Source organism: Arvicanthis niloticus, chromosome 22 (assembly GCF_011762505.2).
Source record: "Arvicanthis niloticus isolate mArvNil1 chromosome 22, mArvNil1.pat.X, whole genome shotgun sequence".
NCBI classification, from domain to species: Eukaryota; Metazoa; Chordata; class Mammalia; order Rodentia; family Muridae; genus Arvicanthis; species Arvicanthis niloticus.
The window spans coordinates 9,948,528-10,076,806 of NC_133429.1; the positions used below are offsets into that span (position 1 = coordinate 9,948,528).

The 128,279-nt window shown below is 44.4% G+C and overlaps 1 protein-coding gene and 1 long non-coding RNA gene across 5 annotated transcripts; one reads left to right on the forward strand and one right to left on the reverse strand.

Moving 5' to 3' along the window:
* The first annotated feature begins 25,099 nt into the window (after positions 1-25,099).
* Positions 25,100-120,984, forward strand: Slc41a2 (solute carrier family 41 member 2). 4 transcript variants are annotated; one of them, XM_076919839.1, is made up of 12 exons: positions 25,449-25,731; positions 32,758-32,858; positions 45,692-46,403; positions 47,465-47,572; positions 54,597-54,668; positions 57,463-57,607; positions 61,372-61,518; positions 69,044-69,191; positions 71,221-71,300; positions 94,513-94,644; positions 95,813-95,961; positions 118,032-120,984. In XM_076919839.1, exons 3-12 carry the CDS (start codon positions 45,852-45,854, stop codon positions 118,215-118,217), a joined length of 1,719 nt encoding a protein of 572 aa, XP_076775954.1. In that variant the 5' UTR covers positions 25,449-25,731; positions 32,758-32,858; positions 45,692-45,851; the 3' UTR covers positions 118,218-120,984. The 4 variants fall into 4 exon arrangements, with proteins under 4 accessions (XP_076775953.1, XP_076775954.1, XP_076775952.1 ...); XM_076919838.1 differs by lacking the exons at positions 25,449-25,731; positions 32,758-32,858 and adding an exon at positions 25,100-25,212; XM_076919837.1 differs by lacking the exon at positions 32,758-32,858.
* Positions 36,101-81,580, reverse strand: LOC143436023 (uncharacterized). Its single transcript, XR_013106278.1, has 3 exons — positions 81,514-81,580; positions 71,882-72,005; positions 36,101-36,314 (listed from the first exon to the last, which is right to left on the reverse strand). It is a non-coding gene; the product is annotated as an uncharacterized LOC143436023 (long non-coding RNA).
* Positions 120,985-128,279: the final 7,295 nt, after the last annotated feature.

Here is a 128,279-nt window from a genome sequence, read left to right on the forward strand (position 1 = left end):
GTGACTAGGTTCAGATCCCATACTGGCTGCCTCCCTGGGCGCTCAGAAAATAAAGCTTTTGTTTTTAAAGCTTCCATCTCTGAAGTGAGTTTTCAGAGCTCCCACCTCAAACCTAACAATTTCTCTCTCCATATAACTAGAATCATAAAGTGCTTATTTTTGTAACTAGCTTATTTCATGGAAAAAAATGCCTTTAAGGTTTACTGGAAAGATTATCTTTTGATTTTAATGTTGAAGGACATGCTCTTGAACTGTGTGCCACACTTTTTTGGGGGGGCCGAGGAGGGATTTGCTCTGGGGGGACAGGGTTTCACTATATAACCTAGGCTACATAGTTCAACTCCATGCTATCCTCAAACTCTTTTTTTGTTGTTTGGGGTTTTTTGTTGTTGTTGTTGTTGTTTTGGTTTGGGTTTTTTTTGTTGTTGTTGTTTTTGTTTTTTTGAGACAGGGTTTCTCTGTGTAGATCCTGGCTGTCCTGGAACTCTCTCTGTAGACCAGGCTGGCCTCAAACTCAGAAATCTGCCTGCCTCTGCCTCCCAAGTGCTGGGATTAAAGGCGTGCGCCACCACCGCCCAGCTATCCTCAAACTCTTAATCCCAAATGCTGAGGTTACAGACAGGCTTTGGCTACCAGGGCTTGTTAACAGTCTGTTTTCTCTGATGGTGAATATTTGAGTTCCTTCCACCTCATGACTGCTGTGAACAGGAACAGCAGCAAATATGCAGTTGTTTCTTCAAGCAGTGCCTTTAATCCTAGCATTCAGAAGGCAGGGAGGCTGGTGGATCTCTGTGAGGGTAAGGCCAGCTTGAACTACATAGCAAGATCTAAGCCAGCCAGAGCTGCATAGAAAAATCTGTGTCTCAAGAAACCCTGTTGTGTGTGTGTGTGTGTGTGTGTGTGTGTGTGTGTGTGTGGTGGGGCACATGCCCTGGCACAGGGCACATGACAGGAAATCGGGACAACTTGAGGGAGTCAGTTCTCCCACTTCATTGGCCCTATGGATCAAAAAAAATTATAGCAGCAGACACCTTTACCTGCTAATCTATTGGCCAGCCCGAATAACCCAATTAAAATACAGTCAAAGGGCTGGGATATATATTTGTTCTTTCTTTTTGAAAGTGGACAAATTGTTGTTGTTCATTTCTTGTATTGGAAGTACTCTTCAGTATCATCTTTAGCCAGAGATTACTTGCCATAGTTCTTCGTCAATACACAAAGGTAACCAATCGCATGGAAATCTTAGACATCCGCATCTGAGCTCATACTCGCCATATACAGACATACACAAGTACAGGGATGTCCCCCAAAATGGCTGGGAGAATGTGTTGCAATCCCTGAAAGCAGTACACGTAGGATAGGCCGCTAAGTGGGCTATGATGGCAGATGCCTGGCTATGCTGCAGGTAGAGAGGCATGGAAATGAGGCTGAGCTGTCTGCGGAGAGCTACCAGGAAAAACACGAGAACTCTCCTCTTTACACTAACCTCTGATCCCGCTGGGAAAGTGGGAAGGGGGAAATGGAAACTTCTAGTACCTTTGGAAAGTCAGTTACGTCACAGGATGTCTTGCTAAAGCAAACACGTGAAAGACTGTTTTCCTGAAGCAGACACAGGTGAAAGGATGTTTTGCTGGAGCAAACACATGAAAGGCCTCCTTATGAAGGAGTGTAAATATGACCCACAGACAGTGAGAGAAGCTTCGGTTTGATTTGCTCTGCCTCAATCCTCTTCACTAACACACACAATTACTGGTTCACCTTACATAGCGTTGTTGAGTTTAGCTTGTGGTAACATCAACATTGAGAGAAACTTAGGCAAGAACTACTCAAGAGATATCTGAAGCTTCTTGCCTCACCTCAAGCTGGCTGGCAAGTCATGCAGTCTCTTCAGGATTGAACTACAGCTGCCAGGTGTCTGCCTGCAGAGAGGACTGGACGGAAGCTACTGACAAAGATCGAGCTCGCCCCCACAGAACTATTGCTAAACAGGTCCACTTCCCCCATATCCTAATAACTCTTCTCTTCCACTGCCTCTGGTGGGTGGTAGACTAAAGGAAAGGTTGAATGATTACTAAACTAGGCTGCAAAAAATTTATGCCTACAGAGGGGGGAGGGGCAGATGACGCCACAGCTTGCAATTTCTGCTAGAGTGTAAGGGATAGAGAACACAAGCAGAGTTTGTGCTGGGATCTCAAACCTCAGTATCCATAGGAAGACATCAAGTAGGATGGCAGAGAACAAGATGGAAGTTGTAAGGCTCTGGCAGGCCTGAGCATGGCAGACATGGCTCTGGCAGGCCTTGCCCTTCTCCTGCTCCCTCTCCTGCCTTACTTTCAAACTGCTAGCCACCAAGCTCTATTCCCTTATTTGGCCACTCCCTCCTGCTGAGGCTGATTACCAAGGTCCAGCTATCAAAGTATCAAAGTATCAAAGTCCAGCAATCAAAAGGCCCTTTTGTTTCACCTAATTAACATGCCCAATCAAAATAATCCCACTGCATCCTAGCCCATCCTACACAGACTTCCCCCCCGCCCTTCTCTTAAGAATTATACCTTCAAGGGTATAATTTTCCCTCTTCCCAGGATGCTGTTTGTCTGCCTGAGTCAGAAAGCAACCACTTCTAACCTGGCTCAGTTTAATGAAAGATCTCTCTGTGAAAACAGGTGTTTGGGTGTGGTTTGTGCCTAATCCAGGGTCAGGGAGGGAACCCCTGCCATGGGGGGGTGATTCCTTCAGAAGTACAGAAGATGTCCTTCAAGTCTAACCTTTGAAAAAAAGAGGGAAATCGTCCTGACTCAGTTGCAGATGCAGCCCTTAATAATCTTAATGATGGGAGGGGTCAGGATGGATCAATCACAATTGTTAATACTGTCACCACCTTAGGCATTAGGTTCCAGCATGCAAATTGGGGGATACAAGCATTCAGACTGTATACATCTGTGGCAAAAACAATTTCCTGCTGCTGTCCAGTTTGTGAGCTTTGACGATGCAGCCTTGGCTGCCCTGGAGCTCACTCATGTTCTCTGTTGCTGTTAATAAAAACCACGAATGAGCAAAAGCAGCCTGTGGAAACACCCTTCTAGCCTGTGGTCACCTGCTCACCTGGACATGATGGCTAGTGTTACGTTGATGTCCAACTCTGTTTAAAATCTCTGTGCTTAGAGCTATAAAAGAAGTTGGACTTCCAAATGTTAAGGGGCGGCTAAGGGTTAGTTTTTTGCAATCAGCCTGGACTTGCACAACTTTAACAAACCTCCCTGTGTGGGCTTCTATAAACAAAAATTTGTTTTGCTCAGATGCACTTCTGCTTGAGCATAAACAAAATGTAACTTAGTGTCTTTTGCCTTGAGAAGCCTCTGACTAAGCAGGCTGGGCAGTGTCTTCAGGAATCCACAAGTCTTGGGGGGAGACCTGACACCAGTATAGGAATAAAATCCTCTTCTTTGTTAAAATTTAACACACACACAAATGTTTTCAAAAGGAACCTGAGAAAGGAGGATTTATTTCCACCAACACTTTACAGTGAATCATGGAGGAAAACCAAGGCAGAAAGTCAAGGCAGGGGCTTGGAGCAGGTGCCGAAGCCATGGAGGAAGGATGCCTTTTTGCCTCGCTCAGCTACTTTCTTCATTAGCCCAAATCCACTTGTCTAAGGATGGCACCGCCTACATTGGGCAAACAATCCCCTACATCAACTAGCAATTAAGAAAGATTACCTCACAGATCCATCCATAATGGTGCAATTCTGTTGCAGTTCCCTCTTCCCAGGTGACTCTAGGTTGGTGTCACTTGACTGCTAAGGACAGCTATGACTTGACACGAAGTTGGCCTCAAACTTGAGTCAGTCCCTTTGTTTCTGGGCTTACAGAAATTGACCTGACACTCCTGTTTCTGTTTACATAGTGCTGGGCATCAAACCCAGGACCACGTGGGTGCTAGACCTACATCCTCCACCACTGATTAAAGTCAAAACAATTTTGGTTAGTTCCATACCTTGATTTTTTTTTTCTCCTCAGTTAAATTTCTAGGCTCTTGTCCTAAAGCACCAGCATATCCAATGCTGAGCTGGCTTTTCAGCCTCTCCTTGGAAGTATTTAGAAAACACATTCCAAATTCAGACACTGTCCCTACATTCTGGTAGAAATGCCTGTGACAGTGCAGACATACTATAAAGAATGAAACATACCTCTAGGTGAAGACAAGTTCTTGTCCCCTTAAAGGGTTAATCCAATGGGGCAGGTAATGGGCTTGGCTAGGGGACCATCCCCAGGAAGGTTGGTTCATCTTAAGATAACTTGCTTTTCCTTCCCAGATTTCCCACCCCCTAACGTTGTCCTCAATAGCTGGGCTGCCTAGGGGTGCAGCTAAGTCAGCCTGCCTTTCTAAGACCTGATTATTTCTTCTTTTCTTCTCCTTTCAAATGCTGACCAGAGCCTAAGGATATTTTTAGACTACATAACTGATACTTTGGGCTCCTTATTCCTTCTCTAAAGCTCCCCTCCCGGGCAAATGGCTGCCTGCCACTGTTTAACTGGCCTCGGTTCAGCCTTATCTCAGCCCGCACGGGGTTTCTTCCTCCTCTGTTCTTCTCCTCCCTTCCAGGCTTGGAAATTTGCCTGGAGTTTTCCTTTCTAGATGAGAATACATTGTCCCCAAGCTTCTGTTTATGTCTATTCTTAACTTATTGTGCTAACAAAGCTAAGAACCCCAAGAAAGGTCCCTGGATCCTGGGTACTCTATAACAGCTCTGCTGGGGTCCTCGGGATTTCCAATAACATTCCTCTCCTTTAATCCTTCCATTGTCAGACAGAACAAACCTGGTCCTGTGACTCCAGACTGCACCAAAGAAATACAAGAGAAATGAGCTTAACTGGGAATACATGCAAGAGTCAAACTCCAGGAGAGGACAGGACAAACACTTGTTGTGCCGTGTTAGCAGACTGAGTACAGCCTGTACTGTTCCCCTTCCTCATCCTACACGTGCAATCTGCTTTCATCTATTTCCCGCTAAGAATGTTGTGCAAGTTTGCACATTCTGACTTCAGATAGTTACAGGCCTTTCCAGTTACAGGCCCTATCCTAAAAACATGTTCCCATGGTCATAATATCTGCTGTTCCCTTTGAAACAGCCCAAACAGAACACTACAAAGTGGGTATGGACTTCAGATTTAGTTAGCCAAAATTATGGAAGGGATGAGGCCAGAGACAGCTGCAGAGACCGATGTAGACACAGTGTTTCTTGTGTACCTCTTTCCTTTCAGGGACACTGCAGATTGCAGAGCAACAGGCTAAGTCCTTCCCAGTCTTCTGTTCTTCTTTTTGTTGTTGTTTTGCTATAATGTCTTATTTATAGATAATTGTAAAAGTAATGTTTGTATACCTATTATGTTGATTCCAAAAATAAGTATATTTTGACTCTCTTTTCTTCTTTTTCTCCTTCTCCTCCTCTTCTTTTCCTTCCTTCTTTCTTTCTTTCTTTCTTTTTTTTTTTTTTTTTTTTTTTTTTTTTTTTTTTTTTTTTTTTTTTTTTTTGCTTGTTTTTTTGTTTTTGAGACAGAGTTTCTCACAATACGGTATTGCCCTGGTCAGCCTTGAACTATGTAGACCAGGCTTGCCTTGAACTCACAGAGATATACTTGCCTCTCTCTCCTAAGTATTGGGTTAAAAGGCCAATTCACTCCATTTGGCTCGTCTTAAGATTTTTTTTTTAATGTATGAATGTTTTGTCTGTCTGTATTTAAGTCCATTCCATGTGTGCCTGATCCCCTTTGGGACCAAAAGAAGGTGCTCTATCTCCTGCAACTGGAGTTTACCTATGTTTATAAGCTACCATGTGAGAGCTGGGTACTAAACCTGGGTCCTCTGCAAGAGCAGTTAGTGCTCTTACCCAGTGAGCCATCTTTCCAGCCCCATCATTTATTGGCTTTTTAAAATAAAACTTTTAATGTAAAGATAGAGGCCAGGCTGGCCTTGAATTCACTCTCTAGCCTAGGCAAGCCTTGAAATTCCAATCCTTCTGCATCAACCTCCTGAGTAGCTAGGATCATGGGCCTGTGTCACCAGGTCTGGCTTCTTTATTAGATTATGTGTAAGATTTTATTTTTCATTACATGTATATGTGGATGTACTCTGTGGATGTATACACTTGCATATAGTATCCTCAGAGGCTAGAAGAGGGTGTTGGACCCCCTAGTGGTGGAGTGCTAGGAAATGAACTCAGGTCCTCCGGAGAAACAGTATGTCTTGTGTCCTTAACCCCTGAGCCATCTCTCTAGCCCCCAGAGTTTGGAAGATGTACCAGAGAAGCTAGGCCTGGTGGTACAGGTTTGTAATGCCAGCCACTGAGAAGTAAGATGATTATAGAAAATTTGTGCCCTAGCAAAAACTCAACCAAGTCAATTAAAGAATGTATTATGCACTTAAATTCATTAAAAGAAAAACAATTTTTTTTTTTTTTATTTTTTTGAGACAGGGTTTCTCTGTGTATCCCTGGCTGTCCTGGAATTCATTCTGTAGACCAGGCTGGCCTTTAACTCACAGAAGCTGGATTAAAGGCATGCATCCAGCTTAAAATTTATTTTTTTAATATCTTTATTTTTATTTCATGAATCTTTTAGCTGCAAGTATGTCTGCTTGCCAAGAGTGTGCCTGGTCCCTCAGAACTGAACATCAGATCTCCTGGAACTGGAGTTACAGATAGCTATGAGCTAGGGGGTGGGTGCTAGGGATTGAACCAGCAAGAGCATCCAGTGTGCTTAAGCACCGAGCCATCTTCTAGATGCCTATGGTCAAATTCTAAATTAAATAAATAGCAGCAGGCATGGTAGCATAAGCCTGTAATCCAAAGCATTTGAGAGGCTGAGCAGAAGAATATCAAGTTTGAGGCCAGTTGGTGCTACATAATGACACTTTTTTTTTTTTTTTTTTTTTTTTTTTTGAGAAAGGGCTTCTCTATGTAGCCCTAGCTGTCCTGGAACTCACTCTGTAGACCAGGCTGTCCTTGAACTCAGAGATCCACTTGCCTCTGCTTCTGGGGTACTGGGATTAAAGACATGTGCCACCACCATCTGCATCTGGCTTTCTCTTCTTTTCTTTCATTCATTCTTTTCTCTCCCTTTCTTTCTTTCTTTCTTTCTTTCTCTCCCTCTCTCTCTCTCTCTCTCTCTCTCTCTCTCTCTCTCTCTCTCTCTCTCTTTCTCTCTCTTTTAATTAGTAAACTATTCTGCTAGGAGTGAAACCAGAATAGAAACCCAAAATGCAAATAAAGACAACATTAACAGAAGAACCTTCAGATGTGTTCATTCATCCATTTCAAGTGGATAATGACTGAGTATTCACTTAGGGTTGACAACACCAAGCCAGTATGAAATAATATAGTTGACAAACATCAAGAGGTGGGCAGGTGGGTAAAGCGTCATGGTTTGGTGGTTTGGGTGATGAGTAGTATTCAATGGTGAAAGACTTGTGATGCTCTGATGGATATAGGTCGGGGGGGGGTCTTTGGAAGAACAGAGTCTTCCTAGTTAAAAAAGAACAAGAAGTTTAAAGCCTGGAGGTGGGAACTCAGCAGCCAAGGTTAATAGAAACCTAAAGCAGTGTGCAGAAGGCAAAGTACCTTCAGAAGACACTGGGGGCAGGGAGTGAACAGAGCATGACCTGGGTGCTCACCGGAGAAAAGCTCAGTCATGGGTCAATCACCAAGAGACTCTGCTGTCAAACAGTAATGCCTCCAGTCCTGCCAAATGCCCCATTCCTTCTGAAGTAGGTTTCTTTTGTTTGCTTGTTTCTCCCTTAGCGTGTGTGCATGCATTTGTGTTGCAGCCCGTACTGCCCGTTCCGGTCCGAGGGTCAGGGTCTAGCAAGAGAGAGAGTGGGGATAAAGGGGAAGAGACGCGAAGAATGGAGACAAGACAGAGATTCTGATCAAGTCTCGTTTATTGAAGGGAATTCTGAGCTATTTATAGGCTTTTGCCACGTGCCTTGCAGGTGTTGATATGATGTAAGCCTTACAGGCGTCTATAGCGTGGACAGCACGTGCACCGCAATGCCTTGCAGGCTTGGATAGCACGTGCGCCTTATAAGCATGTATGGCGTAGATAGCACGTGGACAGCACGTGAACTGCAATGCCTTGCAGGCGTGACTACCACGTGCTCCTTGCAGCTGGGGGCAGTAAACAGCAAAACAAGCTATGTGGGATAAACAATATATTTATCAGAGTGTGCTTCAGCTGTTATAGGCTTTTGACAACCAAGTCTTTCATCAGGGTATATGGTTCCAGATGACTACAAAGTTTATCTAGCCGCTTTCTACTAAAGTCGGCTCCCAACAGGTTCCCCTTTTTAAATTTTTTTCAAAAGGGAAGGCTGGAAAAACTTACGGAAACCGTGCCTGTCCTAGGTTGGAACAAAGGATCCCAGCCTCACTTAAGATGTTGAGGCCTCCCTTATTTTAGGGGCAAGGGTCTCCGATATGCTCTTAACCCGTCATTGGCTATCCGGCTTAACACGTAAGTTAGGGGTTAATCCTCGTCAGTCTTGATGACAGAGTTTTCAGAGTCCCCTACTTCTAGCCTGTAATAGCGGACCTGTATGGGTTTCATTTGTTATCTGTTGCCGTACCAAAGCCATCAGTTTGTTGAACAGCATGAACCCGAGAGACAAAAGACTTAATATCTAAACTGTTGATATAAAAGCAACACTCTTTAAGGCAACACACAACTTCCCCTGTTGGAGAAGTGAAAGGTCTAAGCCTTGTACCCACAAATTTATACCAATGAAATCCTTGAATTTTGCATCAGCTTAGTAACAATTATACAGATTAAGACAGCCTAATATTAACCACCTCAGTCCCCAAGTCCAGGGAATTGGGGCGCCGACTCTTCATTAACTTCTTCAAGCTGAACATGGGCGTTGACTTTTAGAAGAGGAATGAGGGGAAGGGTAAATTGATAAGCATCTGAAGTCTGTCTTAACTGCATCCAGCTGGAAGTCCAGGGCATCAGTGAGCATGCAGGTGATAAGATTCATTCTCCAAAGCTGTGTATTCTGCAATATACAAATCTCAAAACAAGGTTTAGTATCAAGATAATTATTTTGATTCTCTGAAATCTAGTGTTCTGGAGGCCTACCTCTGTCATGTCTGATCCATATAATTCTGGAAGACATAACTACTACCTTAATGATCTCATCAGAAAACTCATAGAAAAACTTTTTCCAAATTAGCCTTTCCTTAAGCCAGTAACCAGAAAAACCTTTACATTGAGTTTTTATCCAGAAAAATATAACTATATAACTCAGAATCACACCCATTTTGAAAGTTAAATCAATTAACATTATCATTCTGCTTAGCTCTCTGTCTAGAGCAGCCTTCTATTTATTCCTCGCGTCTTTAAAGCCTTTTTCATCTGTTTTTACTCACTTATTTCTTGCCCCATTTTCGTTACTATAACCTTTATTTATCTGTTTGGCTCTCTTGACTCAGAGCAGCCTGCAATTTACTCCTTGCATCTTTAAAACTTTTTTCATCTGTTTCTGCTTATTTTTTTTCTTGCCCAGTTTTTGTTACTATAACCTTTATCTATCTGTTTGGCTCTCTTGACTCAGAGCAGCCTGCGATTTACTCCTTGCATCTTTAAATCCTTTTTCATCTGTTTCTATTTACTTATTTCTTGCCCCGTTTTTGTTACTATGCAGTCACCTTTGTTTCACTTCCGAATTCAGCCAGCTCCATCAGTCGACTGGTTCTCCAGCGCAGGCTGTCTTCCACTGTATCCCGCTTACTGGAGTCCCTGTTCGGGCACCACTAATGTTGAGGCCCACATTCTGCCTCAACACTTTTGGGGCTAAGTGCTCTGGTCAAGAGAGAGAGTGGGGCTCTTAGGGCAAGAGACGCGAAGAATGGAGACAAGACAGGGTGTGATTCAGTCTCTTCTATTTTCTCATGTCTCCCTCATTGAAGGGAATTCTGAGGTATTTATATACACAAGTAGGAGAATACAGGTGAAAACACTTTACCACGTGCACCATACAGCTGAGGTCACTAAACAGCAAAACAAGCTATGTGGGATAAACAATATATTTATCAGAGTGTGCTTCAGCTGTTACAGGCTTTTGACAACCAAGTCTTTCATCAGGGTATATGGTTCCATATGGCTGCAAAGTTGATCTAGCCGCTTTCTACTAAAGTCGGCTCCCAACACATTTGTATCTGTGTGTGAAAGCAAGCATGGCTGTGTCATAACACAGGGTAGAGGTCAAAAGAAAACCTTGGGTCTCACCTTCTTATTTCACTTTATTTGAGACAAGGTCTCTTGGTCACCACTTGTGGACGCAGGACCAGCTGGGCTGCCAGCTTATGGGAGTTTTTTTTTTTTTTTTTTTTTTTTTTCATCTCCCTTCTTGAAGGGGGAGTGTTGGAATTACAAACATATGGTACCACACCCAGCTTTGTGTAGGTTCTAGGTGATTTGAACTCAGGCCAACAAGTGGGCATAGCAAGTATGTTTGCCCCCCGGAACATCTCTCTAGCCCCTTTCCTTCCTTCTCTCTATTCCTAAAAAGTATCTTTCTCTGACTATTGATCTTCCTCATTTCAATCTAATATTATATCCTCTTTATTGATTCTCCTCACCTTCAAACTTCAGGAAATGCTTCTGTTCTATAAACCTCGGCCCCTCAAGTTTCCCCGGCCTCATAGCGGCAGGTGTTGTATTGTGTGTTAAGTTGTCCTCTCTGAGTCAAGGCAGTAGTAAACTCCAGAGTGTTCTTTTTTTTTTTTTTTTTTTTTGGTTTTTCGAGACAGGGTTTCTCTGTATAGCCCTGGCTGTCCTGGAACTCACTCTGTAGACCAGGCTGGCCTCGAACTCAGAAATCTGCCTGCCTCTGCCTCCCAAGTGCTGGGCTTAAAGGCGTGCGCCACCACCGCCCGCAGAGTGTTCTTAATTGTGATTCTTTGGGTGCTGGGGAAGAAGCCCAGAACCTCATGCACACTGAGCAAGTGTCTGTTGGTGCTGTACATGCCAGTTCTAAGCAATGCTTCACAGATGTGGAGCCTGAGGGTAAAGCCTCAACTTGTCATTCACAGAGAATGGCTAAAAACAGCACCTCTACTGTAACAGTGCTGCATCGCTGTGCTGCTGTAACACTGCTGCACTGCTGCGCTGCTGTAACACTGCTGCACCGCTGCGCTGCTGTAACACTGCTGCACCGCGGCGCTGCTGTAACACTGCTGCACCGCGGCGCTGCTGTAACACTGCTGCATCGCTGCGCTGCTGTAACACTGCTGCAACACTGCTGCATCGCTGCGCTGCTGTAACACTGCTGCATCGCTGCGCTGCTGTAACACTGCTGCACCGCTGCGCTGCTGTAACACTGCTGCACCGCTGCGCTGCTGTAACACTGCTGCACAGCTGCGCTGCTGTAACACTGCTGCACCGCTGCGCTGCTGTAACACTGCTGCACCGCTGCGCTGCTGTAACAGTGCTGCATCGCTGCGCTGCTGTAACACTGCTGCACCGCTGCGCTGCTGTAACACTGCTGCACCGCGGCGCTGCTGTAACAGTGCTGCACCGCGGCGCTGCTGTAACACTGCTGCACCGCGGCGCTGCTGTAACACTGCTGCACCGCGGCGCTGCTGTAACACTGCTGCACCGCGGCGCTGCTGTAACACTGCTGCACCGCGGCGCTGCTGTAACACTGCTGCACCGCGGCGCTGCTGTAACACTGCTGCACCGCGGCGCTGCTGTAACACTGCTGCACCGCGGCGCTGCTGTAACACTGCTGCACCGCGGCGCTGCTGTAACACTGCTGCACCGCGGCGCTGCTGTAACACTGCTGCACCGCGGCGCTGCTGTAACACTGCTGCACCGCGGCGCTGCTGTAACACTGCTGCACCGCGGCGCTGCTGTAACACTGCTGCACCGCGGCGCTGCTGTAACACTGCTGCACCGCGGCGCTGCTGTAACACTGCTGCACCGCGGCGCTGCTGTAACACTGCTGCACCGCGGCGCTGCTGTAATACTATCGCTACTGGACATGGGGTGTCTCCTCAGCTCTCCTGAATTCCCATATCTATCTCCACTGTATCAATAGGAATTCCATCCTTCCAGCTGCTGAGCCTCAAAGGCACACCTCAAGGCTCCTTCTGTCTCCTTTCCCACTTCTCCATGAGCAAATCCTGCCATCTGTCCTCACTTCCAAACAGACTTGTCCACAGCCTCAGCACCTCTTACCATTTCACGTTCGACTGCCCAGGGCTGGGCCACCATTCCTCTTACCCAGATTTATAAGGAACTGTCTTATGGGTTGTCTGCCTTGGCCACAACAACCCCACCGAAATTAAAATCACAGCAGGCAGCCACTTCTTAGATCCTTCAGGTGGCTCTTTCTCAGGCCAAGTCAATGCCCAAGTTCTTACAACACCCTGTGAATCTCATGTCCCGACACCCACTCTCTGCCATTCCAGACACAAGACCCCGCCCCCAACACCAGGCTGTCTGCATGCTGGCACTCATCCTACCCTCCCAGTTGCTCTCCCGAGCCTATGGATGTCTCCTGAATACAACAGATGCATTTCTGTCTCAAGACATCTGTGTCTGTATTTTCCTCACGTCTCGTAACTGCCTTCCCATTTCTTTCTGCTCAAGCTATGAAATTCTCTCTGATTAAATTACAACTTAGGAGGATGTTCACTCCAAATGAGACAAAGCCCTCCTCCTACAGCCTCCCCATCCTCTCTCCAGAACTCTTCTTCTTTGGGGGTGGATTGAGACCAAGTCTTACTGTGTAGTCCTGGAACTTGAACTCACAGAGATCTACTTGCCACTACCTCCTGAGGGCTGGAATTAAAGATGTTCACCACCACACCTGGCCCAACACTTTGAACTCTGCTTTCTTAGTAATTATCAATATACAGCTAGATATATTTATTTTTATTACATATAGTGTGTGTGGACCTGCCATAGTACATAGTACATGTGTGAAGGTCAGAGGACAACTTGCAGGAACTGGTTCTCTTTACGGAGTGTCTCCTGAGGACTGAACTCAGGTTGTCAGGCTTGGTGACATTCCACATATAAATATTTTTTGTTTGTCTTTTTTCAGTTGAGCAGGAACCCTGTGAGACAGTCACTCATCTGTCCCAGATGGGAGCTGTAGTCCCAGAGCAGAGGATGGAAAATCACATTTGATTAAGTACTCAATAAGTATTTGTAGATGGATGAATGATGACATGTGTTTGGCACACAGGGCATCTTGTAATAGCTACTTGCTCTGTGGATACTGTTAGGTCTCAAAACAAACAAATGGTTTACAGGTGGCCATTAACATATCAAAGTTGATGCTGGCCACCAGGTCCTCCCAGGATCCCTCAGACCCTACCTGTTACAGGGTATGGCAGGCATACCCTGTTCCCTACCCTGAACCTCTCTAGCTCCAGGGCTGGGCTGCCCTTACCCCAGCTGTCTTTCCCTATATAATCCAGACATTTTGGTTACCTGGCCCTATTGGTCTACCCTTTACCCTCCTGGCCAGTCTCTTGGTCCAGGCCACCTCCCTTTGATCATCAGCATGTCTCTAGTCTCCTCACATGGCCCGGCTCAGTCTGGCCATGTTTACTCTCTGGCCATGTTTACTCTCTCCGAGCCCCTGCCTCTCATTATGCTCTCCCTTTTATCTATAATAAACTTCCTTCCCCACAATACTTAGGAGCAGTCATGTCCTTTCCTTTTTTTCTTTCTTTCTTTTCTTCATTCATCTGGTGTTGCAACCTGGGGGCGTGGCATAATGAGTCTTTACCCACCCCACCCGGATCCCCTCCACCCATCAAGGGTTCATCGGACCCAGGCTGCTGATCTGACTCGCCTCAGGTATGCATGGATCATTTGTTTCTGCTGGCTTCTGCCGCCCACACTTGATTCCAAATTCTAGAGTCCATTCTTCAGTTGCTACTTTCTAACCATCGGTCTCTCAGCTTTCTGGGATCTGGCCCCGCTACGCCCTTTATGTGGACACCTCTACACGCTCTGCATGTTTCTCTCACTCCTGCAGCCTGCTGCACCTATGCCGATATCTCCTTTTTTTTTCCTGCTCGCTCCCCTTTCCTTTTATCCCCGATAAATGTCACCCTGAACTGCCCGGTTTGTTTACTGTCACTACAAAAGCCAAGCAATGTGCCCGGAAGCTCCTTTTACCCTCCGTGGGCTGCAATCACAAGGATAAGGGACCTTTTCCTCCGTGATTTGGAACAGTTTTCTGACAAGTTTCCCATTCTGCATGGGGACGACCCAGATGGAAACTCTTATCTCAAGGATACTTTGTCTCCTTTTAGATGAAGGAAACAACAACAGATCTCTAAAATATTTTGGATTGGTATGGGTTTTTGTATAATGACAAGACTGTAAGGCTATAAACGTCTATTCAGATTAACAAAAGCTGATTTGGAGATTTTCACCTCATTACTTATGTCTTTGCTAACTGTTCAGCACCAGGCTTCTAAAAGATTTAGATAAGTAACAAGATAGGTTTGATAAATAGATCTGCTCAATAAATAAGAGTTATAAATCCCTAAGGTCTAACTCGGGGTCCTAGTAAGACTTATCTAAATAACCTTTGTCTAGCTCCTTTGTTTTTGCTCAGTCTGTAAAGCATTAGCTATCTGGATAAACTAAGTCATACAAAACATTGTGCTATTCTATAATGGTACAGTATGAGAAGATCAGGAGTGTTCCCAATCTCTATAAACCGCAATGGCTTAAATCTTCAACTCAATGATTTAAGGCTCAAACTTAACAGGGCTAAATCTATAAATTCCTGATCTTATCAAAGCAGCTGACTTATAAGCTGTTCTGTATTTAGTGACAAGCTTTACTTCTCTTCCTGTGTGTGTGTTCAAACTCAGGGATACTTAATAGATAGGTGGTCTTCAGACTCTCCAGAGATCTGCTGAATACGGCATTAAAAATGTTCAATAAGAAGCTTCCTATTATAGAGACGTGCCTCTTCCTAGTGGAACCCTATGGTAACACTAACCATTGGGCTGAGGTCTGATAGCAGAAGGCCGCTGCGTTGTTGTGTGGCAGCTGAAAATTACATGCTGTGCATCAGCTGGAAATCGACTGTCACCACTGCCCCCAACAAAGCCATTGAGACCACATGAGGCTAAGACAGCTGTCTAGGTACAGGGGAAGACTCTGTCACTTTAATTGATGCCTAAACCATCGGGATTATACCTCCTGCTGTAATTTATCCTTCTCAGATCTCTGATGATGTTGGCTGACTAACTGTAGCTCTGTCAGTTTCACAAGCCTGCAAGCACCCAGCTACAGCTGCCTTCTCTTCATCTGTAAAAGATCAGGCCTCAGGCCTCCCCTTCCTAGGGCTACTATTTGGTCTTGAGCTGAGAAAGACAGTTTACCTTGCTACCTGACTCTGACAAGAAGTAAACTCACAGAGCAGATTGCAAAGTAAGTCCTTACTATTCTTTTATTTAAAGAAACTTTCTTTCCAACGACTGCTCTCAGTAAACAAACCCCTGTGTCTCACGTGAATGGTTGGATTGGGGTGGGGAGAGCTTAAAGTTTATATAAGTTATAAAGGTATAGAAAAGTGATTTAAGAAACATAAAAAAAATAAAATGTCTCAGATTTCTTTCCCTCTGTGCTATTGTTATATTAAGACTTCAAAAATTCAGAGTTTTGCCATTAACCAATGGAGTTCTGATAAGCTATTAATCTAGGTCTGGTGAAGACTGCTATTAACATAGTCACAAGCTCAAGATTTAAATTTTCCTTGGTTGTTTTCTAAGTATAGACTGAAATTGCTTCTCATTGTGAAAAAAAAAAAAAATCTGTAAACCAGGCTTCTGTAAAGACTTAATGCTTTTAACTCAAAATCATTTTTGGGTCCCCAAACTTTTACTATGACTCAAAGGCGTGAGTCTACTGCCTTTTCTACAGTGTGGATCTTGGCACAGATTACAAACAGTGGTAATGCGACCATATCTGAAAGCTTTATCTCTTTTTGAAAAAGTAAAGAAACTTCTTTTAAGCTTCAAAGAATCAACTTGAATCCACCTCTCACAGGTCAAACGGACTCCAGACAAGAAGTACTCCTGTCAGCCCAGCCTGTTTCCCCACCTACTGCCTATTCCTGAGGATGGGATCTCTCCCCCTTTCTCTGGCCCTTGGAACTCATCTCCCTCAGCTACCAGGATCATAGGCCTAAAATTTCAAATGTACACCCAAGATAACAAGTTTCCCCTAACTCCTTAACTTTACCTTCTGACCCCAGCCTACCATGACCCAGGAGATTTCAAATCAACTGCAGATTTCTCCAGCACCACCCCAGCTTCTGGTGTTCCTTTGGGATCTACAGCACAGCTCCAAAGTGGCTAGCCTGGGGTGGGTGGTCCAGCATCACAGACTGCCACAAAGAGGCCTGCACTTCCCTATCCCTAGCCCCAGATGGTCCTGAGAGTCTGGACAGAAAGCACAGCAGACTTCACTCCTCTCTCTCCCCGGCCAACATTCCAGCTTTCTTCTATCCTTACCAACGATTCCCCAGTGTCAGCAGGAAATGAGTCATAGAAAAGATTGCGTCTCCTCTTAACATTTACTATTAATAAGAAAGGCTGGGACTTTAGGTCTCAAACCCTGGACAATCTGCTGACAGGTGTCCATTAACGTATCAAAGCGGACACTGGCCATCAGGTTCTCCCAGCATCCCTCAGTCCCTACCTGTTACAGAGGATGGCTGGCAAACCCTGCCTCCTACCCTAAACATCTCCATCCCAGGGGCTAGGTTACTTTTCCCCCAGCTACCCTTCCCCATATAATCCAGCCATTTTTGTTACCTGGTCCTTCTGGTCTACCCTTTACTCTCTTAGCCAGTCTCTTGGCCCAGGCCTCCCATCTTGGTCAGTGGCTCCTCCCCACTCCTCTCTCTTCTCCCCTCCCTCCTCTCCCCTTTCTCCTCCTCTCCTCTCCTCACATGGCTTGGCTCCATCTGGCCATGTTCACTTGGAACCCTCCCAGATGTCCCTGCCTCTGACTATGCTCTCCCCTTTATCTGCAATAAACCTTCTCCTCCATCTTGTCTAGGAAGTCATCCTTCCCTTTTTCTTTTTTTTTTTTTTTCCATTTAAATACCCAAGAAAATTTTCTCAAGTCCCAGGATGAGTCATTACTATAATGGGGCAGGAAGTAGTGTGTCTGGTCATTTGCTGCATGGGCTGTGTGACATTTGAATGACAGTGTTTCCTAGGCTTTAGCTTTGTGGGATCACTCTCAAATAGTCCACACAGGTTCTTCGTGTGTCTGCACGGCTGTGGACAGGGAGGTCAGAGTATGGCCTTGTCTTAGTTAGGGTTTTACTGCTGTGAACAGACACCTTGACCAAGGCAACTCTTATAAAAAAAATAAAAATAAAAAAAAAACATTTAATTGAGGCTGGCTTACAGGTTCAGAGGTTCTGTACAGTGAAAAATTATAAAGGCCATTTTATGAAATATGTGTAGATTTTTCGCCTTACAGAACACGGAACTGAAAATAAGATTTCAGGCCTACACATTCCAGGTGAAGGACACTTGCTGGATTACATTCCTCAAGCCTCTTCCACCTATGGGTGGGAGAGGCCCAAGGCAGGAAGGCATTCCTGACTACAGATAAAGATGCTGCCACCTAGGTGGGGCTATAGCCGGAAGATAGTTAATCTGAAATAGTTGGTAAATGGCAGGATAGGACTCAATAACATGGAAAAAAACACATTTTTGAGAAGAATGAGTGTGCAGAGTGATTTCACATGACTCCAGATCATTTGGGCTAGATTCTCTGAAATGGTCCACTGTTCTTGGTTACCCCTCCCTTGGTCTTCCCAGTGCTATGTTTAAAATTTGTAAAACAACCAATCATGTGTAAGCACGCGAAAATGCCTCCCTCCCCCCACCCCATGCTATAAAAGACCCTTTAACCCACCACTCACCAAAACCCTGCTCTTGGAGCTAAGGAGCTTGTCATTTTGACCGCCGGCTTACTTCCCTAATAAAGCCTCTGCTGATTGCATCCAGGTATGGTTTCTTGTGATCTTTGGGTGGTCGCGATTTCCGGAGGCTTGAGGAAGGGTCTCCCGAGTATGGGGGTCTTCAGTTCAGTCCATTATCATCAAGGTGGGAAGCATGGCAGCATCCAGGCAGACATGGTGAAGGAGGAGCTGAGAGTTCTACATCTTCACTTGAAGGCTTATAGCAGAATACTGACTTCTAGGCAGCTAGGACTAGGGTATTAAAGCCCACACTCACAGTGACACACCTACTGCAATAAGGCCACACCTCCTAAAAGTGTCACTCCCTGGGCTAAGCATCTACAAACCATTGAAAGACCTCCGTGGAGGAGAGAGCCTCACTCAAGTCTTGGGATATCACGGCCACCCAATAACTCACAAGGCACAGAACTCTTGCAAGCACAAGAGGTTTATTTTGGGATCAGAATCAGCATGCTGAGGCCGAGACTCCAAGGAGTGTTGACCCCGAGGCATGGGAGTACAGGGTATTTAAAGGAAAAACACCACAAACCAGGGGGGGGGGTTGAGGGGGGAACCAAGGAAGAATATCATAAAAAGTCCCAGCCCATACCATAAAAATGGTGGAAAGTCCCAACCCATTATCCAGTGCGGGGGGGGGGGTGGGGGGGTGGTGGTGGTGTGTGTATGTGGGAAACATCCTTTACATATTTTTTCAAGATTTTAACCTTGTTCAACTACATATTTTGTGGTCAGCCAGTTCCTGGAACAACCCAGCTGACCTGTATTCTTGGTTCTGCCACTTTGTGGTCAGCTAGGTTCCTGTAACATAGCTGGCCTGGCTTCATTCTGTCTGCTAGGGGTCTCAAAAAGTTTCCATTCTTTTCATTCCCTACCTCCTCCATCCTGGAATGTGTCTCCCTGCTTTGGGCCTTCCCCACCTGCAGGTGGGTTCTCTTCCTTGAGGTCTGAGGAATGTTAATCAGCCTCTCCCTTCCTCTCCTGAATGTTAATCCAGCAAGTGTCCTCTGACTCAGGAATAATGTACTCCTCCTGGAATACAGAATGTATCCTGGGACAGTGATTTTTTTTTTTTTTTTTTTTTGAGACAGGGTTTCTCTGTGTAGCCCTGGGTGTCCTGGAACTCACTCTGTAGACCAGGCTGGCCTCGAACTCAGAAATCTGCCTGCCTCTGCCTCTCAAGTACTGGGATTAAAGGTGTGCGCCACCACTGCCCGGCCAGTTTCTAAGTAACTCAAATTTGCACCTTATCATTTTACAACAAAGAAGGTCAGCTTAAGTGGCTTCTGTTTATCCAGGTTTTACTGTGTTAAGGGCTCATAAACTCCTATCTTGGGTCTTTCTTCCTGGAATGTTTGTTTGAGTCTTTGAAATGTGCTTCTCCCAGGATGTGTCCCTGGGGGAAGTTAATATTTGACTCAAATTTAAGGATCTTTTTAATTTTAAGTTCAAGCTGAGATCTGAAATTACATTCTTACAACCCAAGTAGCTAAACCCATTGAGCCTCCATTGACACATCTATCTCTGTCATCTATCTCATCATCTTTGGGATTAGAAGTGCATGCTACAGGCATCCAGCTTTCTTTTAAAAATACTTAATTTGATTATATGTGTCTGAATGTTTTGCCCGCACATATGTATATGTACCGTGTATGTGTGCACAGTGCCTAAGGAGGCTGGAACAGGGCATTGGATCCCCTGGGACTGAAGTTACAGACAGTTGTGAGCTGCATGTGGATGCTGAGAATCAAGCCAGGATCTTTGCAAGAGGACCAAGTGTTCTTAAGCACTGAGCCATCTCTCCAGCTCAATGCCAGCATTTTACTTGGATTCTGGGTATCAGAAGCCCTAACTCCTATAGGTGAATCACCTGACCAATTAAGCCATTTCCCCAGCTGCACATTGTAGTTCTTATCCACAGACCTCTAAGGGGGAAGCTTAGGGATGTATCTTGGATCAAGGTTTAATGTAAATTAATTATTATTTTTATCCCTGTCTAGTTTCCAAACGAATGAGACTCAAACTGTGATTTATGTATCAGGCTCTGCACAATTACTGGGGGATTGCCCACCATCTAATTCTCTAACACTAAATGGGCTACTTTTCCAATTGTGCTCCCCGAATACTTGCTGTTTGAATCTTCCTGGGTTATTTCTGCTCCAGCAGTCTGGTGTCCTGGGGAGGCAGTTCACTCCAGCATGTGCTGCTGGAGTCCATCATGACTAATGGAGACCTCCTGTTCTCTCTCTTCTCTTTCCTTCTCCTCTCTCCCCTACCTAAGACCCCCCACGTGCGCGCACACACACCCCAGCCAGGTAACTGAAAACCCGCCTACCTCTATTCCTTCCAGGAATTGGCTGTAGCCAGTTCTATTAACCAATAGCTTTACATTGAGGAGCAAGGTTTGCACAACGAAGGCCGGTGTAGAGAGAATTCGCTCATCTTGGGGCAACCAGGTCTTGAGGCACAGAATTTAGCATTTGAATGCATAGCAGCACCAGGCCAACCCCAGCAGTTCAATCATCAGCTACTCCTTAGTTATAATGCCATCCTCATAGGGTGAACATTGTGATTTCCTCCAAGTATCTGATACATGGAGGCTCCCTTGCTTCCCCTCAGGCCTTCTCTAAAGTTTAAAAGTAATACTACATCACAAGCAAGTCTCATTACCTGCCCTCTTAAAGTTTGCTTTTGACTCCATCTTAGTCTGCATCTCTACTCTGGGAGTTGGACTCAGCATATTACTTGCCTGGGTCATGGAGGCTTTCAGTCCTCATTCTCCAAATGCATAGCCAACACTTTGACTTTAGTGACATTAACTACTCGGCATATCCAAAGCAGCTCAAATTGCCCCCCCTTTTGACGTCCTAGTGAACAAAAGCTATCTGAAGAAGCTATTCCGGAGAGGGCTTGGCCTTGGCTGCCTGTAACCTTGTGATTCTGAAGAGAAGCAACATTGTAAGTCAAAAGTCACACTTACCTTGAGACTCCTTAGTCCTTCCAATAGCTGACATCTTCCTCTTTCTTTCACCCAATACTCTCCTGACTACTAAACTCTTCAGAAGCCAGAGACGGTGGTTACTCATCTGTGATCCTAGTATTTGGGAGGTTGAGGCAGGAGAATTGCCACAAGTTCAAGGCCAGTCTACTATATTGTTACGTATAGAGACCCTATCTCAAAAAGACAAAACAAGGGGCTTAGGCGATGGCTCAGTAGGTGAGCGTGTTGCTGTCAGTCAGACATACCTGCATGGCTAACCCTTGGATAGCAGAGAGGGCAGACATATCTCTAGGCCGTCCTGATTAGCTAGGCATACTAGTTTACTTTTTATTGCTGTGGAAACAAACGGACGAAAGCAGCTTGGGGGTCGGGGAGAGGTTTGTTAGGGTTTATATATCCTAGGTCATTCAAGCAGGGCTGGGACCTAGAGGCTGGAACTAAAGCAGAGGCCATGGAAGAAGTGTGCTTACTCACTTCCTCCCCTGGCTTGCTCAGCCTGCTTTCTTATACAACCCAGGACCACCTGCTTAGGGGAGGCCCTGCCCACAGTGGGCAGAGCCATCTAATATCATTGATCAATCAAGAGAATGCTCCACAGATTTGCCTAGAGATAAATCTGATGGAGAAACCTACTCAGTTGAGGTTCCCTCTTCTCAGATGACTCTAGCTTATGTTAGGCTGGCAAAGGCAAAGCAAAAAAAAGCATGCCAGAGTAGCCGAGACAGCCAGCTTCAGGCTTAAACAGAGACTCTGCCTCAGACATGTGACATACATGTGTGACATACATACATGCACACACACACACACACACACAGTACCTAACTATAAAGACATAAATCATGACATTTGCAGGAAGATAAATGTAACTGGAAATCATGATGTTAACAATAAAACACAATAGGGTAAGCACTGCATGCTTTATCTCAAATGAGATATCTATATGTCACTGTGTACGTGTACATAGGTGTGACTGTGTGTGCATACACATTTCTCAGAATCTCAGACCCCTGGACAGCACTATAGCTGAGCATGCTGTGAGGTAAATCTGAGAGATTTGCCTGCTGTGCTGTGCTGGAGCCCCTCTCCCTGATGCTCCCCATTCACTGGTAAACGTATTGCTTTGTGAATTTCTGTTCCTCGGTAACTACAGAAATTTATGTAATCTCTTTCAGGCTGGAGCGTGTCATTTAAGGTAATGGATCTCAATCCCTACGCCACAGTAACTCATACTCGCCTCTTTGTTGTCCATCCAACTTTTCATTCATCAGGCTCAGATCAAATGTCATTTCCTCAAGGAGAGCTCTTTTACCCCAGGGAAGACAGGCCCTTTTGTCTGTCGTCTGTCACCTCCAGCCATCGTTCCCAGCAATGCTCACTGCCTGCCTCGTTCCAGCTCTAAGCCACTGGCTTCACATTCGAAGCTGCTAGCACTTAAGCCAGAGATGAAGTGGGACTGTGATTCTGGCTGCCTGTGTGGCCCAGGACCTGTTCAGAAGGGGCTGCCTCTACACCCGAACTCAGTGAGTTATTTTCGGGGTGAAAACTTGATTTCCACTTGAGTTCCTAGTTGAAGCTCAACACATTTTAAAAATCCACATCAAACTGTGGCATACAGAATGAAGAATATATATATATATATATATATATATATATATATATATATATGCAGAAAGCTGCTTTCCTCAGTCAACTGTCTGAGATGGAGGGTACTTGAAACCTCCTGCTTTCTCAGGAAAAAAAAAAAAAAACACGGCAGAGGTTGGCTTCTGATGGGTGGTTTGTTGTTGTTGTTTGAAACAGGGTTTCTGTCTTGGAACTTATTCAGTAAACCAGGCTAGCCTCAACCTTAAAGATCTACTGCCTCTGCTCCCGAGAGCTGGGATTAAAGGTGTGCCCCAATTACACCCAGCCCTGGATGGGTGGTTTTGAGTGGGAATTGTTTGTTTGTTTGGAGACAGGGTTTCTCTGTGTAGCCCTGGCTGTCCTGGAACTCACTCTATAGACCAGGTGGCCTGGAATTGAGAAATCCACCTGCCTCTGCCTCCCAAGTGCTGGGATTAAAGGTGTCTGCCCGGCTTTGAGTGGGAATTTTAAGAAACTCCCTGAACCAGGGAGCCAGGGAGATAAACTTATCTGTTAAACTTTCTGACACATTTTGGAATAGCTAATTACCTTCTATTAAGATGTAGTTGTGGTATGAATAAATTAGTCCCATAGGTACATAGGGAGTGGCACTATTAGGAAGTGTGGCCTTGTTGGAGGAGGTGTGTTACTGGGGTGGGCTTTGAGGTCTCAGATGTTCAAATCACACCAGTGCCATCTGGATGTAGAACTCTCTGGTCCTACACCAGAGAGTCTACCCGCATGCCACCATGGTTTCCACCATGGAGATAATGGACTGAACCTCTGAAATAGCCCCAGTTAGATGTTTTCCTTTATAAGAGTTGCTGTGGTCATGGTGTCTCTTCACAGCAATAAAACTCTAACTAAGGCAGTAGTTAAATCAAACGAAGATATCTGGAAATGAATGTAAACAAGGTTCTCCCTTGTCAAAGGACAAAATTACGACCATTTAGTTTAAGGGTTTTAATTGGCTTTATGTTCCGATTGTAAAACTGGGCCATAGCTCAAGTCACAAAATAGAGTGAGCATTGCAAAGAGGTAGGTAGAGGTTTCTTTCACAGACACAAAGGGGCCAAAGAAAGTGGAAACAAAAAACCCAGGCACAGACTGGGCGGTTGAAAGTTCTTTCCCTTGTAAGATAGAGACAGGGGAATCACAGAAGACTCAGCTTCAGGTTGCCTGATTAAGATTAAGGCAGAGGCTGCATGCAATTCAGACAGGTTTCTGTGAGGTGGAGCAGTTGGTTAGTGGCAAGTGACTCCATTTGGGGGGTTTTAGCACAGGACCCTAAACAAAAATAATGACTCCCTGTAATTTTTATTCAGCACCCATGTTCTTCATAGGAATGCTTTCATTCCTAAAGGTATTTTAAAATCCTTTTAAGATTTTAAATTACCGTATATATGTGTGTAGGGATTGGGCATGCACTCATGAATGGTAATTAATGTCTGTGGAAGCTAGAAGAGGGCATGGGGTCCAGCTAAGCTGGTGTTTCCAGGTGCATGTGTACGTGCGTGAGTGCGTGCACGGGTGCTGGGACCTAATTTGTGTCCTGTGCAAGAGCAGTACCTGTTTTTAACTCTCCAGTCTTTAAAATCGCCCTCCTCTGTCCCCCACCCCCACCCCTCATAATGTGTTCTAGGGGTGGGTACAACAGTACATACCTGTAATTCCAGAACAGGAGGGGTAAGAGTTTGAGGGCAGATTGGAAAATGATGGCGCACGCCTTCGATCCCAGCCTTGAGAGGCTGAGGCAGGCAGATCTCTGTGAATTCAAGGGCAGCTTGCTGTACATATCAAGTTCCAGGCCAGGCAGAGCTGCACAGTGAGACTGTCTCAATAAACAAAACAGAGTTCAAGGCCAGCCTGGTTTGCACAGAGAGACTTTGTCTTCTAGGCTTTAAGAAAACCCCACAAGAGAATGAGGGATTTTTGTTGTTTTGAGATGAGATCTCACTATGTAACCCTGGCTTTCCTGGAACTTGCTAAGTAGAGGAGGCTGGTTTTGAACTCACCGAGAACCACCAAGCTCTGGGATTAAAGACAGGTGTCACCATGCCCAGCCAGATGGAAGTGTGTGTGTCCCGTCCCCACCCGAAAAGGTGCTAATTCACTGTTGTCTCAATATGGTGAAAACTTTGGTTTAAGGAAATAAAATAGCCTCAGGATCAAAATGAGCAGTTTCTCCCCAGGAGTCAGTGCCGTGGCGCTCATTTACGTTTGTGGGATGGTGAAGTCCCACTAGCTGAACCACACTTAATAGGTGCTTAACAGTCGTTGAAGCAGCCCCCGGTTTTCCTAGGCAAATTCTGGCTCAAGTCTACCTTGGCTCCCAAACTCGAGCGTGGGCAAACTGCAAAGCTCGGCTGGGCAGCACTGTGCACTTGGCTCTGACCCTGCCAGGCGCTCGGAGGGCGTGACGCGCTGCCCGCACGTCTCCTCCCCGTCCTTTGGCCTCCCAGAAGCGCGCAAGCAACGACTCCCACGTCCTCGGTTTCATTCCGGTCCGCAAGGAACGCGAGCTGGACCCCCGCCGAGGCTCGGGGCTGACAGCGGTGAGAGGAGGATGCGCGGACAGGGATGCGGCTGGGAGGATGCGCGGGGCAGCCTGAGCTAACCAGCCAGCGGGAGTCGGAGCTGGCAGGCGGACGAACCGGCAAGCGGGCGGGCTGGCGGGCGGCTGCCGGGGCGCGGCCGCGGATCCGGGTAGCCTCCGGGCGGCCACATCAGCGGCGCTCGGCGGGCCCGGCCGGCTGCGCGCGTGCGCGGGGCGGGGCGGGGCGCGCGAGTGGCCGCGGGCGTCGGGCGACAGTCAGCGGCGAAGAGGAGGCGCGGCGGGCCCGCGGGGCTGGGCCGGGCTCACGGACTCCGGGGGCGTCGCCGCGCTCGGGCTTGGCGCAGGCGGCCGCGGAGGGAGCCGGGTCTGAAGCGCGGCTGGGTGTGGGAGGGCGGCGGTGCGGCCGGATCCGGGACCCGAGGCCGGAGGGACCCCAGGCCGCCCGACTCTGCCCAGCTCTGCTCGCCTCTGGCTCCGGCGGCGGTGACTGGGGGCGCGCGCCGTGGGAAGGAGGAAGGTGAGCTCCGATGCAGATGTTGCGAGGCAGGTTGCGCTCACCCCTGGAGCCTGCTTCGGGGCTCAGCAGCGTCGCCACCCAGTTCCTAGCTTTATGGATGCACAGTACGCCTCAATTTTAAGAAGCCTCCGTGTCCATTTATGGCGAGAGCTGGCATGTTTGTGTGTTACTTATATATTACGTTCTTAGGTATAGTGCCCCGATGTCATCTTTTTGTAAATGTTCATTCTATTGACCGATGCGTCATGTACCATACGTGCTACCTATCCCTCCAGAAGGTGGCTTTTCGTGCATTCATCTAGTTTTGTAACTGTCACCACTATCCAGATTTTTTTTTTTTTTTTTGTAATCTCCAAACGAAACCTTTTAGTTCCCCGACTGCCACAACCCACTGGAAACCACTAATTTTTCTGTTTCTATGCATTTGCTCTTTGGAGACACTAATGAAATCACACAGTATTTGTGGTTCCCCACCTCCTCCGTTTAAAGGCAAGATTTTGGCTCTTTCCCTAGGGGAGCAGTCTTGCTGTGTAGTTTAGGCTAATCTGAATTCGGTGTCCTCTTGCTTCAACTTCCCAAGTGGTGATCTCACACACCCTTGTGCCACTCCCAACCAATGTATGTGTCTGTGGCTTTTTGTCCGGCTTCCTTCATGTAGCCTAATGTTTTCAAAGTTCATTCATGTTGTAATTAGTATGCGTGGGTTCTGTACTTTCTTAGAGCTGAATGACTGATAGTGTGGTGTGTCACTACCACGCCTGTTCACCAGTTAAAGAAATCGCATTGGATTTCACTTTTTAGCCATCGCATCTGATGCTGCTAGAACATCTGTGGATGTGTGTTTTAAATGCTCTGAACCCTTAGGTGTGGAATTGCTTGGTACTTAACATTTTTGAGAAACTTTCAGACTTTAATCAAAGTTGTTGCTACACTTTGTACTCCACCGAACAGTTTATGTGGGCTGCATTTTTCTTAAACTGCCAACCGCCCACACTTGTCATTTTTTACTGTTTTTAAGCTATTCTAGTGTGTGTCTTTTCCTGTTTTTAATTTGCATCTCAGACTAGAGATTAAAAAGCCTTTTGTATGCTTATTGGCTATGTGTGTATCTGTTTTGAAAAAAATCTGTTTAGACCCTCTGCCTCTATTTTTACTGTTTTATTGGATTTTTTGTTATTGTTGTTGAGCTGTCTTATTCATTACAGGAAAATTCTAGATTTTTGACTGGTACTGGAACACTTGCATAAAAATATGATTAAGTGGCATTTGAATCTTTCAGAATGCTTTACCTTTAACCTGGTCATTCTTGGGCATTTTATTGTAAATTTATTTATTTATTTATTTATTTACTTACTTTCTTTCTTGACTTTCTTGAGAAAAACCATAGGAGTTATGATCTTGGGGGTCCTGCTGGGACTTTAGTTGCTGTTTATTGTATATTTTATGTTTGGAAAGTTTGACTTATCATTAGCTACAAGAAATTTATATTGGATGTTAAACAAATCACTCAAACAAAATCTCATGTGCTTCCCAGTAAAGTAAAAAGGTCTTTTTTCCTTTCAGTCTGTTTAGTTTCTGTTACAGTCATGATATATATGGGTACTAGATTATATGTTTGCTTTTTGAGGTGGAGTTTCTCTCTCTCTCTCTCTCTCTCTCTCTCTCTCTCTCTCTCTCTCTCTCTGGTGTGTGTGTGTGTGTGTGTGTGTGTGTGTGTGTTTGTGTGTGTAGCCTTGGCTGGCCAAAAGCCCATATGTAGATCAAGCTGACCTTGAGCTTGTAGCAATCCTCCTGCCTCTGCTTCCCAAGTACTGGGATTGTGGGCATGCACTGGCACCCCAAGTGAAAAACATTTTGCTGGAGCTGGGATTAAAGAGTCACCTGGAACTGAATGAATGTCACAGGGCTTTCTGTATGTGTGTGCAAATCCAGACTAAGGTCTTTCTTTCCAAAGTTACTAGAAGGGATGACATCTCTCTGAACCTTTTTCCATGAGTCTAGTTGCTACTAAAGAAAAAAAATATTTAATGGATGTTGTATGGTGAAGAACTTGATTTAAGGCCACTGTAGCAGTATATGGGCCATGACAATGGGTTTGGGACTGGGGGAGGCGATGGGACTTAACCCTGACTATGGTGTGGGCGAGCAGGATGAGCAGGTATGCATAGGTGAAGAGAGAAGGGGTGGGGGCAGTGGGTAGAAAAGTGTTAAAGGGAGACATCTCTAGAGAGGGGCATCCTGGGAAAATCATCTTAAAATGATTCCTGCTGAAGACAGGACTGGCCGTGGGACACTGAGATGAAGAATACCGGCCCACTTCATCTCATTCCTGGGAGAGGGTTCTAACCTAACCGGTTTGGCAGGGTTCTTTGCTAAAGATGCAATTTGTAACAGCTGTGGGTCGTCCTAAGCAAAGGCTCAGGAGACTGAATGGTTTGGTCAGGCAAGGAAATCTGTTACTGTTTAAACATAGGCCATCAAACTTCAGGAACTTTATAGAAAAGAAAAAGGTTAAAGATTTCCAAGGAGAAATTATGGAGAGCAACTGATGGAAAGTATGTGATGGACAGCCCGGTCCTGCCCTCCAACCCGTGAACTGGAACGCACATGATCTAACTGTTCTTGTGCCTCACCGTGGCCTCTCAGAAATCATCTGACAACGTCAGTATGGATCCTCAGTGTGCTCTTGCTGATTTACCTAGGGGGCGTGTCCAACGGTGACGGTATAAACCTCGATCTGATATAGCTGCTCCATGTACCTTTCTGCTCCCTGCAGCTTTGGCACCACTCATTGAGAAAGGTTGCCTGTAAACTGGGCATGGTGGTGCATGCCTGTAATTCCAGCACTGGATCTCTGTGGGTTTAAGGCCAGCCAGGGCTACCTAGTGAAACTGTTAGTGAAATAAAGAAAATCACCCCAAACCCCAAATTTTCTGCAAGTAGGTGGCAATCTGACAGGTTTGGGGGAATTGGTTTCTGGTTGGGTTTTTTTGTTTGTTTGGTTGGTTGGTTTGGTTTTTTTGTTTTGTTTTGTTTTCTGAGATAGTATCTTTCTTATGTAGCCCTGGCTGTCCTGGGACTCACTATGTAGATGAGACCGGCCTTGAACTCCCAGAGATTCACCTGCTTTTGCCTCCCTAGTGCTGGGATTGAAGGCATGCACCACTGTTTACACTTCAATTCCTGGAAAATTATGGTCTGAGTGGACTTGCCTGAGTTATGCAGTGGATTTTTCTAGGGACCCCTTATCTTTGTGAAATTACTGCAGTTAAGTTTGTTTAGCTTTAAAATACATAGAAATGAACATAGATAGTTATGTGAGCTGCCATGTGGGTTCTCCGGAAGAGCAGTTAACCTCTGAGCTGTCTCTCCAGCCCCATCTACTTTAACTTTTATTTTGGTGGATTTAGTAATTTTCTTTTTTTTTCCTGATCAGCTACTAAGCAAATAGGAATTTTGAGTCAAGAAAGTACAGGACAGGTAAAACATTGAAGAATGTTTTAGCCAGGCTTGGTGGAAACAGAGGCATAATAATCTCTCTGAATTTTAGATCAGTCTGGTCTACAGCCAGGGCTATGTAGAGAGACTCTGTCTCAAAAAAATAAAACAAAAAAAAAATTAAAATTAAAAAAAGGAATGTTCTAGAGATTTGAGCAAAACTTGCTATATTTAAGAAAATGTGGGTCAGAAGCTGGAGAGAAAGAGCAAGAATAAGAAATTATTAGAAGGTAATATTGTAGTTAAGTCCAGAGATTTTTTTTCCAGAGAAAACGGAGCATGTACCAGGCCCTTGGTTTGACACCAGGTCTTCAGCAGCTGCAACAGTTGAGATCAAGCAGGGTGTGTGGTGGGATGCTTGTAGCTCCAGTTGCTCTGGATGGAGGCTGAGGCCTAAGGGTCCTGAGTTCAACATCACATCAAGAGAAAAAAACTGAGGTCAGACTCAAGAAGTCAGGTGAGACTTAAAATACTGATAAAATACTCCAGAATTCATTTCTGGTAGAAGCTAGCTGGAGAACTAAGATTAAATCCACATTTTGTTTCTTCTTCCCTTTTTTGTTTTATTTTTGGTGTCTATGTGCATGTGGTCTGAGCAGATGCCTGGGTGGTTACACACAGGTGTCTCTCGGTGTCACCCTTTGCCATATATCCCCTCGAGAGAGGGTCTCTCGTTGAATGTGGGTATCTGCTGAAAGGTAGCAAGGTCTAGTGGTTATTCTGTCTCCGTCCTCCACAGTGTTGGGGTTATGCATACAGGTGTGGCCACATTGACTTTTTGATGCAGGTCTGGGATTCAAACTCAGGTCCTCACGCTTATACAAGAAATGAGTCCTTTTACTCAGCTGATTCCTTGACTAAGGAGTGTGGGAAAGCCTGGGCTACATGAGACCCATTCTCAAAGAAATACAACAAAACAACAAAAGCAACCCCCAGGCTAAGGTACACTGGGTCAACTTTCCAACCGTAAGCACCTAATAGGTTGCCAAACAGTGTAGAGTTGTGTGACCTATATACTTACTCACATGAAATTGTAAAACCTGAAAAAACTCCAGGAAGGAAAGCCAGGGCTTTCCTGAGCTTAATGATGGGACTTGGATGACAAAAAAGACAAAAAAAAAAAAAAAAAAAAAACAAAAAACAAAAACAAAAAAAAAACCCCCAAAAAAAAAAAAAAAAAAAAAAAAAAAACAAAAAAAGAAAAAAAAACCAACCAAACCAAACCACTCTCCTTCCAGGAATGCAAGCAATGAAGAGACTCAGTGTGAGCCAGGAGAGCCTGTGGTAGAGCCCTCTTCAACTCTGACCTTTCTCCCTACCTCAGCCTTAGATCCGGTTGGAGGGACCACTGATCACTGATACAGCCAGAGAAGCGTTCTCTTAGTTTTCTCTCTCTCCTGCTTACTGGTGGTCACCAAGGAAGGGAAATAAACAGCCATCCTTTCTTTTGCAGAGTTGTGGGTTGTGGGGTCTTTAGGCTAGCCCAGGAACTTAGTCAACATTTAAAAGAGGAACCAACGATGTATATTCCTTGAAAATAACTAAACTGCCTTAAAAAGTTATTTGAGGTGCATTTCATTATGTGGCAAAGCATTAGGTCATCAAGTCCACTTTCTTACTAGCTGTCATCTTTATTTATTGAGTGATAGGTAGCAGGCGTTGGGCAGCCCTTGGGTCCATGGAGTTTGTAACCTAGGGAGATAACTGCTGAAGTGTATAGTCCTCTGGGCTGTGGAGAAGGAAATGATGTTGGAAGGCTGAGGAACTCACATTCAAGAGCAGAGATCTTAAGTGGAGTAGTAGGTAGCCAGGTAAAAGGAGAGACTGGAACTGAGCAGACATGTTTTAGTCCAAACCAAACAAAACCACCATGCAACATCTACATGAGGGAAGAAACTCCTGTAAGAAAACTAAGAAGAGGGGTTCAGGCATAGCTCAGTTTGCAGAGTGCCTGCCTAGTGTTTGAGAAGTCCTGGATTCCACCCCTAGCACTCTGCAGTCCCAGGACTCAGGAGGGTGACAGCAAGAGGACCAACAGTGAACCACCCTACATGGCTATAGTGTGGGAAAGCCTGAGCTACATGAAACCCCTTCTCAATAAAACACAGCAAAACAACAAAAATAACCCCCACGCTAAGGAGAACGCAGTTCATTAGGTCATCTTTCCAACTCTAAGCACCTACTAATAGGTTATGAAACAACTTAGAGATTTGTGTGACCAACCCATCTTGAAATTTAAAGTAGGTCAGGCATGGTGACACATGCTTTTAGACCTTGGTAGATAGAGGCAGGCAGATCTCTGTGAGTTTGAGGCCATTTCTCTACAGCAAGTTCCAGGACAGCCAGGGCTACATTGGTAAATAAAGTAGAAAACAAGAATGTATTGAGCATAGATATTGCTGGACCACAGGGTTACGGGCTTGTTGTTAAGATTCAGTTAGCCTTCTTAAGGAAGCTGGGTTTATCGTAGAGGAAGTAAGAGGCTGTTGATCTAGTCAGGACCTGAGTGGTGAGATTGCTATCTCCTGAAGATCTCTTTAGGTCCTTTGTCTTTCTTAACTCAGTCAGAAACTTTAGATTTCTTGGCCTAGTGATACAGGCATTCCAAAATCTGCTTCCAATCTGATCTGAAGAATCTTCCCTTTGTTTTTGTCCCACTTCATAAAGGTTCCCTGTCTGTCTTCCCTCTTTTGCTCCGAGATAGAAAGGTCTAAGACCTTGCTTCTGCCTGTTTACATTGCACCTGGTAACTGGTACAATACTTGGTGCAGAGTAGGGACTAAACATATTTGTAATGGTGCCTGGCACAGAGTAGGGACTAAGCATATGTTTGTTGAGTCTCATGACGTATGACACAGTGAGCCTCCTGTGGTGGCTTATTTCTGTATTTCCAGCACTTGGAGAGATTGAGTCAGGAAGACAGTCATGAGTTTGAGGACAGCCTGGGTTAAGGAGAGAGACCCCATCTCAAAAGAATAAAACAGAAGCAAAACAGGGCAGGAGGTGGCTCAGCAGGTGAAGGCTCTGGTCACCAAGACTGACAAGCTGAGTTTGATCCCCAGAACCCCTGTAGTGGACAGAGAGAACCAACCCCTTGAAAGTAGTTCCCTGACTCCACACATATCCAGCCTCCGTGTTCATGACATGATACACACACACACACACACACACACACACACACACACACACACACACACTCACACGCAGGCATGCACTCGAGAACACACCCACAAATAAATGTGGAACAAAACACAGTGTGACAGAAACGTTGTGCCCCATAGTTGTAATCTGCCACACAAGGCAGAGGGAGAAGAGTTGCTCCAAGCTTGAGGCCAGCCTTGTCTTCACAGGAAGTGCCAGGACAGCCAGAACTACATACTGAACCCCTGTCTCAGACAAACAAACAAACATATGTAAAACAGCAACAACAAAAGATAAAACGGAATATTTCCCAATAGCAGGACTATTTTGTTTTTAGTTAGACTTTCTTGGACAAAAAGGTCTTACTAGAATTTTTTTCCGCACTAGGGTTACAACTACATTCGCTTATTTCAAAGGTGTGCAACCCAACGTGCTCAAGATCTTACAGTCAGTCACACAGTGGTGGAGATGTTGGAGGAAGGTCCTGGGTAAGCTGAGCTCTCCTGCAGTCCCAGCTTCTGGAAGATCAGGAGTTCAAGATCATGTCAGCTCCCTAGCAAGTTCCAGGCCAGCCTGGTATACCCAAAACCCTGTCTGAAAACAACAGCAGTGACAACAAACAGTAATAAAAGCTATAGGTCTTGATTTTTACTTAGAAGTATTGCAGAATGGGACAGGTGGCCCACAGGCACAGAAATCTAGCACATATGTGTATTTGAGCATGCAGGCGTCCTGAGCTTTTGACAAAGGCAGCTTTTACAAATGCTGGGGGCAAAGCAAGTGAGATTAAAGCCCCCAGAGCCAACAGGAGAGAGAGGTTTTGCTCTTTGAAGCGGTAAAATTAGAGCACCAATATACTCCAGAGAACTTATGGAGACGAATTTAATGATGTTAGTTTGTTTCCAGAGAATGTCTCTTTTGTCACAATACTGTGATGTCACAAAACTAAATCGAGAAACAAAGGAAGAATTCTGTTGGCATATGGTTCTGATAACCGGAAAGCAGCTTTGAAAATTTCGTGAGAAGTAGAGAGATTTCAGTTCAAACTTGCCTATCTGTAGATTTTTGAGGTGTTGAAACTTGGCTAGTTTTGTAAGTAAGCTTATGGAGATATATTTTAGACTAGATTCTCAGAATCAAACTTTGTTGATAAAGAAATGGCTTTAAAATAGTCACTGAACTAAATTGAAACTGTTACCATGTATAGATCTTTAAAATGTACTTCCATGTGCGTGCATGTGTGTGTGTCTGTGTATGTCTGTTGTATGTGCACAGGCCATGCACTTGTGCTATGGGCACAAGGAAAACTTGCAGGAGTCAGTTTTCACCTTAACACCATCTAGGTCCTGGCAATCAAACTCAGTTCTTTAGGCCTGGTGGCAAACACCTTTATCCGCTGAGCCATCTCACTGGCCCTCTGTAATTATCCTAAAATAATTGCAGACGTTGGAAAGTATTATGCACAAACTTGCTCATTTTCATTGCAGTGTAATTTAGTCAAGAGAGTAGACTCTAGGGAAATGATTCATTAAGATGCATCAGCCCTTTGAAGAAATCCAACCTGCTCCCTTACTCTTTCCCCACGGGTAAATGCTTTGAGCACTTAGGTGTCTTCTCTGTACTTTCCTCCTGGCTAGGAATTCTGGAGCTTCTCTTGACGGCCACTTTGGTCATGTGAACTGTGACTTAGACCTCTCCATTCCCTCTGTGTGGTTTTCTGTCTGTCTGCCATTTACTTCATTGTATTGCCCCGCCCCCAACCCCGTCTCCCGTGTGCCCTCTCCCCACACCCCAATTTCTTTGGATCTTATCCTTTAAAGCTCACTATTTTAGTCTTTCTCATGGGCACATTTTGTCAAGTCCTGGGGAATACATGGACTTTTGTATCAAACTCTCAGAGACTGGTAAAGAGCTTTGTGTAAATGAGTGGAGGGAGCCAGTGCTTTGGTCTGCATGGCTCCACATGACACATACAAACAAGCCAGCTATGGCCTGCATATCTGGGTTGTCAGAAGGTATTTGTCCACTTACTACTTAATAGAAGATAATGCAAAGTGAGTTCACCTGTGAATCAGCACAGCCTCTTTGCATCCTTAGCACACATGCACACACATGCTGGCTGTGGGATAACCTGGAACACCCGCAGTGGCTTCTGTGTCGCCAGCTGGCCACCCAGAAAGCCCTGAGTTCAAGTCCATTATCATACTAACTTTACAAATATGGGAACATAACTCCATCCCCATAACACAGTTTCCCAAGTGTGAATTATGATTTTATAGCCAGAGGGTTTTGAGGTGGGCCTGGGCAAGTTCCAGGATAACCTGAGCTACATAGCAGGACCTTGAAAACATAGTAATTTAAAAAAAAAAAACTTTTTTCAGAAAATCTGTTTTTTTAATTAATTATTTTTTAATTGTTTACTTATTTATGTATGAGTACATTGTAGCTGTCACAGACACACCAGGAGAGGGCATCAGATCCCACTATAGATGGTTGTGAGCCACCATGTGGTTGCTGGGAATTGTACTCACGACCTCCGGAAGAGCAGTGCTCTTAACTGCTGAACCGTCTCTCCTGCCTCCTCCTCCTCCTCCTTCTTTTGAGACAGAATTTGAACCCAGGACATGCTAGGCAAGTACTGCACCCCCATATTTTTTGAAACACTTTTAATCACATATCACAAAGTGACCAGAACTCCTACAAAGCCTGCCCTGCCCTCAAATTCATGATCCTCCTGGCTCAAGCCTCTGAGTGCTGGGAGTCCAGGCTCAGAACCTTGCTTGCTCAGCTCAGCTGGACTGGCTTCCAGTCAGAGCTGTAACTCCTGTGTAGCTCACGAAGATGTTCTGATAAAGCCTGGCCTATTTTCCCTAGTTTCCGGATTCATTTCTGCCATGGACCCAAGAACAGACTGTCTCTGGAGCATTCACTCCCACAATAAATAATTTTTTTTCCTGTAAATCTTTGTTTATATTGCAGATAAGCTGTGTAACAAGAAAAATGAAGACTACTGAGCTGTAGACGTAGGAGTGGGCTTTAAAATGTGTTCTTTGACAGGGTCATACATGTTTGTAACACATGGTGATAGCTCTCAGCCTCTCTCTCGTCCCTTCTGTGCACCAGGCCTTTTTCAGGAGCACAGGATTTGACTAGGTACCGTGTGGTGGTGGGATTGGAAATAGCCTTTGAAGCCTGGGGACGGGTTTTCCACTGTGGATACATAACTGGAGACAGTGGCTCCTCCTCCCATAGTCTGTCAGTCAGCAATAGTTCACCAGTAAGGGGTAGGATCCACAAGCCCCGCCCCCCCCTTGATTGACTGTTGAGCGCCTGTGCGGTGCAGGCCCAGTGGTAGGGAATAGTTTTACCTTCAACTTTAAGTTGCGCTGGCCACCTGATCATCCAGGGTGCCTGCCTTATTTTTGTTTGGTTTGGTTTGGTTTGGTTTCAACTGATAGCCAACTAAGAAATACCCAGCCTTGACCAAAGGTAGAGGAGGAATTTGATTGCCAGAGTAAAGATAGGAAAAGCCAGGTCATTATTTCAACTTGGTGCCAACGTAATTGAGAAACCTGATGCCAGGTCCCTGCAGTTGGCAGACTTTTCTAGTGAGTTCGAGTACCAGAGCTGACTGAAGGAAAGCAGAGTTGCTCCGGGTGAGATCTGGCTTCCTTCATCTCCCCGGAAGGAACTCGCCGCTGTGAAGGTGGCCCAGCTTGGGAAGGTGAGGTTGGTAGGCAGTTGTCTGAGTTAGACCTGCCTCCATGTGGGAGCAGGCCACCTCTCTCATTTCACCACCCAAGGATGTGAGGTACTGAGGCGCGGTGGGCGTGGTCAGATGCGAGCGCTGCTAGTTCAGGACAGAAATGAGACCTGGCTCCCTCGCTCTCTCTCGCGCTCTCTCTCTCTCTCAGCTGGCTGGAAGTGCTGAGTAGACATTTGACCTGTGAAAGTGAGCAGGCCTTATTGTATTTATTGTTTATTAGCAAGCTTACAGAATAATGGAATTCGTGATACTTTCATACATATAAATGCATATGACTTTCTATGGGGCATCTTTGAACTTAAACTGGAGAATAAAAACGAAAGCTTTACACAGAGCAAAGAATTCTTCTTGCAAAGGGACAGCTTTGTTTCTCTTTTAAACTTTGTCGTTTTGGCTTTGTCCTTTCTCAGTTTCTTTCTCTTTTTCTCTATTTTGAACGTTGACCTGTTGGCATCTTCTCTGTACCTGGCCATTCCAGAAGCTTTTTCATTACTTCTCATTTTAATTATACAGTGAGTCAAGTACAGGTTTTAAGGTGGTTTTAGAAGTGGGTTTGCTTTGAAAAAAATTGAACTCTAAGACGTGGGGGGGGGGGATATGTGAAAATGGAAAAATAGAAAAGCACACGCTGATATGGTTTCTGAGTGACAGAGGGTTCTTACTGGAACCCTGGTGAATGAATGGCTGTCTTAGTTTCTACATGTGGCTGTCCAGGACTCTGAGTGCTGGAGAAACAATGAAGAGATATGATTCATGTTAATTTTACTATGGCATCTTGTGGGCTTACAGAAGGACCTTAGAAGAACAATTGATTTTTTTTTTTTTTTTTTTTTTTTTTTTTGGTTTTTTGAGACAGGGTTTCTCTGTGTAGCCCTGGCTGTCCTGGAACTCACTCTGTAGACCAGGCTGGCCTCGAACTCAGAAATCTGCCTGCCTCTGCCTCCCAAGTGCTAGGATTAAAGGCGTGCGCCACCACCGCCTGGCCAGAACAATTGCTTTTACTTTACATTTCTTTTTGGGCAGTTTCACTTATGTATATAATACAGATAATTCTTATTTATTTATTTATTTATTTTATTTATGGCATTATCTGAACTGTAGCCCAGGTTGGCCTCAAATTTACAGTAGTCCCACTTGAGTGCTGGGATTCTGGGTGTGAGCCACCATACCTGGCTATGTGTTAGTTTAAAGAAGTATAGGTGGCTATGGGAGGCAGAGGCAGGCAGGTGGATCTCTTGTCGAGTTCCAGGACAGTGGCATCGCACACCCGAAACAGGCACTTACACGGAAAGAAACACATACACATTTAAAAAAAGAAAGAATGAAACCTTAAAAACAAAACAAAATACAAACCAGCATGTGCCCACTCCAAGTCTTCAGTAGCAATACCTTGTGTACAGTTTCTAAATAAAGTTTTCTGTGCCTTTGTATCAGGTGCTAAATGGTATAATAGTCTCTGAAAGTGCAAGAAATTAATGAACTTGACATTTTAATTGTAAGAGAGGGGGTTTTTGGCAGTTTTACAGAATATATGTATGAAATATCTAAGGTAGCTTAACAGAAGTATGTCCTTTGGTTGCTTAAAAGCAGTTTTCCTTTTTTTTTTTTAAAGATATATTTATTTATTTATTTTATGTATATGAATACAGTGTAGCTGTCTTCAGACAGAACAGAAGAGGGCATCAGATCCCATTACAGATGTGCTGGGATTAAAGGCATGCGGTTTGTTGTTGTTGTTTTACCCTACAGCAATGTGCACACCTTACCCTATAGCAGTGCACACACCTTACCCTATAGCAGTGCACACACCTTACCCTACAGCAATGTACACACCTTACCCTACAGTATTTTAGCCAGCTGATTTAAAGGCACTTGGCAATGCCAGAGTTACTATTCCCCCAAATCCTCTTCCTGCCTGATTATAAGGTTACCTCTAAAGTGCAATAAAGACATGTTCCACAGAGCACCTGAGTAGGGTTCTCAACACCACACTATGCGGCTCACACTGCCTGTAATACCAGTTCCAGGGGAGTCCAACGCCTCTAGCTTCCAGCCCCAGTGGGCAGTTACACTCACATGCACACATACAGCATCCCCAAAAGGGCTGCTCGCGCACACTTAGAAAGAACAATAAAACAAATCTTTTTCTTTTTTAATAAAAGAACAGTGTATCCTTTGGATATGGACCCTAAAATATACAGAGTCGGCATCTAAGAAAAATGTTGATGTTGTTAGCTTCGGCTGCAAACCTACCTAAACTGATTCACGAACTCACAAGGCTGACTTAGGTAACTGGGAGTGACGTCAGCTTTCTTGACAACTTGGGGGAAGATTCAAGAAGAGGAAAAGGACAGCCAGCCACCTTACACCACTCTGGCTCTGGCCACTGCACAGACTTGACAAGTTCTCACCACAAGCCACTCAACAGCCAGCCGGTGCCGTCAGACAACATCATAAGGCTGCTATGTCATAAAACAGCATCAAATTCAGCAGCCTTAAAACTCTGCACAGCTGGAAGGAAGGCTAAACATCTGTAAAACTGTGTTGGAGTCCCCCCCCCCCCCAAATTGAGGACAACAAGTCCTTCCTGTGCTAAATCCTTACTACAGAGTCTTCGAGCGACAGGAGACTCAGAGAAGCTGACTATACTCTCAGGACTATAATCTCCAGTATTCTCACAAAAAGAGTGAGAAGGGAGAGATTTTTTTTAAAGAAATATATTTGGGCAAGGCAGTGGTGATGCACACCTTTAATCCCAGCAATTGGGAGGCAGAGGCAGGTGGATTTCTGAGTTCAAGGCCAGCCTGGTCTACAGAGTGAGTTCCAGGACAGCCAGGGCTACACAGAGAAACCCAGTTTCAAAAAACAAACAAACAAACAAACAAAAACAAGGGAGGTTACTGCAATGTTTTTATGCATAGCCCCAGGGCAGTTCCTCTCTCTGCTCCTCATTCTTACACATTTTCCTGGGAATAGATTTTTTTCTCCTGACATGTAACTGCAAAAGAAAGCCATATATTCACCCCTAACTTTTGCCCATTTCCCACTGGGTGCCATGGCATGCCTGAGCCAACAGAGAGAGCACACTGGGAATGGAGAAAGCTCCTCCACATGGCCACGTCCAAAGACCCAGGACATCATAGACAAGCACTCCAACATTGAGCTATACACCAGCCCATGTCTTTAGAGGTCTTGCTAAGTAGTGCAGCCTATCCTTGAACCAGGCTCTAGTCTCACCCTTCTAGTGCCTCAGATGACAGGTGTGTGTGACCATCCCCAGCACCAATATTGGGAGCCAGGAACTACTTACATAGCACAGGAGGTGCAAGGTGCCTTCCTCACAGAGGAATTGGTGGTGGAGGACTAAGTGGATACTTTTAGCTCTGACAAATTGTTTAAAACATTCTAAGTGTGAACTGTATGTGGAGGTGTGCACGTGTAATCCCAGCACTTCTGAGACAGGCAGGAAGACTGCTGTAAGTTTGAGGCCAGCCTGGTCTACGTGAAGAGTTCTAGGTCTGCATAATGAGATACTGTCTGAAAGAAAACTGAAATAAAAATGTTAAACAGTAAATGTAATATAGTTTTTCACTGTCAGCTTGGTTGGATTTATAATCGCCATGGAAACACATCTCTGGGTGTGCCAGATATTTCCAGAAATGTTTAACTGAAGAGGGAAGATACATCCAACCTATGAGGGCAAAGTTTCATGGATCAGGTCAAATTGATTACAAAGGAAATCAGGTTGAGTGCCAACGCTGCTCTCTGTCTGCTTCCTGACTGTGGGTCCAGCATGACCTAATGCTCCTGGGGTGTCTTCTCCACTGTGAGCCAGATAAGCCCTTTTCCCTGTCACAGCATTGCGAAAGGCTGGTCCTGAGGGGGTGCCAACTGATTTGGTCATTTTGATGCCTGCTGTTCTCCCCTCTCTGCGTCGTTGATTCTGTATTAATCTGGGAGGGTTTCTTCACATGGTATACTTTGTGTCAGGTCTTTTGAAAGAGGCAAAAGTTAATCCCAGCACTTGGGAGGCAGAGGCAGGTGGATTTCTGAGTTCGAGGCCAGCCTGGTCTACAGAGTGAGTTCCAGGACAGCCAGGGCTACACAGAGAAACCCTGTCTCGAAAAACCAAAAAAAAAAAAAAAAAGGCAAAAGTTCTGGGTGTTATGGACAGTATAATAGAAAGCATAGAAGGGGGAGATTTTAAAGGAGATTGGATTCGGTTGCAGGAGACTGGGAATACAGCTTAGCCAATAGATTGCTCACCTAGCGTGGACAAGGACATGTGTTCAATTCAGGAGAACACACACACACCACACACACACACACACACACACACACACACACACACACACACACCAGATTACAGTTCCTTTAGGTAATCTAGAAAAGCACTGTAGGGAGTCCAGTGGATGAGAATGATGAAGTCAAAGGGTTAAAAACAAGAAATGGGCTGGGCCTGGTGGTGTATAGCTTTAATCCCAACATGAATTCCAGGCATCTGTATTAGGATAGCCTGGTCTATGTAGTTTCTGGCCAGCCTGGGCTATACAGTGAGACTTTGTCTTGGGGAGAGGGGAGAGGAAGAAAGAGGGAGGTACAGAGAGAAGTAGAGATGGATGGCTGGAGGAAGAGAGGAAGAGAAAGAGGGAGGTGGGGGAGGACTTATATTTAATTTAATTTGGGTCGTTAATGGAGAACTGGGCAGCCATGGCATCATCTGCTGTTTGGTCGCTACATAAAGCAAATTAAATAGAGCCAATCCTTGTCATCAGAACCTACTACACAATGGAGCACTTAGTGGGTATTATTAAAGGAGTTAAGATCTTTTAAATAGACCGAGGAGGTCATTTGTGTGTGATCAGGCGGGTTTAGATTGGCACGCCTCTTCTGAATGCTGACTTGGAAGGAGCAGAGCGCAGGCCTGGAGAGCGGCAGAGTTCAGAGTGCAGGACCCCAGGCCCCACACACTTCTACTGTTACAGAGACTCAATTTTAGCATCGATGCTCTAAATTCTCTTGATTCGAATTGCTTTCATTACAGAGTTCTCAGTATTAATTTATTTCTGTTAAGACTGTTACCCTGACACATTTCTTTCAGTGTAAGCTGTAGTGAGCCTTCCGGGGAACATAGAATAAATTTTTCCATAAACCTAAATGTGTAGCTTTTTAACTTTTAAAAACTTTTATTAATTCTTCTTCTTCCCCTTCTTCCTCCTACTCTTCCTCATCTTCTTCATCCTCCTCTTCTTCTTCCCCTTCCTTTTCCTCTTCTTCATCTTCCTCCTCTTCCTCCTCCTCCTCCTCATCATGTGTGTGAAGGTCAGAGCTCAGTTTCATGGAGTTGATTCTCTCTTTTAACATTTCCATGGGTTCCAAGGATTGAACTCAGAGTCCTCAGGGCTCCCTTGCCCAGGCTACAAATCACCTTTATCTGTTGAGTCATCTAACTGGCCCCAGGAAGTGCTTTCAACTTGGTAAAATTTCAGAAGAAACTGTTCTGGTTTTGAGATTCAGGTCTTTGGAAACTGTTTTTAAAGCTCTTGACCATGGATTGTAACCTGCAGCTGCTCAGTATGTGGGAGACACTGCCCTGGAGGAAAGACAGTGCACATGTGGGGTGGGTCAGCTGCCTTACTACTCCTGGTATGTGTGGTGGCTGCCTTTCTAGCAGCCAAAATGAATCATATGGCTAGACCGGATGCCAGTGGAGATGAAGATGTGTCATCCTCCTCAGTGTCCAGGAAACCATGGCAACAGGTAGAGATCATCCTCCTCTCATAGGAAGGGAGACTAATGATAAGATCTACCACAGCACCACTCAGACTGGAACAACTTACAGTTGTAAGTGTTTTATCTACATGTATATACATACATGTGCACGGTGTGTGGGTCTTGTGTTCCAGGATCAGAAGAGGGTGTTGGATCCCCCTGGATCTGGAGTTACAGGTGGTTGTGAGCAGCCATGTTGGAACTTGGTTCTTTGCAGGAGCAACAAGTTCTGTTAACTAATGGGCTTTTTAAAGATGTTTGCACAATTCAAAGAACATGAAGATTAAGAAACAAACAGTACCCTTGAAGGACCCCTTCACTTGACCCTACCCTTCACCCCTACCCTTGAAGGACCCCACACTTTTATACCATTGCTCAAACAAAACCACTATCATGCAACTTGTATTGAATCTTCTTATCGAGCCATCCCAATGTGTTCCTGTCTCTGTGTCTCTGTCTGTCTCTTGTGTAAAGCACAGGGTATGTACTTATGGTGCAGTTCTTAGCTTGTAGAGAGTGTGCTGCTTCTTTTTAGTAGATTGTTCCAAGTTGTCCCTCACTGTTCCTATTTGACTAGGAGGAGTGTGTGTATTCACACTGTTTATGTACAAATTCATATTCACATTTGGTCTTATGAGGACAGACCAGATTATCAAATGTATTAGAAAGTGCTTCTCACACTTGATGGTGTAAGCAAATCACCAGGGATGTTAGGGAAAGTGCAGCTTCTGATTTATATTCTCTTCCCCACTCCTCTCTTTTATTGAGACAGGGCTTCACTATGTAACTCTGGCTGTCCTGGAACTTACTATGTAGACCAGGCTGGCTTTGAAGTCAAGGAGATCTGATGGTCTCTGCCCCAAGAGGCCTGGGGTTAAAGGTATACACCACCACAACCCAGCTTCTCTCTCTAATTTAGATCTGTGTCTGTGTCTGGTTGCACAGGCCTATGATCCCAACTACTCTAGACAGTGAGGCAGGAGGATTACAAATTTGAGATCTGTCTTTGGCACCTTAGTGAGACTCTGTCTCAAAATAAAAAAGTAAAAACAGTTGGGGTGATGTCTCAGTGGTGGACCACTTATTACAGCAAACATGAAACACTTTGTTCAGTCCTCAGTGCTCTCAAACTGCTTAGAATACTTGAAATAATAGGAATGGCACATCTTTAATGACCATTCTATTGCTGCAGACAGACATCATGACCACAGCAGCTCTTACAGAAGAAGCATTTAGTGGTGGGCTTGCTTACAGTGTCAGAGGGCAAGTCCCTTATCAGAGAAGGGAGTGTGGAAGCACACAGGCAGGCATGGTATTGGAGACGTAGCTGATCAGCAAGCAAGCACAGGGAGAGAGACACACTGGCCCTGATGGGGACTTTGGAAACCTCAAAGCCTATCTTCAGTGACACACCTCCTCCAATAAGGCCAGTCCTAGTCCTTCCCTGACAGCTCATCAACTGGGGACTAAACATCCGCAGATTGGGGATTCAGGCCCCTAGAGCTTATAAATTGTATATCTACTGCATTGGTCCGTGACCGAGGGCAAGATCAACCAGTAGTACAGATACTTGTTTTTCCACCATTGTGATGGGATCTCATGTAACCCAGGCTGGCCTCAAACTCAGTACATCTGAGGATGAGTCTGAACTTTTGATTCTCCTGCCTGTACCTCCTTAGTGCTGGGATTGCATCATGTACCATCATGTCCAGTTTCTGTGGTGTTGGGCTTCACACCTAGGCCATAGTGCATATTTAGGCAAGAACCATTCTGGAAGTTGAGCTATATCACCAGCCCTTGTAACATTCTACCCTCAGTGTTTTCCATCTGTGAGTGGCTGAATTTGCAAGTGCGTAACAACCCTGGAACATGGAGGTCCAACTGTGGTACCTAATCTAGTCACTGGATTCCTGGGGCAACTCCATAGGAAGTCGGTACCATAATCCAGTGGTGAAGGACAAAGCATATAAAACGGATAAAGGACCCATGCGCTCATCATGTTCTGAATCAGGAGACCTGAGGTCTTGAGCCAATGCCGAAAGAGTGTTCTGTCTCAGGAGTTACCAGGTTTCTCCCATAAGTAAAGAAGAGGGAATAGTGAGATGCAGCCTTTGTACCTGCTTGTCTTACTGACCGACCCTCATCACTTTCTCCTCTGGTCATTTCTTGTGGTCAGTCTTCCTGTCCCAGGGTTGAAGACTCAGTGTCTTCATTAAAGTCACCAGTATGGTGGGGAGTGGGGCCATGTGTCCTCTATCAATACAGTGCTGCCTTGATTCTCGAGGAAGTGTAAGACAGGCTTAGATGTTCCTGAGAAGCATCTGAGGCTTCTAGCCCCGTTGTGATAGGTGTGGCCATGAAGTCACTGTGCAATTGGGTGCTGCCTGCCCAGGTGTCTGTGGCCTTGCAGCTCAGTGCCAGTTGGTGACTAGCTCCAGTATCTATCTGTGTCTGTCTTTTCTGGCCTTTGAGACTCCAGTCACTAGCCAGCCAGCTAGTCAGAGACCTTCTTGAAGGCTGTAGACCACAGCAGACTTGAGGACCGTGCAAGGGCATTCCAAACTTTGTTCTGGTTGTCTTACAAAATGGAGGCCTGAGTATTTGTAATCATTCTTTTGAGTTATTTCTTAAATAATCAAAGGGATATATTTTTAAGTTAATTTAATGATATTTTTATGTATGTGAGGATGTTAGATGATGACAACCTAAATTTATCTGTAGAATAAATGTCTTATACTGTATTCAGGATACCAGTGAAATGTTTTTTATGATCAATGTCATCTTTGTCTCCTTGTATTCTGATGAAATTAATATGCAGTAACTTATAAATAAAGGAATATAGCTTATTATTTAATATTTACAGAGTATAATGTTATATCGTGTCTTTTATATTGACAATTTAAATTGATTGGTGCCAAAACTCTGAAACAAGCACAATGTTAAGTTTCAGTCCTCTGTAGTGGCAGGTGCCATGGCATCTCTTCCACCTCCTTCTCTTCTTCCTCTTCTTCCTCTTCCTTCTCCTCCTCCTCTTTGTGGTTTTGTTCGAAAGAAGGTCTCACTATGTAGCCCAGGCTGGCCTCTATCTTTGGGCAATCCACTTACCTCAGCATCCTTAGAGCTGATATCACAGAAGGGTACTGCCGTGTCCAGCAAATGCTGTTACTTTATTTCATCACTGTATCTTCCAAGGCAGTCAAAGACCTCATATGGGTGGGCTTCAGTTACAGGAATTATATAAAAATAAAAGCACTCTTTTTTTTTTTCTTTTGTTTTTTTTTTCAAGACAGGGTTTCTCTTTGTAGCCCTGGCTGTCCTGGAACTCACTCTGTAGACCAGGCTGGCCTCGAACACAGAAATCCGCCTGCCTCTGCCTCCCAAGTGCTGGGATTAAAGGAGTGTGCCATCACTGCCCAGCAAGTAAAAGCATTCTTATTCAAGGTAGATTATAAAACATATTTAATTTTTTGTTTGTTTTGTTTTTGATGCAGGATCTGTGTATTCCTAGCTGGCTTGGAACTCACTACATAGACCAGGCTGGCTTCAGACTCACAGTGATCTGCCTGCCACTGCCTCCCAAGTACTGAGAGTAAAGGCGTGCACCTCCACAACTGGCTTCTGCACTGTATTTTATAAAACAAAACAATACAAAAACCCCTCACTTTTATGTCACAGAACAGATCTGCATCCAACTCATAGAATAGAGTATTACTCCTGCATTTGTATGAAAATCAGTCTAAGTGTGATTTATCTAAGTTTTACATTTTATCTTTTTCTTGGCAGATTGAATTCCTCTCTTAAACTTCTGAATTTTTTTACTGGTGGAAACATTTTCTACAGAGCAGTCAATGGCTTAATTTGAGCAGGTGTTGCTGTGGCATTGGTTCTGCTGTGCTTCAGGAAGCTCGAGTCTGAAGGATACAGGGCTGTTTGTGATGACAGTATGACCCACAGTAAAGGAAGACCTGTCACTTGCAAGACAAGTGCCAGTCGGGAGAGTGGAGGAGGTTTTGTAGATTGGACTTTAAATTTAAATACAATTCAATCCGACAAGTTTTTAAACTTACTTTTAAGCATGGTGCCAGTCATTTACCAGAAAAATCAGGAAGACAGGCATAAAAAAGTGAATGGCATTTGGCAGGACGGGCTGTCGGGTGCAGCACAGACCTTCAGCAAACGATCAGAGCCACATCTGGACTACCACGAGTTCTCAGAGCAGGCCTTCCACAGCAGCGGTGGGCATGCTCCAGCCAGCTGCAGCCCCAAGTATGACGACTATGCTGGCTATAACTACTGTGATGGAAGAGAGGCTTCGGAAACCACTGCCATGTTACAGGACGAAGATCTGTCCAGTGATGGCGATGATGTTATTGTGGAAACAAGCCAGAGGCTCCCAAAGGAGTCCAGTGGGGTCATGGCTTTACAGATACTGGTGCCATTCTTGCTGGCTGGGTTTGGAACAGTTTCTGCTGGCATGGTTTTGGACATAGTGCAGGTGAGATTTTATCTTTAGTTTCACTGTATGTGCAAGCGTGTGTGTGTGTGTGTGTGTGTGTGTGTGTGTGTGTGTGTATTTATGTCTGCTCATTTGCATGACAGCCTTGGGTATCTCCATTGTTTGCTTTCATTGTGATTATGAGGCAGGGTCTCTCTTCCACCTGAAACTCACCAACTTGGCTGGCAACTATTGAAGCTCTAGGGGCCTGGACCGCCTCTGCTTGGCCTTCCATTCTTTATTAATTAATTAGGAGACTGTTGTAACTAGTTCTGGAACCCAGATTCCAGTCCAGATGGTGAAGTCCCACAGCTGGGTTTTTAACTGTTAGCGACATGGACTCTGCCACCATGAAATGGTAAAGTAACAGGGCATTGTGCTGCACGCCTGACATCCTGCATTTGGGATGCAGAGGCAGGAGGCTCACAAGTTTAAGGCTGCCCTAGGCTACCGTGGTGAGTTAATAGCCAGCCCAAGCTGTCTTAAAAAGTCAAAGGCTGGTATACAGCTCAGTGGTAGAGTGTTTGCCCCACATGTGACAGGCTGTGGACTTCATCTTGAGGACTGCCAAACAAACAAACCAACAAACAAATCACAACAACAACAACAAAAACAGATGTGAGAGAGTGAGACCCAGGTGCTTCAGGATGTCAGGCTTAATTGTAGCTATTGGTGTTAGCTGTAGAGTGGAGCGTAGTGATGTCAGATGTTGAACCAATGCCACTGGAATTGTCTAAAGTCCTCGGATCCTGATTACAGGAGGGCGTGGTGATCCCTGAACATGTTCAATGATGAGATAACCTGTGCTGTCCTTTAAAACCATGAAGCAGCCAGGGTGCTGTCCCAAGCCTTTAATCCTAGGCACCCAGGAAACCAAAGCAGGCAGGTCTCTCTGTGTTTGAGACTAGCCTGGTCTACACAGTGACTTTCAGGTCACCCAGGGCCACATGGTGTGACACTATCTCCATAGCAGTGACAACAACAAGAGAAGCGAGGTTGGGATGAGTCCCCGGGCTTTAGAAATGTCCTGTGCTAAGGGAAGACGTTGCTCTGTTTTACAGCACTGGGAGGTGTTCAAAAATGTGACAGAAGTCTTCATTTTGGTCCCTGCGCTTCTTGGTCTTAAAGGGAACTTGGAAATGACATTGGCTTCTCGATTATCCACTGCCGTAAGTTTTTTCCCTATTTCCTATTATGTGTGTTACTTATTTCTCTCTTCTTAGAAGAGTCTGTGTGACAAGGAGGTTGGTTTCCTGTCTGGTAAGTTTCCTGGTCACACAGTTACACTAAATAATTGTGACTGACACAGTGCCCTGAAAGTTCTCGGAGTTCTCTCCCCTGAGGATGTGGACCTGCTCTCCCTCATCACCAGACGCCTCGGTGTGTTTGCCTCCTTGGATGCCAGCCCAAGCTAGCAGGTGTGATTAGTGTGCAGTGCATGGGTGGGCAGATGCTGAGAGTGTGTAAGGGTCTGAGGTCGGCTGAGCTGAAAGTAGAGCGAGTATCCTTTGTATTCTCTTTTATAATCTGACTATCACATAGTGCTCATCTGTTCATATCAGAGGATCCATGTTTATGCTGTATTACCTACTGCTGTTTTTTCAGACAGTGTTTCAGATTTGCTATATAGACAAGACTGGCCCTGAACTCAGATCTTCCTGCCTCTGATTCTGTGTGCTTGGATTAAAGGTGTGCACTGCCCTGCACATGGCTATCTCCTTTTATATTATAGAGTCCCATAGTTTGATTTATGACCCATTATTTGATGTTTAACCACGCTCAAATGGTCTATCATTATAGGGAATGTTGTGTCAGGAGCTGAGAGAGGCAGCTCAGAGGTTAAGAGCACTTCCTTGCATTCAATCCCACTGCATGGCAGTTCACAACAGTCCATAACTTCAGTTCCAGGAAATCAGATATCCTCTCCTGGTCTCCAGGCACCAAGCTTATGGTATGCATGCATACAGGCAAACACTTATAAATAAATAAATAATACTGAATCTATATCTACATATATAAACATATTATATATGTATTATTATACTTAATATAATACAAGATATTATAATATATAATATTAAACATAATATAGGTAATGTATATAATATGCATAATATATAAATTATAAATATGAATATGTACTATTATATACATATAAAATACATAATATAGATTATTAATACCAATATTTATATATACTATATAATGCATAATACACAATACAAAATATATAAGTACACATATTTATATAATATATAATATAATAAATAATACACAATATATAATTATACTATAAATATATACATGTATATAATATATCATATATATACATATATATGATATATATATCATAGCCCATGTTATTATATTATGTATCATATACATATGATATATATAATTGAGATAAGGTGTCATGCTGTATCCTCGGCTGGCCTGGAACTCATTGTGTAGTGAGAACTGGTCTCAAGCTCACAGAGATGCCCTGTCTGTGCCTCCCATGTGCTGGGATTGAAGGTATGCAGTACCATGACTGACTTGACAATTAGTATAAGTGAATGACAGTAGAGGCATAAAATGGACACAACTAAAAATGAGGCAGAAGACCAACCATTAGACAATTACTGACTTACTTGCTTGTCTAGTGATTTACTTAAAGCGATCCGTGTACTGCCTGTGTGCCAAGCATGGTTTCACCTGATACCTGGAACAGAATGGCCTGGAGAAACACCTGCACTGGGTCATTGCCAGTAACAGCCTGCTGATTGCCGTGTCTGCTTCTGTAAATCCTGGCTATGTGCCACCATGCTTAGATAGGTTTTCTTTAACAGTTGTGCTAGGGGCAAGAATACAGTAGAGACTCATGACATATATTTACATAGTCTAAGATTATCTAGATTTAAAAACTTTAAAAATTATCTTTAGCTCTGAAAGCCCACGTAGGGAGTGGTGGTGGATGTGTTTAATCCCAGCACTCGGGAGGCAGAGGCAGGTGGATCTCTGAGAGTTCAAGGCCAGCTTGGTCTACAGGACAAGCCTTGTTCCAGGACAGCCAGGGCCATTACACAGAGAAACTCTGTCTTGGAGAACCACCCCCCACCCCAAAAGCAGCTTCCTGTATTATATATTTCAACCCAAAGTTTAAGGATGTCTTTTTCTCAAGTGATAATGTGGTACGATAAATACATTTAAAACTCTTAGAAAAGTAAGTGATGGGGGCTGGGAAGATAGCTCAGTGTGCAGAATGCCTGCTGTGCAAGTGTGAGGACCACTGTGCGATCTGAGTGTGCGATCTGAGGTAGTGTATGCCTGTTATCCCAGTCCTGCAGAGGCAGAGGCAGGAGAACCCCTGAGTCTCACTGGCCAGCCAGTCTAGCCTACTTGGTCAGTTGCAGACCAAGGAGACACCTTGTCTAAAAGACAGAGTGGATGACACCCAGGGAATGACATCCTAAGTTGTGCCCTGGCCTCTAATGCATGTACATACAATGTGCGTGTGCCCCTTCAAACACACAAACACATAAAAAATTTCTTAAAAAAAATCTAATAGTGAAATCTTGATAAATGTTTAAAATTAAAAATATATGCTTATTCCTTATTCCAGTGCTTAATTGAATGGCGACATCTACTGATATGCTGAATTTGGATTTTAATGCTTGATCATTTGGCATCCAGATGGAATGTGTTGGGTATAGCCTCAGCCTTTAAGAAGGAAAAACAAAAGCATGTGGGGCTTTCCTGTGGTTTTGAGAAGTAGTGGACGGACATGGGTATCACCCACACCTGAGTCCAGGAGAAACTGAGGCAGTGGTCTTAAAAAACCAAATGGAAGCGTTTGAGGAGGAGAACACTACTGGGCGGGAATTAAAAGGTGGCTTCTTGCGTCACTTGTTGCAAAGTGGACTTTGTTCTGATAAATACAGCTAAGCATACAAACGTTTAAGCAGCATGACAACTTTGCCAGGAATAGTGAAGTTTTGGTTCAATTGCCTCAAAGAACATTGTTCTAAATGCATCTGTCATTCTTGAGCCTTGTCCAGTGTTTGTTTAGACTTGTAATAGATTATGTCATTCTCTTTTGAAATAGATCATGCTGTAGGAAATCCAGTTAAAAAAGAATATATTTTAAGTAAGACTTCTCATCTTTAATCCACTGTTGACATTAAGTCTCATAAAGCTGAATCTAATCTTTTGGAGGAAAACTATATAGACCGCGTCCTGGCCAGTTTTATGTTAACTCAATACAACCTAGAATTAGCTGAGAGGAGTTATCGACTGAGAAAATGCCTCCATAAGATCCAGCTGTAGGGCATTTATTTTTCTTAATTGTGGATTGTGTTATTCCTGGGCTGGTGGCCTTGGGTTTTATAAGAAAGCAAGCTAGGCAAGCCATGGGGAACAAGCCAACAGGCAGCACCCCTCCATGGCCTGGACATCAGCAGGCCTTCAAGTTCTTGCCCTGTTTGAGTTTCTGTCCTGACTTTCTTCAATGATGAACAATGATATAGAAGTGTAAGCCAAATAAGCCCTTTCTTCTCCAAGTTGCTTTGGTCATGGTGTGTCATCATAGCAATAGAAGCTCTAAGTCAGGCAGGGTCTCCATGTATAGCCATGACTAACTTGGAACTCACTCTGTAGACCAGGCTGGCCTGGCACTTGTTACTGTCTTCTGCCTTGGCCTCGTGTATGCAGGAATTGCAGGTGTGAGAAATCACACCCAACTTGGCCTTAATATTTTTTTACTCTGCTCTAGTATCTGTTTTATGTTAAGTATTTTCCTCATGGGTCTGTATATATCATGTTTTCTGATAATATTTTAGAGAGGAGAGTTTCAAAATGGTGTAGAAGCACAGCACTAGGAGGAAACCTGTCACTGGGGTCACTGGTTCAGGGATCAACCAGAGCATCTCTGTGGGAGGTAGGGCTGGAGTTTCTCTCCTCTGTGGACTGAGAATTGTGCAAAGAGGTGGGGCTTCTTGGAGTCAGGGGTGAGGGAGGGGCAGGGATGGGGGCGGAAGTGGGGACAGGAGCAGGTAATTCCCAGTGAATTCAAGGCCATCCTGAGCTGCCATGCGTGGTCATTACCCAGAGGGCCAGATCTCCAGTGTGTGTGACTGAGCGTGTGCATTTTTAGGTCACTGGCAGTAATGCAGCTCCAAGTCGGTGGCTTCTTAGGAGCACCGCAAGCCTCACCTTTTCTCGGTACCCTACCACACTCTCCACTCCACCTACTCGCTCACAGACATTGTTGCTCTGCCTCCTTTCTTCTGATTTGCTCTTTTTCATAATTAGAGGGTTTAAAATATATAATCAATATATAATTACATATTTCCCCCTTTCTTTTTCTTCCTTCTACCCTCCCACATCTGCCCCATTCCTGCCTTCTCCCAGATTCATGGCCTCCTCTTCTCTAACCCTGGCCATTACATATACTTATAAACAGATGCAGAAACACAACTCCCTGAAGGCCTTCGGTGCCGCCTGGATGTGCATGCTTCCAGGGCTGACCACTTGGTACTACAGGAGTGCTCAAGAGGCTCATCCCTGGGAAAGACTCGCTCTCCTCCCTCAGCAGTTACCTGCCTGTATCTCTTCATCTAGGAGGGCAGCCCCATGAGGCCGCCCCGTCTACACTGGGATGGCAGCTGGGATTAGAATTGTTCTGCTCTTGTTTAGGCAGCCAGGTTGTTGAGATCTCAGGGGTGTAGCTTCCCTGTCGTGACTAGAAGACACGGTCTCACAGCAGACACTGTGGTCCCTTGGTTCCTGTAACCTTTTCACCCGCTCTTTTTTGACGATCCCTGAGCCCTTAGTGAAGGAGTATCAACCGGGGCTGGGTTTCTGTGGTCAGCTGCTCTCTGCATTTTGAACAGTGGTAGTTTTGTACAATGGTCTCTGCTGCTAAATCATCTTTTTATTTATTTGCATGTATATCTGTGCACCATGAGTGTGCCTGGTAAGGCAGAGACCAGAGCAGGGCATTGAGTTACCTGGAACTGCAAGTACAGACAGTTGTGAGCTGCGGCGTAGGTGCTGGGAACTGAACCCTTGTCCCCAGGAAGAGCAACAGTGCTCTTAGCGGTTGAGCCATCTCTCCATCGCAGGATAAAACAATCTTCTTTGATGAGGGCTGAGGTCTACCTACACGTACCCGTGGCTAGAAGGATACCATTTAGAGTGCAGTTAGGAATTATACTGGCTTAGGAGAGTGCCAGCCTTAGGTTCTTCTCTAAGATCTATGACCTCATCAGCTGCGTGTTGTTCTGTGGGCTTGTGGTAATGTGAGGGTAGAAAAGTGAAGGGGGTGGTGGGATGGTTGGAGAAACAGTGTAGGTACTGGGACAGGGAAGACAGCCGTGTGTCCTTGGCAAGAAATGTCTCCATGCCCACCGTTTCTGTCTGTCTTCCAGAAATCATGCCCCCCCCCATTCACTAGTGCCTTCCCAGTGTTGAGTAATTCCCGTCCCACAGTAACCTGCATGTTTGTCTGGACAGGAGTTGTGGAATGTAGCTCCCTGCCTGGGAAGAGGTCTGCAGTGATGGTACCAAGTGAACCTGGCCCAGATCCTTGAGTCAGTACTCTCTGCACTCTGCTGGCCTTGGTCTCTGTGGACCCTGGAGCGTGTGAGCCTCTGTGGCTTATTAACAGCCGTGGAGGCTTTGTGTGTAAGGCTTCCTTTGGAGTCATTGAAGATTGTTAACTATAACTATTGACATCTAATCGTTACTGAAGTTGCAACACTAATCTTTGCCTGCCTCTGGAGCTCTAACTCTGAGGGAGATTCACTCTTTAATTATTGCTCTCTCAAGAGGAGCTCAGGTTTAGTAAATACGAGTATAAAGACAGCAGGAATAATTGTTCTAAAGCACCGAGAAACCTCAGTGTTTGCATTAGCGGGATACTTTGACCTAAAGTCCAGAGGGAGACTGCAGAGTAGAATATGTTTTCTAAATCGAATACATGGCATCTTGATGTGACACTTGACCAGCTGCTCTGCTGCTACTGAGACAGCTCCAGTTCATCCACAGTTAAATCTATCTGTAAACAACAACTTCACATCATGTGTTTCTGTGGAGCTGGATATTGAGCTAGGGCCTGGCGTGTGCTGTAAACCCTTTACTTGCCCTTGTGAAAAAAAAATTAAAAGCTTTAAATTATTTATTTAGTCTTTGTGTATGTGCAAGCACACACCTACCAGGTATGTGTATGTGTGAGCACAGACATACCATGTGGGTGTGAGGTCAGGACAGCTTGCTGGAGTTGTTCCCTTCTCCACTGTGTGACTTCCAGGAATCAAACTCATGTTGCCTTCACCACTGAGCCATATTGCAGGCTGCAGATGTTTTTATAACATTTGAAAATCTCCCATGAGTAGATGAAGAATAATTAAAGTCTAACTCAATGTGATATATTTATAAATTTTGTGCGTGCTTGTGTGTGTATTGCTAATGATTGTCCATTGCTTTCCAAATTATGACATTAGAAAAACTTGGCACATTTGCATGATTGTTTTTTAATCCTGAGTAGTTGAGAAAGAAAGTTTTTTAATCCTGAGTAGTTGAGAAAGAAAGTTATCTGGCTTGCAGAGCAGAAGACTATGTGAATTCTAATCTTGTTTTGGAAAGTGTCCCTCCATTTACCAGAAAGCTGTATATACGTTTTGATAGTCGGAGGTACACAGTGAAATCTGTGAACCTACTGAACTCTGCTAGGAATTGCAGTCATGACTCAAACGTGAGTGATTTGTTTATATACACTCTTTGGCAGTAACTCTTGAATTAAATTACTTTTATGCCATGGAATTATGTGCCAACAGCTCAGAATTATACCACTGTTTCTATTGGGCCTCAGTATACCAAGTGTGGCATGAGGATGACAGTTGGTAATGTGGTTACAGCTGTCTTCCAGCAGATGCATGACTGTAACTTGTCACCTAAGAGCCGATTGTCTCATCTTGACCAGGCAGGGTGTCACGTAGCAGGCCGGTGCTGAGTTGGGGATTGTTCTGAGCACAGCCTGCACATAGCAGATTTATTAATAAAGGTGTGTTGGCCAGTGCTGAGTTGGGGATTGTTCTGAGCACAGCCTGCACATAGCAGATTTATTGCTAAAGGTGTGTTTTGTACTGTAAGACCTTGTGTTCTGTTTAAATAAAACAGACAACTGAATGGAACATAAAAGTATCCTCTTCACAGGTAAATGTCGGAAAGATGGACTCCCCCATTGAGAAGTGGAATCTCATCATTGGCAACTTGGCTTTAAAGCAGGTAAGTGGTGTGAGCTTATTTACAGAACTGGGATGCGAAGTTTACCATCAAAGAATCCAAATAACAACTTAGTACCCCCAAAAGTTAATGGAATCAACTGATACCCATGGCCTTTGAAAGTTACTTTATTTCTAGAAACTGATTAACTTTTTCCAAATGTAAAAAAAGAACACAAATACTGAAAGACATAAAAAAAAAAAACATTATAACTGTAATAGAGCTAGCCTTTGTAGTGATATTTATATAAATATTTAAGACTGTCTTAATTACTGACTGTTCTGTTGCTATGAAGAAACACATGACAAACTCTTATAAAACAAAGTGTTTAATTGGGGGCTTTGCTTACAGTTTAGAGTCTGATTATTACAGCTGGAAGCAAACAGGCATGGCACTTGAGCAGTAGCTGAGAGCTTTACATCCTGATCAGCAGCAGGCAGTGAGATACACACACACACACACACACACACACACACACACACACACACAGAGAGAGAGAGAGAGAGAGAGAGAGAGAGAGAGAGAGAGAGAGAGAGAGAGAGAAACACAGAGACTCAGAGAGAGCCTGGGCTTGAGTAAAGGCTTTTGAAACTTCACAGTCCTCTCACAGTGACACCTCTTCTAACAAGGCCCCTCCTCTTCCTAATTTTTCCCAAACAGTTCCATTGACAGGTGACTAAGCATGAAATACATGAGCCTGTGGGGTCAGGGGGCAGTCCCACCTAAGCCATCACACATGCTATTTCTCTGCTTTCATTTATGACTCTACTTTTCTATTATGACTATAATGGTGTAGACAGGATCTCATGTATCCCAGGCTGGCCTTAAACACTTTATATAGGTGAGGGTGACCTTGAACTTCTGGTCCCCCCACTGCCTCAGCAGTGTGAGAACTACAGATGTGCACCAGCAGTCCTGGTTTATGTGGTGACTGGGATTAAACCCGTTTTGTGTGTGTGTGTGTGTGTGTGCATGTAAGTGAATGTAAGCCGAGCACTCTTCCAGCTGACCCCCGTCTTTCTCCCCCTCTTTATGAGTTTTGAGGCAGCCTTCCAGTGTTGCTCAGGATGGCCTTACACTCAGACAGAATCCCCCTGCCTCAACCTTTCAGGCACAATCATCAGGCCCTGCTTTTTGTGTTTTGTTTCTTGGTCTGATCTCAAATTCCTATGTTCAGATGGATCTTCCTGGGTCTACAGGAACCAATACAAAGACTGCCTACTTTAATGTTTCTAAATCAGTATTAAAAATAAGAAACTAGCATTAATTTCTCTGGGAAATTAAATTAGAAATTTCAAGTAAGTATTAGTTGTGTAATTAAACTGAGCTCTTTTCTGGTAATGTGCTCATCTGTTTATGCTGATTTCTCTTTCTTACTGTTATCATTAATATTAATAAATCCACTCAGATACCAATAACATGTCTACTGGGCCAGGAATTATATATCATCTATGGCTCTTTCTAGTCTGAGGTGTCTCTTCTGCCTCTTATCTACTTTTCCCCAACTCTTAAGTCAGAGATTTCACCTGTTATGAGTAACTCTAGCTAGTATGAGCACCAGGAATATACACTAATTTTAATGTTATCTCAGCGAGGCCATAAGGTTGAGAACATGGTTGTGGGAATATAATTTTGTGCATTGCATCTCAGGGACAAAAGGGTTCCTGGAAATAAAAGCCCAGCTATAAGCTCAGCTCTAATGTCACCCAGCTTTGGAGCCTCTGTCAGTTCATATAACCTTCCTGGGCTTCATTTTGTCTTTTCAGTCATAGTATTTTCTTTGAACACTCTTAAGAACCTTTCATCTTGACCTTGTAGAAATCTAAGCAGAAGTGGTGAAACATTTACAAACAGGGATGTACATCAGTGGGAAAGTACTTGCCAAACATACAAAATGTTCCCTGTAACAACAGCAAAACAAAACCAAGAGCTTCCAAATGTTTGTAGATAAATAGAGCACTGTAACAAATTTAAAAATTGAGAATATATGGCTTTCAGCACTGAACATTCATAAGCTGTGAGCATGAACCTGTCCTGGGTGACCCACACAGGTCATTGCGACAGTCCCCACACCAGCCTCCAGCAGTCACTCCCTTGCCCTCCTCGTTCCTGTAACGTGCTTAGGATGGTTGCCAGAGATGGCTAGGAAATTGCTGACACTAGTTGCCAGCATGTTTGGCTTATTCTCCTAAGGACTCGTGATGAACAGGGAACGTGGGCAGACCTGTCAGGGCACAGCAGATGCCCTTGAGCAAGGCTGTGGCTGGAGAAAAGGAAGAAGAGAAGCTGGGGACTGAGGGCTGAGCTAGGGAAGTTATCTTCTCCCTGAAGCTCACCAGTAACACTTGTGAGGAGAAGATGAGTGTAGAGTACTGAAGGGCAGGCATGGAGGGATGGAGAGATGGCTCAGCAGTTAAGAGCACTCGCTGCTCCCCCAGAGTAATAGAGCTTGGTTCTCATTCATCATCCACATCAAAAGGTAGACCTATGAGAGTTTGAGTTCAGCTCTGTCTACATGATGAGTCCCAGACCATCCAGGACCACTCAATGAGACTGTCTCGACAACAAAACAAAAAAGATGTGACCCCTCACTCCATGCCTGTTGACATGGCTGGATCAGAGCAGTTGGAGAGCCCACTGTCTTAAGTGATAATAAAACTAAAATCTAGGACCTTGTCAAAAGGAAAGTAGTTCAGTTCATACACAGCACCACCGATGATCTTGTGTGTAATGATTAACTAATGATAGTTTAAAGTCTTAAGAATTACTAATCTGGAGTTTACAAAAATGTTTTTAGGTTCAGGCTACAGTGGTCGGCTTTTTAGCAGCTGTGGCAGCCATCATACTGGGCTGGATCCCAGAAGGGAAGTATTACCTCAGCCACTCCATGCTTCTGTGCTCCAGCAGTGTGGCAACCGCCTTCATCGCATCGCTACTGCAGGGTAAGTGGAGCTGTGAAGGTCGGCTTGGCACTTCTGGACAGTTCAATGAAAGGATTGATTTCCCAGGATGGCAGCTTTTAAAATATTTGTTCTCGATGAAAATGGTAGAAAATTTCCACATAAACTTTAAAGAGCCTTAGTTCAGATCTATTTCCATCTGTCTGTCTTCTATCTATCTATCTATCTATCTATCTATCTATCTATCTATCGTTTTTTGAGACCCAGGGTTTCTTTGTATATAACCCTGGCTGCCCTGGAACTAGCCCTGTAGACCAGGCTGGCCTCAAACTCATAGAGGTCTACCAACCTCTGCCTCCTGAGTGCTGGGATTAAAGGCATGCACCACCACCTGGTTAATTTTGGTTTTTAATATTTTATAAACACAGAGTAAACACAGTGGAGAACAGGCTTTATGAGGTTGTCCCCTTTGCCATAGGTAGATGTTACTGCTCAGTTTTCAGTAAGAATACTACAATGGTCAAAACACTCACTGTTTTACCTAATTTAAAAGTTAAGAAAAATGCTTTCCTGGAAATTGCACAGGGGACTTTCAGGCCTATCACAAGCATTCCAGGAATTGTTAGTTTCAAAAACAATCCCTCATTTAAATTTTGGTTGAAGGTACTTCCTGTACTGCTACAGGACTGGAATTCAGTTCCCAGAACCTACATGAGGCAGCTCACAATTGCCTGTGATTGCAGCCCAGGGTAAAGGATGAATCCAACACCGAGAACTTCTGAGAACATCTGCAGTCACTCAGATACACAAGTATACACAGAAAAAAACCAAACAAACTAAAAAACTCCAAACTTTACATTTCTATGACAATACAAATATAACCTTGTGCTTATGCTTAGCATATTTTTGGCTCTATGTTTTTTAAAAACAAAAGCAAAAAAAAAAAAACTTTTAAATTAACTGAGCTGGGCGGTGGTGGCACATGCCTTTGACCCTGGCACTTGGCAGTCAGAGAGAGGTGGATCTCTGAGTTCGAGGCCAGCCTGATTTACAAACAAATTGAGTTCTATGACAGCCAGGCTTACACAGAGAAACCCTGTCTCAAACACCACATCCCCAAATAAACATTAACTGCGTTAGAATTTACAGGATTATCTTCTGTGTATTTATCGACATGAGCACATACATGTGACATGTATGTCACAGAATATAATCATTGAAGTTAGTCTTTACTACATTTTTTAAGGTAGTTTTGTTTTTTGTTCTGTTTTGTTTTTGAGACAGGATCTCTCTATGTAGCCCTGGTTGTCCTGGTACTCTCTATGTAGACGAGGATGGCCTCAAACTCACAAAGATGCCCCCTACCTCTGCCTGCCAGTTGTTTGTGATCAAAGGTATGACCCATCATGCCTGGATAAATCTTGCTGCATTAAAAAATAATTATAATAAAACCCTCTTTCTAACTTTGTTTCATTTAGAAAGTGCTACTTAAAAAATTTCAATACATCAAGAGTGAAATGTCTACAATTTGCAAAACTCAAACTTTAAGTGGGTTTTTATAATCCTTGCTCTATCTGGCTTTACTCATTTTATATGGTCACTAGACGTTTTAACTGTTTTAATATGTATAAAGCAGGTCCTGTAAACTACACTTCTTAGGTGAGGAAACTTCACCTCCTGGTCAGTCAGATTACAGCTCTGGTTTCCGATGCCCAGCTATCCCATGGGCAGTTGCCAGGATGGTGTGGCCTGAGAGGAGTCTCCATGTAGGGCTGGCTCTAAAGGTGCTGATCTGGGGAAGGTTTCTGTAGAACCCCATCTTGGATGGCTATATAAACATTTTCTTTCCCTTTTCAAATGCCCTATGACAAGAGTAGCTCTGATGATGACAGCCTCCTGGTGTATAAGATATGAGCATCGCTTGGTGCAAGACACAAATTCTGCTGCTTGCAGGTTTGGCTTTATGAGCTACAGTCTTGTGTACTAGCCTAGAATCATAAATTCTGTGGCCTTCGGCAAGAATTTAAGCCCTATTCCCTAGAACCTGGGCTAATTACCCGTAAAGCTGGCATGGCAGAACAAAACATTTGCTGCCACAGGTACTCTGAAGGTGTGGTGAGATGCTGTTTATTACTTCCCATAACTGCTATGTTTCAGAATGATGGACGGGTCCTGTGTGAGCTACACACGTTCCATTTCTTTGTATGATGTTATTTCCTTGTCTTCTTTTCTTATACTCTTGGTTATGGACATAAATGTTACCTTTTTTTTTTTCACTTGTATGATTCAAGAAAATAAAGATCTGGCAGTGTAAGCACTCAGTCATTTTGTCTGCCACTGGCTCAGAGACAGGAACTTGAGCCAGAGAGTATCTTGTAAGCTGGATATGGTACTTGCTGCCTTCAATCCCAGCACCAAGGGGCAGGCAGAGGCATGCAGTTCTTTGTGAGTTCAAGGCCAGCCTGGTGGACATAGCAAGTCCCAGGACATGCAGAAGCTGCATGGTGAGATCCTGCCTCAAAGAGAAGAAAAGAATCTTTTAAACTCTTTATTTGTTTGTTTTTGTTATAGGGTCTTGTCAAATGTCCTCAGCTAGCCAGAACTTACTATGTAGACCAGGCTGGCCTTGAACTCATAGATAATCACTGGCTTCTTCCTTTCCCTCCAAAATTCTTGGCTTAAAGACATATACCAGCACACCCTTCTTCTTTATTTTTTTAAAAAGATTTAGTTATTTTTATTTTATGTGTATGAATGTTTTGCCTACATGTATGTATGTACAATGTGCCCATGCCTGGTGCCCTTGGAGACCAAAAGAAGGTGTATACCCCGAAACTTGAGTTATATATGGTTGTAAGTCACCACATGGGTGCTGGAAACCAAACTCAAGTCTTCTGCCAGACCAGCCAGTGTATTTAATGACTGAACCATCTCCCCAGCCCCAAAGATTATTATTTTTTCAAAAAACCATATTCTTGTTATTTTTTTTAAGTTTTTTATATGTTGCTGTCTTCAGATACACCAGAAGAGGGCACCAGATCCTATTACAGATGGTTGTGAGCCACCATGTGTTTGCTGGGAATTGAACTCAGGACCTCTGGAAGAAGTCAGTGCTCTTAACCGCTGAGCCATCTCTCTAGCCCCCTCCACTTCCCCTTCTTTTCTTTTTCTTTTTTGCTTTTTATTTTATTTATTGTATATGAGCACATACTTTGCTTGTCCATATGTCTGTGTGCCAGAGTGTCAAGTGGGTACAGAGAACTGAACCCAGGTCCCCTGTAAGAACAAGTGCTCTTACCCACTGAACAAATGATCTCCCAGGAGTATCTTGTATCCTCTGTTCTGAACCCTAGAGTTCACATTGTGATCATGTCCCGCTTCCTGCTTTCTTATACTTTGTTTTGGACAATAAGAAGAAGCATTTTTAGTTACCATATATGGCATATTTTTTTAGTATGCACATAAATAGGACTCCCCTATTCTTAACATTTTCACACTTGAAGGGTTAAAATTAAAATCTTTGATCTATATGTTTATAGTACATTTAAAGTATATACGTCCTTAAGTTAGAAATTTTAATTTAATTTTACAGTCAATGCAACTCTGAACCAGTACGTTCTGTGATCTTTAAGAGTTTTAGGGGATTTTGCCAAAGTGTTTACAGTAAAATGTTTTGTTTGCTCAATCAGTTTACTTGAGCATTCTAACTGAAACCAGTGTGCTATTTATCTATGCTGTATGTTTCAGTATTTGGGGAATGGATTTTCCAAGTCTGCATCAAAAATAACTAGAGTTCTTTCTCCTAGGAATAATAATGGTTGGAGTTATCGTTGGCTCCAAGAAGACAGGCATAAACCCTGACAATGTGGCCACACCCATTGCTGCTAGTTTTGGTGATCTGATAACTCTCGCCATATTAGCTTGGATAAGTCAGGGTTTGTACTCTTGTCTTGGTAAGTTAACTTGGAACTAAACATGGCATTATTCAGAGCCTTTAAGAGAAATGTAAAATGTCACAAATCCAATGGTGACTTTCATCTGTTAGAACTAGGGGTAAAATTGATTAGAACACTGTAGCTTGTGTGTTTAATCCATGTTGTGGTCCTCAGACATTGACTGGAACGCTGTAGATTGTATGTTTATTCCATGCTGTGGTTCTCATACACTGACTGGAACACTGGACCTATATGTTTTTTATGTGCTGTGTTTCTCATGTACATTTTTTTCCTCACTAAGTTCAGAACTCTGAGGTGATGTTTATCTTCTTTAATTTCTTTCCTTTCTGCCCCATTGCCTGCTTTTCTTTCTTGAGGCAGCCTCTTCATGTAACCTCAGGTTATCCTCAAACTTGCCTTCACATTCTACCTCCCAGGTATTTGGTTACAACACCTAGGTATCCTTTGTAGCTTCAGCTGAGAAAACAGAGGATCATAGGAGTTATATATGATACCCAGCTTTATTCATTTCTGGTCTTGTAGTTGAACACAAGCCTGTCATACTCCATAATTTCTGTACTTTCTTCTAGTAGGATAGCCAGTTAGAAGTTACCTTCTACTGTTTTGTTACATGTTTTGAACATGAGAATACAGTTATTAAGAGGGGTGTGAGTGTGTGTGTTATTATTTATGCTGGAGAAGACAGCTTGTCAGGTCAGGCATGGTGGCACACACGGTAATCCTAGCACTTGGGTCACTGAGGCAGGAGGATTGTGAGTTTGGGACTCTGTCATCAAGAGGAAGCTGTAGGAGTCCAAACAGGATGCTCAGTGCCCTTTGACTCACTTTAAAGTAGAGAAGTTTCTCCTAGTTTCTCCTGCTGTGAGGGGGGCCTAAGAGAAAAGGCATACACAAGGGGATGAAGGGTTTCTTCCAGCACCATTGAGGATATACTGGCCTGCCACAGATTAACTGGGCATGATACTACAAGCCTGTAATCCTAGCACCCACATGGCAGCTCACAAACAATTGTAATTCCAGTCATAAATGATCTGGTGGCCTCTTCTGGCCTCCTTGTGTATGCACATGGTATACAGACATCCTTGCAGTTAAAACACCCATACAGGTTAAATAAATGAATGACATCATAATTGATAGGTTATTTCTCTGCTGGTGAAAAGAGCCAGTTCAAGCCAGATTAGATTATATTAAATGCAGATTTATTGGGAAGCTGTTCTTGGTGAATTTACTGGCCCCGAGGACCACGTCACTATGGAGCGGGGTCTGAGAGAAAGGGCACCATGCAGAGAGGAGGAGGAGGAGGAAGAAACGAAGGAGGGGGAAGAAAGGAGGAGGAGGGGAGGGGAGAGCCCAAAATGTCTGGATTTTATCTGGAAGAGCCTCTGAGGGGAACGGGCAGCCTAGCCCCTGGGCTAGAAAGTTCAGGGTTGGGGACAGGTACCACAGGTAGGAATGAGGGATGCTGGGAAAATCTGGAGGCCAGATCTGCTTTAATATGTACAATACAGACCTCAGTCCCTTGTACTGGAGTCCCAAACTTAACAATAATGTGTTGTTGAAAGCTTTCAACATTTTGAGTGTTATGTGGTGCCACATTAATTAAGGTCAGGTCTTGGTAGGGTCTCACTATGTATCTGAGGCTGCCTCTCAATCTCATCCTTCATCAGCTTTCTGAGTATTGTGATCATGGGTGTGAACCCTTAAATCAGACATCACTTTGTTTGTTTGTTCTGCGGAGTTGAGGCTTGAACCCAAAACCTTGCATGGTGATGCAGTGATCTTAACATGAGTGAGGAGTAAAAGCAAGTGCAGTGTTCCATAATCTTAGACGACAACATTATTAAATGTTGTTTAGGATATTCCAAGCCTTTACTTGCCTTCTGAAAGTTGGCTTAACGCTATTCAATTTGCAGTGTTATGGATCCTGTCCATTTCATCTGTGTAATTGATGCCCCCAAGGGATTTCCTTTTTAAATGGGCTACCAGTTAATTCCACAATTAATTTAACAGTTTACAGGTGTTTTGAACCTTCATTTGTGTTTGGGTTGCTAAAGCAGCAGCAGCAGCCTGAGCACTAGGGGGCCTCAGAAGCTCAGTGTTTTCATTCTGAACACAAAGATTAGAAGGAGGCACATTTAACTTTTAAGATCCGGTTCATCTCGCTGAGAAGCCTGGCCCTTGGAAGCAGAGTTTAATTTCTGAACTACTCTGGAAACACTGAGCAGTGTTTAGAGAGGAAAGGAGGCTCCTTTTGGAAGTGGTAAGTTTTGGCTATAGAGACTCCATCCTACGTGGCTCAGAGGCTACCAACCAAACTGCTCAATGAACTGGACACAGGAAAAATTCCACAGGATCAATTCACAAAGAAGATACAGCAGTTGTAAATCTATATGTTCCCAATGTCAGTGCTTTGAAATATGTAAAAGTTAATAATGGGTTGGAAGGGAAGAGGAGGAACAACACAAGAACAGTGGGGACTCCAGCACCCTTCTTTCCACAATGGGTAGGTAGGTCATCCGGATGGAAGCCCAGTGAAGAAATGTTGGTTCACAGGAGCCCGACAGTCTACAAAGTGTTCCAGTCAACAGCCGGACGATGTGTTTTCTTCTTGTGTGCGTGGAGACTTTCTAGAATAGACCTCACAACAAGCCACGAGACAAATGCTAATACATTTAGGAAGCAGACATGGTGTCCTGCCTTGTGTCACTGTGATGGTGTGAGACTGGAAAGTCGACAGTAAATAAGTATATGCAAATTCAACAGTAAGCCTCCCACAAGTGGCCAGTGGGAGATCTCAAAGCGGAAACTAAACATCTTAAGCCAGATGAGCCTGGAGACAGGCTCCATAACCCACTGGATGGAGCACAGGCAGCTCTAGGGAGGAGGACACTCATAGCTATAAACCCTACATTCCAGAAGATGGCAGGCAGCTGAGTACCACACAGCAGGGAACTGACAAAGAGCAAACTGAGCCCAGGGTTAAGAGAAGGAGCGAAGTACAGGTAAACCAAGTAGGAAAGCTGCAGAACAAATGAAGAAAATGATGGCAAGGTTTTTCTTGAAGGAAATTGACAAAATCGTAGCTAGACTAAGAAGAGAAAAGACTCAGAGTAGGGCCAGAAAAGAAAGCACAGGATTGTGATGAGTGCCGCAGAATGGAGAGGACCACAGGGTGTCATGAAGGATTACATGCCAGAAACTCAGCCTCTGGCAGTGGGTACATCTCTGTAAACATGGACCCACTGAGACCTGACTAGACACACAGCAAGTACACTGGAGTAGTGATTAAAGAGAAAAAAAGAGGGTTACCATGAGTGTGGAGCCAGCCTGGGCTCCAGAGTGAGACCCTGTCTCAACAACTCAGGTACCTAAGTACACACACAAATACACCTTAAACAGTTAATACTCCAGACAACAAAAGCTTCCACGAAATATTCGGAGATAATGACCCCAGGCATGTTTTATGATGTCAGTCTCTCAGCCTGATATCAAAGCCAGAGACTTCAAGGAAGCCATTGGCCAGTAGCACTGATGGTCAGAGCTGATGTACTCTCAGTAAAATAAGAGCAAGCAGAGTTAAAATTACATCAGCTGTAGCTGTCGCCTGTGTGATGGTTCCAGGGAAGAGCGCCCACTCCTTCCACATCTGCTCAGCGTCACACTGGGAGTACAAACACGTAGACAGGAAAAAGGGGAAGAAAGGCATCAACACTGAGGAGCAAGAGTTAGCCACCATTATCTATAGGTGATGTGGTCCTATGTCTCTTAAAAAAAGAAAAAACAAAAACCTTGAAGATTTCACCAGTTAGGTTTAGAACTAATAAATGGGTAAAGGTTTCAGAATATGAATCAGAGCCCAAACTGTTTCATTTCTTTATGCCAATAAAGACTGACCTGAGCTAGAGATGGCATTGTGCGCCTTTAGTCCTAACTTTGAGAAAGCCGAGGCAACAGGATCTTGAGTTCAAATCCAGCCTGGGGTACATGGCAAGCTGTAGACTAACCTTGCTTCATAATGAGAGTCTGTCAATAAAACCACCCACCCACCATTTAGATGTCCATCCGAGCCCCCAGCGTTGTTATGTCGCTTTATTGAGGCTCATTCATGACTTTCTGTGTGTTTGGTCAGTGATTATAGTGATTATTTTGACTAAATACAGTGCTCCCTTTTCTCCCCCCCCCCACCCTTTTATTAAAACTGACTTACTTCACTGCAGGAAGTCAGTGGGCTGGGCAGTAAGTAGGGGACTGCCTATGACTGTATCTTTGTGTTTGAAAACACAAATTTCTTGACAATATTGTGGGCTTTTAAATTTTTTTATTTTAATTTCTTTGTAGTCTCTTTGGTGCCATATACATATTAGATATTGAATAAATACTGTTTTACAAAGTACATTATTCGTTTTGAAAATGATTTAGTTCATACAATTAGAGTTTATTCCAGTGCCCTCTAAGGATTTTGTCATAGTGGCTGTCCAGTGATATGATTGGCTGTAGCAAAGCACCCTTCTCAGGAGGATTGGGGATTAGAGGAACTGTGTCAGGCATCTTGCCTCAGTAAATAGCTCTGGAGAGTAGCATCACTTCAGAAAAGTAGAAATGGCAGGAACCAGATTCTAGGTCTAGTTCAGGTGGAGAGAGGAGAGGAGCTGTCGTAGTGTGAGCTCTGGTCCATAGGACTAAGGTGTGGTTTGCTGGGGAAGTGCAAAGGCTTGTATCCATTCATAGGGCACTCAGTACCCATACAGTAATCTCGGAAGCTATCAGAATCCAGAAAGTTACTTGATGATTGATACCTGTGCACTTTCAGAAGAGCTGCACACATAAAAAGAGAAAAAATGCCCACATACGCACCCTCAGCCCCACCCAGCATTGGCACTGCATCCTGTATTTCTCCTTTTCTGCTTGCCTTCCTTTACAATTAAAGTCCTTAAAAACCAGATAGCACCCACCATGCAGCTCTCCCTCCTGTGTGAACAGCTCAGTAGAGGTTTCATGAGATCAGTCTTCACCATGTTCCCCTCACCACCTCCAGAGAAGCCTGGTGTACGTGAGCATGGTCCACAGGCTGTTCTCCCCTGGCTCCTGGCAACAGCTAATCTCCCCTGGATGGCTGAATTTGCTTCTTTTGGAGGTTTCATGCAAACAGGATCATAATATGCAACATTTGATGTCTGGCTTCTTTCTCTTAGCATGGTGTCTTCAGGGTTTGCCTATATTTTTAGAGGAGCCAGGGTCAAATCTTCATTGCTGAAGCACATCCCAGGATAGAATGATAACATGTTGGAGTAGCCGGCTATTGGATGGATATGCTGTACTTTCTTCACTAACCACTGTAAATGCCTAGGTCATTTCCACTTTTGACTTCTGCTGATAATGCTGAGGTGAGCATTCACGAGCTTTTATGTGAAAATGCCTGGTTTCAGCTCTCTTGGGAAATATGTAGATACAGCGTTTGGGTTACCTGGTAACTTGGTTTAATGATTTGTGGATCCACATGGATACTCATTAATTTTAATTTTTTTCCTCCTCTTTGAGAACAGGGCAGCAGTGAGTGGTGGGGGCGGGAGTGCCTTTCTCAACTTCTTTATCTCTCCTGACAGTTAGGTTGAGGATACAGTGGGTAAGGCCTGCAGTGGACCTGACCATGCTGAGGTGCGCTACCCTGGCAGGAGAGTTCCTTTCTTTTGTGCTTAGTGCTTTGGAGCCTTTCAGCTTGTCCTTGGTGCTGTGGATATTGTTGGCAGCTCTAGGTGTTTTGTAAGTTAGGAATGTTTCCAATTGGATTACAATAAATTTATATTTTTTCATCTTTAAGAAAACAGTAGAGAGGACCAGTGAGATGACTCAGCAGGTACGGCCCTGCTGCCAAGCCTGTGAGATGGCTCAGTAGGTAAGGCCCTGCTGCCAAGCCTGATGACCTGGTTTTGATCCTAGGGTGGAAGGAGAGAACTCCAGAGGCTCTTCCAGAGGTCTTTCCAGGGTTCAATTCCCAGCAACCACATGGTGGCTCACAACCATCTAAAAAAACAAAAAACCCAAGAAATAATGGAGTAACAACTAAAGTTGTATATATTAAATGTTTATTCTAAAAATTTTCATCTTTTATATTTTAAGAAATTTTACTATAGTATGCATTCTTCCTGCACGTATGTCGGGGAACCACATGTATGAAATGTCTGTGGAGGTCAGAAGATGGAACCAGTTCCTGAGAACTGGAGTTTCAGATGGTTGTGAACTGTTGTGCAGCTGCTGGGACTCAAACCCGGGTCCTCTGGAAGAGCGGCCAGTGCTCTAACCACTGGGCAATCTCTCCAGCCCTTTTTCTTTCCTTTATGAAAAATTTACATGTGTGTGTGTGTCTGTATCTGTGTATCTGTGGGCAGGAGTGTGTGTGTGTGTGTGTGTGTGTGTGTGTGTATGTATGTGTATGTGTGCGCACACATGCTCTCACTGTTCTAAGGGGCCTCTTCTCTGCATGCTCAGTTTTTCAGTGATCCTAGTGTCTGCAGGCTCTGGAGGGTTGGGCTTTATCTCTTTTTCTGTCTGTGTGATGTTCACCCTGGGCATATCGCTTCCCATGCTCCTCTGCTAGTTTTCTCTCCTGCTTTGTTTGTGAATTTGTGTTACCCCAGCTTCACTCTTTGAGACTTTAGGAAGAAGCAGGGGTAACTTGAGGGTTCATTTCTCACCTTGTCTCTGATCTTGCAGTGTCTTTTGTCTTGTATTAGAAGATAATTTACACACCACACACACACACACACACACACACATACACACACACATACACACAGAATTTCTGAGAGCTCATGTGAAAGTTTGTTTAAAAATGGCATGGGTATACCTGGGCAGTGGTGGCAAGTCTTAATCCCAGCACTTGGGAGGCAAAGGCAGGCGGATCTCTCTGATTTCCAGGACAGCCACGGCTACACAGAGAAACCCTGTTTCAAAAGGAAACAATCAAAGAAAAGAAAAAAGAGAAGAAAAGAAAAGTTATCAGGAATCTTTTCTGTGAAGTGTTGTGCAGCCAGGCCTGCTGTTAGAACGTGGAAACAGAGTCTGGATGAATGACCCAGACATGTGCACAGAGAAGTGCAATAAGGTCTCGGCCACTGTCCTGCTGGCTGCTCTCCTGCTGCTTGTCATTCGTTCTGATGGCCTTTGTTTACTCTTGCACAACATGTATTGTTATCCCATATTTGTAGAATTAGTGTGGTTTTCTTTCAGTTATATTATTGATATTTTAAAAGAACACCCTACTGTGTAGTACAGGCTGGCCTGGAGTATGCTGTAGCTGGCCTTACACGTGTGGTTCCCCAGCTCCAGCTCCTGAGTGCTGGGTTAGGGGAGTGGGTCACTGTACCCTGCATTGAGTTTTATTTATAGATCTAAATGTTAAGTATGTAGAAAATGTAAGACACTTGCTGTGTTTGATAATACATCTGGTAAAGTATTTCTTTTGATCGTTTAGATTTGCTATTGGAAAGAAGAGGGGCTAAATGTTTCTCTTTCTTTCTTCTAGAGACATATTATTACATTTCCCCATTAGTGTGTGCCTTTTTCTTGGCTCTGACTCCTATCTGGATTATAATAGCTGCCAAGCACCCAGCTACCAGGACCGTGCTTCACTCAGGCTGGGAGCCTGTCATAACAGCCATGGTTATAAGCAGGTGAGTGTTGGGGTGGGAGAAGGAGAGAGGGAGGGAGGGGAGAACGATCATGTTCTGTGTAGGTATGTACATACTAAACAAGTTTTCTTGGACTGAAAATGAGGCATCAGTTAGATGAAGCCTAATACAGTTGCAATTAGCCTCCCAGAATGACAGTTACATTTCTGTTTCTATGGAAACATGTTCAGTCCACAGTTGATGAAAACAGTAGTCTGGGAAAGAGAAGAGTGTCAGGTTAAGTGTGATCAGCTAAGAGTCTTAGGCAGGATTTGGATTTGAGTAATACAAAGGTCAGAATCCTGCATGGAAGAGGAGATCGAGGATGACAGCTGTACCTGTGCTCTCAAGACCAGCCGCGCAGAGTGTAGGGACAGAGAGCAGAAGGAAAAGCATCTCTAAGAATTAAAAAACAACAGCAACTGTATGGAATTGATTCCTTAATGGGTTTGGTGTATCAAGAAGGGCTCACCATGATTGACAGGATACAGAGAGGAGGGGCTTGTGGAAGCTGTGAGGAGCATTTCCATCTGCCATGGTTGGAAGTCACTAAGTACGGGTCTAAAAGTAGCATTAAGAAACAGCATTTAGGCATGCTACTTAGAAACATGGACACTACAGTGGAAACAAATTCCTAGTGCACAGAGGGTCTGGGAATGGGGCTTGGACTGCTGACTGATGACGACAGAGCTTTTGCTCTGCTCTTTTGACTGTCAAGGCCATCCTGTGACAGCCTCTGGCTCATTTTGCTTACAAGTAGATGGTATTTCTTGGGACATTTAGGCAACAGGTTCCTGTGGCACCACTGCCTTATAGTGAGTGCCACGGACTGAATCTTAACGAAGCCTCCACATTCCACTGACATATCGAACGTGAATGGCTTGCCACTGTGTTATAGTAAAACAATGGCCTTGTTTGCCAGACTTCGTAAGCTCAGCTCTCTGTGGTAATAAGGTTGGTTATAATCTGTCTAGTTTTAGCATAATAGAAACTGCCCTTTAATGCCTAGTTAGTTCAAAAATGAAAATGCAGATAGTTTCTGAGTTGAACAGTAATAAATGACAGTATGATCTGACCACTTCTAAGGCTGAGACAGTGGATCTCTAGGAGATTGAGGCTAGCCTGGCCTACCAGCAAGCTCCAGGCCACCCAAAGCTATATAGTGAGACCCTGTCTCAAACAATACAAAACAAAAAGCACTGTGCAGAAGGCTATGAGGAACATTAGTCTCGTTGTTTTAAGCCTCTGAAATAGTTAAGGATGCCTTGTAGGTCCTTCTAGATAGTTTAGTGTTGTTAACATATGTATAATCTGAGAACTGTGACACATACCTATAATCCCAGCTCTTGGGAGGCTGAGGCAGGAGGATTGCTACACGTCCAGGGCCATATTAGGCTATATAACAAGATCCTGTTCCCCAAAGATAGAAAAGAGATAAACAAACCCATACACTAGACAAAACACACACACACACACACACACAAATACCCACACACATATCCGATGGTTACAGCATTTCTCATCTATTTTGTATTACCCATGCGTATGCTCCTGTGTGCCCAGGAATACACCTGCAGAGGTCAGAGGTCAACACCAGGCACCTGAATCTCTCCTGTTGTACTTTATCTTTTTGTCTTCTATCCTAGTTTTTTGAGTTGGGCTCTCCCTGAACCTGGAGATCACTGATTGGCTAGGGAGCCCCTGAAATCCTTCTGTGTCCACCTCCTATTGTAGACATTGCAGGTCCCCCTTCCCACACCTGGATTTTATGTGGGCGCTGGGCTCAGAACTCAAGGCTTTGTGTCACATAGCCAGTTCCTCACCACTGAACACCTCTCCTGCCCCAATGCCATGCTTGATTCCCAGCTTTTTACTGCTAACATTGCTTTCTACTTTGAATATTCTATTTTTTGTCTGATTTTTTTTCATTGCACAAACATTGTACCCTATGAGGTAGAGGTGTCTGAATGTCAGAACAAGTTGAGATCATTTTTCGTTTCTCTTCCCTAATGTGTGGTTCTCTTCCTTTCAGCATCGGGGGCCTTATTCTGGACACAACTGTATCTGACCCAAACTTGGTTGGGATTGTCGTTTACACGCCGGTTATCAATGGTAAGAGTTGAAGGTCCTGTCCTTTGATGACATCACTCTTAGAGACCCACAGGCACAGCTTCCTATGCCTTCCATGTCTTTCTTCAAACTCAAGGTGTAACTCAGAGTGGAAGTCATCTTCCCTGGTCTCACTGCAGAGAATACTTTGGGAAAGAGCTGTTTCTCAGTTTTTGTTACATGTTGGTTTGACAGGTACACCTGACCTTTAAGGCTAACGCAACAAAATACAGTATTTGGGCTTACCTGGTGGGTTTTTTTTCTTCCCCTGAATGTCCTGTAGACCAGGCTGGCCTCAAACTCAGAGATCCAGCCTTTGTCTCCTAAGTGCTGGGATTAAAGGTGTGTGCTACTAAGCCTAGCATATTTCTAAAAATAATTTTAATTATGAGTATGTATGTGCGGCATGTGCATGTGAGTGCAGGTGCCAGCAGAGGCCATAGGCATGGGACTTCCCTGGAGTTGGAGTTACATAAGTGTCAGTTACCTGCCTGACATGGGCAATGGGGACCAAACTCAGGTCCTCTGCTGGAGCGCTGCATGCTCTTAACCACTGGGCCACCGCTCCAGCTCCCTCATCTTACCTGCTGTTCTTGTATTTCTTCGTGGAAGAAGCAGAGTTAGCCAGATTTGATCATTGCCCGAAGTCATTCCATTCACTAAAATCTTCTACTGTGTTGGCACCTGTGAACTATGCCTCATACTTTCCTGTAAAATAGAAATGATAGTCTTTATATTAAATACTTATGTACATTAAAGAATCATGTAAAATAGTCTTAGGGGTTTTCCATGAGTTATGCTGAACAAGACAATTCAATCCATCTCTACTGTTTTTGGAAATGTGGTTATTAAGATGGACTTTAGTGTAGCCTAGGTTGACATGATTTTAAAAAGTAATTCTACATTGGCATACCATATATTTACCATATATATATTTTTTAAAGATTTCACTTTCTATATTCACAGAAAAAGTTATACAATGACATTTTCTGCAGAAATCTAATTTTTGATCTAAAATTTCCACTGAATGTTGTAATTTTTGTCTACCTTTGGAATGTCAAGAGCAGGTTCTTCAGGAATCTCCTTCCCAGCTGTCTGATGTCTTCCCTGCTTAAAGCCATGGAACCGTCTGGTTCTACCTGCTCTGACTTGAACATTGCCAACCCTTGCCGTTGCCCCTCATAAGGCTTGCTTCTTCAATTCTGTATACAGTGGTGTCTCTCTCCACTGCACTGGGGCCATCCTTTCGAGTGATGAAGTAACCTTCCTGAGTTATTGCCTGCTTGGTGCACATTGTTGCTAAGATGCCAGTCTTAGATAAACAGTCTTTGTATCCTGTCTGTCAGAAGATGAATTTCTCAGTGGGTTTCCCCTGTGTGCCACATCAAATCTGAACTCCACCGTCTTTCACCGTTGGAATCAGTGATCCCATAAGATGCACCAGACTACTCCCATACTTACTAGTAAGAGGCACCAAACTACCCCAATGGTTACTCGTAAGATGCACTAAATGAACTAGATCTTGTGACGTCCTTATGATCATCCTCATTTTCACTAGCAGAACAGGCATGCCTTTCCTTCCACCTGTTCCTCCTCGCTTCAATGAATGTTAACCAACAAACCCATTATCTTAAGTGTTATTTTATTGTGCTATATTGAATAACATTAGCAGTAAATTAAATGGAAATGATCCTTTATTCATTAGACTCTTATGACTCTTTCAGTTGCTTCACCTTTTATAAGAAACCATGTTAGACATCATGACAGACACCCTTGGAAGTCTGTGCTTCTCATCACATAACTAAGTCCTTCTTGTTATGTCAACTGGTAAACCTCTTAGCTTGATTCCATTAAATTCTGCTCTTAGAAGCAGTGGTAGAGAAGATAGCATACTCTCAGATAGGTACAGCTTTTAGAACTGAATTGCATTTAAAACAACTTCATTAGATTTATTCATCTTATATTTGTGAGTGTTTTGCCTGCGTGTATGTCTGTGCACTGTGTGCATGCTTGGTGCCCGCAGAGGTCAGACGAGGCCACCGAATCTCCTGGAACTGGAGTTACAGATGGTTGCAAACCTCCATGTGAGTTCTGAGTCACCATGTGGTTGCTGGGAATTGAACTCAGGACCTCTTGAAGAGCAATCAGTGGTTTTACCCACTGAGCCATCTCTTCAGCCCTTCCATGTGGGTTCTGGAAGTGAAACCTGGGTCCTCGGCAATAAGTGCTCTTAACCAGAGTAATTTCTAAATATATAAGGGTTGTGCTGTTTCTCTTTCCCCCTTCTCATAATCTAATATTTATTATGTATCTACATAAGTACCAAGTGACTACAAGTCTTTTAAGCGTATTATATATAATTTAATATTCATTTAAGTAATTAGTCTAAGATTAAATATCTAGTGAATGATGGTAAGTCACACTTTAAAGGCAGATCTGTTTAATTCCCAAACCCATAGGTTTTTTCTCTCAAAGTATATAACTACTAATTTATCTAATTTATTTCATCCACAAATGCATGTGTTTCAAGTAAAATTTATCTGTGCCGATCTGATTAAATTTTCATTAAATGTTTACATGCCTCAGAACTAATAGCATTTTCTACAATGCTTTGCTCACTCTCGCTCTGCAAGATATTAGTGAGTACGATTTGAGAAGTGAGTTCTGTGATCAGTTAAACTTGGTAAACCGTACGTTTACAGAGTTCTTGACTACAGGATATCGTAAGCCATTCTGTGGGTCTCTCTCTTGGTACGTCTGCTAGGTGTGTTGATGAACCCACTGAATTTGGGCTTAGATATTTATTTGCTAATTAGTGGAACTTAGGGATGAACTGACAGCCTCTCACGTGCTATAGGAAGTCATTCTGTCACTGAGATTTAGCCTCGACCCGTTCTCTTTTCTTTTTAAATCTTGTATTAATTCTTTGAGAGTGCCGCACAGCTTTGATCATCTCCCACCCTACTCCTCCCTTGACTATTCCCAGGTCCCCCACTCCTACCCTCCAAACTTCATGTCCTCTTCCTTTCTTATTAAAATATCCTATCACCTCTAATTTGCGTTAGGGTCTGGGGCAGCCACTGGAATGTAGTTTACTAGAAACAGCGCCCTTAACAAAAACTGACTTTCCTTCCTCCAGAGCTCATCACTGTTACTTATTGTCTGTAACTCACCAGTTACAACCAGTTAGGGTTAGAGGCTCATGACCCCCGACCCCTACTCCAGGCACGAATGTTGCCTGGGTTGGGTAGATTTTATGCAGGCAACCACGGCTACTGTGGGTTCACGAGTGCAGCAGTCTGTCATGTCCAGAAGACATCGTTTTGGTCTTGCCGTCTTCCTGCCTACTCTTCCAAAGTGGTTCCTAAGCTTTGGGGAAGGGTGTGATGTGGACCGCCCTTTCGTGGCTGAGAATTCTACTGACATCTTTTCTCTGCACTCTTTGGGAGTTTCTGCATTAACAACAATCTGTGTCTGGAGGCCCCACTCACCTATGAACAGAGACATAAACAGTAGAGAGAGGGCAGTTCTGTACCAGGTCCGTTTAGCAGAATAAAGTAGTGGTTCACTCCCAGGGCCTGTAGACTCCCCAGGCATGGATTCATGTGTTTGTGGAATGGCCTTAAATCCAAGCAGAAAGCGGTTTCTACCCACACACCACCGGCACCACCGTTGCCTCTGTAGGCTATCATGCTTATGCTAGTTTTTATTGCAGTTCACAAAGTTCACAGCTTGGGAGATAGTTGATGACTCCCCACAGGTAAGCAGCCCACATGGCATCATTTCTCCACGTTCTGTAATCAGCACGTATGGTGTCTTCATCAAGGCAGTCTTAACATGGAGTTGTCGTAGGCTAGCAATAGCCTGTATTGTTTTGGGGGCATTCCACAATCTATTCTCAAATGATAATATTTCACTTTGTATGTAGGATCAGAGACGAGATTCACTATACCCTTTTGTCTTCTCTTATATTTTTGTTTTAAACTCTATAGTATACAATATTATTTGTGCTTTAGTATTTTTAAAAATATTAAGCATAATAAAAATGGTATTTTCTGTTATCTTACACAGACTGACATTTCCAGCTCTTTCTTTTATACACATACACTTCCATCTGAATGCTGTGCTTTCTCCATCTGCCTGAAGAAGTTCCTCTCAGTGTTTCTGATAGGGCAAGCCTGCAGAAAAAAAACACAGGCTTCTCTCTCCTGATTTCATCTTTAACAGTGCCTGTCTGAGCTTCTTGCATCTGAGCAGCGTCTGGCTCGTGTGATGGGCTTGCAGCCTGGGCACCGTTGCATCTTACTCCACCTCCGTCTGTCACTACACTGTCTCCTCTGTGCCTTCCTCTCTCCTGGTCCTCAGCATGTGCTGAGTCTTTGGTACTAATCACCTTTCCCCATCCTTCCTCAATTCACTGCCACCATTTGGCCCTCTCACTTGATGCCACTGCTTTTACTAGGCTGCCCAGTGACCTGATCTCTTTGTCCATTGCTTGTGTTCAGTCTCTATCCCACTCAGCTATGGGAAAGTAACTTTTCACTTGATGTGATTGTCATCTGTAATTGTCATCCCGGAGGCTTACTGCTGAACAAGCTCACCCTTTCTAGTTCTTTCCTGTGCTGTTGTCCTGAGAGTTGGGCATATCCTGTCTCTGACTCCTTCCGCCAAATCTTTCTCTGATTTGTCACTTTGTCTGCCTCTCAATTAGATGTTGCTTTCAAACATGGCTGCTTCCTTCTACAAACTAACTTTACCTTAAAGGTGTGTATTAAGGGCATGTCTATTCCAGCCAGAGGGATTCAAGCTGTGTGGCGAGTCTACCTTCCAGCCAGATCAACACAGACCTAGAAAGCCTTTGGATGTGATCCCTTGCCAGAGCAGCCATGTTGCTGGATTAAAGTTCCTCTGTCAGCTGTTTGATGTGCTCTTTCCCACTCTCCCAGTTCTCATCTCATTCTCTGAAGATTCTTTCCTGTGCCTTCTGCTTTCTCAGCTGGCCAAGCGTTTGTGTTCCTCAGGCCTGTGTTCCTGATCATCATCAACTCTGTCTTCACTGTTTTTATTAATGATACTGTCTAGTTCAGAGACTTTTCGAAATATGGTTTCCAGGCTGCCAGTACTGCCAGGGACTGTCACAAACACGGATTCTCAAGGTTGACTGGGAACTCTGGGATGGAGCCTGTCCAGGGACTCTGAGAACATATGTCTGAGGGACCCTTCTCTTGCCACATGGTTTTATATGGCTTCAATTGTGACTTTTATGTTCATTTTCAGATCCGTATTTTCTTTATCAGACAGTCTTAATTTGTAGCTCAAGCTGGCTCTAAACTTGCCGTTCTTCTATCTCAGCCTTCCAAGAGCTGAAATTACATAATCAAGCTACCATGCCTGGCTCAGATCCATACTGTAAGTTGGCATTTTCACATAAAAGGCCCCAAATTCCTAATGAACTCAAAGTCTTCCCCCTGAGCCCCCCTTCTCCTTCCCACATTTGTTAAACGGTGTGACTATCCACCAGTACTCCAGTGAGGGCAGCCTAAAGTCATCTGCTTGCTCTCCTTTATACTCAAGGTTCCTGCTCTTGAAATAACTTCTAAATTAGCTTTGTCACTTTGCCTTTAAAAAAAAAACATTGAAAGTAGTTTTTGTTTAATACAACATATTCTGATCATTGTTTCCCCTCCCCCCAATTCTTCCAGATTCTTCCAACTTTGCCACTCACCCAAATTACACACTTTCTCTCTCTCATTAAGATACAAACCGGCATCTTAAAAAAAAAAAAAAAAAAAGATAAAATTAGGTTAAAAACACAGAAACCAGAATAGGACAAAGCAAGAAGAAGAAAAGGGACAGAAAAAGCTCAAGAAACACATTGACTCAGAGACACACCTATCACAAACAAAAATCCCATAAAAACACAAAACCAGAAGCCACAGTGGGTACACAACAGACTATAAGGTTACAAAACAGACAGGCAGAACATTATGAGACAAAGAACTTCCCCAAATGCCACTGAGTTTGTGTTAAGTTGGCCATCTACTGCTGGGCGTGACATCTGGCTTTAAGACTGGTTTATATACCCAGTGAGTCTCTGTTGGCAGAAACTAATTTTAGAAAAATTAACTCAATCGGAGGTAGCTTCTGGGTTAGGGGTGTGGGCTTGTGTCCCCCCATCTCCGCTCTGGTGCACCCCATCAGGCCCAGATCCATGCAGGCTCTGTCCATTTTGCCACAGACTCTGTGATCTCATTTGTACATCAGTCGTACTGTGTGTAGAAGGCCTTGTTTCCTTCATCCCTTCTGGCTCTTACACTTTTCTGCTTCCTTTTCCGCCGAGTTCCCTGAACCCTGAGGGAGGGATTGGAGCAGACATCCACTTAGACTGGGTGTTCTGAGGTCTCTCACTCTGCACAGTGTCTAGTTGTGGGTCTCTGTTTATTCTCATTTATCGTGGTAGGAAACTTCTCTGATGATGGCTGAGCAAGACAGTGACCTATGAGCACAGCAGAATGCCATTAGAAGTCACTTTGATTGCTATGTCCCTTTAGTATTTGGTCTTCCCCTTGGTCCCCGGCCTAACTAGCCTCAGGTTCTTGGCCACCTGAGCAGTGTCAGGTATGGGTTCCATCTCATGGACTGGGCCTTACATCCATCAGACATTGTGGTTGCTCCCACAATGCTTTGTGCTACTGTTGCACGGCACGTCTTACAGGCAGATCACCATTGTGGATTGAGGTGACTGTAGCTGGGGTTGCTGTTCACCTTTCTCTTCTCATGTGCACAGTATCTTCTAGAACCGTGGACACTGGTTACTTAGGTGCAAAGACTCTAGGAAGGCACCGGCATTGACTTTTTTCACTGAGTTGTATGTGGGTAATCTTCAGCAATGGGACCGGACCATCAGTTTATGGAGAGCACCCAATAGCCTGGGTTGTTTGGGGGTTTCCATGGGGCCCCTTTGATCAACAGCTCAATTAGGTGAAGCCCATTCCCTGAACTGGAGACTTGATTTGGTGACGAGGTGTTCAGTTGGGGCTCCAGCTCACCTGTTACTTGACAATTCTGTTTAGATCATCTTCACATATATGGAGGCTCGTACTGTACTAGGGTTCCATATGACCCCTCAAATGGCCTTTAGTTTTAGCTTCCCCTCTCTGCTTCCCCATCTCCATCTGCCTTCCCGTTTATCCTCCCATTTCAGTCTCCTCCTCCATAATTATATATTCTATGGCCCCTTTATAGGGTATTACAGCCCTTCCTACTAGTATCTTACTGTATATCTAGCCTCTGTGGCTATATGGATGGTAGCCTGCTTTTTGAAGACTTAACAGCTAACACCACACACAAGTGAATACACACCGTTTGTCTTTTGGGCTGGGTTACCTCACTCAAGATGATTTTTTTGCTAGCTCCAACCATTTATTTGCTAATTTCTTGACTTCAGTGATTTAAAAAGCTGAGTAATCTTTCATTGTGTAAAGTGTACTGCATTTTGTTATCTGTTCGTCCATTGACAGGAGTCTAGTCTGTTTCCAGTTTCTGGGTATTAGGAATGGAGCAGCAATGAACACGGTTGAGAAAGTGTCTCTGAAGGCGATGTAGAGTCCACCATGTATCACCGAGTGATATAGCACTAATAGATCCGTTCCCCACTTCCTGAGGAACCAGCAGACTGACTTCCACGGTGGCTCTGTACGTTTGCAGTCCCACCAGCAGTGCACGAGTGTTCCCCTTACTCCACATACCCACTAGAGAGAGCTGTCACTCGTTTTATTGATCTTAATCATTGTGACAGGTATAAAAGGAAATCTCAAAGTAACTTTTATTTACATTCCTCTGATGACTAAGAATGCTGAACATTTTTAAGTGCTTCTCAGCCATTTGAGAAAACTGTTCATATATATATGTGTGTGTGTGTGTGTGTGTGTGTGTGTGTGTGTGTGTGTGTGTATGTATGTATATATATTGTATATCTCAGAATATCTCTGCCCCGTTTTACATGTGCTGTTTCTTGATGTCTGTCTTTTTTTTTTTTTGGCTTTTTGAGACAGGGTTTCTCTGTGTGTAGCCCTGGCTGTCCTGGAACTCACTCTGTAGACCAGGCTGGCCTCGAACTCAGAAATGCGCCTGCCTCTGCCTCCCAAGTGCTGGAATTATAGGCAAGCACCACCACTGCCCAGCTGATGTCTGTCTTTTTTTCTTTTGAGTTCTTTATATATTTTAGATATTTGTCCTCTACTGAATGTATAGTTGGTAAAAAATCTTTTTTCCCATTCTGTAACCTTGTCCTGATGATGGTGACTTTGTCCTGATGATGGTGACTTTCCCATACAGAAGCTTTTCAGTTTCATGAGGTCCCATTTTTAAGTTGTTGGCGTGAGGTCCCATTTTTAAGTTGTTGGTCTTAGTGCCTGTGCTACCAGTGTCCTGCTCAGAAAGTCTCTCCATGTGCCAATGTGTTCAACGCAAATCCCCACGTGCTCTTCGATCATATTCAGTATGTTTGTCCTTACTTTGAGGTTTGGTCCATCTGGAGTTGAGTTTTTTTGCAGGGCAATAAATATGGATTCTTTGTGTTCTTCCACACAATCCAGATCGACCGGTGCCACTTGTTGAAGATGCTATCTTTTTTTCTAGTGTGTATTTCTGGCTTCTTTATAAAAAACGGGATATCCATGGACATGGAAATTTATGTCTGGATCTTCAGTTTGGTTCCGTTAGTCAACGTATCTGTATTTACACCAGTGCTATGCTTTCCTTACAGCTAGAGCTCTGTAGAGGAACTCAGGTTGTGCTGAGGAGACTTTATTGTCTAGTCTATCTTGGTGTTCTGTATGCTTCTTGTACCTTGATAGAAACCTTACTTATGTTAGAGAAATTTTCTTCTATGATTTTGTTGCATGTATTTTCTGGGCCTCTGTTCCTTCCTATTATTCTTAAATCTGGTCTTTTCATAGTATCCCAGATTTCCTGGATCTTTTATGCCTGTTTTTTTTTTTTTTAATATATTTAACATTTCCTTCACTGAGGTCTTCGTTTCTTCTATCTTGTCTTTAATGCCTGAGATGTTCTCTCTTCTATTCTGTTGGTGAGGTTTGCCTTTGAGGTTCCACCTTGACTGTTACATTCTTCAATTCCAGTTTCACCTCAGTTTCAGCCTTCCTTAGAGCATCTGTTTGTCCTTCCATGTCTTGAACTTTTTTCATCTCACTGTTTGTATTTTTACAGACTTCATTAATGAATTTATTCATATCCTCTTTAAGGTCCTTGAACATATTCATGGTAGCTATTTTGAAGTCTTTGTCTTGTGCTTCAGCTGTATGATTGTAATTCTTGGTGTTGATATCTTCTCTTTTTGGGGTGGGTTTTCTGTTCATTGATTCCTGTTGCCCTTTTTGGATCTTAGGACCCTGTGGTGGCTGCGGATTGCCTGGCAGGGGTGCTCCTGAGGACCCTGGTAGAATTTGTTTCTAGGTTTTGAGGAGCTGACAGGGAGGTATCGCAATGAGCTAGAAGGGCACAGGACTGAGCGTCCACAGGAGGGAAGAGCCAGCTCTGCCATAAGGACCTGTGGAGTCCACAGGAGACAGGATGAGTGGGAAGACAGGCCCTTGCAGGACGTCTGCTGCAGGGCTGAGGATGAGACTGAGGCGTTGGAATTGGAGGACAGGGAGGAGAGTGAGGATCACCCACCTACTTTCCTGGCTAGCATGGCCAGTGGGTTTTTAGGGAGAAATTGCCTCATGTCTTAGCAGGTGAGACAGAGGGACAGGGTAATGAGAAGCATACTTGACTTTTTATTCATACATTGATCATTATTTTCCCAGAGTAGATCCCACTCATTACCTCGCTGACCCCTTTCCCATTCAGTTTACCCTGCCATTCATTTGCTGTAAAGATGATCTTCAGGGCTGTTGATCTGGCTCAGTGTGGTGAAAGCACTTGCCACCAAGACTGAGCTGCATCCCCCAGGATCCATATGGTGGAAGGAGACAACTGACTCCTGCAGGTTGTCCTCTGACTTCAGTGGGCACCTGATACACGCAATGCATAATGATGATATAACAACTATAATAAAAATAACGTATATTTCTAACAAACCAGATTGTGCCCTTGCTTTCTCTTCCTGTTAACTGGAGCAAAGCATCAGTTATTTAGCCCAACTCTGGGCCCAGTCTCACTGCCCACCCCCCCCCACACACACACACATTACCGTCTTCCCTGTTGAGTGGCTGACTCCTGCTTTCCTGGTCAGGAGCATCCCTGCCTGACACCACACTGCTGTCCCTGCCTGACGTCACCCTGCTGTCCCTGCCTGACATCACACTGCTGTCCCTGCCTGACATCACACTGCTGTCCCTGCCTGACGTCATGCTGCTGTCCCTGCCTGACATCATGCTGCTGTCCCTGCCTGATACCACACTGCTGTCCCTGCCTGATATCACACTGCCATCCCTGCCTGACGTCACGCTGCTGTCCCTACCTGACGTCACGCTGCCGTCCCTACCTGACATCACACTGCTGTCCCTGCCTGATGTCATGCTGCTGTACCTTCTCTCACTCCTTTGCATGCCCAGGCTGCAGTCGCAGTGAACACCCCCCTCCCCCATCCACCGCTAGGCATATGTATACAGAGCTGTTTGCTCCCTTCTCTGGGCTTCCCTGATACGCTTTTAGCCAATTGTACTGCAGCGTGTGTTTATTTTGAGTGATAACTTCTGTTTTCTATGACTGAGTAATGCCCACAGTGTTAAGGTTTGGCAATTGCTTGAATAAATGTATGTGTTAAGGAGTAAATTTCATTTTGCTGCAAACTACATGTCACGGAATCAGAGGAAATTATCATGGTAAACAACACAACTTAGAACGTAAAACAACTACACAGACTTTAGCGGGAACTGTTAAGGTACATTTAAGGAGTCAAAAATAGAAAAAAAAATGGCTCTGCTTATATAAAACTTTTAACAATGTTGGCAACATTAATTCTTCCCTTAATAATTTCTCCTGGCTCTAACTAGAGAAACTGACTTAATACTGATCTCTCATCTCTTCTGTGTGCTCTGCTTCCCACACTCTTTGGATAGGAGTATGTAGGCAAGGCATCTTCACATATTAAGTGAGAGTTAAAGATCAGAAGGGAATTCTTTCCAGGAAGAAGAAAGCTGAGGCCTGTGACCTGGGCTCAGGGGAGTAAGGAGTTTGTCACCGAGGTGGACAAGCTGAGGTCAGTGCCTAGAACCCACATAGTGGACAGAGAACAGACTCCTGTGAGCTGTCCCCTGACCTCTGCCCCCCAAAAGTAAACAGAAATATTAAGAAGGAAGGAAGAGTTGACCTGGGCATCCATCCTTAGAAGAAAGAGAGCACTGTTTATTTGTGGGTGCAGGAGTAAAGCTTGGTTAGTAGCGGGCTAAGTACGTGGAGGTGTTGACTCTTAGTGGAGTATTACTCATAGTGAAAGGAAATGAGAGCGTGGTGAATCCTGGGGTTGCGGTGTACAGTTGATGTCCTTTACATAAGTCCTACAAGGGTGAAAACCAAGCACTGTGTTGTTGAGGAATACACAATTTGAGAGAAACACAGAAATGCAGAAGCATGGAAGACTCTAAGGCAGCTGTGGTAGGGGAGGAGGGAGGAGTGGGAGGGAGGACTGCCTGTGATGGGGAGGAGGAAGGAGTGGGAGGGAGGACTGCCTGTGATAGGGGAGGAAGGAGTGGGAGGGAGGACTGCCTGTGATAGGGGAGGAAGGAGTGGGAGGGAGGACTGCCTGTGATAGGGGAGGAAGGAGTGGGAGGGAGGACTGCCTGTGATAGGGGAGGAAGGAGTGGGAGGGAGGACTGCCTGTGATAGGGGAGGAAGGAGTGGGAGGGAGGACTGCCTGTGGTAGGGGAGGAGGAGTTTGGGGGAGGAATACAGGGAGGACCACAGGGCAATGCAGGGGAGAGGGGGCATTCATTGTGAACACAGCAGGGTCCAGGTGTTGATGCTTTACAGTCTACATTTGCTTATACATGGGTTTTTGTTTTTTTTTTTTTTTTAAGATCTTCCCTGTTTTTATTCTTCATGTACAAAGACGGCATGATGAGTTTCACGGGGTAGACACTATTGAATAACCCACTCAAAGTCTCTTAGTCCGACTTAATGAAGCCTTTGATGGCATTTGTTCAGCCCATATTTCCACATCTGACTGTATCTTCGCATCAGTCTGTGGTGGTTAGAGCAGGCACGGCAAGAGCGAGAACCCTGGCCAGACTTCTGTGGTTGATTCCAGTAGAGCTGCTGGTGACCCATCTTGTCTTCAGATAGCCATGAGGGGAAAGGCTTTTTTATAGATTTGGGGCAGGACACAGGGTTTCTCTGTGTAGCCATGACTGTCCTGGAACTCTGAAGACCAGTCTGGCCTCAAATTCATAAAGAGTTACCTGCCTCTGCCTCTCAAGTGCTGGGATTAACCACCACCACCCTTTTTATTTGTTTGTTTCGTGACAGCTTTTATCTTTGTAACAGTCCTGGCTTTCCTGGAACTTGCTTTGTAGATCAGGCTGCCCTCAAACTCAAACAACGTACCTGCCTCTGCCTTCCTAAGAGTGTGTCTGTCATATTTATTGAACGTTAGAGTGCTGAAGGCCTTGAAAAGACAGGCCACATCTTCTCTTCAGCATGAGAGAAGGAATCACTGAGGAGTGGTGGAAACAGGGAGGACGGATGGGATGAGGGATTAGGATGGAGGGACTTAGGGCTGAAGCCTCACTTGCCCCAAGTCAAGTAGACAGATTTAGTTCTCCAGCACAGTGCCTCTCAACTGCTATCCTTGTGACAGTGCATGAAGAGGGAAGCCATGATGTTTGGATGAAGGAAGCACTGTGGCCATTCTAAGAATTTAGAGGGTTGTCTTGACATGCCTGAAACTCATTTCCACATACCAGTTGCTTTTAAGGTGTCTTTTTTTTCACTACCACTTTCTAAAGGAGCCATTTAAAATAATTTCCCCCTAAAATGGCTACATAAATATTAACATTACGGATTCCCTGTGTATCTGTTTATATCCATTATATAATACTGCTTAGTATAAAGTTACACATATACATATTTATCACATGGTTATATTATACATGTGTATACAGAGTATATAGTCTTTATACATTAAATAATGTATGCAGTATATATACTTTATACATGAAAGGAATATGGTGTTTTTGCCCTCATTAGAAATGAATGAGCTACAGTGGAAATGTAGAAGTCAATTGTTAGCCAGTTTATGCACATTATGTAAAATAAAGGCAATGCACGGGGAAGGGAATTTAGTGTACCCGCCCAGGTCCAGATTAAAGGGCTCCGCCTGCACCTGAGAACCAGGAAACGGAGGACATGTCTCTCCATCCCTGTGCATGCTTTGAGGCCGAGGAGTAATGACTGCCCGTGAGCTCTGGTGGGGAGCCCTGCCTGGAGGCTGATCTTACAGGGGCACGTGGGGAGGCTGATACATACACAGCACCTGCCGAAGGGGATTGGGAGCAAATGCGCTTTTTAAGGAAATGAACTTCTGTATTAGTTTCCATTGAGAATGCACACAAGGACTTCTTGACAGAATCTGAGATATAATCTATGATGGGAGTGTGAGACGTTCACTGGAAACAGAGTTTTAAAGGAGTCCCTAGATGAACCTGCTGCTAATTTCATCGTAGCATCAGGTATTTACACGATTAATGAGCTTATTCCAGCATAATATACCTAAAATTAGGTCCCGTGGATACTGAGGAGTCTCGCTAATATTGACAGGCTGTCTCTTCTGGTGTTTTTAATTTATACGAGACTATCTTTAGATGCCTCCTGCTACCTTTAATCATGCAGTTAGTGTCTGTAGAATTTAAATAATTCAAAAGCTATATTAATAACACGTTCTTAAAAGCGACAGTGTATAAAACAGTACCAGGAAAGCATACTGACATCAAAGAAAGCCATTCTAAGGTGATAATTTTTGCAGTAATTAAAAATTACTTGTCAGCGATCCTGACAAGACCATGAAAGGCTGTCATTTACTAGTCGCCCAGCTCACTGGTTGCAGTTTTCTTTACATGGTATTCACTTCTCACTGGGTGCACTGTTTTCTTTACATGGTATTTATTTCCTCTGGAGGGGTAGCACTAGTGTGTTTCTGAGGTTGACTGTGGAAGGCTTTGAGCTGACTTGTTCCGTGTGTTAATCCCTAGCATATGGCAGCACAGAAGCGATGAGTGCTGCTTCTGAAGGGTTCCACCAAGGCATCTGTGCCTTTAATCAGAGAGAGCTACAAGTGATCATTAATAGCTCAATCTCCACAAAATTGCAGCTATGGTAGGTCAGCTCCAGCCTTACAGCGTGTGCTGCCTACATGTGTACTGAAGCATCCCAGGTCTAATGAGACACCAGATGGAGCATTGGTCCCAGAGAGTCCCCACAGTGAAGAAGGAAAGAAACAGAGAGAGATGTGTGCATTCCTGTGGCTGGCATTGAAAAATGTTATCTGCGATAGTTTGCTTTCTTATTGTTGGGTTCTTCTGCATTTTGAGAGGCTGTGAGCCATGGATGTCCATGGATGATTACAAGGTCCCATCTGCCTCTCTGCATCCCCAGAATCTCTGTGACAGTGCTTCAGTCCTTTAGGACACATGCTCTCTCACTATCAGCAGAGTGAGTTACTGGCCTTGTTTTGTACTGTGTACAATTTGTGTCAGTTGTGGGTTCTCTGATCTCATCTTTTACTTTCAGAAGTGAGCTCTGACTAGAAAACTCCAGACTTAAAAACATAGTTGTCATAAGCGTCTAATAGAAAAGTCATTAAGCAGAGGCTGGGGCGATGGCTCAGTGGGTGTCACACTGAAGACCTGAATTCGATTTGCTTCCCAACCCAGATAAAAGCTGAGCACCTTAAGTTCACCTGCAGTGTGTACACAAGAGAGTTCCGGAAGCTTGTAACCACCCAGCCCAGACAACACAGTGATAAGACAGTGGCAAGGAAGAGACTTCTGTCACACACCTGAGGTTCCTCTGTGGCCTCCACGGATGCAGTGTGGCATGAGTACACACACACACACAGAGAGAGAGAGAGAGATCGAGCGAGAGAGAGAGAGAGAGAGAGAGAGCGAAGAAACGAAACTCAACAAGTAAGCAGGTCGTTTTAAGTTGGTATGGATACAGCAGACTGGGCATTAGTCCCAGCACTCAGAAGGCAGGTGCAGGTGGATCTCTGTGAGTCCGAGGCCAGCCTAGTTGAAACACTTCCAGGTCAGCCAGGAGTGCACAGTAAGACCGTGTCTGTCTTAGTTACAGTTTCTATTGCTGTGATGAAACTCCATAATACCAAGGAACTTGGAGAGAAAATGGTTTGTTTCAGTCTACACTTCCTGGTGACAGTCTGTTACTGAAAGAGGTCAAGGCCCCAGGAGCTCACACACAACAGGAACCTGGAGGCAGGAGCTGATGCAGAGGCCATGGAGGGGGCTGCTTATTGGCTTGCTTCCCCTGGCTAACTCAGCCTGCTTTCTTATAGAGCACAGGACTACCCTGTCCAAGGATGGCACCACCCACAATGGGCGGAGCCCTCCCCCACTGAGAAAATGCTCTACTGGCAAGCCTGTAACCCAAATTTATGGAGGCATTTTCTTAATTGAGGTTCTTTCCTCTCAGATGACTCCAAATAAATTGAAAAGCAGAACAGTTCCTTGCTAGCTTCTAACTGATTGGTGAATTTGACATCATGCTAAGTGAAGGGTTTACAACAGGAAACAGTAAGTTAGGAACTGACTCTGTGTAAATTGCTTGTTCTGAGTAGCTGGGGCAGGGTTCAGGCCCTCGGGCTGGATCTGGGAGCTACAGGGGATAGAGCTCTACGTTCATGCGCCTCAGTGACTCTGCCTGGCTGTGTGACTTTTAAACATAATTTTAAAGAAATTTGTTTCCATTAAGAGAGTATCTAGAACATTGTAGGGTGTAGTTGTTTTGTTTATATCTTTATGATAAACTGAGTTAATTTTTTTAAAATTTAGTATTGTTGTCCCCCACCCATGTGTGTATGTATGGATGTGTGGGTGTGTCTGTGTGTGGGGGTGGGGCGGGGGTGTGTGTGGGGTGTGTCTAGGCCAGAAGACAGCCTTAGAGTTGATTCTCTCCAATTACTTTATCTTTAAATTTAGTTGTAGAAGTACCAGGCTTTTCTACGCCTCCTTTGTTCCCAAATAATGACACAGAGACCTGGTATATTTATTAAACACCGTCTTGCATGATAGCTGGGCAGGGTTCTCATCTATTCTAACCTGACTGTGCTGCTTACTACCCAGCCATGTGCCCTGTTAGTTGCCATCTTAAGTCTTGCCCTGGCTGCTCCTGCTCCATCCCTCCTCCCTTGGTGACTGTCTTTCATGGGGACTCCCTCTGGTGAATCCTCCCTCTTGGTCCCCACCAGAGACCCTGGTAACATTGAGACAGGAGATGCTTGGCCGTGCCAACATCTGGACTGCAGCTAGATCTCTGGGCACAGAAATCAGCATCTGAAATACACAGTGGACAGAGCCATTCCCCAACATTTAGTATTGCTGTTGGTGTATGTGTGTGGGGGATGGGGCTGAAGACAGCCTCTGGAATTGGTTTTCACCTTTTCACAATGGGGTCTGGGATCAGACTTGGGGTCGTCAGGTTTTGTGAGCTGAACTATCCCTCAGGTTCTAAGTGATCATCTTTATTATCTTTTAAAAAATTATGTTATTTATATGTGGATAGGATAGTATTGGCAGGTAAGTGTAGACACCCACAGAAACCAGAGGTTTCAAATCTCCTGGAGTCTGACATAGTGCTAGGAACTGAATTCAGGTCCCCTGCAAGGACAGGACAAGCCTGTAACCACAGAGCCAGCTCTCCAGCTCCTGAGCTCTGTTTGAAATCATCATGTTTATTGTCTGAGTCTGAGACAGGACCTAGTTATGTAGCTGGACTTAGTCTTCCGTGATTACAGGTGTGCACTGCCACACCCAGCATTTGCTCTTAGTGATATTTGTTGCTTATTAATGACACGTAACAATGAAATCATGAGGCTAAATTTAGTTTTTGCCTTTAAAAATGTAACAAATTTGTTTTAGTTTTAGTCTACTAACAATAACAGCAACAAATTATCTTCTCCATAGGAAAATGGCAAGTTCATGATTTTTTGTGATTGTTTTCTATTTATATCTTTTCTGTGATTAACGTAATTAAATTCTTACTTCCATAGTAAGTTAACTGTATTGGGATGTGTCCAAACACCAAAACTTCACCAGATGACAGATATGCTGTCACTGAATTTGTATTTATTTTTATTCTTTGAGACAGCATCTTCCTATTCATAGCCCTGGGTAGCCTGGAACTCATAGACAGCCACCTGCTTCTGTCTTCTGAGTTCTTAGATCAAAGGTGTGCCCCACCACACCTGGCTCCAAACTTGTCATTTTGAATGTAATTGTGTATATTCCCAGGCCCACTGCTTAGCTGCAGAAGCTCCTAATGCTAGCCTTATCCATGCTAACTTACCTGTTGCTAGTTCCCTAAGCCATCTCCTAAGTTGTGCAGAAAAGAATCCATCTTCCAGCAACAGGCCCATAACCCTGTTAGAGAAAGTGAGGCTGTCTCACACTGGTCTGGAGTGAGGCTCACTGGGCTGGAGCACTGGGCTGGAGCACTGGGATTCACAATAGGTACATGTCTTAGTTACTTTTATACTTTGTGAAAAATCACCATGACCAAGGCAACTCATAAAGGAAAGCACATAATTGGGGACATGCTTACAATTTCAGAGGGTGAGTCTCCTTCAGGGAGCATGGGGATAGACGGTCAGGTGTGGTGATGGAGCAATAGCTGAGAGCTTACAGGTTGGTTGGTATGAGAACCAGGAGGCAGAGTGCACAGTAGAAAGACAGAAGGAGACACTCTCCATCATGGCTTGGAGTGGCATGGACTTATGAAAACTCCAAGTCCACCCCCCAAGTGACACACCTCCTCCAACCAGAGGCCATACCTCCTAATCCTTCTCAAACAGTTCCATCAGCTGGGAACCAAACATTTAAGCACTGATTCTCCCCTCCCCCGGGGGCCATTCTCATTAAAACCACCGTAGTGACAATCTACAGCAGAGAGTTTATCAAAACTGCTGGTTCTTAGCACCTGGTTCAGACATCCTCTTGGAATGGTTTTAATCCTTTGTATTCAAAAATCTACCTCTCTGGTAGCCATGTACAACAGAGTGACATTTTGGGCAACGGCCTCCTATATCATGACAGTGTTAGTTTGTACAGCAGGCTTAGTCTGTGTAGCTATTCAGCCTGTTTTGTAAGAAGAAATGTAACAAGTTCAACAGAGTGTGCCCCCATCACTAAACAATGTGTGACTATCCATCCAGCTTAGGTAGAGTCTTGATGAATTCATGTTATCTTTCCAGTTCTAGCACTGGAACTAAATAGACAGTTCTCAAAAGATGACATTTGGCCCTCAGCACCAGTCAGGGATATACAGATCAAAGCCACAGTGATCCAGCGTGTCATTCTGGTAAGAGCGGCTGTTCTCCATACATAGTCACTGAGGAAGAGAGTTGACATGATTGCACAGTGCAACAATCCCACTGCTGGGTACATATCCAAAGAAAATAAAATTAATCTGTCAGAGACGTTTACACGTCCCTGTTTACTGAAGCACTGTTCACAATAGCCAAGGGATGGAAGCAGTTTAATATGTCACTAGATGAATGGATAAAGACAACGTGTTCCAGACAAGCAGAAGGATACTGTTCAGGGATAAAAGAGAATGAAGTCTGGCCACTTGTGTCAACATGGATGAAATGTGATGGTGTTGACTGAAACAAGCCAAACACAGAGACAGGTTCTGTAGGATGCCAGTCAGATCAACCTGAAAAAGTTAACTTCCTAGGCTGTCTCCGTACAATGGTGTGGTAGCCAGGGAGAGTGGCAATGTGTGGGTGTACACGCGTATGTGCACACTGATCCATGGGTGAGGTACTGACTGAATCCCAGTTAGAATGGGAAGATGTGCCATGCTGTTGTGCAGGAGAGATGGATACAAATAACATGTATGTTGCCTTTCCACAGTTAGGAAAATCCATTTATAATGTTTATAATTGCAGTATCTAATGACAATATGATAAATATTTAAGAAGATAAATATATTTAACTGAAACATTACAGCATATAATATAGTATCACATAGTAATCCATTAGTGTGAATGGCCTTTCCGGTTTTATTTTTTGGTTAAAATGGGTCTGGCCTGTGCTGCTCAGGTTGGTTTGGGGCTCAGGCAATCCTCCCACCCTAGTCTCCAGACTACATCCTGCACTCATCTCCAGCTTAAAGTAAAAAGCACTCTTTGGCATTAAAAAAGATTTCCAGACCTAGAGAGATAGCTTAGGTGTTGAGAGCATTTGCTGCTCTCCCAGAGGAGCTGAGTTCAGATCCCAGCACCCACAGGTAGCTCACAAGTGCCTGTAACTCCAGATGCAGAGACCCTGATGATGCTCTGTAGGAGGAGCTAAGGTGGGAGGAGGCGGAGAAGAAGGAAGAGGAGGAGCTAAAGGAGAGATGGAGAATGAGAGAGGGCAACATGGAGGCAGATGTTCATGTGTCTCTGGCAGTCAAAGGTAGTTGGTATATCTAGGTTGGGTATTGGGTTACACTTCTGATTGTAAGGGCATCTTGTTATTGATCATTACTAAATATATAAGCCTTTAGATAATCTAAGCATTAGAGTCTCATCTGTACCCAGCCTGTGTGGTTGGCGGATGGTCTGGGCAATGCTCAGCCTTGCAGAGACGTCTTGTGGGTGGCAGGGCTGGTATTTCTGGCTGGCCGTTTCTAGCTGTGGTGCACACATGGCCTCTGGCCACACAACATGGCGGCTGAGCTAGGCAGAGACACTGCAGCTTAGATAGTCAGTTGGCTTAACCGGTGGCCGCTTTTTTAAATATTTGCTACAACAATGCTCTCTTGACCTCAGTGGGCATCTCCATGCACATGTGCAAATGCGCACACTCAGACTTATGCACACACTCGGGTACACACACATACACACACACTTAGGCTTATATCTACATCTGCCTAAAATATCAAATCTTCAAAAAGCACTCTTAAAAAGAAAATCTTTCCAGTTCTTTTTATTTCATATTTCTTCCTGAGTTTCTTTTTCCAACTGGTTCACATAAGCCGTCTCCACTCATCTTTTTAAGTGTGGAAGAGTGAAATCACTGGGTTGTAGGGCATACACATCACCTTCATTACATAGTTCTCAAGTGTTTTGCATAGAAATTCTAACAATTTAGACCGTGTGTGTGTGTGTGTGTGTGTGTGTGTGTGTGTGTGTGTGTGTTGCGCCCGTCCCGTCCCAGCTTGCATGGATATCAGAGCTTTTTGCCTTGCTAAGAGTAGTCATGACTGCTGAGTTGTGTCAGGTTTTCCCACATATTCTTATAATCATGTTACTTTCCCCCATCCATTTACTTGTTAGTGAATTATGTTAATTTACTTCCAGCTGTTAAATTGGTCTTTCATTCCTTGGATAAGCCCAGGTTGGCTGTGACCTATCTATCACACATTGAATATTTTGCTGAATTTGATTTGCTAATAGTTTGGAATAAAAATTATTTCATGATATTCCTATAATAACTTTTTTGTGTGTCTGTTTACTGGAATAGTGGTGAATTCTGTTTAATTCTCTGTTTTTAATATTGGGCTGCTTTTTTTAAAAAAATGTATAGTTATGTGTATGGAGGGGCAGTTTGTCCCAGGCGTGCAGTGTCGGCCTTGATCCCCTGGAGCTGGAGTTATAAAAGGTTGTAATCCTGAGTGGGTCCCTGCAGGGACACCCTGTGCTCTCAGAGCCTCCTCTCCATCTCCTTGTTTATTTCTGAGACAGTCTAACTCTGTAACCAGTAAGTAAGGTTAGCATAGAACTCACTGTGTATGCTAAGGTGGCTTCAGGCTCATAGCAGTCCCTCCCTGCCCTCCCCACCTCTCCCTCTCCTGTGCTCTATACAGACACTGCTGTCTTGTCTCCTTCAGGGTGTTACCCCGAATGACCTCCCTTTTGTTCACTCGGTCAAAGGCTTCTGGGTTATTTCTTCCTTGTGTTTTCCCTTCTGTTGGCTTGTACTCTTCTGTCTACTATTCCTTCTTTCCTCTCTGTCTTCCGCAACTTTTTGAAGTTTTAAGGATGTGAACTTGACATCATCGATCTGCAAACTTGTCCTGTGTGCAAATGGAAGGAATGCCTTGGATATCAGTGCACTGCAGTCTGCGCCTCCCGTGCAGTTCAGGGTGTTATCTTTTTGTTAAATTGACTATGTTTTCCATGTTCTCTGATCTCTTCTTTGACCTGTAGGTTACTTAGAAGCACACTGTTGACTCTCAGAGTGTTTGGGTGGGGGAGTCCCAGGTATCCATTTTCCTGGTGTGTCCACAGAGCAACCTTGTCACGTTTCAGTCATTCCGAACTCATGGAGACTTGTCCTGTAACCTGTAGTCTAAGTTTGTGAGTGGCCCGTGGGTGCTCTGTAAAGTGTGTCAGAGTCTCTTTAGTACTATTCTCAACTGTACCACTTTGCTGGGTGCCGATGCTGCTCCTCCATGTTCCTTCAGCACCGTGTGCATCTAGTATACAGTTTTTCATACTTTAGATCATCTCAGCCCATCTTGTATTGTGTGTTATACACTTTCCCCGCTGGATTCTTTAATGTGTTAATAATCATATATATATTAGAATCATTGTCATATAATTTCTTTACCTGGACCTGTAATCCCAGCACTTGGGGGGTGAGGTTAGATCAGGAGTTCAAGGTCAAGCCTGAACTATAAGAGCCCCTGTCTCAAATCCCAGATGACAATGATGATAGTAACAATTATCATTTCAACACCCGAAGCATCTCTGGGTCTGGTTTTGCTAATACCTTAACTCCTACAGTGGGCCGTTTCCTTTGTTGCCTTCTAGCCCTGTCGTGTAGTTTTATTAAATGTTTGACATTGTATATAAAAGATCACTGGAGACTCAGTTAGATAGCATGCATGCCTAGCAATGAGCATGTGTTTCCTTTTGTTAGTGTAGAGGTTGGGACAGTCCGTGGATGGCAGCTCCTTCAGTATTCTTGCTACGCGTCTCTCCATCACAGGCTCCCACTGCCGTTCTTGGTATGACCGAGTGTGGGTGGTGTGAATTGGCTCCTGGTGGTCTTGCTCTTCTTCCTGTGGCCGAGTGCTGATGCGTTCCCTACATGATGTGGGCTAGGCTTACCCTTACCTTACCGTATCTCCACAGTCCCTGGACCTGGTCCTGAGAGGCAGGGTGGGGTGTTCAAAGTGTTTCTCTTCCCCCTCATTGGCAGACATTCCTTCACCCTGTGGTAACTGCTCTGCCTGGGACCTTGCAGATAGCATTTCCTCCACCTCTCAGGTGAGGATTTGTGTAGAGCCAGGTCTGGAAGTTGTTGGGATGGCATCCCATGAGCGTGACTCTTGCGTCTCTGACTCTCCCTCGGTGTCAGGAGTACCTTTTGAAAGCTTTTGGAAGGTCACTCTCTATCTAGTAAACGTGCCCTGTATTCGGTGTCAGCCTCTCTGGTGGGTGTGCTGGCCCATGTGCTGTGTGTAAGAACTTGGAAGCTGCATTTGCTTTTGTAGCTGTTGTCTTTTCCTCACCAACTCTGCAAGTGGAGACAGAACTCACATGTCCCTTCTCACCTTGGAATTCATTCCATACCTCAGCATTAACACTTCTGCCCGAGTCACGGAGAGGCTGTTTCTAGGCTGAAAGTGGGACTTTCCTGAGTAATTTTATTCAACTCCTAATTCGTGTAAGATGAGAAGGTATCAAGCCTGTCAGTGTGAATAAATCTAACTTATTTTTCTCTTAGGTGCAAACATGGATCTCTTGTTACCTAGTTTTTTGAATTGATTGCAAGAATTTTTTTTTTAAAATTACCTATTCTGATCTACTTTCACTTTATAAAGCCAATCAGATTTGAAAATAATGACAGTGTTTTTACAGTAATGATGTTATGAGTTATCTATCTCTACATTAAAGAAGCCGAGATTGAGAGAAGGATGTGTTTCGTTGGCCTATCGTGTGGCAGGAAGAGGCTTGCTTGGGTGGGATTCACAAAGTTGTTTAAGTGAAAGGGTAACTTGCTGGCCTGTTTTCCCACTGTTTTAGGGATCGGTGGCAATTTGGTGGCCATTCAGGCTAGCAGGATTTCTACCTACCTCCATTTACATAGCATCCCCGGAGAACTACCTGAAGAGCCCAGAGGCTGTTCCTACCCATTTAGGACTTTTTTTGGTTCAGGTAAGTGTTGTGTGGGGGTGTGGGGGCATTTTTTTTTTTTGAGGAACTGCTGCCCACTGAGACCTAGGCTATGCAAAATTTGTCGAATCTGTATTTTGTGCATGCTGTGCTGAGCTCATGATGTCAGGGAACAAAGACCTTCCACATCTGTGTCTGTGTCTTTGCTGAGGGTTTTTTTTTTTTTTTTTTTTTTGTGGCATTTACACTTTTTGTTACTGTCTCTGGGATAGCTTGTTGGCTAAGAAAGAGGAACTGCATGTACAAACACAGAAGATTCCCTTGACTTAGGGACAGATGGACCTTTCTCCTGTATCAGCCCTGTTGACCCTTTAAAATGCAGGTATTTGCTCTGAAACAGGAAGTTAGGAGACAACCTAGTGACAGAGTACAGTATGTCACATATGTGAACATATGTGACAACCGTTACAGTGTTAATCACTATTTTATTATTTTATACGTATGGCTGTTCACCTACAAGTGTGTCTGTGTTCCATTTGCATGCCTGGTGCTCTCAGAGGCTGGAAGAGGGCATCAGATCTCCATGGAACTGGAGTGATAGAAGGTTGTGAGCTACCACATGGGTCCTGGGAATTAAAGCCTGGTCCTCTGGAAGAGCAGTCAGTGCTCTTCCCACTGAGCTCCAGCCCCTCCTGTGACATCAGTGATGGAACAGTCAAAGAAGACATAAAATGAACATTCCAATTTTTGTGTTTTCCTTCTGTTTCTATGATAGATACTAATGTCCTCCAAAATACGTTTTTAGTCAACCATCTCTTACTTTATTTTACAATTACACCTAATGGGGGAATTTCCAAGAATTAAATGAAATGTAAAGGACTGAGATTGACTCTTGGCAGTTGAATTGATGGATGCTGTGAGCTGTAGTATGGAGAATGTAACCTTCAACTTGTTGTTTTGTTTTTCTGCGACAGTGAGGGAATCACTGTTTGCCTTGGGCTGGCCTTGAACCCCAGGTGCTCCTTCCTGCCTCTGCTTCCCTTGTCCAAGGCAGTTTTCCGATGTGGTAACATGGATTACAGTCCCCAGATTATAGGTTCACTTTATTTTTTTCACTAACACTGGGGCTTCTGAACCCTGTGAATGCTGGACAGGCAAGCAGCCTTTCACTTCGAATGCCATTTTAATGCCATTTGCCCTTGTGTTACAGGAGTGAACAATAAGTCTGCCCAGGTTCTCCTGCTCTTTGTGGTCCCAGGCCACTTGATCTTCCTGTACACGATTCATCTGATGAAGAGCGGCCACACCTCTCTGACTGTGGTCTTTGTTGTTGTGTATCTGCTGGCTGCTGTGCTGCAGGTAAGACGGACAGCCTCCAAAGATGATCTGTGCTTGCTTAGACTGCTGAGAAACTGTCTTGATGGCTATCTACAGTACACAACGTAGTTACCGTTTCAGAAATAGACTGCTACAGCCTGGTACATATAACCCTTGGGCTGCCTGGTACAGCCTAGTACACATAACTCTTGGGCTGCCTGGTACATCCTGGTACACAGAACCCTTGGACTGCCTGGTATAGCCTGGTACACAGAACCCTTAGGTTGCCTGGTACAGCCTGGTACACATAACCCTTGGGCTGCCTGGTACATTCTGGTACACAGAACCCTTGGGTTGCCTGGTACAGACTGGTACTCAGAACCTCTGGGTTGTCTGAGTTCGACAACATCCTTTGTTGGTTATGCAGTTTTGTATAACACACCTTCCAATAGATTCTTGAAGCAGGGAAAAGAAGTATGTTTTGGGGTGGTGCCTGGTGTTTTACCCCACCTTCTGTGTTAACAGGCTGACTGATCCTTTTCTTTCAGAATTCTGAAGGCAGCCTGCCTATTGCTCTCTAGCTACTCACGTTGCCAGTGAGAACAGGTGCCATCTGACTCGGGAGTCTCTTGTACAAACTTGACTTTTTACCTTTATGTTCATCTGTGTCTATGAATGAGTGCAGGTGCATGGGTGATACCGTGTATGTGGAGAGGTCAGAGGACAACCTTGAATGTTGAGGTTTGCCTTCCACCTTACCTTGTCTGAGACAGTGTCATGGATCAGACTAGCTGTCCCATGAGCCTCTAGTGATTCTCCAGGCTCTGCCTCCCGTCTGGCTGTGGAAGTGCTGGGATCCAGATGTGCCCTCTGTACCTGTCTTTCTGAGGGTCCTGGAGGTGCAAACCCAGGTCTGCACATGCGTGGGACAGGCACTTAACCCACATGGCTGTGTCTCTCACTGCATGTGACTTGTGCTTTAATTTCTAGGCAGCTTTCAGAGCTGTGACTCTTACGCCTCTTTCTCTTGTTGGCACGTTGGCAGGTTTTAAATTCTATGCTGATAAACTCTGGGATGGGGATAAGTTGTCTCTTGTTTGACTCTATTAATTCAAGAGCTCACGTTCTTCAGTTCTGGGGCATATGTCTTTAAATATTATTTTTTGATGAAATTTCTTCTCTTGATATATAACCTAAGCTGGAATCAAAACTCAACTGTAACCCAGGCTGGCCTCAAACTAGTGATCTGCTGGCCTTTGTCTATAAGTACTGGGTAACAGTAGTGTTCACTATGTCTGGTTCTTCATGGATCTTGTTTGGTTATTAAACTTGCATCAAACTTACTTTTAGACATTTTCTGTTTTATTATTTGTTTTCTTTTTAGATTTCTACTCCTCTGTGTTGTGTAGAAGGTTTTATGTTTTAAACTTTAGAAAATTTCTTTTTTGTAAACAAATCCTTACGCTCTGGTAAACAACTCTAAATGAAATTCATTGGATCTCACAGACAGACAGACAGACACAGACAGACAGGCACAGATAGGCAGACAAATAGACAGATAGACAGACACACACAGACTCAAAAGATGAAAGCAGAAGGGTTCTGGTTTGGTAGAGGACGGAGTTTGGAGAGGGTAGTAAATGGGATGTCTGTGAATATAAAAATACATTATGTACGTGCATAAAAATGTCGTAATTTAAGCCATTATTATTTATAATTAAATATCCCATCAAAGACATTTAAAGGTGTGCTGCTGTAATAAATGTACACATTTTAAATATTAAAGAGTACCAAAAGCTTCTACATCCCTAGATCTATTTCTCAGATACTATCATTTTGAAATACCTTAGCTATTTTTCTGCCATTATTGGTAAGTTTTAAAGTAATATGCCTGAATTTCAAGTTTATGATTAATTCCATTTTGATGTTGGCAAAAATAAATAAATAATAATTGAGGGCTTTTGAGCTGTTTACAAGGTCCCATATTTCCCACATACTTATACCACAACTTAAAAAATAAAATTGTTAAAGTTGGGTGGTGGTGGTATGCATCTTTGATCCCAGCCATATGGAGGCAGAGGCCAGTGGATCTCTGAGTTTGAGTCCAGCCTAATCTACAGAGCAAGTTCTAGGACAGCCAGGGCTACACAGATAAATCCTGTCTTGAAAGAAAGAAAGAAAGAAAGAAAGAGAGAGGGGGGGTGGGAGGGAGGAGAGAGAGAGAGAGAAAGAAAGAAAGAAAGAGGGAGGGAAAGAAAGAGAGAGAAAGGGGAATGAAGGAAAGGAAGGAAGGAAGGAAGAGAGAAAGAGAAAAAAGAAAAAGCAATTGTCAGTATGTAATTAAGCCTTCTTTAATGTTTTCACTGAGGCAGATGGCTTGCTCTCCCTCTATTTCTTTGTTTATGTATTGTTTTCCTTGGCATTAGTAATGCTTTCTTTTCTCACTTGGGTCTCTTCCCATAAGCCTTAGTGTTTCAGCTATCCCAGCTTCTAAGGACTGACTTCTTGTTTAACCTTAAGGACTTGGTGCCCCCTACAGTGAGGCATGCTGTGCCTTGGTAGGAAGATAAAAAGGATGCCTGAGGAGGTGCTTTGCATATGAACTTCAGGGGTCTTGCCCTGGAGGAAGCAGGCTAGGGAAGGTAGACAGAGAGGATTCCAGTCAGAAGAAGTCACCTTGATAGGAGCCATGTTGATGAAGCCCTCAATGAAGTGGCCTTGGAGCAGCTGCTGCGAGCCAAGCACCATACTGCACCTACACACCAGTGCTCTGCGTTCTCGGTATACGAGAGATGTGTTCTTTGATAGGAAGCAGTGAATTTCAGAAGTGCAGAGCAATCCAGTATGTATAGAAAGAAAAAGTCAAACCTCTGCCTGCCTGATATGCTTAAAGTGTATTTTATTATCTTCATGACTACTTAATAATAAACATGCTAGCACAGTATTTAATAAGTGTGCTCAGATATTTTCTACAAGAGAGCAGCACAATGTGGGATTCTAGTAATTCATTAATCTCGATTTAATTCCCAGAGAAAGCACAGAACTGTGCCAGAAAAGGAGTGGATACAGAATCTGGGGGAGGGGGCTGGGCAGGAGAGAGGAGACCTTATGCAGATTGAGCCTGATACAGAAAGGCCTTCAGTGCCAAGTCAGGGGAGGGTAGAGTAGATTCTAAAATAACCCAGTATTTACAGCATGATTGAGACTTTTACAATGTCTCCATAATGCTTTCTAGTCTTATGATTTTATTAAGCCACTATTAATATTTTAACATTCTATTTACTCAACAAATCTCTCCCTTGATTTGCTGCAGAGGTTGCCTTTAAGTCCCCAGAGCACAGTTGAAGGACCTGTAGTCTGACGCTCTCTGAACACACCAGTATGCTCTAGTATAAACACTGGTTGTGTTGAGGTTTTCGGGGATGATAGAGCAGCCGCTTGCTTAGGGAGCCATCTTTCTCCCTGCTGGTAAACAGCACACTCACTCCCAATGCTTTTGCTGCCTTGACCTTGCATTGCCCAAGAGCTGGAAGAGATAGTTGTTATCATTGCCTGTGTTTGCTGCTCTCCTCAGTCCAGAAGGAAGCACACAGACAGGTCTGCTCTGACCAGCCATTTCTAGAGTAGGTTCCTGTGTGTGCTCCCCATGTAATTCATGGATGTGCCGCCTGTGCCTGTGCCTGTGCCTGTGCCTGTACACCCCACTGCCTTGCATCATTCATCCTGTAAGTTGACAAAAATAGTAATTTTTCCAAAGTTATAAAACATTTCATTTTTTTAAATAAAGACTTCATTTAAATCATGCGTGTGAGTGTGTGTGTGTGTGTGTGTGTGTGTGTGTGTGTGTGTGTGTATCGTGTGTTACTGCAGAGGCCTGAGGCAGTGCATCCCTCGGAGCTCTAGTTATAGGCAGTTGTAAGCTGCCTGATATGGGTGCTGAGACTTGAACTCAAGTCCTTCTGAAAGAGAAATAGACTCTCTTAACTTCCAGGCCCAGATTTCATTCGTAGAGTATGCTTACATGCCCTTCCCCCTTTCTGAGACAGGGTCTATTAAGTAGCCCTGGCTATCCTGGAATGTACAGTGTAGACCAGGATGGCCTCAAATTCACCTGCCTCTGTCTCCTGCATGCTGGAATTAAAGGTGGGTGTCACCACATGCAGCATCTCATGCCTTTGGCCGAAATCCTGGCCTGCAGAGCTGGAGTTGAGGAGCCAGTATGTGCTCATTTATTGTCTCAAAACCATTTTCCTTCTGAGAAGTGGAAGGGTAGTGGCGGTCACTTTGTTTAGAAGAATGAATGAGTTACTAGGGTAGTTGGCTGTACCGTGGATGCTACCCCAGACTTAGCTTATTGTTATCATTATTAAATAAAGGATAGAAATGGTATGCCTTGGAATGATTTTGGTTTTGTGTATGTGCATGCATGTGCACCTGTGTGTGTGGTGTGCATACATGTGTATGTGGTGGGTATGCATGTGTATGCATGCATATGTATCTGTATGTGATCTGTGCATGTATGTGCAAGGATGTGCACCTGTGTGTGTTTTGTGTACATGTATTATATGCATGCATGTGCACCTGTGTGTGGTGTGTATGCATGTCTGTGGCAGCCAGAGGTTGATTTGGTGTGTTCCTATCAGTCTTCAGTTTTTGAGACAGGGCATCTAAGTGACCCTGGACTTTACTGGTTAGACTAGACTAGCTGACCAGCAAGCACCATGGGTCCTTGTGTTCATATTCCCAGTGTAGGGTTGCAGGCACACACTGCTGTGCTCAGCTTTGGATAACTGTTCTGAGGACTTCTGTCTGAGGATTGGAACCCAGGTGCTCTTGTTTGCATAACAGACACTGACTGAGCCATCTCCCGAGCCCCATGCTTTCATGGGGGCCAGAGCGACATCTGCAAGACATTCTGTTGGGTATACCATCAGTCACTCTGCTTTTCAGATTTTTCTTCAACAGTAACGTTGATATCAGTCAACCATCCCATAATACTCATTCTGAGACAAGTAGCTGTGGACAGTGCAAGCATTGGTTTTAGATTGTCCTATCATACCTGCAGTCTGACTCTCATACACCTAGCGTGTTTCCTTCCACAACTTGAAGAAGATGTGGGTTCTTCTCCATAAGCATCAAGTCCTGCTGCTGTGCCACTGACTGCTCACAGCAGATGGGAAGTCAGAAGTGCAGATTGGCATTCCACTCTGCAATGGACCTCACACTTTTGCCTTCTAAGTTGTAAGGAATCTGTCTTCTTGCGAGGTTGGTTGGTTTTTTGTTTGGTTTTATTTTGCTTGGTTTTGTTTTATTTTTGTGCTTCATTTTACTCCCAATCTTTCTCAAGTGCATAGAGCCATGACAGCAAAACAAACCTGGCAAGGCACCAAGACACCGCCAGCCATGTCAGCACCTGGGCTCTGTAGCTGAGAAGATGTGGCAGTGCTGCCTGGTCCGTTTCCCACCAGTTCTCCTGTGTTTACATCCTAAGTGTGCATCTCCTGTCTGTGAGACAGAAGTGTGAGTCTGCATGGTATGTTGCTGCATACCCTAGAAGAGGCAGCAAGATGCCCCAGATAACTGAGCAAGGACAGACATGGCAGACATTGTCCCCCCGAGTGCTGCCAGTGTGAGAAGTCAGTGTTTTATAGTCCACTTGCATTGACTAAACATGAAACAAAAACTCGTCTGTTTTACTATTTTATCTTCTTCCCTTTCATTGTGATGGTTATAAACATATTAACCATCTTAATGTTTTGGTGCTAAAAAGCATCTCAGTGGAGAAAGAGAAGGGGTCGTTTCTAGCCTTTGATCCCTGTTGAATCCCAAGGAAGCATTTATTCACACAGCCTATAAACAATGACTTGAAATCATTTGTCAGAGGAGCTTTTAATTATTTTAGGCACTGCTCATTTCATAAGATGACATCATTAAGAATGCTATGAACACTCTCAAATGACATTCCATGGTAAATTTATCATTAAGTCTCATTATAAAACCTTTGCCCCGAGAGAGGAGAACGTTTCTCTTGTAGCTGGAGAGATGGTTCAGTAGTTTTCAGCAGCACTGCTCTCCCAGAGGACCTGAGGTCAGGTCTCATCCAGAGGCTCACAACTGTCTATCATTCCAGCTCCTGGGGACCTGACGCCCTCTTCTGGCCTCTGCAGGAACTGCATTCATGTGTACAAACCCACACATACGCTGACTTGAGAAAGAAATCTTAAATAATGTTTCCCTTAATGTAAAGTGACAACAGATTCTCAGTATGTGAAGCTGGAAATGAGAAATACCAGAATTTTATCGGGTAGTGTGCTAGTCACTGTCAAAAGATACCGAGAACACTGTTCCTGTCCCTGTCACCGTCTCTGAGGATCACATCCTAGTGAGACACGTTAAGAGGCAGTGAGAGAAGCGTTCTTACCTTCTTCTTAACACTGCTGTCTTCTGAACTCTGTAAACTTCCTGTCCGTCATTCTTGGAAAATACTTGGATATTTTAAAGACAGGATCAAAGGCTCCGTGTTGTAGCTGCTCAGTTACTATTGGCAAATATATTGGTCTTAGCAACATGTATGTGCTTCTTATTAACATAAGTTAAAAGACAGGGTTCTTTGATTTCTGTTATTACTATATCTCAGATTTGAAATTTACACTTACATACAAATTATAAAATTTAATCTATGTCATACTAGAATATGAAAGATTCATATTCTAAATGATTATTCTCAACGAATCCCGTACCCACTTTAAACAAGTAGATGATGCCCTTCATAACATAATAAGACTTAATATCGGGATATTGGTTAATAACATTTGCTTTTTATGAGAAAGAAAGCTTGTGATTGTTGACCTGTATACTTTCGCTCTGAGCATCCCCACAATGCTAATGGGAACCATGGAAACATATTCTTAGGCTGGTACTATGGGCAGACAGTGGTCTCCTCACACTTCCCTCAGGAACACAGCAGTTTTAGTTCTCAGTTCTCATCCACATCAACATTGGTGGCTATAGAGAGCAACGAGCCACCCTGTGTGGCAGTGGGACAGCAGCATTCCTCCGAGTCAGTCCTCTACATCATGTAGCCCAGAGCCCCACAGTGACAGCCTGGTCTCACGTGGAACTCAGGGCAGCCACCCACAAAGCAATTAATTAGCCTTGTCTCGGGAAGTTATTAATTCCCAGGAGTCTTGCTGCCTGTGTGCAGAATGTGCATACTTCATTCACCTTGCATGGTAGCTGTAATAGTTGAGTAGCTGTGTCTCTTATTAAATGATGGGGCCATAGCTTATCCTCAAACATGGCCCTTAAAGGAAAGAGCCACGCAGCCAGGGGGCTGTGTCTTCATTTGGCTTTTATTGCCATAAAGAGACACCATGACCACAGCAGCTCTCATAAGGAAAACACTTAATTGTTGCTGCTTACAGCTTTAGAGTTTTAGTGCATGGTCATGGCTGGAAACATGGTGGTGTGGAGCAGACATGGTTCTGTGAGGGAGCTGAGAGATGGGCAGCAAGGCACACTGGCCAAATTTGAGTTTATAAGACCCCCACGCCCACCCCCAAAGTGACACACTTCCTCCAATAAGAACACACCTTGCAAACTCCAACAAGGCCACACCCACTAAGTGTGCCACTCCCTATGGGAGTCAATGGGGCCATTCCTATTCAAACACCACAGGGTGTGTATTGGCCTTGTTAACCCTCACCCACTTTCTTCATTGCTTCTTGTTCTTTGGGATTTCAATCTATCAGATTTCAATTAGAAAGACTTTTCTTACTCTTTCTTAATTAATTTTTAGAGTTGATTTGATATGTAGCTGAGGTTGGCCTCAATCTTTTGACCCTCTTGCCACCATCTTCTGGTTGCTGGTATCACAGGTATGTACCCCACACCTGGTTGCTTTATTCTTTCCATGTGACTGGTCTCCCTTTGTTTCTTGGTTGGTTTTGGCTGTCAGCTTTGGTTGAAGGGATCCTGTGAAGAAAAAGGAGATGTCATGGCAGGAGGAAGTACATAGATCCTAACTTTTCTTCTAATTATAACAATATCTACATTGAGATTAGATTGGTAGGAAGGAGGTGGATTGTTGAGATTTCTTCTAAGGAGTCTTCAGTTGCCTATCTGAAATTCTGTGGTCTTATGACTGTTGGTATGTTGTGTGTGTGGTCTTATGGCTGTTGGTATGTGGTACTGTGGTCTTATGGCTATTGGTATGTGGTACTGTGGTCTTATGGCTGTTGGTATGTGGTACTGTGGTCTTATGGCTGTTGGTATGTGGTACTGTGGTCTTATGGCTGTTGGTATGTGGTACTGTGGTCTTACGGCTGTTGGTATGTGGTACTGTGGTCTTATGGCTGTTGGTATATGGTACTGTGGTCTTATGGCTGTTGGTATATGGTACTGTGGTCTTATGGCTGTTGGTATGTGGTACTGTGGTCTTACGGCTGTTGGTATATGGTACTGTGGTCTTATGGCTGTTGGTATATGGTACTGTGGTCTTATGGCTGTTGGTATGTGGTACTGTGGTCTTATGGCTGTTGGTATGTGGTGATATCAGGCTGCTCTTCTGGTAGCTAAGGGGAAAGATCTTCATATCCAGGTTCTTTCCTAAGTTCATGTTTCTCAGTGGAGCTTTATGTAGGAATGCCTGGGTGCCCATAGAAAGTCACATGACTGCATCTTATGGGGGAGCAGCACTCTGGACTCCAGGGCAGGGAGGTGCTGGGGAAGGGGTCTCTCTCAGTCTTGTCAGGACCCATAGAAATGAAGCAGAAGCAGAATTTTCCCAGATGTTCTGCTTAGGGTCTTCCTGTCTGTACTCTGAACGCAGCTGGAATTTCACATTTAACTTAGAAGAAAGTCACACACACATGTATGTATGTGGTATGTATGATACCACATACATACATACATACATATATACATACATATATACATACACACACACACAGACACACAAACACAGCTCAATTGTGCCAAAGCAGTGTTATAAAGCAGAGAGCAGCTGGGTACAGTGTACTCACTGGTGATCCTGTACTTGGGAATCTAAGGCAGGGGCAGTTCCAAGAACTCTAGGCTGCAGAGAGACCTTGTCTCCTAAAGCAATGGTGTCAAAGGATGATGGAGCAGTCACTTGGTATCAGAGACAGCTTTTACCACGTGGTGACAGGCTGGTAGAGTGGTCCGGGCAGCTTAGCTAGGGCGTTTAGCTCCTGTGGCCGAGAACAGGCCAGTCTTCTCCTGGGAGTGTGAAGACGGTTTGTCTCACTTCCTGCCCTTGGTCTTCACCCTGCAGACGCCCCTCCTCACCGCCGTTGCTCCTCCTTGGCCTGTGGTTTGTGGGGAGCTTGTTCCCAGCTAAAGTGTTAGTTAACAGCCGTTCTTCTCTGCGTTTTTTCCTTGTGTCAAGTCGTTTGTAGAAACATCTGCTGGGACAGTATCCAGACAAAAGCATCTAAGACACTGAACAGTAAACATCAAATGGCTGTGAGACAAAAAAATAATAATCATAATAATCAGATATATTTTACAGAAGGACTCAGGGCTTTTCACTGTCTCTGGTTGCAGAGCAGCCAGACTGCTTCCCTGTAGTTTGGAAATTCTGTTCAGCCTGAAATGTTAGCAGTGCTTTTGGCTGGTCAAAAGAAAGTTCAAAGACACTTCACTATCTTAATTATTTATTTTTATTTTATGTTCATTGGTATTATGCCTGCGTGCACATCTGTGTGAGAGTGTCAGAAGCCATGGGCTGGAGTTACAGATAGGTGTGAACTGACCTGTGGGTGCTGGGTTCCCAGCACCCTCTCTCTGGAAGAGAGGCTCTTAACTGCTGAACAATCTTGCCAGCCCCCACTTTAGTATCTTTAATTATTATTTATCAGCTGTAATTATTTGGGTTAAGGAAATTAAATCATGTCTTCAGGGCCTGAACTGTTTTATTTAGTATGTTTGCAAAAGTAAGGAGCCAATTTTTTTGTTGTTGACAACTTCAAACTGTTCGGCTGTTCCTGAGGCTTGATGCCTTCATGCCTCAGCACCACCATTCCTGGCCCAGCGAGGCATGTCTGTCAGGGGGCTGGGGGAGTAGAGCCTTGGTTGGCATAAAATTCCTCAGAAATTCCTAGTTCCTGGCTGGCATTGAAGACCTTGAGTCTGAGGCAAAGGCCAGAAGCAGGGATGTTCAGGACATGGGATTTATAGAGGTGAGAACACGAAGGACGGTGACATAGAACTTCGTGTCAGTGGTCTTAGCTGGGCCTGCATTGTGCAGGCACACAAAACCTACAGTCAACAGGCCGTCCCCATTGTGAGCTTCTGTGGGTTAGGTCTTGCCAGCATTGCTAAGTCCCCTCTACTTTTACAGTGGATAGAGGGGTGGGGGGATGGAGCATGGGGAATGGAGATGAGGATAGAGAGGGGGATGGAAAGGGGGATGTAGCCAGGTCAGGCTCTTTCCAAGGACTGTGGTTTATTCATCATTGCAAGCTCAGCCAATATATACTTGCAAAATGAGTATTTAGTCATGGAGATTCTAATTTTACTGAAAGCTGTGTTTTATTCTCAGAATTTTCCAGACATCTTACTCGTGTGTCTTACGTGTTAGTCATAAATAATCACATTTTTTAAAAGATTCACTGAATATAACTAGTATTGGTAAGAGGTGAAACATTTGACAAGGCTCTTCTCTCAAAGCAGTGACAGAGCAGTTGGAGACCAGAAATGCACACATTAAACAAACCGAAGAGTTTCCTGAAGTCACAGGCACATGCTCCACAAGGACAAGTAAGACCTTGTACCAGTGACTGAGGCATTGCAGCGATGCAGATGCTTTAACATCTGAGCCGTGTGAGAGTTGATGTATTTGGTGTCCCTAACCGCTCTTTTGCTCGGCTCATCTATGCTCCTCCTCTCTGAGCCTTTGAAGGTTCATCTTGATCTTAGTTTCAGAAGGGACTCAGTGTTCTTTCTCATCACGCTCCTCAGGTAGGTCACAGTTCGCTAATGTGGAAGCATGTTGTATGCTCTGTCTTAAATATTCCTGTAGCCAAGTCAAATGTAGATGTATCTGGCACTGAATGCCCCTGGCATTCAGACGAGCAGTTAGATCCACAGACCCTGGGACACGTGAGCAGTTAGATCCACAGACCCTGGGACACGTGAGCAGTTAGATCCACAGACCCTGGGACACGTGAGCATTTAGAACCACAGATGCTGGGACACGTAACTGGGCCATCTTAAGACCCAAGCCAATGCTGCCGGGCTTTCACAGAAGCTACTGGCTTCTCAGAGCTGTCCCCAGTGCCCCATTACTGTTCCAGAATGCTAACTGGATTAATTAGTGTCTCTTCCTCTTGTCCAGAGAACTAGCCGCTGCTTCCCTAAAGAGGCGTGTTCTCAGTTTCCGATTTCTGGGTTATCTTCCATCCTGTCCTTTTGTGCTCTCCCCACGCCACTGAAAAGACAGGCTTCTTTTCACCGTTCCCAACTCATGTCAAAAACATTTCTAACATTGTTACTGCTGCTGTGTTGTTTCTGAGATACACAGGGTCACAGGAATGAGCCACCGTGTTACGCCTGTATTTTTCTTTATTAGCTATAATCTGCCCCGCCTTTTGTTACCGAATTGCATAGCCTCCTGGCTGTGCTTCTCCTCATGCTGGGCTGTGTGTATCTGGATCTCTTTGTCTCTGGTGTGTTCTGAATGGAGCCACACTGAGTATATTCTTAGGGCTTTTTTTTTTTTTTTTCTGTAATTGTTTCTGAGCATCGTGTTTCACTGTTAGATCATGGCCTTGTGAGAATATTAGATACTTTCTTTACTTTTTAAGTTTTCTTTTCATTTTTCTCTTTCGCCTGTGTATTTTTTTGCCTACATGTCTGTGCATCGTGTGCATGCAGTACCCTCAAGGACCAGAAGAGGGCGGCAGATACCCTTGGAATGGAGTTACAGCCACTTGTGAGCTTCTGTGTGGGTGCTGGGACTTGAACCTGGGTCCCCTGGAAGAGCATCCAGTGCTCTTAACCACTGAGCCATCTCTCAAGCCCCTACTCACTCTTTTTTTTTTTTTTTTTTTTTTTTAACTGAGCCCTTAGCTGATTTCTGGCCTGTGACTATTGAATCTGAGGTATGCTATTGAGGGTTTTCTGGAGTTTTATGCACTTTGTTCATGGACTTCCTGAGAATGTTTGAATATTATGGGTCACTTTTCAAAATAAGGTTTTACTTTTTTTTTTTTTTTAACCTCTTTGTGCTGGGGATTTGAACTGTAGGCCTCCAGTGCAATAAGTTGTGCTGTCCCATTGGGCTATGCTCCTAGTCTCCCAAATCAAGTTTTAAATGTACACAGTAAATTGTAGCCCTGTGAAAGAAAATGTCACCGCTTCCTCTCTCCAAAATTCGTGCATATTTTAATAGCATGTTGTATTGTCTAACAGTCATGGTTTTTTCAAGAATATACATAATACAAAAAAGAAAATTAATAAGAACTATTATATATACTGACATTAAAAGATCTGTATAGGACATTAATGTTGAAGATTGTGTTGTTTTGAGGTGTGGTTTCAGGCTGCCAAGGTTGGCCTGCATAGTTGATCTTGACCTCCTGCTTTCTCCTCAGAAGTATGGGGATTGGGGGATGACAGGCACGGACCACCATGCCTGGCTTGAAGACTATTAATACACTCAGGACTTTGTGCACTCTCTGTTGAAACTAAACAATCGAGAGTGAAATGGTGTTTTCCTAGGTTGTTTAACTTAGGAAAATGTCTGCAGAGTCTGTGAACAAAGGCCAGGTATATTTAAATACTGCATGTGTGAGCGCCTGGCTGGCTTGTTGACTTTTGACCTGTGCCCTCATACTCTTCACAGGGATGACGCATGCGTGACATGTTACTACCTTTGTCTGACTGATGCTCACACCAGTGTCTGAGATGTGAGGGGAGGAGGGGGATGTTGGAAACCGTTGTTACACCTTAGCAGATGGGAGGAGGGGGAGTTGTGTGAGGGAAGGGAGCTGCCTTGGCTTTCAGGCTCAAACCACAGTCATAGCAGCTGTTCCCAGGGCTTGCACTTGGTGATTGAAGGAGGAATGTAGAGTCTGGTCAGGTCTTCAGAACTCAAGCCTGCCCTAGGCTCCACAGCACCGAACTTCCACAAGAGAAGCAAAAGTTTCTTTCCCATACACCTCCAGAGTCTTACTGAGTGCAACCTGGCAGTCTAGCCTGTCTGCAGCTGCTTGGGAAACCAAGAAGCATAATTTGCAGGTTTTTCTCTCCTTAGGAGATCAGAAGAACTAGAGCAGCCTCTCACAGCTGCAGAGTCAGCTGCAGTGGTGATGATACACGCCTTTAATCCCAGCACTCAGCAGGTGGAGGCAGGTGGGTCTCTGTAAGTTCAAGGCCAGCCTGGTCTACAAAAAGACACTGCCTCAAAAATAAAACAACAAAAAGACATTGTTTTCTAAAATTTGCTAAGTGTTTGAAGTTGTTCTCAATGAATGACTTGTTTGCAATGCTTCTAAGAAGTCAAGACTCACGTTCATTTGGGAGGGGTGTCTGACTGGATCTGGCTGTACTGTGTATTTATCTATAGGCATAAACCTTTCTTTTTCTGGCTGCCTTCAGTCAGAAGGACATTTCATCTAAATATCAGAGGAGTCTGAATTCCTGCCCAGTGATAATCCTGAGTTACTCCCTGCCATTTAAATACTAGAGACTCTCTAAATTAAATACTAGAGACTCTCTAGTATTTAAATGGTTTATTCAGTGGGTGGTTTTCAGCCTGGAGACTGAGGCTATGTTCAGAGGGCATGAATTCAACCTTTGCAAAGCTCCAAGTTAGAAAGGACTGCCCTCATTTCTGCTTCTGCGGTTTATCTGTGTCATATTACAGAGCATTCCTCCCCCAAAGCAATCACCCTTCGTCACACAATGGACAAGGCTGCTGCTGGCAACCACAGCTCTGAAGGAATGCCAATGCATGCGAATGTTGATCTGAGCTCAGAGGAGGAGCGGCCGAGAGAGGCAGTAGCGGCCAAAGCAAATATATGTTCTTGTACTCACGTATTTATTTAAATTCTAAGCAATGCATTTATAACTTGCATAATTAGCCAGGGCTACAAAGTTGCCTTTTAGAAGGCTTATTTACCCAGAGAAGTTATGCATATTTCATAAAGAGCAGGCAATGTTAAAACATAGTGTACCCTTGGTTTGGTATCTGCTGTAGAAGGCACTTGTTCCTTAATGAATGATTTAATTTTGAGGCAAAACATATTGCATTAAGAAGGCTCTGATATTCACCATGATTTTTGTAATTTACACTCAGAGATCCGAGAAAGCACTGATATATTTTGCCTAGCTGAAAAAAAAAAGTTTTAAAAATGTAAAACTGTTTAGAGTCCTTATAATGTCTTTAAGAAGAAGCCACGTAAGAAGCTGACCTGATTCTGTGGCCTGTTGTACAGAGCAAATAGAATAAGAGTATGGAAGAGAAAGTTGGAAGGAGAGGTCAGCGCGGATGTGTGACCTTGTGTGGCAGAGGCTCTTCCCTTTGTAGTTCACAACACTGTAAAGGCAAGTCCTCTCATTCTGAGGCACAAAGGAAATGTCACAGCACTCGCCATGTTAGAAACCGGTGCTCACACTTCCGTTCCGATTCAGATTCTGCGCTGTTGGTGCAGACCGTGGTGGAGGCTGTGGACCACTTACTGTGAACTTGGCACTGGGTCAGCTTTAGATGGATGGCATCACGTTCAGTGATGCACCCAGCCCTGTGAGGTTGGTGACAGTAGCTCATTTTAGAGGTTAGGGCAACAGAGACTTGGGGCCATCCTCTGTGGACAGCAGCAGTGACCACTGTGGAGCCTCTGCAACGATACCGTTTGTCTTCACTTAGTACTTGGAATGACCAAGTGTCTACAAGACATGCACACTGCCTTTCCCAGGGTGGATGCCCCTTCAGTCAGTGGGTTCCCACCACCTCAGCGCTCATGGCTAACCACATATCCACCGCTCAGCTTCAGCAACCCTGAAGTTACCTGACGCGGATATTTCAGAATGATAAATAAAAGCACTCATGTAAGTGCCACCCACTCACCACTCCTACCCCACTCCATTCTGCTCTGGTGCTGTCGGCACCCTGACCTGTCATCTGTCCTTGCTTTGCCTGTGCTGACGTATGAATACCGTCTTATTTCTAATGTTTGGGAGCCATATTAAAGTGTTGCACTTTGTAGAGTTGCAGACGTTTGTCTTCAGCCATAGGCTTTTGACACACTGCCATCCAGGCCTGTCCTTTGTCATTCATGGTATGCTCTGTCTGAGACTTAGGGCCACCCCTCTCCTCCAGGTCATGTCCAGCTCCTTCAGAACATGAATGATGTGGTGAGGGGTGTTGCTTTCCCTCTCAGTACATGCCGAGAAGAATTTCTCTGGCTTTCCATAAGGACCCCAAGGTTTTGCTCTTGATCTTATGGGAGCATCTGGGGACCTGAGAGCAGAAGAACCCTCGGTCCTTAGCCCCGAAAAGTTTCTCCTTCTATCCTGATACTTCAGGGAATGAGAAGAGAGCAATTCATTGTTTCTGCATGGGATCTAAATATCACATGTACAGACAGTTGTCCTCTGTATTGGATCTGCATATGACATGGTCAGACAGTTGTCCTCTACATGGAATCTGCATATGACACGTACAGACAGTTGTCCTCTGGGAGAGTGAGCCAGTGTTCGCTCCCGTGACTGATGGAGGGTTCCTCTCTGCTGCGAGGCAGTGCTGAGGGAACTTGGGTTTTATGTCTGTGGATCTGAGCCTTACTCAACCTGTAAGCTGGGTGTTTGTTTCTTACCTGGAAAAAAAGCTTTGATAAACACAAAACAACTGTTAATACCATCTATCTATCTATCTATCTATCTACCTACCTACCTATCTTCCTTCCTTCCCTCCCTCCCTCCCTCCCTCCCTCCCTCCCTCCCTCCCTCCCTCCCTTCCTTCCTTCCTTCCTTCCTTACTTCCTTCCTTCCTTTTTCAAGACAGGCTTTCTCTACTTGGCCCTGGCTATCTTGGAACTCTCTCTAGACCAAGTTGGCCTTGAACTGAGAGATCCGCCTGCCTCTGCCCCATCAGTGCTGGGATCAAAGGCGTGCGCCCCACTGCCCGGCTACTCTCAATTTTTATTACACTCATTTTAAAGATTCTTCTTATTATGTACATTAATTAAAGCCTCTTAAGCATTCTTCTGTTCAGTAGGACTGATACAACAAACTAAGACACTCCCTGAAGTGCTGGCACCCAGGAAAGTCTGTCTTGCCATCACCTTTGCCCTAAAGCTGCTTGCCACACAAGCCTGGCAACCTGGCATCGTGTTCCTGGGAACCAACTTGTCCTCTGACCCCTAGATGTGTGCCGTGACACACATCCTCCCTCCCCCAATAAGTCAGCGGCACACATAACATTTTTATTACATTTTCTTGTTGTATGTGTTTACATGTATGTATTCATGTTTGTTGTGGATGCATGTGTGTTTTCATGTGTGTGGAGGCCTGACTACCACCTTGGATGTCATTCTCCTACATGACCCCCACCCCTTTGTTTTGAAACTTAGTCTGTCTCATTGGCCTAGAACTAGCTAAGGACTGGCCACAGAGACTCTGGGCCCCAGAGATCTTCCTGTTTTGCTCTGCAGTGCTGCGGTGCTGAGTGTGTAATACCACATCTGGCCTGTTAATGGGTTCTGGATTGAACTTAGGCCTTCATGCTTAGAAGACAAGTGCTCCACAGGTGGGGCCATCTTCTCAACTACCTGAACACTGGATCCACTGAGTAGCTACTGTGCCCTGTGCCACTGCAGCGAACAGCTTTGCTCTTCTGGCTTTTATCTCTTCCTCTGTTTCTCTTTAGATTTTTCCCTCCTTTCTCCTTCCTCCTGCTGCTCCTCCTGCCCCCCCCGCTCCTCCTCCCATTCCTCCTCCTGCTGCTCTTTCTACTCCCACTTTTCCTGCTGCTCCTTCTCCCACTGCTCCCCCTGCTCCCTCTCCTCCTCCTCCTGATGCTCCTCCTGTTCCTCCTCCTCCTCCTCTGTCTCCTGCTCCTCCTCTCACTTCTCTTCCTATTCTTTTTATTTTCTTCCTCTTCCAGTGTTTTCTCTTTGTCTTTGAGGACCTCCCCAACTACCTTGGTTTTCATACCTTGGTTTCTTTTTCTGCTTGCCGGGCATCTTCCATGCCTATCTTTCTCCTGTGTTTGATAAAGATTCATCTTTTTGTGTGTTGTAGACTTTTTACACTGAGCTGGCAATGAGTAGCCCAGGGCCACCTTGAGTGTGGTCCACAGTAGCCCCTCAGTTTCCTTCACTAATGCTCTGAGCTGGCAATCTTGAGCCGTTTTCTTACACTCTGTCTGTTTAGTTTTTTCTGTGCCAGTGAGGGATACTAGCCCATACTGTATTATAAATATGGTCTGGGAGTTACATCAGCTCATGTATGGTGAACCTCTTTGGATGTCTTAGATTCTTAGAGCTCAGGGAGTTGCCTCTCTGGGACAACTGCAGAGCTATTTAAATCTGATTCAGTTTTTCCAAGTGAATCTTAGGAGTAATAAAACACAAGGATTCAGAAGTAGACTCAACAGAAAATAAGGACAGAGCAGAGTTATGTTCTGATAAAACTTTATTTATAGACCTAGGTGACAGATTGATGATGTCATGAAGTGTCACTTCAATGTCTGTTTTGGATCAGGGCTTCATAAACGTTTTTCATTTGTGACCTCTTTTCTCCTGAGAAATTGTTATGTGACCATGGTATATGGCTCTATTAAAACAAGGGTTACATAGTACATTTAGGGATTAATAGATAGATCATAACAAAATTTATTTTAAAACAATCATTTGATAAACTATTTTTTTTTTTACCATTAGTTATAGGTGGAAGGGCAGCAAGATGCCTCAGCAGGTAAAGGAGCTTGTCTTGAAAGTTGACAACCTAAGTTTGATCCCCAGGACCCACGTAAAGGTGGGAGAAGACCACCAGCTCTCCAAAGCTGTCGTTTGTCCTCCACGTGCACAGTGGCATGTGCCACCTCTCATAACATGCACAAACATGCATGTGCATACACAATAACAAATCTTATTAAAAAAGCTACTTCTCATCTCATGCCAATGACACGGATATGCTTGGTCACGTGTAAGGGATGGAATCTTGGCTTGCTCTTTGGTTCTGCAGGATGTAGAGTGTCTTCACCATCTCCCAGAATTGATCAGTATTTTGGTTTTGTAAACATCAATGCCGAAATACCACTTTGAATATATGTACAAAATGGAAAGGGTATGCTTAGACTCATCTCAGAAATTCTGTCCTAATCCCAAACTAAAATTCATCTCTCTCTCTCTCTCTCTCTCTCTCTCTCTCTCTCTCTCTCTCTCTCACACACACACACACACACACACACACACACACACTAGCCATAATATTATACAACAGTCACAAATTTGAACTGGAGCATTTGAAGCAACATTCACTAGTGTTGTAGAGAGTGAAGGCCTGCACAGTGCACATGTCTTATATGCAGAATCAAGGCTGCAGTGACACCACCTGATGCACAATGGAACACAGAAACGCCTCAAAGTCCTTATGCATTTGATTTGAATTAATTTTTGGTAATTGTATATTCAGAAGCCTTTTCCTGTCGCCAGGTCTTTTGAGATCTCCATATTTAGTTGTATAACTCATGTGGGGTTGAGACACACAGTTAAAGAAGCTAGATTCTAGGCTGGCCTCACCCATAGTATATCATACCAGGAATTAGTAAATTACACATGTATCACACAGAACTTCAGAATTATACAAATATACTTAGCGTGTTACAGCAGTATCATAGAACGAGCTAGCCCTATTCTCTGAAAACTTTGGTTTACGCTTCTGTCCACATTGATCATTCAGCCAACAGATGCCTTTCTGTTGTGTGCTAGACTTTTCAAACCTTCCCTTTTAATTTCTTCAGTCACCATTGTCTTCTAGAAGCTGTTCCTCGCCTTTTGTATGTGTAAGTGCTCTGAACTCACCTGTTGACTCATAGATGTAGTCCATTGTCGTCTGAGAATGCATATATGTATATGTGTATTCCTATATATTTAATATAGTTTCATTGTGGCCTCTTTGTGACGTGTCCTGGGAGATGTGTGGCCGGTGAGCAGAGCACGTGGTTTGCTGCTGCTGAGCGACGCCGTGTGTACATGTGGTTGAGCATTTGCTCTCTGCTTAAACCCTGGTATTTCTTTGTTGGTTTTCTTTCTGGCTGCCCTGTCCACTAAAACCAGAAGGTTAGTGTTCCCATTGTTAGTGGATTAGAATGTCTCCCTTACATCTGACATGTGCTTCATGTATTTGGGGGTCACATGTTGGGTATGTGTGTTGTCAGGCCTGTCTTCCTTTCATGATGACATTCTCTGTCTCATTATGTTATGTAGTCTAAGGTCTGCTGTTTCTGCTGAAGACAGCTTCTGCTGTCTCCCGTTGGTTCCCATTTGTGTGAGATTTCTGCTTCCCAGCCTCCCCGTTTAGACGATGCCCATCTTCACTGAAGGGAGTCTTCTTACAGACAGCATGTAGTGTGGTCTGGCTTTCTTTTTTAATCCTTTAGCCCATGTGTTTTTCTTGGTTGAGTTTAATCTGTGTAGACTCAAGGTTACTATTAATAATTGAGAACCGTTTTTCTACTGTTTGCTAATTGCACACTGCTCACTTATAGGACTTTTTCTTTATGATTTAGTAACTTTCTGTTGTGCTAAGGTTTCTCTTCTATTTGTATGTTCTTCTAGGGAATTTTGTCACATGCATTTTCATGACAGATTCTTATAAGTAGTTCTTAAATAGTGATGAGTTTCCTCAGGTTCTGCTTTTCTGACTTCATTTCTTCAGATTCTGAAGGTTAGTTTTGCTGGGTATATCCTTGGTTGGCAGGGCATCTTTGTTCTCTTATGACTTGGTTCTGTTATCTCACTGTCCTTTGGCCTGTAAGCTTTCTTCTAAGAGCTCTGCTGTAAGAATCTGCTCTCAGTCTAATGGACCCTTGCTTATAATGTGACGGACACGTCTTTCTATTGTTAAGATTTTCTCTTTGCATTGTACTGTTGCCACTTCGACCGTGATGTATGTAGTGATGCTGTCTCGCTTCTCCAGTTAGAGGCCTCTGAGCATCTTGAATCGTAGAAGGCTTGGGGCGACTTCACCTATTATTTTGTGAACTAGGTTATTGTTACTATTATTATTGTGTGTCTTATGGTGGGGGTGCTCACGTGCCCCGGTGTGTGTATGGGAGTCAGAGAACAGCTTTGTAGCACGGTTTCCTCCTTTCACCTTCACCTGGGTTCTGAGGATGGATCAGGTGGTCAGGCTCCCCTGGCAAACACTGTTCCCACTGAGCACCTCACCAGTCTGCAACGTGGGTTTTATGCTTGCTTCCTTTGCTTTACTTTCCAGAGTTACCATGATGGAGGCATTTATTTGCTAAAAGTTTTCCATGTGTCTTAAAGGTGGTCTGTCTGTCTTGCTGTCTAATTAGGTTCATTCTAAAACCTTTGTTTTTGACCTATCATGGAAGTATTCTCTTTTATTTTCACTTCATAGATTGACATTTTCAGCTCCAAGGGGTCCCCATTCAGCTCTGAGGGCCTCCCATTGGTTTTCTTTTCTGTCTTTTCCGAAGTCTCCATTCAAATCCCAAATTTGTTTTTCTCATTTCTTTCTGTTGCTGATCTCTGGCCTCTTGCATCTTACTAGGTTTTGTTAGGAATGCTATTGTGTTCTCTTTTCTGCCTCAGAGGTTTCCTTCAAATTGAGATCATTTCTAGAGAATTATGTTTTCCTTTGTGGTTCATGTTTCCTCAAGACTGCAGCAGCCGCTGCCACCAAAGCGCCATTGCAGCCAGACTGTGGAACCTGAAGAGGCCTCTGGACATTCACCTCCATCGCAAGGTCATATAGTTCCTTCAGGCTGCAGTCTAGACTGCAAAGGTGCTCTCAGCCACCCAGGCATCAGTGAGAGGAATGCACAGAGATGTACTGTTGGGGTCTCTGTAACCAACCTCAAGGACCCAAGCTGACTGGCATCCCCATCTACACAACATCCTTCCCTCCTGAAAGTCCTTCGAGAGGTCAGGATCAACAAACACACACACAAGCCACCAGCATAAGGATATGAGGAATGTACTCCCTTCTGTGGAGCAGAGGCTTTGCTTTTAGACCAACCAGCTCTAGGGGCGGGCTCTAAAGCTTGTGGGGCTCTGAGTCAGGACTGCTGGGCTACTGGTCCAGGTTGCTGGCACTTTGCTACTTTGAGTTTTTAAGGCTTTGTTGTGAGTTTTCTTTTTCCCTTTCAAATAAGTGATAGACATTTAGATTCATAAGAAACCTTCCCTAAGAACAAATTGAGACTCAAATCCAAACCTTTGGGTTTTGAGACAGATCTTCATAGAGTAGGCTTTGAGTTCACTCCGTGGCCTGGGCTAGTTTTGAGCTCATGGCAATCCTTCTCAGTGCCCCACAAGCTTGGATTTGGATCACAAGTCAAATTCCTAATTCTACAACACAGAAGTTCAGGATTCTAATTAATATTCTCTGCTTCCTACACACCCAAAACAGATAGTTCGAATTAGTTCTGTATGATCGCAAGGCAGCCTTTGCCAGAGACACAGGAAGGAGCATTGGCCGCACCCAAAGGGGCAGCAGGGCTTGGTGTGTGATGTCTCTGACAGAAGTCCGAGCCAATCTGATATTTGCCTCTTGGAGCTTATCTTTGATGTGGACAACCACCCCCTCTTTCTGGTAAAGGTGCCAGAGCCAGAATGACAGCACTTGGCCAATTATAATGCCAGGCAGAGATCAGTGCTGAGTGTGTTCACCAGCAGCGAGGTGAAGGGAGGTGCAGCCCGTGAAACGTTCAACGCGATGAGCATCTCAGGAGTCCACGAGATGCTTGTTAGAAAGAGCATGCTCTCATTAATTAGCTGCCTCTTGACCTGGACACATGCTGTTCCTTCCAGAAACAAGCAGTTGAGGCTCGTGGGCCTATCGAGGGCAGGGAGATGCAGGTGGCCGGCCTCATCTCTGGTCCTCTCTTTCAGGTGTTCACCCTGCTGTGGATCGCTGACTGGATGGTCCATCGCTTCTGGAGGAAAGGAAAGGACCCAGACAGTTTCTCCATCCCGTACCTGACAGCACTGGGTGATCTGCTTGGGACTGCTCTGCTGGCCTTAAGCTTCCATTTTCTCTGGCTTATTGGAGACCGAGATGGAGACGTTGGAGACTAATGGAACCTACAAGCTGTCGTGGGGTCACACAGGCAGCCATTGCTGCCCATCCCCAAGGCTCTTCATCTGTCTTGTGACTTCTGCCAGGGTAGTCTGCGGTTCACCCTGACTCCATAAATGGCCTTAATGAACTTTTTAAGGAATTTGTGCCGAAACCACAATGAACGGTATTTGTGCTGCTTTTTGTAGAATAAATAATTTGACACAGACATAGATACAAGCTCACATTCTTAAAGTTAATTTAGGAAAGAATATAGGATGTTTACAATGAGTTAGTTTTGAAACCACAGACCTAGCAGAAATAGACTTTATTATTAAGTTATAACGCACAGTTAGAGGCAAGGGAGCTTTAGCCTTCTTTGTCTTACAGCTGTGTCACACTACAGAGTGCTGTGACGTGACCGTGACTGGTGCCAGCCGAGCGTCCCCATTAGGCCTTCTTCCCTGGGAGCTAGGCTACCAGTCACTTAACCCCCAAGACTCATCCCACCAAACTTAACAACCAGCTCACTTGTACCCATGTCTAAAACTGCCCTGTGCCAACGTTCAGCTCAGCTCAGCTCAGCTCAGCTCAGCTCAGCTCAGCTCAGCTCAGCTCAGCTCAGCTCAGCTCAGCTCAGCTCAGCTCAGCTCTGTGAGTTCTCAACAGCTAACCCTTTGAGTAGACTTTCTTGTTCTTTTGCGGAGGTGGGGTTGGGAGGTGGGGGCGGTCACTGTGTTGTCCCAACAGGCCTTCAGCTTGCTGGTCCTCTTGCTTTGCTTCTCCCCTCCTGGTGCTAAAAGCACTGAGCAGTCTCGATCATCGTGATTAAAGCAGAAGATGGGCTGAGCTGCATTTGTGGGCCCAAGATGGCAAGCGTGCATGCATGCGTGCGTGTGTGCGTGCGGGACAGACCAGAGAAAGACAGAGACAAAGTAATTTATTTTTCAAAAATAACTACCATTTAATATAATGCAGACCTAAGATCTGGGAAACGCAGGTGGTCCTGTTGCCCTTTAAGGCACCCTGCCTGTTGGATGTCCCAATCAGAGCTTCATCTACAGGGACCACCTGGCCAATATTGTAAGCACCTAACCCCTGGCTACTCAGTAGTAAGCACTTTTAGATCACTTAGCACTTAAAAAAAAACTGCTGTACAATCTTTCAAGGCTGTTAAATATTTAATAATTTAAACTGCTGAGGGAATAAAATCTGCATGACATTGATTGTCATGTCGAGGTTGTGCTATTGTGTAAGTAGCAGGTGGCTTGTAAATATCCTGAGGCAGTATTCTTATTAAGTCTTTATGGAGGCTGTGGTTTAGAGTTGTATATTTTTGCTTATTTTTAAACTTCGTTCAATTCTCCCGCCTTATAATCAAACTTTTAAGGCATAGAACTGAATGAATTACGAGGTCTCTCCTTTGGAGAGTTAGTGTCACAGAGTGAACATTCTGACAAAATAAGCGTAAAGTTTAAGTTGATGAATAAATATTTAGTTGCAAAGATTATTTTATTTTTTAAAAAATTAATGAATACTGTCTTTCATTTTATTATAAAAGCATTTGTGAATTTGGGTTTTGCATTTGGTTGTACATTCTTTTGTTTTGTTTTTTTGTGGGTTTTTTTTTTTTTTTTTGAGACAGTCTTACACAGGTTAGGCTTAAACTTCAGATCCACCTGCCTTAGCCTACTGGAATTCATTTTCTTTAACCCACAAAAAATATACAGAGTAAGCCCCAGTGTTAGCCCGGCCAGCAGTGGTAGGCACAATGCCAAGCACACGGAGATGCAATAGACACTGCGTGTGGTGCTGATGGCACCACCCTGCAGGTGGGTTGAGTGGAGACTTCTGTCTGTGTTTCATGAGGGGGCCCTGGAAATGCAGAGTGACATTTGTAAGAGCTCATAGCTACGCAGTGGACAGACTCTTCTAGACCAGTAGATCTTGTCAGACACATGTGTGTCCCACCCCCAGATGTACAAAGTGTCCACCTAGTTACCCGAGAGAAAGCCCAATCAAGTGTTACTAGTCTTTTAGATTACCAGCAGGGAAGCCTCTACCTAATGTGGACCACCTCTGAGCTATTCCTGTTCCTAAGGTCAGAGAGACTGTAAATGAACATTTACGTTATGACACATTTTTTATTTTATAATGAAGACTTTTAGACTAAAAAACAATGCCTCACTTCTTAAGGCCTCCAAGAGCCAGCCCTCATCCTAGATCTACTATGCCAGGCAGGATAGCAAGAGAGGCTGATTCTCAACCTTTCTCAGAACAGCAAAATGTCTAAGACACATGAAGTGGGCAGAAATAGACTAAATGTGTTGTGAAGGGATACACACTGTTAAATCTGGATCTCTGTGTATGGATATAAGTTTGATTTACCCATAAAGTTTATTATTGGTGTTAGGTAAATAAACAGTATTTTTATGCCACACAAACCCCTGCTTTCCAAAACTCATTTTCCACTCATTTACCAGGCACATTATATACACAGCCAAAAAAGATCATATTTTTTTATTCTTGGCCATCCACTTATTTTGAAATTTCCAAAGTTTCTTAGAAGCTAATAAGATAGAAACACATGGGGGCATGTCTTATGGAGATATCAGAAAAAGTCACACCAGAGAGTGTCTGTGATGTAGCCAAATGCATCTTTTAAAAGTCGTAGGTGGTGGGGTTGTACCTACCTTCCCTGTGTCTGAAGTACAGTCTGCCACTAAGAGTGGGATCTGGCCCCTTGGGATTGCTGTAAACCCAAATCAGAATAAAATCTGAGAAGCATTTTCTTGTGCCGTGGTCGCTTCTTTCTTAATTACTTTCTTAATTAACTACAGAACAGGGACCGTGTTTGGAAATCCCCCGGAAGGGTCCAGGGTGGCCTGTGTTCATGAAACATCGGAACTGGGCTCCAATGACAGCCACTCCTGCAGCCCACCACTCCACTGTGAGAGCTCCTGTCTTCCCTTCATCCCACAAAGAACACTGGGTCCATCAGTCCTTCCCAGACAGAGCCTGGCTCTGACAAAACATAGCTCGAATTTGTCTCCTGTTCCTCACTGTCTCTGTCTCCTCCCTCTTTCCCCTCTCCTCCCCCCAGCCCTGAACCATGGAGTATGGCCTGATAAAGACATATGCCCACTCTGTCCAGCCTTAGATCAAATTCCTTCAGTCTCAGGCAACTGCATGCACTGCTGACTACTGTCACCACTAGTCCTGGGGACAGTGACCTGTCCCCAACAGTTCTATAAAGTACACTTATCCAGGTCACCAACAGTCTGTATTGTGCCAAATCTAGTGGTTAATTCCCACCAAAAAGAGTCCCCTTAACACAACACCACACAACATGATGGGAAGTTGTCTGTCACCCAAGTGCATGGAAGAGCTTGGCACCTGTCTTAGCTCTGCTCTGGGGATCTGCCCGTGTTCTCATCCCTACACCAGAGGGCTCCCCTTCCTTATTTCCCAGGTTCGTTCTTTCTCAGCTTCTCAGTGTCAGAGTCTACTGTATTCTCTGAGGCTTCCCACGACACTGTTAAATGGTCTATGCTAATTCCTACTTTGCCTCTCCAGTCCCAGCCTCTCCATTGAGTGAGTCTGTTCTTCCCAATGCCAGTGGATGGTGCCACCTCTTAATGACTGACAGCTGGGTTGAACAACATTGTCACCGCCAAGCATAGCTGTTCCAATAGCCGGTTGTAGCCAGTACCTACAAAGTATACATAAAGGCTGACTCCTCACACCTGTGAAGAACTTCTGTCGGTCGGGAACCAACGATTGGAGAGTGAAGCAACCTGTGGATGGTTTCATGACAGAAACAGTTGATGTTCAGTCCTCAAGATCAAAACAAGGCCAGGGCTGGGGCACTGGTGGAGGCAGGAGGATCAGGGTTGCAGGTCATTCCACAGCAACAGGGCAAGTTTGAGATGCATGAGACCCTGACTCAAGAAACAAAACATGAATTGATTCTTGTGTACTGTGTATTACCTATTAGACTGGCAAAACCTCAAAACTGAATAAAATGTGTTCTTGGCAAGGCTGTAGGGAGGTGGGCATATCTGATGGTGGTAGAGCCAGACAGTAACAGTAACAGAGGGGACTCTGGCCATCTGTAACAAAATCACAAATACGCTTACCATTTGTTGTCTAATTTCCCCATTACCTCTGAACAGGTAACCATAAAGTGCCTGTCTCTGTCCTGTGACCACATTCTGCTTGCTGCCTGCTACTCTCAATAAAGTTTTATTAGAACACATCTGTGGTTAGTCACCACATGGGGCTGAAGGAGCAGCTAGAATCAGCCTAGCTTGGCCCCTTAGCAGTGTTCTCATCCCCTGCTTCAGCTCCTCACAGTAGTCAAGTGTCAGAGGTACCATCCAGGGAGGTACCCCAGCCTAGGGTTGGTCCCTCTTACAGCTTGGTAAGTCACCCTTCATAGCCTGAGACTTCGAAAACTTGGCTGTCTCTCTCAGGAGCCCCTCTAGCCTTCTCCTCTCTTGCATAAGGCCCTGCCGGGTCCAGAGATATTGGCTTATGGGCTTGTTTGGGGCTTCTGAGCCAGCCCCAGGAAGGCAAGTCCATGAGCAGACCACTCTTCCTGCCTAGAATGTGTTGTTTGGGGTGATCCACACATCACACACAGGATAAGTTTGGAGCTCATAGCCCTTGGGCTTGCCAACCTTCTGATTGTAGCACTGTGTCTAGCCCCGAGCATCTGAAGAGTATAGTCAAAACAGTCTCCATCCATCCTGCAGGTTCTGGGCCACATATCAGTGGCCTACTGGGTGGGAGGTGATGGTGTCCAAACCCTAAAGGCATTTACCCACTGTTGCCCAAGTGGCCCTTGTAGGTGGTATACTATCTTTGGTTGCTATGGTGATACTTTCTCTGATTAGTCTTTTGCTGGTTTGTTTTTTGTTTTTATTTATGTGTATGCTTCATGTGTGCAGGTGCCCACAGAGGCCAGAAGACAGCATTGGATCCCCCGAAGCTAGGTAGTTGTGGACCACCTGACACTAGGTCTGGGAATTAAACTCTTGTTATCTTGGAAAACCTGGAAACACACTTCACTGCTGAGCCATCTCACCAAGTCAATCCTGAGAAAGCGGAGCCAGGCTAGGTATGGGTTTCACAAGTTCATGACATCACACTTTCTACTATGTTCTGGGCCCCCACTGCCCCGCCCACCATCTCAACCCCCACCAGTCACTGTGTGAAAGGTGGAGATGCAGCCCACAGGGTGAGCGCTCACAAGTTAGGATGCAGGACTCAGCCCAGATGTTCAGAAGACTGCCATTCTACATGTCTGCTATAAAAGTCCAAATGTTAAGTTCAAGTCAACATGACCCCAGACACATGGGTGAGCATGTTCTCAGTCTTAACTCTTCATGACTGGCCTTTAAAGTATACTTCCGACTCGTTGTTTAACAGGACGATGTTGTTAAGCCAGTGTTTAACAGGACGATGGAGGCAGGATAGAAGCAGTTTTGAATGAATGATCTTAAGGAAATGCAAGGCCAAAAAAAATCTATTCTGTTTCAACCAAACAGGTTCTGAAGAGCTGGGGAGTGTACAGAACAAGAGTGAGTGATGGGCGTTTCTCTCTTGGTGGAAAATAGGAAGTTAGCCAGGAATGACACAGTTGACAGGGAGGAACACATACCATACACAAACACACACACACACACACACATACACACACACACCACAACATACACACACACACCACTACATACACACACACACCACTACATACACACACCACAACATACACACACACACCACACTATAATATACACACACACCCCACTATACACACAAACACACACACACACACCACTACATATACACACACACCACTACACACACACACACACACCACACACAAGATGTTTTGCCCTATACATATGTATGTGTACTACATACATGTAGGACTCATACAGGCCAAGAGATGGCATTAGATCCTCTAACGTATGGGAACTTTATTATGTCTATAGTGTGCTGCCTGCATGTCTGCCTGTAGGCCAGAAGAGGGCACCAGATCTTGTTACATATGGTTATGAATCATATGGTTGCTGAGAATTGAACTCAGGACCTCTGGAAGAACAGACAGTGCTCTTAACCTCTGAGCCATCTCTCCAGCCCCTCAACTAGCACTCTTTAAGTGGGGAGCCATCTTCCCAGACCCACTATGTATGTATGTATGTATGTATGTATGTATGTATGTATGTATGTGTGTATGAATGTATGTATGCATGCATGCATGTTTATTCCCATTTTTTTTCTGGGTAGGAGATTTAATCCCAAAGACTCAGGTGTCTTTCTCATTTATAAAATGCAGTAGCAGTGCCTGCCTCATAAGATAGCCAAGAAATTTAAACAAGAAAAACCCCAGCTAAATGGGAGAGAGGTAGGATGGGCTGGATAAACATCCCTTTCTCCAAATGATTTATTCAAGTTTGAGTAACAGCATGGGATCCAGAATAACAGCATCTGAACCTCCCACACAAAAAGTGACTGGAAAGTGTCTTTCCTGTAGGGCTCAGAAAATATGTTTTGTGACCTGGGAAATCGGAATACAGATCACCCCACCCGCAGGGGTCTGGGCTCTACCTCCCTAGCAGATGCCAAGAGACCTGGTCTTCGGGTGACTTATGTCATAAATTATTTTTAAATCATAAGTTGGAAGAATCAGAAACCAGAGGCAGGGAAAGATCAAACCCAAACCAAACAAAAACCTTTTCAGCTGGAAAAAAATTGCAGCTATGACTTTAGCTGGGAAATGCACTCGCTGGTATAGACAGTTCTCAAACAATGCACTCAGCGGCTGCTGGAAAGCTGGAAATGCTACTTCAGAGGAAAGAAAGCCATGTGTCAGTCTTATGTTCTCAAGGATGGACCAGTTTCAAGATGGAGATTGGCAAACGCTAAAATCTTATCTTTCTGACAAATCTGAAGAAATTATAGTTTTTACAATAGGTGTTTTTTTTTTTTTTAGAAAGCGCCCCACTATCCATAAAGCCACCTGTAGCTAGAAGTACCCACCTCAACCTATATTTCTTTCCTATATCACCCAAGGGAGCCCCCAGACCCTCGGGCCATTGCAGGCCCCAGCCTCCCTCAAAATAGGAATAGGAGTGGACTTGAAATGTCAACCTGTGAAGTGCAGGGGTGGGGGGACATGCCTGTAACCACCAGGGCCCTCTGAGGAGGTGAGCAGGGGCATTTCAAGCTAAAAGCCATCCTGGGCTATGTCAACAGTCCAAGGTCAGGGTGGACTTGCACAAACAGTGTCAAAAAGTCAAACAGTAGGGTCTGGAGAGGTGGCCCAGCGGTTAGGAGCACTGTTTGCTCTCCCAGAGGCCCGGGCTTGCATTTCCAGATTCTGCATCCAGTTCCAGGGACCTGATGCCCTTTTCTGGCCTTTCATACTTTCACACATGGTATGCACAAACAGGCAAAAGATCCATACACATAAAAATAAAATAATAATTAAAAATCCAGGCAACAAAAAGTAGAACTCATAGTAAAACAGTCCAATAAAACATCTTTGTGTTGGAAGGTAGGTGTTATGGGATGGCAAGAGTTGGAAGGTAGGTGTTATGGGATGGCAAGGGTTGAAAGGTAGGTGTTATGGGATGGCAAGGGTTGGAAGAGAGGAAGCAAACGTGAAGCAAGGCAAAGTCCACAAAAGAACTTAGGGGAGGGCTGGGACTGAGCTCAGTTGGTAGTGGCATGCCTAGCATGCAGCAAGCCTCCAGCATGGCATAAAACAGGCATAGCGATGTGTGCCCAAGTGCCCAGCAGGAGCGAAGGCAGGAAGATCAGACGTTGGATGTCATCCTTGGCTTCATAAAGAGGGCAGCCTAGGCTACATGAGATCCTGTCAAAAATACAATGCAAACAAAACCAAGAGAAGTCAGCAGATAAGATCCACAAGAAAGGTCTAGGCAAGTTGAAGCCCTCCTTCTTATTCTTGGAAATTTCCAGAAGTTATTTCATTTAACTCATTTTTACTCTGTGTATGCATATGTGTTCGTGTGTGTGTGTGTGTGTGTGTAGTGCACGTGCATATGTACACGCATGTGGGTGCACAGGTAGACATCAGGTGTCTCACCTCTATCTCTCTCCACTTTATTTCTTGAGGCAGCAGCTCTGACCTGAGTTCACTGACCACCTAGACTGGCTGCCAGTAAGGTCTTGGGTGCCATCTTCTCTGGCCTCCTAGTCCTGGGGTAACAGGGATGTGCCACCACGCCTGGCTTTTATGTGGGTTCTAGGAATCCTAACAGTTTCTCATGCTTCCATAGCAAACATTTAACCACTGAGCCATCTCTTCAGGCCCCAGAAATATGGGGAATCCTTACCATAGGTGGGATGAAGCTTGTGTTCTTGAAGATAGGATGGAGTGAAACCCTGTGAGGCCACACAAAAGGCTTGAAGCCAGGTGTGGGTCATGAATTTCCTCTTCCTACACAGCCACATCACCTTCAATATACAACCTCGAAACTCAGCATAGAGGGAAACAGCCGTCTCCCCCAGAAAGCCTTTATAGTAAGCATTAGTCTTTTCACAGGAAACTCTGACACCGTGGAGAAAGATAGCATCAACGCACAACAGGAGGCAGTCTAACATTGGCTGTTCACCAAGTGTCCCCTGCCAGTGTGGATCCTACTGCACTGGAGTTGATCAGTTAACTGTGTGCATGGCTGAGGCCAGGTTTCTCACTGCTGAGGTGGGAGGTTACAGAAAGCCAGAGGAGAAGCTGGAGCAACCCGATGGAGTAGAGAAAGGAACTGTGACATCCAGGAACCAGGCATGGGAATGGCTTGCCACATTTATCCAAGGCCCAATTTAACTGCAGGGGACACTAGGAAGCGTGGTCCTTCTGTCTGCCCAAGAAGGAAAGGAGGCAACACTTGCCTGAACATGAACCATTTGCCTGAACATGAACAAGACATTTGACTTGATGTTCAAGGACACTGTGGTCTAGAAGGCTAAAGGGCTTGAGGCTTCAGGGAGCTCAAGGCCATATGGCTGACTCAACAAGAGTCACTGTGTAGTAGAAAATCTAAGTGAGTCACTGGGACGCTGGCCATGAGAGCGGTGACCACATGTAACCGGTTGCCTCTTCCAGCACCAGGTCCACTACCAAAAAGCAAAGAACGAGGGCCACACACCAGGCTAGCATGCATGCCACTTGCCAGTGTTCTATTGCTGTGAAACAACACAGAGACCAAGACAATGTATAAAAGAAAGCATTTAACTGGGGACTTCCTTACAATTTCAGAGGGTGAGTGAGTCCATGACCATCATACTGGGGAGCGTGATGACGGGCATGGTGCTGGAACAGCGGCTGAGAGCTTGCATCGTATGCACAAGTTGAGGGAGAGAGAGAGACAGAGAGAGAGACAGACAGATAGACAGACAGAGACAGAGAGAGACAGAGACAACAGAGACAGAGAGATTGAGAGACTGAGCCCGAGCCTGGCCCCATAGGCTTTTGAAACCTAAAAATTCACCTTCAGTGATATACCTCCCCTAACAAGGCCACACCTCCTGATCCTTCTAAAAACAGTTCCACCAAGTAGGGACAAAGCATCCAAATATAAGAGCCTGTGAAGGGGAGGGGGGACATTCTCATTCAGTCACTCATGCCAAGGGAAGGTGACCGACATTGTATGACTTGCTCAGAGCAAACCTGTTGTATTAATTATTTAAAATGACCGCCGGTGGTCAGGCCAACTATGTAAGCTGAGGGGGGTGGGGGTGTCTGCCTATCTCAGCCGCCATGTTGCATGGCCAGAAACCACGTGTGCAGCAGCTAGAAACAGCCAGCCAGAAACACTGGCCCTGCCACCCAGGAGACGCCAGCGTAGGAGATGGCTCTGCCAATCTTGACTACATCTGGAATGAACTACAATCTAGAAATGAAGGACACACCTGTGATCCAGATCTCGAGGCTTCTGATCTTGACATGGAGATCTTGAGCCATAGTGGCTATGACAAGCTTAAGCCCAGGAAAGGTAGTACATGCCTTTAATCCCAGGAAACTGAGGCAAGCAGATCTCTGAGTTCAA

What these genes read in the sequence shown, in the direction of transcription:
- Slc41a2 (XM_076919838.1), top strand. Translation starts at nt 45,852, where the DNA reads ATGACCCACAGTAAAGGAAGACCTGTCACTTGCAAGACAAGTGCCAGT. An exon ending in TGGTTTTGGACATAGTGCAG is followed by an intron (nt 46,404 to 47,464) that starts GTGAGATTTTAT and finishes TCTGTTTTACAG; the next exon opens with CACTGGGAGGTGTTCAAAAA. An exon ending in ACAGCCATGGTTATAAGCAG is followed by an intron (nt 69,192 to 71,220) that starts GTGAGTGTTGGG and finishes TCTTCCTTTCAG; the next exon opens with CATCGGGGGCCTTATTCTGG.